The sequence below is a fragment of the Brachyistius frenatus genome, unplaced genomic scaffold (genome assembly GCF_029030835.1).
Source record: "Brachyistius frenatus isolate BFR_SWC_R1_liver_20210118 unplaced genomic scaffold, ASM2903083v1 Contig_364, whole genome shotgun sequence".
NCBI lineage: Eukaryota > Metazoa > Chordata > Actinopteri > Embiotocidae > Brachyistius > Brachyistius frenatus.
In genome coordinates this window covers 32,501-137,500 of record NW_027210963.1, presented here as the reverse complement: position 1 = coordinate 137,500, position 105,000 = coordinate 32,501, and the positions used below count along the sequence as shown (strand labels likewise).

Here is a 105,000-nt window from a genome sequence, read left to right as displayed (position 1 = left end):
TTAATACATTAAAGTCTTTACAGCAGAACTTTACAATATTAAACAGAGAAACCAACAATTCATCAATTCAACAATTCAACAATTCAATAATTCAACAATTCAATAATTCAATGATTAAACAATTCAATAATTCAATAGTTCAATAATTCATCAATTCAACAATTCAATAATTCAATAATTCAATAATTCAATAATTCAATAATTCATCAATTCAACAATTCAATAATTCAATAATTCAATAATTCAATAATTCAACAATTCAACAATTCAATAATTCAATAATTCAACAATTCAATAATTCAACAATTCAATAATTCAATAATTCAATAATTCATCAATTCAACAATTCAATAATTCAATAGTTCAACAATTCAATAATTCAACAATTCAATAATTCAACAATTCAATAATTCAATGATTCAACAATTCAATAATTCAATAATTCAATAATTCATCAATTCAATAATTCAACAATTCAACAATTCAATAATTCAATAATTCAACGATTCAACAATTAAATAATTCATCAATTCAACAATTCAATAATTCAACAATTCAACAATTCAATAATTCAATAATTCAACGATTCAACAATTAAACAATTCAATAATTCAATAACTCAACAATTCAACAATTCCCACATAAGCTAGGAGGGAAAAAACTCCTCTTTAAGGAAGAAAAACCTCCAACAGAGGGAAGAAAAACTCTCTTTAACAGGAAGAAACCTCCAACAGAACCAGGATCAGAGGTGGGAGGAGCATCTGTTAACAGAACCAGGATCAGAGGTGGGCGGAGCATCTGTTAGTAGAACCAGGATCAGAGGTGGGCGGAGCATCTGTTAATAGAACCGGGATCAGAGATGGGCGGAGCATCTGTTAACAGAACCAGGATCAGAGGTGGGCGTAGCATCTGTTAATAGAACCGGGATCAGAGATGGGCGAAGCATCTGTTAACAGAACCAGGATCAGAGGGGGGCGGAGGATCTGTTAACAGAACCGGGATCAGGGGTGGGCGGAGCATCTGTTAACAGAACCAGGATCAGAGGGGGCGGAGGATCTGTTAACAGAACCGGGATCAGGGGTGGGCGGAGCATCTGTTAACAGAACCAGGATCAGAGGGGGGCGGAGGATCTGTTAACAGAACCAGAATCAGAAGTGGGTGGAGCATCTGTTAGTAGAACCAGGATCAGAGGTGGGCGGAGCATCTGTTAACAGAAACAGGATCAGAGGTGGGCAGAGCATCTGTTAACAGAACCAGGATTAGAGGTGGGCAGAGCATCTGTTAGTAGAACCAGGATCAGAGGTGGGCGGAGCATCTGTTAGTAGAACCAGGATCAGAGGTGGTCGGAGCATCTGTTAACAGAACCAGGATCAGAGATGGGCGGCCATCTGTTAAAAGAACCAGGATCAGAAGTGGGCGGAGCATCTGTTAATAGAACCAGGATCAGAGATGTGCGGAGCATCTGTTAACAGAACCAGGATCAGAGGTGGGCGGAGCATCTGTTAGTAGAACCAGGATCAGAGGTGGGCGGAGCATCTGTTAGTAGAACCAGGATCAGAGGTGGTCGGAGCATCTCTTAACAGAACCAGGATCAGAGGTGGGCAGAGCATCTGTTAGTAGAACCAGGATCAGAGGTGGGCGGAGCATCTGTTAGTAGAACCAGGATCAGAGGTGGGCGGAGCATCTGTTAACAGAACCAGGATCAGAGGTGGGCGGAGCATCTGTTAATAGAACCAGGATCAGAGGTGGGCGGAGCATCTGTTAACAGAACCAGAATCAGAGATGGGCGGAGCATCTGTTAACAGAACCAGGATCAGAGGTGGGCGGAGCATCTGTTAACAGAACCAGGATCAGAGATGGGCGGCCATCTGTTAAAAGAACCAGGATCAGAAGTGGGCGGAGCATCTGTTAATAGAACCAGGATCAGAGATGTGCGGAGCATCTGTTAACAGAACCAGGATCAGAGGTGGGCGTAGCATCTGTTAATAGAACCAGGATCAGAGATGGGCGAAGCATCGGTTAACAGAACCGGGATCAGAGGTGGGCGGAGGATCTGTTAACAGAACCGGGATCAGGGGTGGGCGGAGCATCTGTTAACAGAACCAGGATCAGAGGTGGGCGGAGCATCTGTTAACAGAAACAGGATCAGAGGTGGGCAGAGCATCTGTTAACAGAACCAGGATCAGAGATGGGCGGCCATCTGTTAACAGAACCAGGATCAGAGGTGGGCGGAGCATCTGTTAATAGAACCAGGATCAGAGGTGGGCGGAGCATCTGTTAACAGAACAAGAATCAGAGATGGGCGGAGCATCTGTTAACAGAACCAGGATCAGAGATGGGCGGAGCATCTGTTAACAGAACCGGGATCAGAGGTGGGCGGAGCATCTGTTAAGAGAACCGGGATCAGGGGTGGGCGGAGCATCTGTAAATAGAACCAGGATCAGAGATGGGCGGCCATCTGTTAACAGAACCGGGATCAGAGGTGGGTGGAGCATCTGTTAACAGAACCAGGATCAGAGGTGGGCGGAGCATCTGTAATAGAACCAGGATCAGAAGTGGGCAGAGCATAAGTTAACAGAACCGGGATCGGAGGTGGGCGGAGGATCTGTTAACAGATCCAGGATCAGAGGTGGGCGGAGTATCTGTTAGTAGAACCAGGATCAGAGGTGGGCGGAGCATTGGTTAACAGAACCAGGATCAGAGGTGGGCAGAGCATCTGTTAATAGAACCAGGATCAGAGGTGGGCGGAGCATCTGTTAACAGAACCAGGATCAGAGGTGGGCGGAGCATCTGTTAACAGGACCAGGATCAGAGGTAGGCGGAGCATCTGTTAACAGAACCAGGATCAGAGGTGGGCGGAGCATCTGTTAACAGAACCGAGATCAGGGGTGGGCAGGGCATCTGTTAACAGAACCAGGATCAGAGGTGGGTGAAGCATCTGTTAGCAGAATCAGGATCAGAGGTGGGTGGAGCATCTGTTAACAGAATCAGGATCAGAGGTGGGTGGAGCATCTGTTAATAGAACCAGGATCAGAGATGTGCGGAGCATCTGTTAACAGAACCAGGATCAGAGGTGGGCGGAGCATCTGTTAGTAGAACCAGGATCAGAGGTGGGCGGAGCATCTGTTAGTAGAACCAGGATCAGAGGTGGTCGGAGCATCTCTTAACAGAACCAGGATCAGAGGTGGGCAGAGCATCTGTTAGTAGAACCAGGATCAGAGTTGGGCGGAGCATCTGTTAGTAGAACCAGGATCAGAGGTGGGCGGAGCATCTGTTAACAGAACCAGGATCAGAGGTGGGCGTAGCATCTGTTAATAGAACCAGGATCAGAGGTGTGCGGAGCATCTGTTAACAGGACCAGGATCAGAGGTAGGCGGAGGATCTGTTAACAGAACCAGGATCAGAGGTGGGAGGAGCATCTTTTAACAGAACCAGGATCAGAGGGGGGCGGCCATCTGCCTTGACTAGTTGGGGTGAGAGGAGAGCAGAGAGAGAAAAGGACAGCATAGAGATAGAAGAGAACACACACACACACACACACACACACACACACACACACACACACACACACACACACACACACACACACACACACACACACACACACACACACACACACACACACACACACACACACACCTGTCCACACACATCTGTCCACACACATCTGTCCACACACATCTGTCCACACACACCCGTCCACCACCTGGCTCCTCCCACCTCAGACATTCTGTCTATCTCAGGTGCATTTCTCACCTTCTGTAATAAGAAACACTATTTCACAGCTATTAGGATGAGGGGGAAAAAGGAAACGTGCTGCTTTCCTAAATCATGAAGTACATTTAAATTAATCTAATTTGATTTATTGTTTTAGACAAACAACTTCATTACTTGAAATTGAAATGAAGCGACTGTGACAAGCAGCTTAGTTACTGAGGAGAATGAAAGGAGGGAATGTTGGATTGATTAGCTGCAGTGTGTGTGTGTGTGTGTGTGTGTGTGTGTGTGTGTGTGTGTGTGTGTGTGTGTGTGTGTGTGTGTGTGTGTGTGTGTGTGTGTGTGTGTGTGTGTGTGAGTGTGTGTGTGTGTGTGTGTGTGTGTGAGTGTGTGTGTGTGTGAGTTTGTGTGTGTGTGTGAGTGTGTGTGTGTGTGTGTGTGTGTGTGTGTGTGTGTGTGTGTGTGTGTGTGTGTGTGTGTGTGTGTGTGTGTGTGTGTGTGTGTGTGTGTGAGTGTGTGTGAGTGTGTGTGAGTGTGTGTGTGTGTGTGTGTGTGTGTGTGTGTGAGTGTGAGTTTGTGTGTGTGTGTGTGTGAGTGTGAGTGATTGTGTGTGTGAGTGTGTGAGTGTGTGTGAGTGTGTGTGAGTGTGTGTGAGTGTGTGTGTGAGTGTGTGTGAGTGTGTGTGTGTGTGTGTGTGAGTGTGTGTGTGCGTGTGTGTGTGTGTGAGTGTGTGTGTGTGTGTGTGTGAGTGTGTGTGTGTGTGAGTGTGTGTGTGTGTGTGAGTGTGTGTGAGTGTGTGTGAGTGTGTGTGTGTGTGTGAGTGTGTGTGAGTGTGTGTGTGTGTGTGTGTGTGTGTGTGTGAGTGTGTGTGTGTGTGTGTGTGTGTGTGTGTGTGTGTGTGTGTGTGTGTGTGTGTGTGTGTGTGTGTGTGTGTGTGTGAGTGTGTGTTAGTGTGTGTGAGTGTGTGACTGTGTGTGCGTGTGTGTGTGTGTGAGTGTGTGTGTGTGTGTGTGTGTGTGTGTGTGTGTGTGTGTGTGAGTGTGTGTGTGAGTGTGTGTGTGTGTGTGTGAGTGTGTGTTAGTGTGTGTGAGTGTGTGACTGTGTGTGTGTGTGTGTGTGTGTGTGTGTGTGTGTGTGAGTGTGTGAGTGTGTGGTTGTGTGTGTGTCTCGATGTACATTGGTGTTTGCATACAGCAGCTGATCTTTTCTGTAACAGTAAACAGAAACATGTTGTAATCTCATGTTTATCTGATGTGATCTGTGTGTATTCAGACTGACAGCAGCGGTCTGTCAGTCTTTTGTGGCTCCTGACTTCCTGTTTTGGACAGTTAGACCCCTTCAGTCCCACAGAGGACAGAAAGCTGCTGAAACAGCATAATCTATTGTGTTGGACAGAAGCAACAGTGGACATTGTTGAACAGACAATGGGAGGAGATGACAAAGTGCTGCAGGAGAGGATCAATGTTGCGAAGACGGCTTGTTTCTGTGTTAGTGCACTGTGTGTGTGTGTGTGTGTGTGTGTGTGTGTGTGTGTGTGTGTGTGTGTGTGTGTGTGTGTGTGTGTGTGTGTGTGTGTGTGTGTGTGTGTGTGTGTGTGTGTGTGTGTGTGTGTGGTGGGAAGGAGGATCAATGATGCATTTGTTTTGTTTAGGTAAATGATGGTGGTGGAGACAGACAACAGCACTCCATCTTGTGTCCCTGAGGACATGGAAGACAAATGGGCATCAATGTCCTATCTTCCCTCTCTCTCTCCTCCGGGCCGGGCAGCCGTGGTGTGCTGGATGTGGACGGGAGCCAGACAGGTGGACTGAGACAGAACTCGGTACATGTGTGTGTGCAGGAAGCTAAAACCCTGCTGACCTTTGACCCTGTGACAGACCGTCCAGTTCATTAAGAATAGAAGAGACATGATTTAACGTGAAGATGATCTACTCAACGATATGATGATATGACACCTCGATCAAACTTGATATTCACCTACCTTTGATAAAAAAAAAAAAACTGATCGTATTTCACTTTTTTGCCAGCTGAGCGCAGACATGAACGGTGACGTTATGAGAACGTCGGTCTCCACTGTTCCCTTGTTCACCTGCTGCAGATCCATTCAATGTTAAATGAGAGGAGCTGATTTGATTGACCAAGATTGAAGTGAGCTGTGACACACCTCCTCACCACTGCAGGTGGATCTGCGCTTGTGTTCACCAAAACACAGAAGACGTTCGCTCCACCTGGCTGAGCCACCTGGTCTGGATTCACGCTGCGGTGCAGCCAGCTGGAGTAAATAGGACCTGTTGTGTGAAATATTCACTTCAGAGCAGGCGGATGTGTTGCTGATCTGAGTGGCTCTGGGTTTCTGCTGGAGGGTGAAGGTCAGGGAAAGAAGAGAGCGGTTGGATGTGTGTACAAACTTGTGTGTGATGTGTGTCGATTGATGTGAGTTATTGATGTGTGAGCGTAAACAGTCCACAACGAGGAGGAGGACCACCGGTTTTCCTCGTTCACCTAGGGAGACCTTTAACCTGTTATTCTTTGGACTTTTGGAAGACAACATAAATTGGAAGAATAATTGATTGTCATAACATTCAGATAGAGCAGGGAAGTGAGATCTGATCATAAGTGGTAACAGGAGATCCACGTGGAGATGCAGGCTGATGCCACGTGTAAACTGATATCGAGCTGTTTATTTTATTATTATTTTTCTTTTATTTATGAAGCGCCAAATCACAACACAGGTTATTTCATGGCACTTAACACATTGAAGTCCTTACAGCAAGACTTTATAATATTATACGGAGAAACCAACAATTCAACAATTCAACAATTCAACAATTCAACAATTCAACAATTCTCACATAAGCTAGGAGGGAAAAAACTCTTTAAGGGAGAAAAACCTCCAACAGAGGGAAGAAAAACTCTCTCTAACAGGAAGAAACCTCCAACAGAACCAGGATCAGAGGTGGAGAACATCTGTTAACAGAACCAGGATCAGAGGTGGGCGGAGCATCTGTCAACAGAACCAGGATCAGAGGTGGGCGGAGCATCTTTTAACAGAACCAGTCTCAGAGGTGGGCGGAGCATCTGTTATCAGAACCAGGATCAGAGGTGGGCGGAGCATCTGCCTCAACCGGTTGGGGTGAGAGGAGAGCAGAGAGAGAAAAGGACAGCATAGAGATAGAAGAGAAGAACTGTTGGTGGAGACGACAATCACAGAGCAGAGACATGCAGCTCCATGACGGGACATCTGGAAAAGAAAGAACAGAAACTACACGAGTGAAGGAACTGAATGGAGACAACAGATAATAAGAAGAAACTATGGGAGAGAAGAAGATGGTGAGGTATGAGTCAGTTAAAGAGTAGGAGGAAAGAAAAGAAGCTCAGCATGTAACGAGGTCCCCCAGCAGCCTCGGCCTATAACAGCATAACTAAGGGTTGGTTCAGGTCTACCTGAGCCAGCCCTAACTATAGGCTTTATCAAGAAGGAACGTTTTGAGTCTAATCTTAAAGCTAGAGAGGGTTTCTGCCCCTCCAACACAAACTGGGAGCTGGTTCCACAGGGGAGGAGCCTGAACACTGAAGCTCAGCCTCCTGTTCTACTTCTGGAAACTCTGGGAACCACAAGTAGACCAGCGTACTGAGAGAGAAGTGCTCTGCTAGGATTATATGGTTCTACAAGATCTCTAAGATATGATGGAGCCTGGTCATGTAGAGCTTTGTAAGTCATCAAGAGAATTTTAAACTCTATTCTTGATTTCACAGGAAGCCAGTGAAGAGAAGATAAAACTGGAGAAATATGATCTCTCTTGTTAAATCCCATCAGTACTCTTGCTGCAGCATTTTGGATCAGCTGCAGGTTTTTAATGAGTAATTTGGACATCCTAACAACAAGGAATTACAATAATCTAGTCGAGAAGTAACAAACACATGAATGAGTTTTTCTGCGTCACGCTGAGGAAGGATTTTCCTGATTTTATTAATATTACGTAGATGAAAGAAGGCAGTTCTGGAGATTTGCTTTATATGGTGTCTGAAGGACAAATCCTCATCAAAGATGACTCCAAGGTTCCTCACAGTTTTGCTGGAGGCCAAGACAACGTCATCTAGAGGAACTAAGTGATTACAGAAAGAGTTTCTGAGGTGTTTAGGAACAAGTACAAGAACTTCCATTTTGTCTGAATTTAGAAGCAGAAAGTTTTTGGTCATCCAGGCCTTTATGTCTTTTAGACAGGCTTCAAGTTTTACTAACTGATTAGTTTCATCTCGTTTTATAGAAAGATATAGCTGAGTGTCATCTGCATAACAATGGAAGTTGATGCTGTGCTTCCTGATGACATCTCCTAATGGAGCTGTTGTGCATGGATGACGCAGGACACTCTCTTTGACCAGACTCAAGGTTTAAGAACAAAAGCTGAAGTTTCAGCTCCTGTCCAGCAGCTGTCTGGTGACAGTGAGAAAGAACTGTCCTGAAACCATTGGTGGACATGTGAGCTGTGACAGTAAAGTTCCTGTTGCATATACTTGGAACTGGAGGAAGCGATAACCTTCGTAAGTATTCCAAGTTCCACACGGCTTTATGACCATCGACCTGAAACTGGAGCAGAAAGCGTCAAACTCAGGAAATCAGCAATAGAAGCCCTTGAAATACGGTTTGGTACAAACAACTACTTAGTGGATAGATATCTATGCATGATCAGAAATGAAGCACGGATTTAACTTGTACTCAGCCATTGTCCTGCTTCCATTAATTGTTTTCATTATAATTATTAATTATGTTCCAACTGAACCCAAAACAGGATTCAACTGTTAAATCCACCCAGAAGTTAAGAAAGAAAGAAAGAAAGAAAGAAAGAAAGGAAGGAAGAGAGAAAGAAAGAAAGAAAGAAAGAGAAAGAAAGAAAGAAAGAAAGAGAGAAAGAAAAAAAGAAAGAAAGAGAAAGAAAGAAAGAAAGAAAGAAAGAAAGAAAGAAAGAAAGAAAGAAAGAAAGAAAGAAAGAAAGAGGGCAGCTCACACCCACTAGAAGGAGCTATTTATCTATATATCAGAGAACACACACACACAAATAAATGTTAGGTGGCACAATAATCTAAACTCTACTGTGTTTTAATGTCACTCTGAAACCACATCAATGATTTGAACAGATTTATTAGTAATGAAAACAATACTTTTCTGTTATTGTCATCCGTTCTTTTGGTGCCTTTAAACAACATTATTCTGCTGTGTGCATGAACAGACTCGTTTCTGCATGAACTGCATTAACATGGGAGTTACTGAGGAAAGAAACGTTTATTAATCATAATCATGGTAGTAATAACTGTAATAATAGCTGTGATAATAATGTAGCCATATTGTCATAAATAGTTCTGTTTTTTTAAGCACATTGGGAGCATAATGAAAGAAAGACCCAGAGAAATAAATACCAAAGCATCCATATGCTGAATAGTACATCTGTAATATACTGTTATATATCTGAACTGAGAAATGATGTGCAGAGGTGGAGTGAAGCCACAGTCACACATGAAGAGTCTCTTTGCTCTCCTAATATACAGTAATACAAGGTTCTGGTACTGACACAGAGGATGGGAGGATCTATACAGAAAGAATACAAAAACAAACTGAAGCATCGAACACATCAAACCAGACAGAAAAGTACAAACAGAAACAGAAGCAAATTCTTTTTTCTTCTTTCCAGTTCTCACTCGTCACCATTCAAACCTTTGTGCTTTGGGGATCTGCATAGGACAAGGAGGCTGTTGGGGGCGTGGCTGCATAAAGGCAACAGTATACTTATCGCTAAATAGAAACACGTGTTATAAATGGCAGTTTTTTTTCACCCCAACTTGGTGTGGTAGATGTAAATGAAGAGGGACGTCCCTCTGAGCACGACCTCACTTTGATTATTTTAAACTGTAAAGTGTTTCTGGCTTTAACGTCGGAGGTTTTGTTGTATAGCAGAACAGAAAATGTTCATTTTTGAGTCTTCATATCAACACTTTTCTAAATAGTTTGACCTAACAACACGCAGGTAAGAGGACTTGTTGGAAAGGTTAATGAAAGAAGAAATGGAGAACTGTGGTGAAGAAGATGATGTCACTGCTCAATTTACACACATTTACCACCACAGTGGTGTCCTTTCAGTTGAAGGAATGTTGTTCTGTGACTTCCCAAAAGATCTTCAAGCCAAATACAACAGTCGTGAACTCTTTCAGGGATTTCTTTCTTCACACTTCTATGTTTTTTAAAACCCTCCCCAGCGTTGAGCTGGACATCATCTCATCATTATATGTGTTATTTTGGACAAAGTGGACTCAAATGAAACCTTAAACAAACATCTGTAGTGCTGTGCTGCAGAGCAGGTTTACAGTGACTCAATTCAACAGACAGAAGAAGCTGTGAGAGACCAGCGGTTAAACACACAATCAGGGCTGGTGGGAAGAAGTTGGACTGAACGCGTGGTTGGGTTTGATGGAACCTGCTGGACTGTCTCTGCAACAAGTATACTGTGGACTTTAAGCTGGAGGTCAGAGGGTTTCCGGGGAGGTAGGTGTGGTTCTGGCTTGTGGGTTTCAGTGGGGCTCTAGCAGGTCGACGGTAAGGGGGTGATGGAGGTCTGGTTAGGAGGTTTCTGCATTGGGGTTTGAGGTATACACACGATAAAGAAACGGGGAGGTTCTGCAGAAGACTCACTGGTTCTGATAGGAAGCTCAAGGATTTTTCACATGTTTCTGTAGAACCGGTTCCGGGTCAGTGGATGGAACAGGGAAGGTGAAAGAGGACACGCTAATGGATCAACCGAAGGGAGTACCAGAATGAAGCTGCTTCACACCTTCAGTTCGTTTCCAACCAGTAACGGATGGACGGCATTCACATGTAAACAGGACAAAAAGTCTCCACTCAAAAAAACAAAAAAGTCAGAACCAGAAGAACGTGGCAGAGAACAGAGGATATCTGGATCCCTGCTCAGATTGACATCGTTGTTTTCAGTAGGTTGTTTGTTGTTGTTGCTGTTTTGTTTTGTCCCAGTCTGTCTGTCCTCATGTACTAAAGCAGTCTGTCCCAGCTGTTTCAGTTGTGTTGTCCCAGGAGGTATGTGTCTGTCCGTCAGACACACACATGCTCATTTAGTCTTTGAGACGTTCATCTAGAGATCAGTTGTTATGAGTCCACAGTCCTGTCCACTCCTAAAGGACGGAGAGACAGAGACACAGTGATGGAGGGGTGACACTGGATCATCAGGACAACATTTGTCTGACACCTGCTGGACAAGGACAAAAAAACTGTTGTCTACAATCCTGCTGTCTCAACACGGTCTCCAAAAAAGGTTGTCCTGCTCTACAGGGGATGGACAAAATAAAGGAAACATGAGATCACACTCCATCAGTCCATCAGTCCATCAGTCCTTCAGTCCATCAGTTCTTCAGTACTTCAGTCCATCAGTCCTTCAGTCCTTCAGTCCATCAGTTCTTCAGTTCATCAGTCCATCAGTCCATCAGTCCTTCAGTCCATCAGTTCTTCAGTCCTTCAGTCCTTCAGTCCTTCAGTCCATCAGTCCATCAGTCCTTCTGTCCATCAGTCCTTCAGTCCATCAGTCCATCAGTCCTTCTGTCCATCAGTCCTTCAGTCCATCAGTCCTTCAGTCCTTCAGTCCATCAGTCCTTCAGTCCATCAGTCCTTCAGTCCATCAGTCCATCAGTCCTTCAGTCCATCAGTTCTTCAGTCCTTCAGTCCTTCAGTCCATCAGTCCATCAGTCCTTCTGTCCATCAGTCCTTCAGTCCGTCAGTCCTTCAGTCCGTCAGTCCTTCATGCCTTCAGTCCATCAGTCCATCAGTCCATCAGTCCTTCTGTCCATCAGTCCTTCAGTCCGTCAGTCCTTCATGCCTTCAGTCCATCAGTCCATCAGTCCACCAGTCCATCAGTTCTTCAGTCCATCAGTCCATCAGTCCATCAGTTCTTCAGTTCTTCAGTCCATCAGTCCATCAGTCCTTCAGTCCATCAGTTCTTCAGTCCTTCAGTCCATCAGTTCTTCAGTCCATCAGTCCATCAGTCCTTCAGTCCTTCAGTCCATCAGTTCTTCAGTCCTTCAGTCCTTCAGTCCATCAGTCCATCAGTCCTTCTGTCCATCAGTCCTTCAGTCCTTCAGTCCTTCAGTCCATCAGTCCATCAGTCCTTCTGTCCATCAGTCCTTCAGTCCATCAGTCCTTCAGTCCATCAGTCCATCAGTCCATCAGTCCTTCAGTCCATCAGTCCATCAGTCCATCAGTCCATCAGTCCATCAGTCCTTCAGTCTTTCAGTCCATCAGTCCATCAGTCCTTCAGTCCTTCAGTCCTTCAGGCCTTCATTCCATCAGTCCTTCAGTCCTTCAGTCTGTCAGTCCATAAGTCCATCAGTCCTTCAGTCCTTCAGTCTGTCAGTCCATAAGTCCATCAGTCCTTCAGTCCATCAGTCCTTCAGTCCTTCAGTCCATCAGTCCATCAGTCCTTCAGTCCTTCAGTCCATCAGTCCTTCAGTCCTTCAGTCCTACAGGCCTTCATTCCATCAGTCCTTCAGTCCTTCAGTCCTTCAGTCTGTCAGTCCATAAGTCCATCAGTCCTTCAGTCCTTCAGTCCTTCAGTCTATCAGTCCATAAGTCCATCAGTCCTTCAGTCCTTCAGTCCTTCAGTCCTTCAGGCCTTCATTCCATCAGTCCTTCAGTCCTTCAGTCTGTCAGTCCATCAGTCCATCAGTCCTTCAGTCCTTCAGTCTGTCAGTCCATAAGTCCATCAGTCCATCAGTCCATCAGTCCATCAGTCCTTCAGTCCTTCAGTCCATCAGTCCTTCAGTCCTTCAGTCCTACAGGCCTTCATTCCATCAGTCCTTCAGTCCTTCAGTCCTTCAGTCCTTCAGTCTATCAGTCCATAAGTCCATCAGTCCTTCAGTCCTTCAGTCCGTTCCACTGTGCTACATTCAGCTGGCTGCAACAGTATTATCATTATTACATCAAATGTGATGCTGAGCTACAAAAAGTCCAAAGAAAGGAGAGTTTTTCATGAATGCTCGTGCCCAGTGGGATGAGTGCAGATCATGTGACCTCTGACTCTTGCATCTGGTCGATGAATCTGGAGCTGGTGGAAAGATGATGACTGGAAATGATCGGAACGAGTTAAATCAACAGAAGTCTGCTTTCAGTGTTCAGACACTCGACGTGAACCTGGTGACACGTCTGTCTTTAAACAGTAACATCATATTACTTTACTACAGATAGTGTCTTTTATTTTTGTCCACCCCTGTCCCTCAGCAGGAAGTGTTTCTTCCTCATCCTGCTGCCTCCCCCCTTCACCCTCCCCCACCTGCACCTCGCTAACACTCACATTCAAGAGGGAGACTAGGAGGAAAAAACTTGAAGAAAAATTTACATTTCAAAAAGTTTCTTGTCATCGTTCCCCTCCGTCCCCGTGTCTCTGTCACACAGGACAGCTCGTCCTCATTTCAAAAGCCTGAATTCAGGCTGATCTCGTAGTGATTAGACATTTGTGTGTCTCCCCGCGGCTCTTTAAACGTCTCCGTCCTCTCTTCTCTTCAGTCTTTACGTGACAGTACAGTCTGTGTGGGTCAGCAGAGGAGGAAGTCCAGCATATAATCAGAAACATTTTTCTATATCATTTACAGGTGTATACAATTTACAGAGTACGGTATGTTTTTTTTTTTGTTTTTTTTAAGTATATATAAAACAACATCATCTACCTAAAAAGTTTTTGAAGTTACATTCAGTAGCTGAACTTAGAAGGAAAACCAAAACCAAATGAAAGAACAGAGTAAAACGTCACACGAGTAGAAACCTCATCATACGTCGACAGTTCATCGAGTCCTGCATGGAAGTTCAAAACCAAAGGCAAACATGTCCAAGAGTTGCAAATCACAAATAGATATATCTATATTCATATATAAATGTTTTTCTTCTTACTGGTAATACAATTAATACAACATTAGTAAATGGCTACAACTGACTCTCCGACCATGCCTGACAGCATGTTATTAGTACAATGTTTAAATATAGAAGGAAGTCACTAAAGTCGAGATCCATAGAAATAGAAAGGTTCAAAGAGACTCTTAGTAAAACTTTGTTTGCTCATGACCCTTTTCCCGACATCACATTTGGTCCCCCCCCTCAGCCCCCTCGATGCCGAGACTGTCCCATGAAGCAGTTTTCTCTCCCCCACTGTTCCCCCACCCATCTCCCACTGTTCCCCCACCCATCCCCCACTGTTCCCCCACCCACCTCCCACCCCTCCCCCACCCCACACAATGTACAAAAACAGTTTACTACACAGCACAGCCACCTCAAACCACAACACTGCAACTACATGTTTGGTAGCGATGTCACCCACGCCCCCCGCAGATACGCCCCCAGCACACATGCCCCCCGTAGACACGCCCCCTCCCGACCTCTCGGCTCTCACTGTGGACTCCAACTGTCAAATAGTCCCCCCCCCCCCCCACACAATCACACACACATAAAGTCAGCCCCCTCCCCATCATCCTGTCTCGCCCAGCGGAGGGTGAGGTGTGCTGGGTGTCAATCAGAGGACCGGGGTGGAAGCCGGTGTCTCCTCACCTCACCTTCCTCCTCCAAAGACATCTTCCCCAAGTTTTTTTTTTTTTTTTTTTTAACCATACTTACTATATTACACACATATGATATATAATACGTATATATATACATTAGTGTTTGCTCTTTTTGGAAACCATAAACTTAAAAAAGTTTACAAAAATAAAATGTTTTCTCGTGACCTCTCTAACGGTGTCCTCCACTCAGCAAGGCTTGTTTTCAGGGTGGTCCTCCGGTGGACTACAGCTCAGTGGTTCAGACCCGGAGGGGCTCCGAGCGCTCCACAATCCTCCTCCGTCATCAGCTCTGTCACTCTTTAGAGAACAGCTCCGTTACAAATCTGCTCTGGTTTTAGTTGATCTTTTTTAGAGTCCTTCTGTGTCCGCGGTGTTCTTCTCTTTTTAGCAGATGTCCATCTGTACTCATCCATCTAGTCTTTTATTTACTACAAAACAGAGAACAAGCAGGTCAAAGAGCTGAACGTCTACGCTGGGGAAGATGTCGTATTTACACAATACAGGTTTTAGAATGACATCTGTGACATCATGACTGCTGCAGCATCAGTTTAGTTTCACTGGACAAACAGTAATTCAGTCACTGAGCAGTGAAGAGACATTTCTTCTGAAACAATGTCGCAAGATCAAATAGTAAAAAAACCAAAAACCCAGCAGCACCACAGCAGTGTGTTTCACAGCTTATTCAGCAGGGTCCACCGAGTCCTCCAGTACATTCATGTTCAGTGTCCTCCATCTGTTATAATGTACTGTGATTGTTCCTTTATATTAATACAAATCAGTAATTATCTGAGTCTGTGGGTGACCAGCTGAAATAAATTCCACACCAGCATAAAGTTAGTTTAGCAAACTGGTTTCCAAAAAAGTAGTGACGCTGTATAAATAAAATAAATAAAAAAAACAGAATGCGATGATAAACAAATCAAATAAACCCATATTTAATTTAATCAATTGTTTCAGCTATCATTTAAAATTTAGAAAATGTTATCAAGTCAGTAAAATATTTCAAATGAAGACTTCAAATGTTTGATGGAATGATTTACATGTGCATCATCTTATTTCATGCTCTTCATTCAGACGATTAAGACTTTTTTTCTAGACTTTGAAATCTTCACAAAAATAACAAAATAATTCATTATTTTACCAATTCTGCCAATTAAAAGTACTGAAAACACACATCTGTAAAAAGTTATAAAACTTTAAACTCAATCCAAAAGTTTCAGCCTTAAAAATCTCATCTCAGTCAAACCTTCTGATATCTTTGTTTGTTTTCCAGACAACTCGGTCCTGAATGAACACAGAGAGAGTGTGTGTGTGTGTGTGTGTCTCTGTGTGTGTGTGTGTGTGTGTGTGTGTCTCTGTGTGTGTGTGTGTGTGTGTGAGTATGTGTGTGTGAGTGTGTGTGTGTGTCTATGTGTGTGTGGTTGTGTGTGTGTGTGTGTGTGTCTATGTGTGTGTGTGTGTGTGTGTGTGTGTGTGTGTGTGTGTGTGTGTGTGTGTGTGTGTGTGTGTGTGAGAGTGTGTGTGTGTGTGTGAGTGTGTGTGTGTGTGTGTGTCTGTGTGTGTGTGTGTGTGTGTGTGTGCGTGTGTGTGTGTTTGTGCGTGTGTGTCTGTGTGTGTGTGTGTGTGTGTGTGTGTGTGTGTGTGTGTGTGTCTATGTGTGTGTGTGTGTGTGTGTGTGTGAGTGTGTGTGTGTGTGTGTGTGTGTGTGTGTGTGTGTGTGTGTGTGTGTGTGTGTGTGTGTGTGTGTGTGTGTGTGTGTGAGAGTGTGTGTGTCTATGTGTGTGTGTGTGTGTGTGTGTGTGTGTGTGTGTGTGTGTGTGTGTGTGTGTGTGTGTGTGTGTGTGTGTGTGTGTGTGTGTGTGTTGGATCTTCAGATGCAGAACAGAAGCTGGACTTTAATTCCAGCTCTGCTTTGTAGTTGCTCGTTCTTGCCCCTCCAGATCAGGTAACCCTAACCAGATCAGAGTCTCCTCTGGTTTTGGTTTGAGGTTCTGGTTCAGTTCTAACCGGGTCACTGCAGGAACAGAGTGAGGCAGCAGGAAGCAGAGAGCAGCGGTGGGCGGAGCCTACGGTCCTGAGCACCCTGGAGGGTGAAGACTCCAACAGATGATCTCTGAACAGAAGGTGGTGTGTTGGAGGTCCGTCTGAACCTCTGCTGTGAACCAGAACTGATGACCTGAGTGACGGAGGGAGGAGCAGCCTGACTGCTGCCTCAGGACAAAATATATGCAGATTTTAACAGTTCATTCAGACACAAATGCTTTTTTTAATAGAGACGATGAAATAAAAATAAATCAATGCTGCATTTCTCATGAGAGAAACGGACCACCAGCACCAGGTTCTGGTTTGCGAGCGTGTCGGGTGGAAGTGAGCTGTGGAGGAACACATTTAGCAAACATCAGAATAAAGCACTTCTCTCACAGTAGATCATTTACAAAAACACTGAAGAAAATCACAGACAGCACACGGTTAAACTACAACTACACAATTAGTTTCTCATAAAAAACATCATCTCTAAAAACCACAACTTCAACACAAGTTCTAGAAAGTGTCAGAACGAGTCTGAAGAACATCTGACATCATCCAGAGGAACGTCTGACGTGTTGTTCATCAATCAGTTTGCAACCAACGACCAACACTCTACAGACATGTACAGTATGTGTGTATGCAAAGATCTGCACAAACTTTAGGCACCAAAATAAAGAAATGATTGTGAAGGTCAGTAATATTTGGTGTGAGCCCTTTGGACCAGCCGGATCTCCTTGGTCCTCCTGCTCACTGGTTTGAAGGCTGCAGGAACTGTCTGTGTCCCTGTGGTGGACTCAGTCTGTCTTCGTGGTCCACGCTGACTCCATGATGATGAGATCACAGCTCCTCCTTCGTCTTGTCGCTGAAGAAGATGCTGCAGGACTTCTATCGTGCATGAGAACATATAAAGTCCCTGAACCTTTTGCACAGTACAGCACGTCTGTCTGGAAAACAGTGGACGACATACATTCAAAGATGATGCTGTGTTGTGTCTTCAGGAGACAGGAGGACGGTGTCCCACGCTGTGGACCACAGCAGCGTTATGAACACAGACCCTCGGAGGCTCCTTCAGTTTCTACATTAAAACAGGGGAACTGAGATATACTTTACTTAATGATTCAGTGTTCAGATGTGAATGTGCTGAACGATCACAGAAGATGCACTGAAGCCAGTTTCCCTCTGAATGTTTGAAGAAATGTGATGTCGTTTCTTAGATTCCTGTCTTAGCACCGGTCCGGAGGGAAAAGGAACTGCTGGGCGGAGACTCTCCTCCAGCACTGGTTGTTTGTTTGAATGCATCAACGTGACTTATGATTCATTATGAATTACATGAATCATGAGTGTTTTCCAGTTACAGAGCAAGAAAACTTCTTCTGCATTAAAACGTTGTTAACTTGATCTTAAACCATCTAAACATTAAACATCTGTTATCGTTTGAAGGCCTGTCCTCCTGCCTGCTGTACACTGTGCATCCTTTAAAGCTCATTTTTGGTTATGTTGTCCACCGTTTGTATGCCAGAGTTCAGAGGAAAAGAAAATCCAGAGACACCTATTGTTGATGATGTCTTTTTACAAACGACTGCATTAACAAAACCAATAAAACTGGAAATCATTTAATGGCTTGTTGTGCAGCGGTGCAGTAAACGGACTTTCATCATGTCAGTCACCAAACAACAGAGAAAGGAGCTGCTGTAAACTCAGCTCTCCTGTCAGTAACTACCAGCAGCTGTGGGCGGGTCCTTCAGAAACAACTAGGATCTGATTGGTTGTAGTGAACCTGTGACAGACGGTGAGCCAATCAGCTATGTAGTATTTTTAAAGGAGCCACTACTTTTCTAAACACTTTTCCAGGATGACATCTCAATGGTTCTGTGTGAGAAACCATCAGGTGTGTCAGGTTGGGAGCAGATGGCCACAATATGGAAGTCCATTCAGGGGATAATCAAATATGTCTTTTGTGAAGACCTTTCACTTCATTTTAGGAGAACAAAGGAAAACTTAAAACGTTGTTTTCCTCGTTTCATTGAAATGCTGTTTTTATGCCACAAAACCAAGTTATTCAAACTTTCCTAACTGAAATAAGCTCAACTCGACAAACTAAACAGGATATGACATAATAAGCGTGTACAGGTAATTTAGGAAACATTGCTGGAGACATCAGTGGTTTAACAAAGGTCACCTCACAGTGATGTCACCAGACATCAAACATATATAATATATATATATATATACATATATATATAATGTATAATGTACACCTATACACAGTCATGTAAAAAATGTAAACTGTTGGCTTTTTGAGATACAGTGAGTACGGAAAGTATTCAGACCCCTTTAAAGTTTTCACTCTGTTTCATTGCAGCCATTTGCTAAAATCAAAAAAGTTCATTTTATTTCTCATTAATGTACACTCAGCACCCCATGTTGACAGAAAAAAACAGAATTGTAGAAATTTGTGCAAATTTATTAAAAAAGAAAAACTGAAATATCACATGGTCATAAGTATTCAGACCCTTTGCTGTGACACTCATATTTAACTCACATGCTGTCCATTTCTTCTGATCCTCCTTGAGATGGTTCTACTCCTTCATTAGAGTCCAGCTGTGTTTAATTAAACTGATTGGACTTGATTAGGAAAGGCACACACCTGTCTATATAAGACCTTACAGCTCACAGTGCATGTCAGAGCAAATGAGAATCATGAGGTCGAAGGAACTGTCCAAGGAGCTCAGAGACAGAGTTGTGGCAAGGCACAGATCTGGCCAAGGTTACAACATAATTTCTGCAGCACTCAAGGTTCCTAAGAGCACAGTGGCCTCCATAATCCTTAAATGGAAGAAGTTTGGGACGACCAGAACTCTTCCTAGACCTGGCCGTCCAGCCAAACTGAGCAATCGTGGGAGAAGAGCCTTGGTGAGAGAGGTAAAGAAGAACCCAAAGATCACTGTGGCTGAGCTCCAGAGATGCAGTAGGGAGATGGGAGAAAGTTCCACCAAGTCAACTATCACTGCAGCCCTCCACCAGTCGGGGCTTTATGGCAGAGTGGCCCGACGGAAGCCTCTCCTCAGTGCAAGACATATGAAAGCCCGCATAGAGTTTGCCAAAAAACACATGAAGGACTCCCAGACTATGAGAAATAAGATTCTCTGGTCTGATGAGACCAAGATTGAACTTGTTGGCGTTAATTCTAAGAGGTATGTGTGGAGAAAACCAGGCACTGCTCATCACCTGCCCAATACAATCCCAACAGTGAAACATGGTGGTGGCAGCATCATGCTATGGGGGTGTTTTTCAGCTGCAGGGACAGGACGACCGGTTGCAATTGAAGGAAAGATGAATGCGGCCAAGTACAGAGATATCCTGGAAGAAAACCTCTTCCAGAGTGCTCTGGACCTCAGACTGGGCCGAAGGTTCACCTTCCAACAAGACAATGACCCTAAGCACACAGCTAAAATAACAAAGGAGTGGCTTCGGAACAACTCTGTGACCATTCTTGACTGGCCCAGCCAGAGCCCTGACCTAAACCCAATGGAGCATCTCTGGAGAGACCTGAAAATGGCTGTCCACCAACGTTCACCATCCAACCTGACGGAACTGGAGAGGATCTGCAAGGAAGAATGGCAGAGGATCCCCAAATCCAGGTGTGAAAAGCTTGTTGCATCGTTCCCAAGAAGACTCATGGCTGTACGAGCTCAAAAGGGTGCTTCTACTCAATACTGAGCAAAGGGTCTGAATACTTATGATCATGTGATATTTCAGTTTTTCTTTTTTAATAAATTTGCACAAATTTCTACATTTCTGTTTTTTTCTGTCAAGATGGGGTGCTGAGTGTACATTAATGAGAAATAAAATGACCTTTTTTGATTTTAGCAAATGGCTGCAATGAAACAAAGAGTGAAAAATTTAAAGGGGTCTGAATACTTTCCGTACCCACTGTATATGGACGAGCAAATATTTGATCCTCTTTGAAACTGTGCCAACAGATAAACGTGATGTACTTCAACACCACGAGGAAAAATCTGATCTGAATCTGGTTCTAATGATTGACAGCTGATGTGAAACCCTGATGCTACTTTAATGGATTTGAAAGTGTGATTAAAGTCAATGATCAATTTATTTTAAAATGTATTTGAATCATGACGAGGACTATAAAATGTAAATACATGTCATTTGTTTTACAACACGTTTCTGTGTAACGTTTCAAAGAATATGAAATCTTTTCTTTTCCAATTATTTATAAAAGCCAACATGTATGTACTTCTTTACATGGCTGTGCCTGTGTAAAAGGAAAACATATAATTTATTCTCTTTAGATATGTTTCTGCTTCTGTAGTATAAGAACCTATATTTAATAACACTAAACAATATTCTGATAAATATTAAGTTACTAAAATTTGTTCTTCTTTGACAAACAAAGACAAACAAAAACTTGTAAAGTGCGTGGAAGAGCATAAATACATAAAAAACATGGATACCAGATTTGTATTTAGAGTAATGGTTATGAGGAGCAGAAGATATCCCATCAGCACTGAAGCTCCATTTTATAAAACGTGAACATGTCGGCACGAGCTTCTATTGAATGAACCCAACAGCTGATGGATTGAATTCATCACGTTTCACTGAATGGACCATGGAGGAAAATGATTTGATGCTCCATCCTTCCCACTTACATATATGAATATGCGACATACAAACACAAAAGTGATTTTGAGAGTTTATTTAAGAGTAATTTAAATTTAACAGTTCTAGTTTTAAGAGTCTTGAAACTAGATTTAGACTTAGAGAGGAACTTCTACATCACAAAAGATAACAGGACTTTAATCATCACTGCCTTAGTGATGCATATTTCTCAACACATTTTCAGTCAAATGAATCTAAACTAAAATACTTCCTGACTCCTGTCCTGTTGTAAAGTCTTTCTCTTGCGTATGGAGAGCTGAACTTTGTCCCAGCTGACCTCCATCTCTCCTGCAGGAGACATAAAACTGTCTTTAATATGACAACATGGCCGGGGTTGAAAATTCATTCGGCATAAGTTACACAGCTGGAAACACTCGTATCCATCGACATCTATTTTACAAGTCTGACATCAACAGGTCCTCCTCCTCAGCGCTGAGCAGGATTCCTCTAAAATCAGGATTTATCTGGAGGCTCATCCTGCTTTGGGATTCCTTATTTGCTCAAATATTCAGACAGCTTAAGAATTAAAATGTAACACAACTCATCGAACCACATTAATGGAAGATATGCCAGATTAAAGTTAGGCCTTTAAATGACCAGTAAGGAGTCATCAGTGGACAGATACTGTTCATCCAGAGCGTTATAGATTCAACCACAACTGCAGTCTGAGCAATAATCCACAGGCAGAGTGAGCAGAGCTGCAGCTCACAGCCAGCGGAGACATGCTGTTAGACAGCAAACATCATCTCACTTTTCACAATGTTTGCATGAGAACTGGACTAGATGTTCCTATTTATCAAGGTGATGTAAGAAATACTGCGAGGGACTGCTGGACTTGAGGGAGGTAACCCTAACTGAGCAGGTTTCTCTCTGCAGGATCTCTGCAGAATACCAACCAGGACGAAACATGAAAACACCGTCCAGAGTGGACGCAGCCTGACTGGAGCCTGAGGGGAGCTAATGCTGTGCACGCTGCAGCGCTCCTTCTTCACATGCTGCAGACATGTTGGATTAAACTCACACTTTGTCTGTGTGAAGAAAAAAAAAAAAAAGAAGACGTTTGATTGGACAGGCAGAGGGAGATTTGTCCAATCAGTATTTAATGTAACAATAGGTTTATCTGCATTGGAAACAGCAAGAGGAGAGACACTGACAGCAGTGACAGCAGCAGACCTACTACTGGGAGAGAGTGTGTGTGTGTGTGTGTGTGTGTGTGTGTGTGTGTGTGTGTGTGTGTGTGTGTGTGTGTGTGTGTGTGTGTGTGTGTGTGTGTGTGTGTGTGTGTGTGTGTGTGTGTGTGTGTGTGTGTGTGTGTGTGTAGTTAGTGTGGTATATCTTCAAATGAGATCAGTGCTTATTGACTGAACGCTCTTATCTCTGATCTGAGGGGTAAATTGCCTCGGTTGGTGCTCCTCTTCACACTCTCCTTTCTTCCTGCACTACTGACTCCCCTCTTTACGATCACATCACACACAGCAGGCACAGATAGCTATTTACTGATGGCTGTGTGTGTGTGTGTGTGTGTGTGTGTGTGTGTGTGTGTGTGTGTGTGTGTGTGTGTGTGTGTGTGTGGAGGAGAGGTAGCTCCATTTTCAGTCTTAGATGAACATCAGCGGGGCGGCTCTGCAGCCTGGAACAGACCACATGACTTGGAGCATGAGATAATATATTTTTTACAGATTAGATTAATTAATTAACACCACACGTGTGTTTCATGCGTGAGAATGAAAGATGACTGTAGGATCAGAGCATGTATCTGCTTCATTTTCTACTCGAACTGAAGCAGGTGAGATATCTGGTGTTTGTATTGAGGATCCTGTATTTCTTCTACTACTTGACTTCTATTAAGATGTTGTAAGACGTTTCTTTGTTGGTGAAGGGGAACATCTCCAGTTGTTCTGTTTCCATTCTGCTCCCTCAGCGAGGAGACAGACGCCTGGACACGAGGATGAATCGATACTCAGCAACACTCGGGTTTTCCTCCCTGGATCTGCTCCTGTTTCTATTTCTGACAATCTCCAAGAAAACACTAAAGGTCTGCTGTGAAAGTCCCACAGTATCGCTCTCAATCCAGGAGAGAAGTTTAACCTGTGTATGAAATAAACTCATGAATTTAGGAGCTTAATAACTGACATATAATGGGAGGGTGGAGGCTGCTGGAGGACATTTTCCTCAATCATTTTCAGTTTTTTTGGTTGTTGTTGCCTTGACTGGAAAGCAGTTTGTGAAAAAGCAGGAGCGCTGCTGTGTTGGTGAACTGTTCACAGCAGGGGAGCAAGAGAAAGTTATAACCCTGATGAGTAACTGCTACAAATTTCATCTCTTGATCATCATTAGTTCCTGAGTTACACCTGTTTGTGAGCACTGGACCGGGCGTATCGCCGATGTCTCCGTGGACATGAGCAGATATTTTATATCAAACTCTGTAAACAGTCATCAGAGACCTTTGAAATGTTCAGAAAGTGTACGGCGATGAAGCGACGAGCCGGCGAGGATGATGACATCACGTTTCAAGAGGGGCGGAGCTTCACTGTCTGAGACCGAAGAAGGCGTCAGGTCAGGAGACACCAGCTGGGTTTTCAGAGTCAGACCGTCAACACTGAGTTCTACTGGGACCTTCTGAGGAGAACACTCACTGTGGACCTGAACTGTGTCGCCATGGCAACAGGCTTCTCCAACAGACGTACCAGAACACTGCACCCAAACACGTGTAACTCAGGAAGTGATGATGATCAAGGGATGATCTCTGAACGTATTGATCTGCCCTCGTCATGTTGATCGCTTATTGTTGTTCATTGCGGAACTTTTTTTTGCTTTTAATCTCTCATTTGTTTTTTTAATAGTCTTTTTGATATCTTTGAATTCGGTCTCTTGTTTGTGCAGCACTTTGTTCAACTCTTGTTGTTTTTTAATGTGATACATATTAAAGAAAAGTGTCTTAACTTGAGTAAAGCAGCTGTCACTCAGTGCTATCACACTTTATTCAACAAACTACATTCCTGCAGTGATCGAGTGTTTTTATCAAACCGTTGTTCTGCTCATCAGGACGATGTTATCTGTAGCTGATGTTTGTCTCCTTTTGTTTTGTTAATGTTTATTGATTAAGAGGGAGAAGACTGGCAGCTACCGTCCAGAGCTGTCACATGACCCTTTCTTATTATTACCTTCAGGGTACAGGGAGGTGCAGCGTGGTATAACTGACAGCTGTTTTCTGCCATGGACCAATCAGAGCTTTGTAGAACGGGCACACCGACTGCCTGTACATCTACCAACTCAGTCAACTGTTCCCTTTATTATAGTGTCGCTACATCCGTGAAAAACAACCAAACAGGTGGTTGTAGGTTGATTTACAGAAGCAACAAAAAGTTGTTTTCATTTAATAACGTTGAAAGAATAAAACTAACCTCAGCAGCTTTGACAACAGCTTCTACATCCACAGATGAAGATGATTACAGAACAAACATGTCATTCACTGCTGATGAGTTTTCTGGAGCATAACGTCAGGCTGAATCAGGTGAAATGAAATTAAATCAGCTGGCTGCATCCTTCAGGATACTTTAGCGCCAAATTAATTTATGCAGCTTTAACATAACTATATTCAAACTAAACTGAAAAGGATGACGATCTTTGCGAAGGTTGCATGTGTACACAGTTCTTCTCTTCTATCTCTATGCTGTCCTTTTCTCTCTCTGCTCTCCCCTCACCCCAACCGTCGAGGCAGATGCTCCGCCCACCTCTGATCCTGGTTCTGTTAACAGATGCTCCGCCCACCTCTGATCCTGGTTTTGTTAACAGATGCTCCGCCCACCTCTGATCCTGGTTCTGTTAACAGATGCTCCGTCCACCTCTGAGTCTGGTTCTGTTAACAGATGCTCTGCCCACCTCTGATCCTGGTTCTGTTAACAGATGCCCCGCCCACCTCTGATCCTGGTTCTGTTAACAGATGCCCCGCCCACCTCTGATCCTGGTTCTGTTAACAGATGCTCCTCCCACTTCTGATCCTGGTTCTGTCGGAGGTTTCTTCCTGTTAAAGGGAGTTTTTCTTCCCTCTGTTGGAGGTTTTTCTCCCTTAAAGAGGAGTTTTTTATGTTTATGTTTAGTGCATGTGGGAATTGTTGAATTGTTGAATTGTTGGGTTTCTCTGTATAATATTGTAAAGTTCTGCCGTAAGGACTTTAATGTGTTAAGTGCCATGAAATAATTTGGTGCTATATAAATAAAATTGAATTGAATTGAATTGAATTGAATTGAATTGAATTGAATTGAATTGAATTGAATTGAATTGAAGGTGGGATTATTGCTTGTTGTGTTTGAGACGTGAGGATACATGAAACATGTGAAGATTGTTTTTTTCCTCCTTTAAAGCCGTTTAGCAGTAATGGGATACCTGCTGCCTCTGGCACGGTGCCAGGATCAATAGGCTCCAACACAGTGCTGCCATCGCTCTCTGCTCCACACCCTGCTGGAACATCACTTCCTCCTGCAGCCACATCCACAATACACAGCGCTCTTCCACTCACCTCCTGGCTTCATAATGCATCACTTTCCGGGAGACATTTTGATGCAGTTTCACCTCCTTCAGCTCCATTTAAGTCCGTCTGAAACTCAGCTCGGTCGAATGATTCAACAGTTTACTATATAAATCCAATCTGAAATGTGTTGCTGAAGCCAGAGTTGTTGAACATTAGAGCATGTGTATGAAGGAATGGAAAGAATAAAGGTCGAGAGATTAGATGAATCAGAAGAAGTGAAAGAGGAGCTGAGGTTCAGACGAAGAACTTAAAGAGACGAAGGAGACGTCAAGTTTCTGAACATTTCCTTCAAACGTAACTTCCTGCCCACACTGAATACTACAACCATTTCAATACAGATACATTCAGGTGAACACAGAACCAGAAGAAATGCATATCATCAACGAATGACAGCGTGAACACTGTGAATGGAGGAGCAGCTCTTGTGTTTCAGGGTCACAGTTGCCACCTGGAAGCGTTTAGTTTGGATTTTTCCATGAAGAGGATGAGGACTGTTTACTGAATTCATTTGTTGCATTTTTTGAATTATTCTTTTTTCTCAGTTTTGAGGGGAAGGAAAAAGGGGGCGTGTCTCCCTCTTTTCTAGTAGGGAGTGAAGCGACTGCACCCTCCTCTGTAAAGGCTAGCCTGCAACATCAAAGATGAAAAAGCTCCAATCAGTATTCAGAATCGTTCTTTGTGATATTAATATGAAAATTAACTTCTCTTTTTCCTCCAGTGAAACGTTCCTCCCTTTTTACACCTGAATTTGTGACTCTTTGATTGGGAACAACTTTGTGCACAATGTAGTTTAGAAATTAGTGAAGTGAAATAATGGCAGTATGCACATCAGTGTGGGATTATAATATAGAGAGTATTTATTTTTGATACTCGTTAAGATTAAACTAAATAATGCAGAAACGGCCAAATCCATTTTATCAAACATTTTCCATTGTGATCTGAGATTTTATTTGACATGTCCACGACTAAAACACTGATTACCTTACACACCATAATACCAACAATACCTGGTTCACACTAACTCTACCTGCTGCCTTGTGCAGCTTGAAAATCTCAGAGAAATCATTGGGCCCATGAAAATATATTCAAACCAAACATCTCTTTAAACTCTAACATCTCTGACATTAACAACGACTCTAAAAACGTCCAGCAAGAGACACAGTTAAAGTTAAGTTAAGGTTTTAGATCCAAGTTTCTTCACATGCACGCAAAATAAATAAATACTAAAACTTTCGTCCACTGTGATAAAAGTTTGGACGATATTTATATAACATATAACACTGAAAAAGTTCTTCAGTGTACTAGAAAATGTCTCATAAGATTTTTAATTTTTATCCTCTATGACCACAAAAGTTGAAACCTTATTAATTCAAGTTTAGTTGACAGAATGAAAAACAAAACTGTTTAGTTCATCTTCTAAAAAGAAACATGTTTGGGCATATTTTAGATTTGGTGACTTAAACATTTGCTTTGCAAGGAAGAAGGGAGGCACTTTGTGAATACTTCACACCCCATCACCACAGTATGTTTAGGAGGCACATACTGTTTTAATCAGTCCCTCCAGGATTTCACTGAGTTTTTTTGGGATTGTTACGATCAAAAGTTTTTTATTTTGCTGCAGATTTTCTCAAAACATGCGATGGAAAGAGTAAAGTTTTAAGAGTTTATTTTTTGGGTAAAATTGCGGGAATTACAAAACATTTAGCTCATAAAGAGAGTTTTGTTTAAAAATGATCACTTTTTTATGTTAATACAATACAGATTCTGCTGACGATGTTGTTTGTGGAAATATCACAGGAATGTAAAAGTTCCCGCAAATATGGTGGAGTTTGCTTGAATTTGCGTTAATTATTGTGATTGCAAGATTGAGATTTCCTGGAGAGACTGATTAATTTTATGTTATGCCCAGAACACACTTATTATTAATTATGAATACAATGCTCTTGAACCATGGGTCTTACTTTGCTCTCATATTATCTGCCATTAAAATAGTAGAAATTGATTTGGACTAAATGCTCTTAGATCATTGGAATAGAGCCCATGATGTTCACAACCAAACACATTTAACCAGTGATGTTGGTCAGTGAACTCTTTCACGTTATTAACTTCATAGACAGAGAAGGTTGCAATGCAGTTAACATAAGTGACCACCTCTAACAACCTGGTAGAAGCTCCGCCTCCTGCACAGACTCCAGTGACGGATTCACAGCTCCATCTTTAGACACAAATAGCTTCCTACTTCATCTGCAGAACAAGTCCCCTGAATACACTGATGTACATCTGAGCAGTCGACCTTCTAGGTCTGAGACAGATGACATAAACGATGGATAAGTTGTCGGTCGGTGTAAGTAGCTACGAGACTTGTTAAAGTTTGAGGAGAGATCGTCGTTACTGACACACAACACCGTTTACACCACCCGACCTCCACTTTCAGCCTCACTACATGGAGGACAGACTCCAGCTCTGGGACTGTTGGACAGAACAGACGTTGTTGGATACCAAGTGTTTTTAGACACATTAACACTGCATGGAAATACAAAGAAGCCTCATTCATATCAATGATAATCTTGCTGCTGCTGTCAGATCTGTTGTAAAATCTCTCGACATGCACGCAGCTGTCTGATGAACGTTTCTACAACTCTTCCTAAAAATGATCCCAACTTGTCTTTATGTAGAAACTACTGACACAATAACTGGACTCATCAGAATGTAAAGTGTGCATCCAACATCTCACTTATTCGACCCATAACTCGACCTGTCAATCATCGTCACTGAGACGTGCTCAGTTTGCTTGTGTTAGGTTTTGTTTGTGGTTCCAGTTATGTGTGTTATGATAAAGTCTGAGATTCATTGAGATAAAAATGGATAGTTAAGAGTTTGGATTAGAAATGGGAGTTTGTGGAAAAAGGGAGGAACACTGAAGAAAACAGAGAAGAAACTGTAGAGCAGTAAGGATGAAAACACAGGCCACTGTTTTAATTAAGTAAATGAAGAGGAAAGAATCGTCATAATTAATGAAGGCTTTTAGCTAGCAGCTGCACTGGGGGAGGGGGGGGGGACACACACGGGGGAGGCGGCAGGGTTTCATCAGCGCTCGGCATCAACCAGCGCTGGTCTGTGTGGAGTCTACGACGCAGCACCAAAGAGCCAGAGAAGTCCACCTCTCCTCCTGCTCTTCCTCCTCTTATAGTCTTCCTCTCTCTCTACTTTAATCTCCCACGGCACGTCGCAGCATGAACGAGATGGTCGTTAATCTTTGGAGGAAGTCCCTACCCACAAAACAAAACAGATTGCACTTTCTGTTCCTCCCATCTTCTGGGGAGCTCGAGGAGGATTTTTTTTCATCTTTGATGTTAGCTGCAAAGCTAGCTAAAAACAAACATTAACCATACAACTATCTCCCCCGCTAAATTTGAAGAGACGGTTTCCCCTCAGGAGGAATCCTCGAGTCTCAGCTGGATTTCAAGCAAGACGCTTCAGGCCAATAAAATTGAATGGGGAGTTTGAGAATAAGGCAGTGTCCCTTTTTCATTTACTGAAGTGGCAAAGATTCACATTAAACATCAAAATGGATCTCTATCAGAGGAATCACACAGGAAGGAAGAACAGGCTCTTTGCTTCCTGGATTGTTTGTTAATTAAACATGTCCAACGCTGATTTGATCGGAATATTTGATTTCATTTCTTGTTGATAGTTTTAGTCATTCATATAAACAGTTTAGAAGAATTCCTCTGGTGTATCACGGCTCTCCAGTACAGTTACACATATTAATATCATACATGTTATGAGACAAACCAGTGTGAGGATGCTGCACCGGACCACGTTCATCCAGTCACACAGCAGTCCGCATTAAAGAACAGGAGCTGGACTCACCATAGTGCCCACGCTGTACGTGGCTGCAGGGCCGAGGGTGTGGTGGTAGGGGTCTGCTGTTGCATAGACTCTGCCGTAACTACAGAGGACACAGAAACAACGACAGTCAAAATCTGAAGAGCTTCATTAGGGAGGTTAAACACAAAGTAAAGGATCGAGCATGATGTCATCGTCTGGCAGACCAGGGATGCTCCACGTCGGCTGATGGGAATTTTTGGGCCGAGATAACAGAATTATTATGAGAAAAACGCAGATGAGCATTTTTGACCTTATTGTTGATGCGCAGTAACTCTTAACTCTTCAGCAGCATTATTATTTAAACCTGTTAGTTTAAAGTTTGGAGAACAGTCTTGACCTTCTTCAGCTCATGGTCACCATCCAGTCTGCTCTGGATGATGGAACTGATCTATGGTGCACCGAAATCACACCTGTCTGAGTTGCATTTGCTTTGGTGACTGATTGTTCTCTGTGTGCAGCATCGACCGAGGCATTCAGGGGTCATCAGTAAACTGTAGCAAACATTGATAACCTGTGAGGAGTTTAGGGAACACCTGAAGCTACGTAAATTAATGCGGGTTGACCAACCATCAACCATCAGTGATGTTATCAACCAGCAGTGATGTCATCATCCATCAGTGATGTCATCGTTGGTTTGTGAACGTTATGAAGCCTCCAGTTCAGATTCTGTCCGTCACCATCTTTGCTAGTTCGGAGCAATTCGGAGCAGGAAGTGACCATATTTGGACGAGCTGGGGGAGGAGCCAGCGGTGGATCTGACCGATCTGATTGGAAACCTGAGGATACTACGTCCCGCCCACCGATAGCTGTAACCTGACTGCACCACAGGTGTCAGGATCCCTGTCTGGCCCTGGCGTGTCTCCCTCTATTTTGTCCCCTCTCCTCATGTGTCCTGTCATTCCCCTGTTTGCTGTTGTTTGCTATGTGCTTGTGCTTTGTTCTGTGTCCTCCTCTGCCCGCCTCCAGTCACCTCCCTTGGTCACGCCCCTCATCAGTCTGAGCAGCTTCCACCAATCCAGCTAATCACCACCTGCAGGTTGCTCATCACACTAATCACCTCCCTAGACTATATCAACTTTGGTCCTGCAGTCCTGAGTTGTCGGTCCATACTCTCAGCTACATCCACTCACCCACAACCTGTCACCAGTGTTACCAGCCAGCCAGCCAGCCAGCCAGCCATCCATCCATCTGTCTGTTCCTGTTCCTGTTCTGACAACTTGTCGTGGACTACCACACACTTCATCCTGCCTGCTATCCTGTGTCGGACCTCGGGAGTCCTCACAACGTACCTGCTCCTAGCCCTTGTTGGGACTCCTGGGGCCTCCCCGCCTCCCTGCCTGCCCGCCTGCCCGCCTGCCTGCCATGTCTACAGCCCCAACTGATCCTGCCCGGACCAGAGCTGAGTGTGTGGTCACACCAGCTGGATCCCCCTCCCCCCCCAGTGAGAAGTCGGTGGAGTTTCCCTCCCGACTCGGGAAGAGGAAAGAGAGCAGGGAAGAGACATTAGGAACCTGGTCACCTGTGAAAATGAAGACTGTTTTGTACCTGAACTTTGAGTCTGTGTCTGCGTTTGGGTCCAGTCCAGCCACATATCATAACATGCCTGTCAATCAAACAGACACGCCCCCAAAAACAGGTCTTCTTGAATCTTCTTTTCTAATGAATGAGGGATTATTTTCAGATGGACCTCCAGAAAACTAATAAGAAGGAGTGACTTTAGCTAACAACACCGAGATAACTGATGGACACATTTTATTCACTTTGGATTTGATGAGAGAAGTTGAATGGGAGTCTATGGAGCCGGAGGCTTTTTGGAGCCGACCTCTAGTGGCACTCGCTGGTATTGCAGCTGAAGACACTTCTGGATCTGAACCATTTTACAGACCTGAAGCTACGAACACTTTAATAAACAGTCTGTGCACACAACAAGTAAACTCTCAACCTGTAGGAAACGTGATCTCTCAGTGTTGTCTCAAGTTCTTGAAATAATTGTCAAATATTTGTATTCATCATTCATCCTCACTGTCGTCATCATAAATTCTGTTCTTATAAACCAAATCTAAAGAGAACATCCCTGTTTGATATAATATACATAATAAATCCCCCACTGTTTTGAAAACAGTTATTTTCATTCTTTGATTTGGTGCCAGTGGAAATATAAAATACACAAGAACCACAACTACGGGTGTTTTAGGATTAATTGCAGTAGTAAGGTATTTATGATGTTTTTTCTATGCTAATCTTCTTTGATTCCCAAAATGCCTGGGTTGATTTTTATGTCCCAGTCCAGCCTTAGTCATGAGTTTTAACTTTGTTAATGTTCACTGACACCGATGCTAATTAAGCAGCGGTTTACACCCACAGGTCAGTCTCCATTAGCTGCATGAAGGCAGGGCGGGTTCAGCTTGTCAGGGGGATCAACAGGGCAGCTTCCATCCTCTTTGTGTTACCTTTAAGTACCCTTCAGGTTCAAACAGCAGCAAACAACATACTACACATGGCAGCATTAAGCCCACAGACCAGCATACTGGGATACTGCCAACCCCTCATCTGGTGTGTGTCAGCCACCTTAAATGTATTTCTAAACATTAATATTCCCCTTAGAAGCTTAAAAAATAAATGTTAGAACGATCATGCATCCAACTCTGCTGTATGTGGTAATATACAGGTCCAGGTACGGTCCTGGTGGGGGTGATTACCTGCCAATCAAAATTAGTTTCAATGTGATGACTATCTATTTGAATAAGGTTAATAAAACTTAAAATTTAATACTGCGTTTTATTTTTCTCCACTTTCAATTGAATTGAATTGAATTACATTTATTTGTATTATTTTTATTCAATTCAATTCAATTCAATTCAATTCAATTCAATTCAATTCAATTCAATTCAATTCACTTCAATTCAATTCAATTCATATAGTTCCCAATCACAACAACTTATTTCAGGGCACTTGAGATAGTGAAGTACTCACAACATGATACAAAGGAAACCAACATTTCAACAGTTCAGGATGAGCGACATCCTGAAGGACAGGACTTTTAGCAGGACAAAATCAAAGCAGAACATCTGCCTCGAGCGGTTGGAGTAATTGGAGAGCAGAGAGAAAAGAACAGCATAGACATCTGAGACTATGATCTCTTCCCTCAGTGTGTTATATTGTATGAACCAGCTGGTGGTTTCTCCCAACAGGTTCGGTTAGTTTTATTATTTGAGATTCACATGCAGACTGACATTTTGACTTATTCCCCCAACATAAAACTAAATGGATTCTTTGGACCGGCACAAATGAAAGAGGATTTCATCAGTTGGGGACATACTGTTAATTGTTTCCCTCTTCCCCAACTCCAACCAGCAGACGTAAATCTTCTGCATGTTGGCTCTGATTGGATTTCTGATACGGGAGCGGGGGTGCCAGCCAACCTAAGTATGTATGAGACACATACGGCATCGGCTCGTCGATTTTAACTGGGGTCCCGGCGATCTATAATCATTTCCCCCTCTCAGTCACGCTGAGGGCAGGCCGATGGGAAGAGAGTGCAATCGATGTCTCCCTATAAATGTATGTTGTAAAGGTGAGAGTGTGTGAGTGCAATGATTTGTTTTACCTGTTTCAATTTGTGAGAAAATGGGGGAAGAGTGTTTTATCTTCCAGATGATGGGGAAGGAGTGCGATACAAGTAATGTCAGCCAAAGAGGAAGAAGAGAGTGAAAGATAAGAATATAAAGTGTCAGAGTGATAAGAGTGGTGGATGGCAGGAGGGAGAAATAAGATTATGAACAAAGAGAAAAATGAGAAAACCAGAGAGAACAGGCAGGAGGAGAGAGGATGTGTAGGTTTATAAGGAGGACACATATTCAGAGTAGACTCTTACAGAGAGGCAGTACGTTTCTCTGATGGTGTCCCCCTCCCCCCCATCTGTATTTCTCTGTCTGTCTCTGGAGGCTTATTTCCAGTCTTTTCACCAGCACTGGGTTGGAACTAATCCCCTCCCTCCACGCTCCTCTCCTTTCTCACCCTGCCCCTCCATCCTTCTCTCCGTGATGCCACCAGACCTCTTTATTTATATTCCTCTCTTCCTGTCTTGTTTGTTTATCCTCCTCTAAAAGTAAAAGGAAGCCGGTGCAGGTCTGGAGGGTAAAGATAAGAGACTGTCGACTGCACGACGACGTGTTTCACCACATACGCTTTTAAACAGAAATCCTGCAATATGACCGCAAACAAGAGCCGTCGTCGTGGCGACTTCTCGTTGTCACATGGAAGCAACCAGTCCTGGTATGATGTGGGACTGTAGATGGCTTTCTGGAATCAGAGATGTGACCTTAGCGTGTGACGTGTAACACAAGAGCATCGGCCTTTAGAGTGACGTACAACATACTGTATGCAGCGGGCAGCGACATAAACAATGATGGTGGGTTCAGGTGCTCCGAGCACATACAGCTGCAACCGGTCTCACGGCAAAGCGTGACATAGACACGCACGTCCACTACAGCAAAATGTAAGATGGTTGCATGTTTCCATGGTGATGACCTGCTTGTAGGTAATGTTGCATGCCTTTTGATGGTGAAAACAAAAACATCTGTAAAGTACCAGAGAAACTGTATTGATATTCTGTGACATCACACTATATAACATGTCATATAATAACTACATATGGTATAAAAGTATCAGCATGAAATCATTCATAACTTCATCTACAAAATATTAGAAAATGTCACATTTCTGAAGTCTTCTGACATTCAACTTACAATTTTTGTTACAAAAATGATCCTTGAACAACAGAGATAAACATGTTGAAGGGTTGGAGATCATGAGAAGAAACGAAGAATAGTGAATATATTGATCAGTCAGAACCTGGTGTCAACTGAAGTTCACTGGTCGTGTAGTGTGTGTGTGTGTGTGTGTGTGTGTGTGTGTGTGTGTGTGTGTGTGTGTGTGTGTGTGTGTGTGTGTGTGTGTGTGTGTGTGTGTGTGTGTGTGTGTGTGTGTGTGTGTGTGTGCAGACACCATAGAGTCAGACTACAGTCTCTCTCAGTCCCACTGACTCACTGTAAAACCTCTGTTATCCTCCAGTAAATAGGATTCCTCCACCTCCTCTCTGCTCCCCTCCTCCCACCTCCTCCTCTCTGCTCCTCTCCTTCACTTTAAACCAGGAGAGTTTCACAGTATGTGAGACCCAGAGAAGATGAACCAGGAGAAGGAGGAGAATAGATGATGGTCAGAGTGAGAGGAGAAAAAGAAAAGGAGAGCATGTGTTGTGGAGGAGCTCCACCCCCTCACCTGCTCTGTCCTGTTAATAAGTCTCCTGAACACGGTGCTGATAAATCTTTCATTATCACAGGTCTACAGGCTCCTGCTGTGGCTGTTTCTTATCGGTCTCGACGCGCTCAATCTCCTTCAGATTAGCTCCCGGAACTCCGTCGCACCTCCACAGCAGCGCTGCTGGGTGCACACACCTCCTCTCCATAAACAATTTCATCGGATCTGGAAGAACCACCGACAGCCTGCAGGGTCCCAGAGGATGGAGGAGGGGAACAAGGCCCCAGAGGATGGAGGAGGGGAACAAAGTCCCAAAGGATGAAGGAGGGGAACAAGGCCCCAGAAGGGAACAAGGTCCCAGAGGATGGAGGAGGGCAACAAGGGGAACAAGGTCCCAGAGGATGGAGGAGGGGAACAAGGCCCCAGAGGATGGAGGAGGGGAACAAAGTCCCAGAGGATGGAGGAGGGGAACAAGGCCCCAGAGGATGGAGGAGGGGAACAAAGTCCCAGAGGATGGAGGAGGGGAACAAGGCCCCAGAGGATGGAGGAGGGGAACAAGGCCCCAGAGGATGGAGGAGGGGAACAAAGTCCCAGAGGATGGAGGAGGGGAACAAAGTCCCAGAGGATGGAGGAGGGGAACAAGGCCCCAGAGGATGGAGGAGGGGAACAAGGCCCCAGAGGATGGAGGAGGGGAACAAGGCCCCAGAAGGGAACAAGGCCCCAGAGGATGGAGGAGGGGAACAAGGCCCCAGAGGATGGAGGAGGGGAACGAGGTCCCAGAGGATGGAGTCATTGAATGAAAATCACAGGTTTGTTACTGATGGCTCAGTAAACCTGATAAATAACTTGAGTACAAGCAGGCAGCCATCATTAATACATCTGTCCTGTCCTTACAAATGTCCAAATGTCTGCTGGAAGGTTTATTTATTCAGTCCTGAGTGTCGTCTCGTCTCCCCAGCTCTGTCTCTGTCTCCGGCTTCTGGCCCCGTGCCCCTAACCCCGGCCCACCGCCTACGGCCCCCGAACCACGCCTCAGTACCCCTCCAACCCCGCGCCCCGCCCCCGGACCACGCCTCCAGCCCCGTGCCTCCGCCTTTAAGATTCTTCAACTATTGGAATCTTTGTGCAATTTTTAGAAGGCTATATTTAGTTAATGTAATTTCGTAGCCTCTAAATTTCACTCCATAAACCAACAAACTGGGTCTAAGTCTGTGTACTTCTATGATGATACTTCATTTTAAAAACATAGATCAAATTAAAATGATGCAAGCGTCGTCCTTCAACTGTGACAAAGTTCAGTTTTCCTGTTTTATGGGGAACCTGCAGGTCATTATTTTAATGCTGGCTTTCACTTTGTTTAGTCAGTTGAGAAGAATCACTGGATGTAAATGGCATCATGAAACCTTCCCAGTAACTTTCAGAGCGATGAGCAGGACCGGTCACTCATACCTGTCGCTGTAAGCAGCTGCAGCAGTACCAGCTGGCTGGGCATATCTGTAGGCTGCATATCCTCCCTGAGGAGACATAAGAAGGCAGTGCGACCTCAATGAAGGTTCAAACACAACAAATGACCTGCTCTTCTGGACTCAAGACAATCAATACCACAATAATTTCGTGAGGGATTATTATGAATAACTTCATAAAGAACTAGAGGGGAGCACAGACCTCCACAGAGACCAACAGTTTATGATGTAAACCACTAACTGTGACTGAAACTGTAGCCACGGTATGTCTGGATCAGCTGTTGCACTGGTTCCAGTTCTCCTCTATAGAACCACTGAATTCTCCAAAACAACTGCTATGTATTAGGTTTTAAAAAGTACCTGGTACCTGTGAATGTGGACTGTGAGATGGAGTTGTATTTCTAGAATGTTTTGTCATTATTTAACTGTACTGTCATTTATGTTGTATTTAGTAGGTCCAATGTTGTATCTCACAATGATAATGAAAGAATTATAGAGTTCATAGATCTGCCCTGTGATTCAGATCCAACCCCAAATTCATGGTTTCTTCCTTTCCCCATGCAACGCTGTCCACCAAGTTTCATCTCAAGAAGTCAAACAAACTGCAAACATAACCTCCTTCGTGAAGAATATACATAAAAACTTAGAAAAATAGGTTTCAACTTACATATATTTCTGCCCCATAAAATCCATCCTGGTAGACCACACTGTTGACAGAGAATATAAAATATTAAGAACAAAAAAAACAACCTGAGACACAAAGAAAATATAAGTTGACATTTTGGTGAAGAAATGTTTCACTGAATAATGTAATAATGTTTTTTTCTCCAAAAAGTTTAGAAGTTGTGTAAAATGTAAATAACAACATAATGCAGTGATTTAAAAATCACATGAACACATTTAATTGAAAAAAGACCAGAGACAACATATCAAATGTTAAAACAGACATTTTATTGTTTTATGAAAAATACATGTTGTCTGTTCAGAATTAATTTTAGGTTGATGTGATTTTCACTGTATTTTACACAGCGTCCAAACCAAGTGCAAAAAAAACTGTTCTGGGTGAAACTTTACTTCAGCTGAAATGAAGGTGTCTGGTGATTACTGAGGCACTTGTTTAGCCTCCCTTTGCCCTCAAACAGCTTCAGTTCTTTGCAGCATGGATTAAACAGGATGTTGGAAGATGCTCCACATTGTCATGATTGTGCTGCATAACTTCTGCAGATTCATCAGCTACATATTTGTGCAGTGAATCTGCTGTTGCAACACATCCCAAGGTTGTTCTACGAGATCAAGAGCTGGTGAATTAGGACGTCCAATAAACTCACTGTTTGCTTTGTGTCATTGTGCATTATAATGCTGGAAGTAGCCATTCAAAAATGATAAACTCTTCATTCTCCTCATTAAAAGATTCAGAGAATCTGGAGAAATCTCTGAACACAAGGGACAAGGCTGGAAACCAATATTGGATGGTGGTGATCTTCGGGCCCTCAGGCAGCACTGCATTAAAAACACACTATTCTGGAGTGGAAATCACTGCATGGGCTCAGGAACACTTGTGAAAACCATCGTCTGTGAACACAGTTCATCGCTGCGTCCACAAAAACCTTCCGTCTACACGACTGCAGCTAATTCTTTTTTTTCTTGTTTAATTTTTCAGAGTAAATTCTAGCAGCTGCTTTGGTGAACACCCCAGGAGATCAGCAGTTTCAGAAATACTCCAACAAGCCCGCCTGGCACCAACAACCATGCTATGACCAGCGCCTGCAGGACTTTATGCAAATCACGGCTGCTGATGATTGGAAAATTGCATGAATAACTTTCTGCATGTGGTTCTAATAAAGTGCATGAGAGTTGTGTAGAAATGTCAATGACAGTTCATTAAGAAATAAAGATTAAACCATGAAATGAATCTTAACTTTGTCACTTTTCAGGCTCTACTCTTTCAGCCACTCGATGCATTTATAACCCAACATGAGTTCGATCTTTTTTCATCAGCCTACGCTGCACTGAGGACTTATACTGTATGATGGATGTGTTGTAAACCAGCCCCTGTGTGTGATGTAGATCAGCCCCCCCCTGCAGAGACTCACAGATACAGAGATGCAGATTTCATACCAGAGAATTATAATTAGCTGTAACCAGTTATATATATTACATATAACTATAATGAATTAACCAGTTAGTCGGCCACAGATCAAAGCTACAATACATTTTCTTTCCATTTGTGTGTATTCACTCTTTATTGCTAAAAGTAAAACATTAAAAGCAGATTTTGGTTTTAATATTTAAATGATTAAACTCTAACTCACTGACACTTTATTTGTACCAGCATCATGCAGTGAACAAGTTATTGAGCAGTTTCTGTGGGTCAGCCTTCATCCATGTCTCTCTCAGCCTGCTGCCGTCACACTCTCCATCTACATTTCTCTTCCTCTCATTCCCTCCTGCGACCCTGACACACTCTCAGACATCTATTCTCTTTCTCCCCCCCGGTCCTCCCTGTCTCCCCCTCTACACTCTCTGGGTCTCTCCTCTCTCTGAAGCGTGGCCACTGGAGTGTGCAGGGTGGGTCATAGCAGTCCATTCACAGCCGAATAAAGAATGACACATTAGAAAAAAGAGAGACAAATTTGGCCATTCTGGAATCAAAGAGCAATTTTCCGCTCTATTAGAAGGTGGCCTTTTTGTTTTCCACTCCCGACTCTTCTATTACTGCGTTTGTGTATATGTGGGAGTATGTATATCATTTTTGTGCGTCAGCTCTGAATTAGATTTGAGCAGTCGTGTGTTTTCAGTCTTGGAGACGTGTCAAGTCGTGTATGTCTGATTATGAGTGTGTGTGTGTGTGTGTGTGTGTGTGTGTGTGTGTGTGTGTGTGTGTGTGTGTGTGTGTGTGTGTGTGTGTGTGTGTGTGTGTGTGTGTGTCAGTGGCCACTCACGCTCCGTAGGCGGGGATGGGTGGAGGAGGAGGTGCAGCGCGGAATGTGTTGTAGACGGCGCGGCCCCTCCCTCTCAAATGGGCCCCTCTGTAGGCAACAGCTGCTCCTGTGCTGGGGTACGGGAAGCCTGTCACTGGAGAGAAACACCCAGAGAGAGGTGGGAAACCACAATTCACTTACAGCTCCATGTTTTATGATGTTTTATGTCAGGCTACAAAATCACAAAGCAAAATTTAAACAACATGGCCACTTTGAATCCCACTAAAACACCAATTTTCTACCTCCCCTGCCGGTCGATGTTCTCACAGAGAACCTTCTTCAAACATGAACTTTCAACATACAGTTTCATTTAAAAAAGACTCCGGAATTTCCTAAAACAACTTTTAACTCATGTGACTCATACAGGAGTTTGTGATGGTTTGTATTAAGATAGGAGGGTCGATCAATACGTTCAGAGACTGCTGCTCGTGAGCAGCGTAGGAGTGGTGAGGAGCTCCGATTGTGTTGTTGCGTTTTCAATGCTTTGAGCGGTGTGTTGTGATGTTAGAGAACCCTGTTGCCATGGCGACACAGTTCAGGTGGTTTGCAGCAAATGTTCTCTGTTGACGATTTCCAGTTTGACACAAAGTTTGACGTGCGCTCCCTGCTCATGTCAGGAATCATATCTGTTTCAAAACGTTATGGGCTCTGTCTGTTACGGCCGTGTTTCACCCTTCAACCACGTTTCATGAAAACCATGTTGGAAATTTTAATGAAACCCTGCTGACAGACAAACAAAGAAACTGCACCAAAAGCATAATGTGTTAAACGGAGGTAACAATGGAGCTCTATGGAGCAGGGCAATCAAATCAGGGTTTGGACGCACACAATGACTGTTAGGATTCATTCATTACCAGTTTGGGTATTTTATAGGATTTGTAGACAATTGAATTGAGTCTCTGCAGACTTCATTAACATGCCAGCAGATCAATGTCCACATCCCCTCTCTAACATTACACAGCCATATATTTCTAGTTGTCTTTATGTGTGTGTGTCAGCAGGTGTACTGTACGCCTATGAGGCAGCATGTGTGTGTGTGTGCATGTTGTTGATGTTGTGACACATACAAATACAATCTGATGATGAGCTATGGCTCGTGCATGCTACAGCGGCGCTGTAATCATGAATCATGGCGGGGCCTCCGTCTGACAGCCAGCAGGCCCATAAAACAAACAACACCCACGATACACACACGGACATACACACACGGACATACACACACGGACATACACACACGTGTAGACGACTACACACAGTACACTCCCTGATACACACACAGGTCCAGTATGCAAATCCTATCAGGTGGCATCGGCAGTGTTTGACAGTCGGTTGTGATTTTAGGAGTCATGGAGTGTGTGTGTGTGTGTGTGTGTGTGTGTGTGTGTGTGTGTGTGTGTGTGTGTGTGTGTGTGTGTGTGTGTGTGTGTGTGTGTGTGTGTGTGTGTAGGTCTCACACTGTTTAATGCATCACACCTCAGTTCCAGGACAGTGACAGGTTTTATCATGTTGCCTCCAACTAATTGGGTTTTAAATTGATGCTCTGAAAATGATAAAATCTACAGGCTATAAAAGAACAGAGGAGTTGAGTGTGGAGGCAGAACGAGCAACAATAAAACCTGAAGTATTCCAGTTAAAACCTGTTCAAACGCAGGCCTCACTTTTGATGAGGGAAGCAAATTTAAAATGCATTTTACAGAAATGGATCACAGGCTGTCATCTAAATGCCAAATCTGGTGAATTTGGATGAAATAAATCTCCAACATACTGTAATAATCAAGGAAAAACTACACAGAAATGTTTTTTCATGTACTGAACTTCTGGGTTTACATTTAAATTGGGACTGAACTGAACGATGGTTTTTATTCTGAGGAGCATTTTGCTGTGATATTATTTATTTCCCTGATTACATATTTACAAAAATGACCAATGCGACTGTGACTTTTGATGGGAACATGTATACCAATGAAATAACTTTATCACAATGGGAAAAGGAGGGAAATTTAACAGCACAATTGGAAATATGGGGACAATTGAACAAACAATATTGGAAACGTACATCTGCTCTTTACTGGAGAAGATTTGGTTGGACGAATCTAGTTAGGTTCTTTAAAACAGCAGCACAGCAGTTTCTAAAATAAAAACATTTCACGTTGGAGGTCTTGTGTAGAAGAAAAGGTAAATCGTTCCCAGGTTTTCTGCAGCTGCCCAGTACTCCTGCAGTATTGGGAAACAATTCCAACTATTATGGAAAAGGTATCAAAAGCAACAATCCATTCTGTTTTGTAGGTAAGAGACCAGACGCTGTCCAGGGTCCTGAAAATATATTATGTGTAATATTTTGCTGATAGCAAGTAAGAAAGTTTTCACAAGAAAATGGACGACAACTTAAACTCCCACAATTGAGTTAATGTGATCCATGATATTTATTTGATGGAGAAAATAACTTTTGTTTTAAGACTTGAACAAGAAAACTTTGAAAGCCGTCGGAAATCTTGGATTGATATAAATCCTCATTTAGAACAGATTTTACGTAATCTAAAATCCTCCTTTAGCTTCTCCTCTGTTCAGTGTTAATATTTTCTCATTAAAATGAATACAATTTTTCTTGTAATGTTGTTTTCGATGTATTTTTTACACAGTGTGTACTTTAAAGTTTTTTATTTTATTCTTTTCCCTTTTCACCCTTGTCAAAATGGGAACATCAAGTAAACATGTTTTTCAAGATAATGTTTAGGTTCTTTCAATAAAAGGAATATCACTTTATTTTATGGGTCTCATATTTTGCCCCATTTAAATAACAGCTGAGAGAAGATAAAAGAAGAAAGTAAAGGTCAATATTTATCATAATTTTAGCCTTTTGTTATTATTCTTTTATTTGTCATGTTTATAAAAAGGAAGGAATAATTAATTGTTTACTTTAATTGAAGTTAAAGATACAGAAATTTGGCCTTAAAACAGTTTTTTTAAATGCACACACACACACACACACACACACACACACACACACACACACACACACACACACACACACACACACACACACACACACACACACACACACACACACACACACACACACACACACACACACACACACACACACACACACACACACACACACACACACACACACACACACACACACACACACACACACACACACATCGTAGAAAGTGATGTGAGCCAGCCTTGGACCAGTGACGGAGCAGAGGCGCTCTCATGTCGCCCTTCCAACTTGCAAATTTTTCAGCATATGTTAAAGAGGAGCGAGTCGCTGCCTTGTTACTTCCAGCCTGCATTTTGCATTTTAATCTTATTTGTTGTTTTCGGGAGGGGGATGATCTGCACACACACACACACACACACACACACACACACACACACACACACACACACACACACACACACACACACACACACACACACACACACACACACACACACACACACACACACACACACACACACACACACACACACACACACACACACACACACACACATTCATCCTGCTTTGCATACCCAGTCTAGGACACAGTCAATCAATCAGTATTACTTTTCCCTCATTGTCCTTCACGCTCATGCAGTCTATTTTAAACAGGAACCCAAACACACATGCACACACACACAGTCATGTTTCAATTACCTCAGAGGACATTAACATTAACTCACATCTATTTCCTGCAGACGTGCTCTGTTCATAACCATAACTACCATTTGTCTTAACCCAACCTACCCAAACCTGAAACCCAGCCTCCATACTAACTGCACTGATTGATTTTATGGGTACATAAAACACAGCGATGTTCACTGTGATCTAAGTCTGGGAACCCTCTTCACATTAACGTCTGCTCAGATAGTCTGAAGAACGGACCAATCAGAGACCAACAGGTGTGGTTAAGTGCGGTGACGTTGAAGTCCAGCATTATTTTCTAACTGTAGTTGAAGTGGTGGTGCAGTGCTCAGTACTGATTGGTTAACAATAACCAGGGTAATGAGGACTAGCTGTTTGTTCCTAAAAGAGAGGCTGGTCCCTGTGAATAGATGTATTTCCCCAAAACATGAGTAGGCCTGATGCACATGCACACATAAACAAAGTTTACTGTCAATGTACAGTCACCAGTCTAACTGTCTTCAGGTGGGTGAACACATCTGTTGGACATACAAACACCACACAGGCTGACACCAGGATGCAACTTCATACATTGAGTTAGTAAATGCATAAAGGAAGTTTTGTCCCATCAGAGCTTTCTCCTGCAGTATTTGTGTATCATGTTGCACTATATTTGTGGATGTGATTAATACTGGTGCTGAAATGAGACTCTTGTCCATCCCATAATACCATCAGAGGTATCCCATGATTGGTCCCAAATTCATTCTGCAGTGTAGATGGGATCAAATTTGACAAATTTTAAATACAACAATAACATTTCTCAGTTTCATATGACGTTGAACATGATATGTTGTCTTTTGGCTATTTTCAATTAAATATGAATTTATGTGATTTGCAAATTTCATTGTTTTTTTTACATTTTACACAGCGTCCCAACTTTTTGGGAAACAGGGTTATAACTGGTTGTAAATTATTCACACTCAAACTTCCCGATGCAGTTTATTTATTAACGCAATAAACGAGTTGCATCGGGAGCTTTAAGTTAATAATGGACTTCTGTTCACTCCTCAACATGGTTCCAGCTCATGATCTCACTGTATTGATGAATGTTCTTTGTTCACTCGGACATTTCATTCATGTCGGTGTTTATAAGATGCAGGTTTCAGTCTTCTATCATTGAACCTCTGGGCAGCCAGTGGACTTCTTTATAATATTAGTTCCCTCTTCACAGCTGTTTAACATCATCATGGTGGAGGCCGACTGAGGCGGACAACAATATATATTAAATATAAAAAAAAAATTAACGCATCTGAACAAAGCATGTAGTGAAAAGACAAATAATCTCATGTTTAGTGTTGAAAATTATTAACGTTCTAGAAGTTACTATTTTTGACTTCAATAGTAAAATAATATGCATTTGAGTTGGTCCTTTGATTTTAATAGTTTGGATACCAGAATGCACCACAACAATAAATTATGTTTCATTTCATCCCTGCTGTTGGTACTTTCACTGTCTGAGGTTTTTTATCACGGATCTTGTAAAAGATTTCGGTGAATGCCAGAGCATGAATGTACAGGAGAGACTGTACATCATCTGCTTACATGTGTGCCCACATACGGGCATTCAGGAGTGTGTGAGTACGGCTGTGTGTGCACGTGGATGTCATCTGTCATTCTCCTGAATGGGATTTGCGCACAATAAACCTGTAGCTGAGCCCCGCAATGGAGATGGAGTGCACTGTCAGCCGGCCGGGATTTATGGAGGCCGATTCAGCTGATGGGTGCTGGGAAACGCTGCCTGATAAAAGGTGATTAATTGCCCTTACATCCCGCTCTACATCCTGCGTTACTCCCACCCCAAACTAGATTAAATGCAATCATAATTATTCCAGAAGAAATCCCAATCCCACGAACTTCCCTTTACAGGTGGGAATTTTTCATTTTCCACATGCCGAGGGGAGACGACAGAAACAATCAGTAACAGCTAACAGCAGGTGTGGATATAAACGGCCTCGTGTAACCCTGGTGAGGGAATGAATCCCGATGAACTGAGCTCCAGCGAAGACTTATAAAATAAGAATGAGGCATCGACAACAAGGCAAACAGAGAAGCCTGGCAGAATAATGACGTAAATAATTTCCTGTTCATCCCATTCCTCCATCCATCCACTGCTTCACTGGAGGCCGCAGCATCTTAATGATAAAGGCTGGTTAACGGTGAGTGAGTGTTTTGCATGACTTTTATCCAGAACTGGTTCAGTGATTACAATAAAAACATCCAGGAAATTGTTGGCAGTTCTTAAAAAAACAAAACATGTATTCCTTTGACACGAGCTTCTTTCATGCAGCTATTCATTTTCTGAAATATTCGTTATTGCAGTCTCTGTTAGACAATCAGTAGAACCTGTCTCTGTCCAGACCTCAGTATCATTTCTGTTTCTGTGTTTGTATGACAGAAAGATGGCCATAAATATTACCCTGCTTAATATGAAAATGTATATTCTGTTATAATAAGAAAGAATGTCTTTAAACAAATAAAACATTTAAACCTTTTTTTTTAATCTATTTATTTTTTCTAAAAGAAAAACAAAAGGTTTAAAGCTCCAAAAAATTATATTTACATAATTCTTTGGAGCTTTAAAATACATTTCAGTGTTGCTGCTTTTCCATTGTTTTGCCAGCTGACCAATGTGTTAAATGTGTACAAAAATAAATAAATGAATAATAACTTATCAGAACTAATATTTGATGTCTTTGAAGTGTGTTTGTGTGTTTAGAGGATGGAGAATGAATTTAATAAAATGGTAGTCGAGTGTTTGACTGACATGTAAAATGTGTGTTGCACATGATGTGTAGTTAGAGATGTGTAACGTGCTGTTGAACTCATGAAGCCTTCAACGACGTGTCCTGTTAATACGAGGATGAAGACGAGGTGACGTTCAGACACCTCTCCATGTGATGTGCACGGAGAGCTTGAGGTACTCGTGTTTCTGTGACCGCTGGTGTGTGAACACATCTTTTACCTGCAGTTTATGAAACATTATTCATTTAGTAGATTCATTTCTTCAAGAAGATGTAACAGATTTTATCTTTATTTTCTGTTTATACAATTATCTTCTACTGGTTTTTTTTCAGTTATTCTAGGAATATTTCTGAATGAAGTGAGTGATATGATATCAGTATGGATGTGATATAATTATTATACAGGTGATAAACTGATGAACATTTTATTACCTGAAATGTTGAGTTCAGTTTGTGCTCACGTGTGTTATCTGTGTTGTTGGAAGAATCATGAGCATGTGGAGGTTCTGCACATGTTGGTGAATTTAAGATTGAAGTAAAAAAGTAACTCACACACACACACACACACACACACACACACACACACACACACACACACACACACACACACACACACACACACACACACACACACACACACACACACACACACACACACACACACACACACACACACACAGGATTAATCCACTGAGAACAGAGAATAGAAAACAGTTTGCAGTAGGTCATCTGAGGTTGCAGTCGACAGACAGAAAAAGGGACAGAGACAGAAAAGCAGGAAAAGAGGGAAGAGGAAATAAAAGAGATGGATGGCCTCCCTCTGTCAGGCCTGTTATTTAGAGGAGGGCTGTAAAGCTGTCTGGGAACGAACAGATTTCACACTAATGAGCAAAACGGAGTGCAGTTAAAGGGAGCGGACAGTCTCAGCACATCTAGCAAATGAAACCAAGCTGCCACTTCAAACTGAGCTAACACACACACACACACACACACACACACACACGCACACACGCACACACACGCACACACACGCACACACACGCACACACACACACACACACACACACACACACACACACACACACACACACACACACACACACACACACACACACACACACACACACACACACACACACACACACACACACACACACACACTAATGTATACACAAATAAATCAGTGCAGCCAGGCTTGCACATAGAAACATGTAAATCTGTTTTAGGTTCAACCTGGTAGACAAGCAGGATTGACACACAACACAGTGAAGGAAATTAATAAAATAAATATATATATATTTCTAGAATAACTAAAAAAAAACAGTTGAAGATAATTGTATAAACAGAATAAAGATAAAAATCTGTTACTATATATGTATATATATATATAAATATGTATATATATTGTCTACTAAAGTATTTTTTCTGAGATTTCAGAAATTCTTTACCTGCATAAAATTCAGGACCGTATACTGCTCCAACCACTGGATTCAGCTTCCAGCCTGCACAGGAGACACACTCACTCACGCACACACACACACACACACACACACACACACACACACACACACACACACACACACACACACACACACACACACACACACACACACACACACACACACACACACACACACACACACACACACACACACACAGGATGATTGTTAGCGTTGCTGCATGAATGTCTGTAGAAGTGGATCATTTTCAAAATTTAATTAATTACTGACACTATTAAATGATAATCTGAATTATAATACAGGAAAACATGCAGAAACAGATGAATCACAATTATTACATTAGTACCTGGCATTGTTTTGAACATTTTCAATATCTATATATATTATATTTATATCTTATTATATGTTTTTTTTTAATTACATTTGAAGTACATTTAATACTATTATTATTACTATATATCTGTATCTGTACTGATGATGCAGGACCTGATTATAATAAATAAAGCTTTAATGTTTGAGACAATAGCAGTAAAGTTCTATTTAATCTCTGATTATTGCATCACCTGGTTTTCATGCAGTTTTTTTTCTTTACATTTTTTATGATGGAGATGTCTTATTATTATCATCATTAGAAATATTTGACCTTAAACACTGATAAAAACGTGCATTAAAACCTGTGAATTTCTGTTTTGCCGTTTGCTATGAAATCTTATTGAAGCACCATAAGCAGAACTTAGAGAGAGAGAGTGATACATGAGAGGAGAAAATAGGTGTGTGTGTGTGCGTGTGTGCGTGTGTGTGTGTGTGTGTGTGTGTGTGTGTGTGTGTGTGTGTGTGTGTGTGTGTGTGTGTGTGTGTGTGTGTGTGTGTGTGTGTGTGTGTGTGTGTGTGTGTGTGTAAAAGAGGTTGCTGACATGTCCCTCCCCCTCTTTCTTCCTGGTCTCCATCCCTCTCTTCTTCCACTGAGTTTGTTTCTGAGAGCGATGGAGGAGAGAAACATCCCCTGAAGACCTTCGCTGCCTCTTTACGAATGACTCTTGGCTCTTTTTATTGGCTCTTTTCTTTTACCCATTCACTCTCTGGTCCATCTCCTAGACCCTCCTCCTCCTGCTCCTCCTCCTCCTGCTCCTCCACCTGCTTTAAATCCCATCTCCAATCTTCCTCTTCCTCTGCCGCCCTTTTATTTTCACCCTTTCAACATCTCTCCCTGACAACTAAGATTTAACTTTGCTATTTGCATGACATTTCAGACCAAATTGACTGCCTCTCTGACAAACATTGATTTCATTAATCAAATGTGAAGAACTATTTTTGTGTGAAGGCAGACTCTGCTGCCCGATTTCCATTTGTGAGTGTTTGGTTTTCTTTTCCATTCAAGATCAGCGGGCAGAATTGCATCATAATGATTTACTTCTTCTCATAAATACACCCATAAGATCTGCTGCTCTGTAATGCAGCCAGGTCTGAATCAGGCAGTGAAAGTGAATGATGGGTAAGAAAACTGGAGAGTGGAAAAAACACAGGAAACTAATGACCTGAGGAGGAAAAAATAAAAGGAGAAACAGAAAGGAGCTTTGAAGAGGAGAATAAAGCTGTCCTCTCACCATTCGTGTAAGGGTTCGCCACCTTTTTGTTGGTCATCACTCTGGCCGTGGCGTTGTTGACCTGTGAGCAGACGGCCGGAGGTTAGCGCGAGGGCCGGTGCACAAAACCAAACACACTAAACAAGCAGAAAGTGTGCATACTGTGAATAATCCACATCATAACCACTCTCCATGCACTGCTGGTAATCTGTCATTTCAGCAAGGGAGGAACATGCAGCGAGTCAAAGATCTGACGCTGAAATACATTCAACGTCCAAGAAAACTAAATTTAAAAACAGGATCAATGAATGCATTTTCAAAATCTCCAAAAAGATTTTGAAGTGTTTCAGTATAAGATCTTAAAAGATATTTATCATCATAGATTTTCTTTTATTTCTTAATGATTTAAGGGGCTCACATCTGATTTTTAATAGAATGTGCTTTAATATTCTTTGCAAATTAAAGGCCAGCCAGATTATATTTCCTGCAAAACATCATTCATCTTGTTAGGGTTCTGTTTAAAGCAAAAGCAAACCAGCCACGTTTTCCTCCCCAGTCATGAGAAACTGCTGAGACGGGTTGCTGTGCGGGAAGTTTCTGGTTTTCCAGGGAATCAGTTTTCAAAATAAAAAAAACAAAACAAAACAAAACAAAAATTAATTTCTACATGACAAGATTAAAATGAAAAACGAATGAAACCAGTAAAAAACAAGAGGATGGTGACATGACAACAGAAGCTGCTGAGGATTTAGGACAATAAACAACACTCACTAATCATTAGTGATCAGCACCTGGAAGGATTTCGCTAAAACAGGGGAGTTTGTAGCTCAAATCTAAAACCATTGTGAGCTCATGCATTTGTCACACTCACAAAATCCATGATCAACAAAGTAGGATTCATCATTAGAGTCAAAAAATACGGCAACACAGCTGAATAGGTCTGTCGTTCTCACACACACTTACGGATCAGGGTGCGGCATGCAGCGTTCAAGGTGCAGCAGGCAGGGAGGGAGGAGGAGGAGGGAAAGGATGGAGGAAGAGAGGGAAGGGAGGGAACATCAGGCAGGCAGAGAGAGGGAGAAAGAGCCAGGAGGAAGGGGGAGAAAAGGGGGACAGGAGGTGAGGAGAGACAGGAAAAGGAAGGCACCTCGATTTTGCGTCCCTCTACGATTGTACCATTTAGTTTCTCCCGTGCACGGTCAGCATCTGCACTCGTTTCAAATGTTACAAACCCAAAGCCCTGCAGTGGCCCGGGGGAGGAGGGGGGGGGGGTCAAGCAACACAGGGAGGTAGTCGAGAGAGGGAGTGATGAAACAAACGGGGAAAACAAGAGAGAAGAAAGAGACACAAAGGACAGATGAGAGCGCTGCAGGTCAGGACGAGGTCTAAATCTACAAGCAGAAGCCAGAAAGACAAACACGGGGACAGAGCTCGAGTTACAGGAGGAGAGCCGGGGAACACGGGACATCCAGGGAACATGGGACACCCAGGGAACACGGGACGTCAAGGGAACATGGAACATCCAGGGAACATGGGACACCCAGGGAACACGGGACGTCAAGGGAACACGGAACATCCAGGGAACACGGGACGTCCAGGGAACACGGGAGATCAAGGGAACACAGGACATCCAGGGAACACAGGAGATCCAGGGAATACGGGACGTCAAGGGAACACGGGATGTCAAAGGAACACGGAACATCCAGGGAACGCAGGATGTCCAGGGAACACGGGACGTGAAGGGAACACGGAACATCCAGGGAACACGGGATGTCAAAGGAACATGGAACATCCAGGGAACACGGGACATCCAGGGAACACGGGAGTTCCAGGGAACACGGGATGTCCATGGAACACGGGAGTTCCAGGGAACATGGGACGTCCAGGGAACACGGGAGATCGAGGGAACACGGGAGATCCAGGGAACACGGGAAGTCCAGGGAACACGGGATGTCAAAGGAACATGGAACATCCAGGGAACATGGGACACCCAGGGAACACGGGACGTCAAGGGAACACGGAACATCCAGGGAACACGGGACGTCCAGGGAACACGGGAGATCAAGGGAACACAGGACATCCAGGGAACACAGGAGATCCAGGGAATACGGGACGTCAAGGGAACACGGGATGTCAAAGGAACACGGAACATCCAGGGAACGCAGGATGTCCAGGGAACACGGGACGTGAAGGGAACACGGAACATCCAGGGAACACGGGACATCCAGGGAACACCGGACATCCAGGGAACACGGGAGTTCCAGGGAACACGGGACGTCCATGGAACACGGGAGTTCCAGGGAACATGGGACGTCCAGGGAACACGGGAGATCGAGGGAACACGGGAGATCCAGGGAACACGGGAAGTCCAGGGAACACGGGATGTCAAAGGAACATGGAACATCCAGGGAACGCAGGACGTCCAGGGAACACGGGACGTCAAGGGAACACGGAACATCCAGGGAACACGGGACGTCAAGGGCACACGGGAGATCCAGGGAACACGGGATGTCCAGGGAGCACGGGACATCCAGGGAACACGGGAAATCAAGGGAACACGGGAGATCGAGGAACACGGGACGTCCAGGGAACACGGGAGATCCAGGGAACAAGGGACGTCCAGGGAACACGTGACGTCCAGGGAACACGGGAGATCAAGGGAACACGGGAGATCGAGGAACACGGGACGTCCAGGGAACACGGGAGATCCAGGGAACACGGGACATCCAGGGAACACTGGACGTCAATGGAACACGGGAGATCCAGGGAACACGGGAACTCTGCATTGCCACCCTGTCATGTGTGTGTGTGCTGAACATGCATTTACATTAACAACTGGCCTAATTGAATTTGCGGATGGAACAATCGCGTCCACACACACAGGAGTTGACGATGTGTGTGTGTGTGTGTGTGTGTGTGTGTGTGTGTGTGTGTGTGTGTGTGTGTGTGTGTGTGTGTGTGTGTGTGTGTGTGTGTGTGTGTGTGTGTGTGTGTGTGTGTGTGTGTGTTTTTGCTGAAGGCTGCAGGTGCTCTGCTGGTGTGCAGAGGCCCTGTGGGAAAGCAGATAAGTGTCACACAATTACAATCTCCACAGCATCAGTCAGCCGTGACTCTCTGAGCCCCAGGACGCAGCTTGCTTATGAGACCCTGTCTGTGTCTCAGACTGGGCCTGGAGACGTAGCGCTCAGCGGTGGAACATGCCTCCTAACCTTTACACCGCACAGCCGTGTCTTCTCGCTTGTCGTCTCTGTCAACAAGGTTAAAGCAGGCGGAGAGTAAAAACTGAAAAATAATATCTGCTCTCATTGATCACTGCCTGCAGCAAGGCTTCGTGTTGCACTCCTCTACTCTACATCAGCAGTGTTACCCCAGTTTCTGTGGTATAAATCAGGACTCTCTCTTCACTATGGAAACATAAAACAAGAGTTTTACAGTTTTTGATGTGTTTTATAGACTAGTGACTTTTACACATCGACATTATGCAACCCAGTATCACGGCACAGCAGGAAATAGACACGCCTGTCCATTACAGTTTTCCTGTAGTGGATGCACATGGTTGAAAACTGCTGGATGCTTTGAGCAAAAAGACATGGTTTGGGTTAGGAAACATAAAACAACTCAAGAACACCGTTGCAACCTCCTGGAATCAAAACTTTGTCCCACATAGCAGTCTGTAAGTTCTGCCCCCCCCTGCTACCTCTGAATACCACCAAAAAAGGACCTTTGTACTTGGTCTTAAAACGTGTGTTGCGGGATCTTGGTCACATGATCGTACATCACATGACATTTACAGGTGTGTAAGTTTGACGCTTACAAAACGTGTAACTTTCACAAAGCGTGGCTATTTCACATTTTGCTGTAGTGGACAGGCGTGTCTGTTTCATGCTTTGCCATGATACCGGGTTGGTTTATGTTACAGTATGTGGGGGATGATGGTTCTGCATCAAATCCTTTAAACTCATCAACAAAATTGAATTTGTTCCATATCCTATTTTCCCATTAAATGTAGTTGCTTCATAAAGAACTTAGACCCCTTCACTTTTTGCACAATTTATTGTTGTAAATTTTGTTTTGTTTAATATTTATAAAAATATGTTTTGCCTGATCTATCTAAACTCAACAATTCCTAATTACAAACTGAAACTTTTATAATTCTTTTACATTAAAAAAAAAAAAAAAAAAAAAATCTAATTCTAAAGTTTTTCACAAAAGTAAAAAATATTAATTGCTTGGACAAAGTTTAGAAACGCACAAAGCTGTGTTTATAAGATATAATTCACACCGCATGTCAGAACAAAAAGCAAACCATGAAATCTAAATAACTGTGTGAGGTCATCAGTGATTCATGTGTAGGGAGGCACAGAACTGGATCAGTGGTACTAAACCTTTCTGAGCACAGTGACAGAAAACAAGACAGAGACATATCGGAGTAAAAATCATGACAGCCTGTCTGTAGTTTGTCTAATTTAAATGACTCTGAGAGCACGAAGAAAAATATTTTCTGATCTGAACTGTCTGTACAGAACTACAATCACTGTGAACACCAGAGGAAGAACAAATTTCCAGCTGGACATCAAACTGTAACAACCATCTCTAAACAGAGGAGGCGCTCTGAGACACCACGTATCTGCTTCGTACAGTGTAGTCCTGAGATCCCCTCCAGGCAGCTTCACAGCCTTTCAAACTTTACCTTACACGACCCTAATAACTCACGTGGCCTCAATAAACTGTTACCAATCCCACACCAGATTAAAAACCTGTGACTCCCCAATGGTCAGTTACAACTGAAGAAGCCGTTAAGATGACAAACGTCTTCTAGAAACTCAAGCAGGCCTGATGTCCTTCAGATAACACTCAGATAAAACTTGAGTGGCTTTGAGACGAGTCTCAGCATGGACTTGAGTCCGAGCAAGTCTACTGAACATCCGTGGAGACGCTAGAAGAAGCTTCCCATCTCCTCGGATGAAGCTTGAGAGGATGAAGAGCCTTATCCGAGAAGAGTCGGAGCTTCAACGGCTGCCAAAGCAGCTTTTACAAAGTCTGAAGGGTCTGATCACTTTTTGTCAATGACTGATCTCAGGTTTTGATTTTTAATAAATTAGAAGCAATTTCTTATATGTTTTTGCTTTGTTATTTTTGGTAATTAAGTGGATTGCATTTGTTCAAAAAATGACTAAATCAGTGACACTGTAAGATATATACACCACGTTTCTGTATTACCAGGATGCCAGATATTGTTTCCATATCCTACATGCTCGTTCCCAAAAACACGCTGTGTAAAATGTAAATAAAAACAAAATGCAATTATTATTATAATTAACATTATGTAAACCCATATTTCCATCTCATTTCAATCTCACCCATATTTAGTGTCAGAGTTGGGGCAGGGTCATGTTTACCACTGTGTTCCATCACCTGTTCTTTTAACAACACAACAAACGTTTGGGAACTGAGGACACCATTTGCTAGAGTTTTGAAAGTGAAATGTTGTCCCATTCTTGCCTAATATAGGATTTCAGCAGCTCAACAGTTCGCGGCTTCCTTTGTATATATGTTTTTATCTGGTTTCTTTGGAGAGTTTTAACCTGCATTTGTGGACGCAGCGATGAACTGTGTTCACAGACAATGGTTTTCACAGGTGTTCCTGAGCCCATGCAGTGATTTCCACTCCAGAATAGTGTGTTTTTAATGCAGTGCTGCCTGAGGGCCGAAGATCACCACCATCCAATATTGGTTTCCAGCCTTGTCCCTTGTGTTCAGAGATTTCTCCAGATTCTCTGAATCTTTTAATGATATTATGAACCGTAGACGATGAAATCCACTAATTCTTTGTAGTTTTACATTGAGGAACATTATTCTTAGATTGTTGAACTATTTTCCCCTGTGGTCTTTCAGAGTGGTGAACCTCTCCCCATCTTCACTGCTGAGAGACTCTGCCTCTCTGAAATCATATTTTTTACATTCAATCATGTTACTGATCTGTTGCCATGGTAACATAATTAGTTATCAGACGTTCCACTAGGTGTTTTTTTTTCAGTGATATAGTACAAGAACAATATTCCACCGGGCCTTGAATAATAAATCCAGCAGGAAATTGTAATTGTTTCAGCAGATAATATTTTATCACCATCATCTCCTAAACACATGCAGGATTCACTTGCCTTTTGCTGGGCATAAAATAATACAAAGCGGGAATTCTAGTTTTCCTCTAAATTGACACTTAATTGTAACACAGAGTGAAGGAGTGTAAAGAAAATGTCATATTTTGAGTATAATTAATTATTTGTCTTTTTCTTGGTGTTTGTGAGAGAGATCACCTGTCAATCAAACAGTTTGATGCACCAAGACATCTGATTCTGTTCATCAAACTTCAGTTGAAGAAAGTACCAGGTTTAGGTTGCATCATGTGTTAACTAGATTTTCAAACGAGTTATTTATTAGCTGAGTTACACCAATGAGGTCAACAGTGATGTGTTAGCTGGTAACAACTTAATCCCTTTGGCTTTAAGCTATTTTAAAATTTTCCCCTTAAAAATATCCCAACATTTAGTCAGTAACAGCAGCTGAAACTGGAGGGCCAAAAGGAATAACTCTGAGCTCTGTGGATCAGAGACACTTGGGAGAATTTTGAAATAAAAGTCTCTTTCTCTTCATCCCCAGATGAAGGTTTAAAAAAACTCCAGCAGTCGTAGACAGTTTTACCTCCCCCAAAAATAAAAAATCATGTCACATGTTTAAGATATTTCTCCATACATATATACATGTTTCATAATTAATAGTACTGGTTTAGGGTGAGAGGGGCATACTTCAATATGCAATTGCTGGTTTTATGTTATTTTCTTCCCATTTAAGATGTTTTATTAGGTTTATAATTAGGTTTAATAACATTTTTGATTAATGGGTAATTATAAATTGCCCGTAGGTGTGTATAGTTGTCTGTCTTTCTGTGTTGGTCCTGTGGTGGACTGGCAACCGGTCCAGGTGTCAGCAGCGATAGGCTCCACCCCCTGTGACCCTGTTAATGATTACAACTGGGTGAAGTACATCAGCATAGAGTTCAGTCTTACTTCCTGACACTACAGGCCGGGAAACTAACCAGAAAAGATCCTGATGTCAGCGTGAAGATAAGTGGGAGGGATTCATTGTATGTCACAACGTATGGCAGGCCAGTAAGGTGTAAAAGCTGCCTGGAGGCAAGTATCGCTGATAAGAGCGTAATTACTATCAGACAGTGGGAAGGAGAGCAGTGAAGACAGTGAGAGGAGGGCAGGGGACAAATGCAGTCAGCTGGAGAAGACATCTGTGTGTGTGAGACATGTCCGTGGTTGCGGTGCTCTTACCTTGGAGCCTCGCTCGTTAAAAATAATCTCCACGTCTAAAATCTTGCCAAATTGCTGTGGAAGACAGGAGAAGAGGAGGGCAGGGGATGAAGAGAAGGAGAGAGGACATCATTAGAATATACCAACCTGAACACTTCTCTGCAGCTCTCAAATAAAATAATATGAATAAAAAAACCGTAAACCTCAACTTAAAAAACAGCACACTGCTCCCCCTCCTCCCTCCCTCATTACTTAAAAGGTCAAGCAGTCAATGCTTCGAATTAACTAACTCCTCTGCACCCGACAATGAGATTAATAAAATATCCATTTACTCTTAATGCTGTTTAATGCTGTGTTTGCTCTGTCGTGGTAATAAAGATGTGTGTGTGTGTGTGTGTGTGTGTGTGTGTGTGTGTGTGTGTGTGTGTGTGTGTGTGTGTGTGTGTGTGTGTGTGTGTGTGTGTGTGTGTGTGTGTGTGTGTGTGTGCGTGCTGGGGCTATGCGGTGTTAATGAACATTACAGTGGTGGATGTGGACGTTATAACAGCAATGCCTCTGCATGCACCGCTGATCTTAATGATGCCCATCATCCTGCTTTTACTCTCCTCTCGGAGAAAAAAAAGGGAGCTTCGTGTTTTCAGCCGTCTGCGTTAAAACAGGACATGTCTTGTGTTTGAGGGTGGGGAGGAGGGAGGGGGGTGATGGAAGAGCCTATCAAGGCTAATGGTAAAACATACATTTGTTTATGTGCTCAGGATGCAGACCATCACCGTCATTACCTGCTGAAGCTCACTAGTCTAACCATGCTCATATAGGTTCTGTTTGATCGGACTCTTAATGCTTCTGATTGGCTCCATGCCTCATTTTAATTGGATGATTACAGCTGATTGAGTGCACATATTCCAGCACACTGATGTTGGTGGTGAATCTGTGGCTGTCATGTAGGAATGTTGTAAATAGGATAAGATCTGGCTTTATGGCTTTAAACATGGTAAACAGTCCAGCAGACTCCGTTTTGGACTTTTTAATGGGCTTCAATGTACAACAGAGATATGAGAATACAAGTAAATAACACCTGTAAAGTATATGCTTTCTTTCACTCTTATATCTATATATTAGACAACCTAAGTTATTGTCTGGAGGCAGAGTGAACTCCATTGGAGAAGCCGGGCAGAGCAGACGTGCCCTTTGTTTGTATGCTGTACCAGTTGTACCTTTTAATTCTTTCCAGTGTCACTTGGCGCTGTGATCTCACGCATGTACAGTATGTTTTTAAGATTTGTGTTTGTCTTTGGTAAATAGAGACATGCTGCAAAGGTTTGCCTGAGAATCAAACTGCTCAGAGCTGAAGCATTCATGTGAACCACGTGGTGAGGGTTCAGAAAAGATCATGGTTTGGGTCAAAATAGGCACTTTAAGCAACCTTTTGTTCCTTATGTATACAAATTTATTATGTGAGTTAAATACATTATTTAAAAGAAATTTCCATCGAGTGCTGCTTTGTCATGGACTCGGACGAATCTATGTTTGCAGTCGTTCCTTCCTACTGGGCGCAGATCTCGGGTTCATTTTCACCAATCAGCATGAACCTGCCGACACTCTGCCAACGCTGCAGCGACCTACCGGTCCACCAAATAATTGTTTCCTCAGTACAGAATATTTTAAAATTGTTTTAATGAACACCAGCAGCTTAACAAGGGTTTCCCGATTGGTCCCATTGGTGCTCGTTATTAATTCTCTCAAACCAAGAATGGTTGTGTTCCCTTTACTTTAAAATGAACCTATCATATCTATAGAGGGAGAGTCTCCTCTTCATGTTGCACCGCCATGATTCTACAGGAGCCCAGAGGGGACAAACCAAACTCTGGATCGAGAAGATACCCTTACATGTTTTTCACAGCCCCGCTTGGAAAAGGAGGGTGACGTCAGGGGTGTGCAGCTAGCTGCAATCTGCAACCTCCCCACTAGATGTTCCTAAATCCTGCACACTGGTCCTTTAATTAAGCTACAATATTATTTCAAAATATTTTCATCGCAAGCTCCCACTTAAATATATTTGTGCACATTTCGGGTCAAATTGATGTTTCTTCCTCGTTCGTCTTTAGTTTCCAGTGTCACTCGCACATTTCAGTCTGTCAGTCAGACGGAGGAGCTGCTGAGATCATTTGATGACCTGAGCTTTTAGATTTTTGTCTTTTTTTGTTTCTGAGTTGTAGCAATGAAGATTTTTGTGTTTGTTTAACAGAAGAGAAAAAATAAACCATATTCAGTCTCAGTTTACAAACATATCAGCATTAAAAACAGATGAGAGGATTCTGAGTTGAGCCTGTCTGTAGGAGCAGCTGAGATGAACTCATGGCGGAGTGAAGTAAAGCAGCACTAACCTTGCCACGGAGTATGGTAATATTCAGCCTTGTGCTCCCTATAACTAGACCTTGAATCAAGTAGTTTATTTCAATAAATAAATAAACATAGAGCAGGCAGCGGAGCAAAGGCAAGGTCACAGCGCCAGCACCAGCCTTGCAGATGAAGCAGGTCCACCAGCAAAATGCATGTCGGATCATATACATGATTTGCATACATATTATACATTTATGTTGTGTTTAAGCTGAATATATAAACACACTGAACGATCAAAGTCACAGACGGTGCCCTAAAAAAAGGTGAAATCTTCACAAAGATTGCTGATAATATTTCATTAAATGACATAATGATTAAATTGAGTGTGACGATTGAAAGATTTGTTTGTTTCTTTTCTGTATATTCCTGTTTATGTTTATGTAGATAATGTTAGAACCAGCTCAGTCTGGTGCTCTCTTTACGATTGGTGTGTGGTGTCATCACGGCAACATCTAAACAACCGTCTCAAAAAAATAAATAAATAAAGTGATGTTGTGTGTTAATACATAAAGTGATGTTGCGTGTTAATAAATAAAGTGATGTTGTGTTGTTAATAAATAAAGTGATGTTGTGTGTTAATGAATAAAGTGATGTGGTGGTGTTAATAAATAAAGTGATGTACGTTAAGAAATAAACTGATGTTGAGTGTTGATAAATACATTTCCTGGAGGGACTGTTTAATAAATAAAGTGATGCTGCGTGTTAATAAATAAAGTGATGTTGTGTGTTAATAAATAAAGTGATGTTGTGTGTTAATAAATATACTGATGTTGTGGTGTTAATAAATAAATTGATGTTGTGTGTTAATAAATAAAGTGATGTTGTGGTGTTAATAAATAAAGTGATGTGGTGTGTTAATAAATAAAGTGATGTGGTGTGTTAATAAATAAAGTGATGTTGTGTGTTAATGAATAAAGTGATGTTGTGTTGTTAATAAATAAAGTGATGTTGTGATATTAATAAATAAAGTGATGTGGTGGTGTTAATAAATAAAGTGATGTGGTGTGTTAATAAATAAAGTGATGTGGTGTGTTAATAAATAAAGTGATGTTGTGTGTTAATGAATAAAGTGATGTTGTGTTGTTAATAAATAAAGTGATGTTGTGATATTAATAAATAAAGTGATGTGGTGGTGTTAATAAATAAAGTGATGTGGTGGTGTTAATAAATAAACTGATGTACGTTAAGAAATAAACTGATGTTGAGTGTTGATAAATACATTTCCTGGAGGGACTGTTTAATAAATAAAGTGATGCTGTGTGTTAACAAATAAAGTGATGTTGTGTGTTAATAAATAAAGTGATGTTGTGTGTTAATAAATATACTGATGTTGTGGTGTTAATAAATACATTGATGTTGTGTGTTAATAAATAAAGTGATGTTGTCTGTTAATAAATATACTGATGTTGTGGTGTTAATAAATAAAGTGATGTTGTGGTGTTAATAAATAAAGTGATGTGGTGTGTTAAGAAATAAAGTGATGTGTGTTAAGAAATAAAGTGATGTTGTGTGTTAATAAATAAAGTGATGTTGTGGTGTTAATAAATAAAGTGATGTGGTGTGTTAAGAAATAAAGTGATGTGTGTTAATAAATAAAGTGATGTTGTGGTGTTAATAAATAAAGTGATGTGGTGTGTTAATAAATAAAGTGATGTGGTGTGTTAATAAATAAAGTGATGCGGTGTGTTAATAAATAAAGTGATGTTGTGGTGTTAATAAATAAAGTGGTGTGGTGTGTTAATAAATAAAATGATGTGGTGTGTTAATAAATAAAGTGATGTGGTGTGTTAATAAATAAAGTGATGTTGTTAATAAATAAAGTGTTTGTGTGTTAATACATAAAGTGATGTTGTGTGTTAATAAATATACTGATGTTGTGGTGTTAATAAATAAAGTAATGTTGTGTGTTAATAAATAAAGTGATGTGGTGTGTTAATAAATAAAGTGATGCGGTGTGTTAATAAATAAAGTGATGTTGTGTGTTAATACATAAAGTGATGTTGTGTGTTAATAAATAAAGTGACGTGGTGTGTTAATAAATAAAGTGATGTTGTGTGTTAATAAATATACTGATGTTGTGGTGTTAATACATAAAGTAATGTTGTGTGTTAATAAATAAAGTGATGTTGTATGTTAATAAATATACTGATGTTGTGGTGTTAATAAATAAAGTGATGTGGTGTGTTAATAAATAAAGTGATGTTGTGTGTTAATAAATAAAGTGAATCGGTGTGTTAATCAATAAAGTGATGTGGTGTGTTAATAAATAAAGTGATGCGGTGTGTTAATAAATAAAGTGAATCGGTGTGTTAATAAATAAAGTGATGTGGTGTGTTAATAAATAAAGTGATGTTGTGTGTTAATAAATAAAGTGACGTGGTGTGTTAATAAAGTGATGTTGTGTGTTAATAAATAAAGTGAATCGGTGTGTTAATAAATAAAGTGATGTGGTGTGTTAATAAATAAAGTGATGCGGTGTGTTAATAAATAAAGTGATGTTGTGTGTTAATACATAAAGTGATGTTGTGTGTTAATAAATATACTGATGTTGTGGTGTTAATAAATAAAGTAATGTTGTGTGTTAATAAATAAAGTGATGTGGTGTGTTAATAAATAAAGTGATGCGGTGTGTTAATAAATAAAGTGATGTTGTGTGTTAATACATAAAGTGATGTTGTGTGTTAATAAATAAAGTGACGTGGTGTGTTAATAAATAAAGTGATGTTGTGTGTTAATAAATATACTGATGTTGTGGTGTTAATACATAAAGTAATGTTGTGTGTTAATAAATAAAGTGATGTTGTATGTTAATAAATATACTGATGTTGTGGTGTTAATAAATAAAGTGATGTGGTGTGTTAATAAATAAAGTGATGTTGTGTGTTAATAAATAAAGTGAATCGGTGTGTTAATCAATAAAGTGATGTGGTGTGTTAATAAATAAAGTGATGCGGTGTGTTAATAAATAAAGTGAATCGGTGTGTTAATAAATAAAGTGAATCGGTGTGTTAATAAATAAAGTGATGTGGTGTGTTAATAAATAAAGTGATGTTGTGTGTTAATAAATAAAGTGACGTGGTGTGTTAATAAATAAAGTGATGTTGTGTGTTAATAAATAAAGTGAATCGGTGTGTTAATAAATAAAGTGATGTGGTGTGTTAATAAATAAAGTGATGCGGTGTGTTAATAAATAAAATGATGTGGTGTGTTAATAAATAAAGTGATGTGGTGTGTTAATAAATAAAGTGATGCGGTGTGTTAATAAATAAAGTGATGTTGTGTGTTAATACATAAAGTGATGTTGTGTGTTAATAAATATACTGATGTTGTGGTGTTAATAAATAAAGTAATGTTGTGTGTTAATAAATAAAGTGATGTGGTGTGTTAATAAATAGTGATGTGGTGTGTTAATAAATAAAGTGATGTTGTGTGTTAATACATAAAGTGATGTTGTGTGTTAATAAATAAAGTGACGTGGTGTGTTAATAAATAAAGTGATGTTGTGTGTTAATAAATATACTGATGTTGTGGTGTTAATACATAAAGTAATGTTGTGTGTTAATAAATAAAGTGATGTTGTATGTTAATAAATATACTGATGTTGTGGTGTTAATAAATAAAGTGATGTGGTGTGTTAATAAATAAAGTGATGTGGTGCACCACTTCCCCTCAGTTGCAGCGTTCTGCCCATCTCGGTGCAATGGGAAAAATGCAAATCAGCGCAAGCGCAGAAAAAGGCCCCTTGCTCTGCACCAAGATGCCGATGCAACCGGATCTGTGTTGTGCCAGGAACGAAAACAAGGACCAAAGAAATCGAGACCAACAGTATGACAAGTTTTAAGAAGTGGTTTGAGTACTGACCAACACTTGTTAGTGAGTGTGTAAACCTGAGCATGAAACAGTTTCATGTTTAAGTTTGAGTGAATACTGTAACCGTAAAAGTCATAAAAAAGTTACAATATTGTGGCAGATTGTTGGTGAAAATATTTGCTGTTGTAAATTAGTTGCATATAGACAATGTATTGGATGGAGGTTTTCTAAACATACGTGACTTTCTTTCTGCTCTGAGAGAGAACAGTGACCTGTAGTGATCAAAGTGAATTCAAGTTCTCAATAATGTATTACTAACTCTGTAATGCTGTGTTAAAAGACAGCCTGAATCACAAAATCTGAATTATGTTCATAAAAAAAACAAAAAAAACAGTTTGCTCATGGAGGTGAGATTCTCTGTAGAGCCATCAATTGAATTTCTAAAACTCTGTCAACATCAACACTGAATTTTTAAACTGATATCTTAAACCTTGTTGCATTATTTGTTAGGAAAAAATACAGACACATTGAATTTCCTGTTTGTACTGTGACCATATCTGCACCTGTGTTTGTGTGTTTGTGTGTCAGAGTTTGTTCAGGCGGAGGGTGTGTCCTTCACATCAAATCATTAAGACCGGGGCACTCCTCCACTCAGCCTAATGAGCGGGATGAAAGCTACCCTTAATTGTTGTCCACAATGGCTGCGTTATTTCATTATAACTAATTACCCTGTCAGCCATGCCAGCGGTAAGGGAGGCCAACACATCACACACACACACACACACACACACACACACACACACACACACACACACACACACACACACACACACACACACACACACACACACACACACACACACACACACACACACACTGATACAGCCCTGGATAGCACAAATACAATAGTGTTGATCAATGAGCTGATGAATAAGAAAGCAGGAGGTGATGCAGCGTGAAGCGTGACGTTTGTTCCTCGGCTTTCTGCCGTTCGTTGTGTGAACACACAAAGTCACGCTTTCTCTGCATTTTGTGACGCAATTCAACAAAAGATGATATTTTCCTTTCTTGGTTGTTGAAGTGGTTTTATCATCGGTGCATGTGGGACATGAGGAGATGGAGGTTTCCAGACAAACTGCTGTAGCATTGCTACCGTTAACTCACATCATGTATGTCTACATTAAACTGTGACGGGAGTCTTGTTGTATTTACTTCAAGCTGTAAGGAACTTACTTTTCTTTAAATTATGTACATATGGAGGTCCTCCCTCTGACAAGTGTTGGTTTTAAACTCGGTCTCTAGCAGAGGTCCTTTCCACCAATCACTGCTGTTTCTCTTTTTCTTCTACCCGTCTGTGTTCCAGGTTTTAGTCTGAGCCACTCATTGTCTCCTTTAGTCCAAATTAGAGCTGTTTTTATTTCCAGGGAGGACAGACGTGTAACTCAGCCTCAGACCCAGCGTGGGACAGTTGGCTGCTTTAGACTCTAAAAGCCTCAAAGTCACACTGTGGTGTGAGTCTGTGCTTATTAGAATGAACAACTCTGACTTAGTTGTATCAACAGTATTAAGATGGAGGTCTACTTATTTAGAGTATGTTAGTTTTATATACATACATTTTGGTACATTTTTAGGGAAGTTGGAAATGAAAAGAGTCTTATACACTAATTGTCCTGTTTGTGTTTATTTTAGTTACTTTTTCCGTTTTTGTCTTTGTTACCTGTTTGTACAAAAATAGTCTGATGAGAGATTTTAAAAGATCCCCATTTGTGTTTCATGGGTTTGGTCAGTGCTCAGAGTTTTATGGGCCCCAGACTTATGTTTTTACATTGTCAATAAATGTTTTGAAAAGCCTGTTTTAAAAAAAATTCACCTCCTGCTGCTCACATCCTCAACACAACAAAGTGTTTATTTATAAGACATATTTATGGAAAATATATGAGCAGAGAGACAAACAGGAGTCTGGAACATGAAAGCCGACTCCAGGTGAGCAGGAACTCTTCCTCTGTTTGACTCTGATGACTGTTTGTCTCCCTGATGAATCTCCTGAGGTTAGAGCTGTAAAAATACAATATGTCACAACTATAATAATAATATTATAATCCCTATTCTCATCCCTCTAATTGTGTTAATCAACACAAACACGCCGTGGGACCCGGAGGCCGAGCTCGGCTCTCTAACGACCCGCTCAGCGCAAACGGCTCCGTCGCTGATGAGTTGATGAAAACTAACAGATTTGTAGATTATAATTACACCTGGCTTCCTCAAAGGCAGAGAGGAGGAGGAGGAGGAGGAGGAGGAGGACGCATGCAGTAACCAGGAGGCCAACGAGAGTGCAGCCGTGAACCGAGACATTGAAAAGAATTCCCTTGCTGGGAACACTGAGATACCTGGAACACTGGAAGCCTTCAGAACAGCTGATTAGACACGAGGAAGTGTCATTAAAAGACCATTAACACACAACACAACCCCGATGCTCCCCACACACACACACACACACACACACACACACACACACACACACACACACACACACACACACACACACACACACACACACACACACACACACACACACACAGCAGGATGGTGTGTGTGTGTGTGTGTGTGTGTGTGTGTGTGTGTGTGTGTGTGTGTGTGTGTGTGTGTGTGTGTGTGTGTGTGTGTGTGTGTGTGTGTGTGTGTGTGTGTGTGTGTGTGTGTGCTGAGTATCTAATGACTCATTTAGGACACCCACCTCTGGGACTGTGACAGTAAGGACCCTCTTGCGGCTGACTCACTAAGTGCCTGCTTATTAATTAAACACAGCTGATGCTCGGGGGAGCAGCAGTCCTGCATCAGCTGGTCCGGTTCCCCAGCGTGGGACTAAATGAACAGGGTCCTTCTGTGAGTGCAGCCCAGCGGGATCCACCGGCACACATTTTGGATCCATGCATCAGAAATAATTACAAAACCCACAAGACGCTAAAACAAAGCATCAGCTGCTGACGTGGTCAGACGGAGATGTTCTCCTGCTGTTTGAGGGATGTAGAAATACAAATAACTCTGGCTGTGCAGGTAAATGAGCAGTTTTCAGTCCCGGGGAGTGATTGGAGGGTTAGTCCTCGATTACACATCGTAGAACGACAGAACTGAATCAGTGCTGCTGTGAATGACAATTATCATCGGACCATTAAAAGTCTCCGAGTCATGTCCCTCCAAATGTGGTTTTATAATTATGAATTAAACTGGAATAAAACTGGGTAATGAACCCTCCTGCTGCAGCCGTCCACAGCGCTACGTCCTGACGGAGCTGCTGAAGGAGTTTCAGGGAGTATTCCTGTGTATTCCTGTGTATTCCTGTGTATTATTGTGTACTTCCCACAGACACACCTCCAGCTGTGGCTGCATCACCTCTGATTGATCTTCTTCAGAAGTCGGTTTCAGCTCTTTATTTCTTTCCTATCACAGATGTTACTGTATTGCTTTTGTTTGCGTTGTGCAGAGCAGGTCGGTGATTGGAGACGGAGCACCACTGACCTCCTCCTCCTCCTCCTCCTCCTCTTCCTCTTCCTCCTCCTCCTCCATCAACGCCTGCAGCTCAACCCCCAACAGGGGGCGGAGCCATCAACCTGCTGGATCCTCCGCCAACAGGAACCCACCAAACACCAGGGTCCAAACTACCGCGCCGCTCTGAAGGAGGTTCGGACACTTTTCTAAAACCTTCAACACTGAAACGGAAACCGATCTGACTTAATGTGATCAATAAGTTCAGAGACTACAGGTCTACAGGTGACGTGTGGAGCAGCAGGAACATAAAGCCCTGATGGTTTCATCACTTGATCATCATCGCTTCCTGAGTTCCAGGTTTTTGTGAGCAGCGTTCTGGTGCGTCTGAGATGATTAAAACACCTGAAACTTGATCAGAGCGAACATCAAAGTTTGTGAAACATTTCTGGGGAACAGAGAGACGTCTCAGGGAGACCAATCCAAGGAGGAGGAGTGGTGAGGAGGAGGAGGAGTGGTGATGAGGAGTGGTAAGGAGGAGGAGGAGTGGTGAGGAGGAGTGAAGCACCATCAGAGTCTCCGTGATGCTAACCCTGACATGAAACGTCTGGTCATGTTCAGAACCAGAACACTGAACCAAAACCAGAACTCAGAAACTCCTCCTCCTCACCACTCCTCCTCTTCCTCCTCACCACTCCTCCATTATTTCTCTTGTTTTAACTGGATTTGTTGATGTTCTTGGAAAGTCATGGCATCACCAGGAGTTAGGTGACTGCGTGCGTGTGTGTGTGTGTTGTCCTCTCACCCCGAACATCTGTCTGAGGTCGGGGTCCCTGAAGCGGAAGGGTATATTGGAGACGTGTAATCTCTTGGGCTGCTGCTTCTCCGATGAGTCGCTGGGCTGCAGGTGGAGCTGCTGGGAGCTGTCCGTCTGTCCCACCTCCTCCGCCTGCTGCACCAAACACACAGACGGCCACAGGTTAGCTGAAACTTCCTGAGAGGACGGAACAAAGACCCACGTGTCTCTCACACTGAAGGAGCTGTGGTGACATGAAACAAACAGAAGGTGTAAAATATGACTGACAGAACAAAATGTTCAACCATTCAGAAAGTGAGAAAGATGGTGAGCTGTTTGAACTCTGAATGCTTCTGTTCTCGGTTCCACGTCTCGTTCCTCTGTTCCTCTGAGGTGATGGTCTGTTTAATAGATTAAGGAAGCTGTCGAAGAGGAATCAGACAAACAGTTCACCGGTGACACGTCGACAACGAAGCAGACAAAACTTTATCAGGGATGTTGGAGAGAAAGAGAGTGGGAGTAAAGACCTGGAGGACAAAGACAAGCTGCTGTTTGTCACACCTCAGGATTCATGTTCAGTACAACGTCCAGCCGTCAGCGGCCCTCTAGAGTAATGGTGAGAGGTCAGGGTGGAGCATCGGACTGTCGTGGAGGACATGGCACATTTTTATTAGCCATAAACACAACTTTTCCCAAACCTTAAGTATAACTAAACTATAACTTTAACCATAACTACATCCTAACCTTAACTACATCATAACCATAACTACATCCTAACCGTAACTACATCCTGACCTTAACCACATCCTAACCATAACTACATCCTAACCTTAACCACATCCTTACCTTAACTACATCCTAACCTTAACTACATCCTAACCTTAACTACATCCTGACCTTAACCACATCCTAACCATAACTACACCCTAACCTTAACTACATCCTAACCTTAACTACATCCTAACCTTAACCAATGTTTAAGGTTCTGGTATTGTTAAGGCTTCTGAGCTATGACACTAGATAGACCTTAAAATGTCTCTCGATGTAGATCGACTGTCCTGACATTTATTGTGGGACTGGAGTGAGTTGGAGTGTGAGACTGAAAACAACTGTCCACCTGTTCCACTCTCATCTCAGTCATTGAGCTGTTTTGCTGTTCTGGCTTCAGCCAGCAGGAAAAGTCAACACTTCAGATCGATGTTCCCGAGTGAGATGTCTCCCTGCAGCTGAACCACATCAGGACTTTCAGTAGGGTGGCAGCGCAGATGGACGGTCAGTGTGGCATCATCATCGCATTTTCCCGAGCATGTAAAAAAATAAATGAAAACAAGTTTGCATCTTTTGTCAATACAGGCTTCTTTTTATAAATAATTTGGTAATTGTTGGTATTAGAACATGGAAATGTTTTACAATCTGAAGCGTCCATGAGTTACTGAGATTACTGAGAGACTACTGAGTTACTGAGAGACTACTGAGTTACTGAGACTACTGAGTTACTGAGGCTACTGAGAGACTACTGAGTTGCTGAGACTACTGAGTTACTGAAAGACTACTGAGTTACTGAGACTAGAGTTACTGAGACTACAGAGTTACTGAGAGACTACTGAGTTACTGAGACTACTGAGTTACTGAGAGACTACTGAGTTACTGAGAGACTACTGAGTTACTGAAAGACTACTCAGTTACTGAGACTAGAGCTACTGAGACTACAGAGTTACTGAGAGACTACTGAGTTACTGAGACTACTGAGTTACTGAGGCTACTGAGTTACTGAGAGACTACTGAGTTACTGAGACAAGAGCTACTGAGACTACTGAGTTACTGAGAGACTACTGAGTTACTGAGACTAGAGCTACTGAGACTACTGAGTTACTGAGAGACTACTGAGTTACTGAGACTAGAGCTACTGAGTTACTGAGACTGGAGCTACTGAGACTACTGAGTTACTGAGAGACTACTGAGTTACTGAGACTAGAGCTACTGAGTTACTGAGAGACTACTGAGTTACTGAGACTACTGAGTTACTGAGAGACTACTGAGTTACTGAGACTACAGAGTTACTGGGAGACTACTGAGTTACTGAGACTACAGAGTTACTGGGAGACTACTGAGTTAAATGGCGCCGCGCTAGCGGCAGCCTGTTGCGGCAGCTCCCCTCCCCTTGTTATTAGTATTATTAGTATTTTTTAAGCCTTTCTCCTCTTCGGAGTTGGTTTTTTTTTTCTTTCTCTCGTGTTCAGTTAACGGACCGTAATGGACCGTAATTTTTCCACGTTTCTGGCTGGGGGCTCTGTTATTGTTTACTCGTGTGATCAGCTGATCGCGCTGAGTAGCCCCCTACTGCTGCTGCCCGGAGCGAGGCCTGAGATCCCCGTTGAACTTCAGAGAAGACGGCGGGGTTGCAGAGCCGGAGCTAAGCTAAAGGCGGAAAGGAGGAAATATAAACCAGCGGTACCGGCGATCTTAATGGGGAACGTGAGGTCCTTGGGCAATAAGACTGATAAGCTCGGCGTGCTGGTAAAGACCCAGAGAGAGTACCGGGAGTGCAGCATCATGTGTTTCACCGAGACATGGCTGCACTCACATCTCCCGGACCACAGCGCGGCCATACCCGGCTTCAGGACTGTTCGGGCGGACAGAGATGTTGTGCAGAGCGGCAAGAAGAAAGGTGGAGGGATTGCAGTCTATGTGAACGAGAGGTGGTGCAATCCCGACCACGTGTGTGTGAAGGAACGTTTCTGTAGCCCAGACATTGAACTGCTAGCCGTGGGGATGCGCCCTTATTATTTACCTAGGGAGTTCACGTCCGCCATTGTTATCGTTGTTTACATTCCTCCATCAGCCGACGCAGAGGCAGCAGTGGACACCATCCACTCCACGGTGGCTAAACTACAGACTCAGCATCCCGGTGCATTTTTGGCAGTTACTGGAGACTTTGACCAGTCTGGATAAAGTACTGCCAACTGCACCAGTATGTTAACTGCCCCACAAGGAACAATAAAACCCTGGACCTACTGTATGCTAATGCCATGGATGCATACAGTACTACTGCCCTTCCCCCCCTTGGTAGATCAGACCACAACCTGGTCCTGCTGACTCCCAGGTATGTCCCCCTGGTGCAGAGGCAGCCTGTGACCACCAGGACTGTGAGGAGGTGGACACAGGAGGCTAAAGACGCCCTGCAGGACTGCTTTGGGGCCACGGATTGGGATGTGCTGTGTGGACCACATGGGGAGGACATCAACAGCAGGACGGACTGTATCACAGAATACATCAAATTCTGTGAACACACCACCGTACCATCCCGGACTGTAAAATGCTTCCCCAACAATAAACCATGGATCACCAGTGACCTGAAAGTTCTTCTTAATCAGAAGAAAGCAGCCTTCAGGTCTGGGGACAGGGAGGAGCTCAGGAGAGTGCAGCGCCACCTGAAGGAGAAGATGAGGGAGTGCAAGGACTCCTACAGGAGGAAGCTGGAGGCCAAACTCCAGCAGAACAACGTGAGGGAGGTGTGGACCGGCATGAAGGAGATTACTGGGTTCAAGGGGAGAGAGAGACAACCAGGGGGAACCTGGAGAGGAACAACCAGGGGGAACCTGGAGAGGAACAACCAGAGGGAACCTGGAGAGGAACAACCAGCGGGAACCTGGAGAGGAACAACCAGGGGGCTCCCTGGAGAGGTCAAATGAACTAAACTGTTTCTTCAACAGGTTTAGTTCACCGCCCTCATCTGTCTCCTCCACACCTCACACCTCCAAAACACCTCTGCTGCCTCCCCTCCTCCCCCCTCTGCGCCCCCTGGTGAACTGCATAGAGCTCTCAATCTCAAAGGGCTCTTCCTCCATCGACCCCCCCCACACCCCTCACCCCCCTCTCTGTGACGACTGGCCAGGTTAGGAGACAGCTGGAGAGAATCCACCAGCGCAAGGCTGCAGGGCCTGACGGCATCAGCCCCGTGGTCCTGAAGATCTGCGCCGCCCAGCTGGCTGAGGTCCTACAACACCTCTTCAACCTGAGCCTGAAGCAGGAGGAGGTCCTGGTGCTGTGGAAGACGTCCTGCCTGGTTCCTGTCCCCAAGAAGAAGACTCCATCTGGCCTCAACGACTACTGACCGGTTGCCCTCACATCTCATGTGATGAAGGTGCTGGAGAGGCTGGTCTTGGCCCACCTCAGGCCGCTGGTGAAATCTTCTCTGGGCCCTCTGAAATTTGCGTACCAGCCTTGTGTGGGAGTGGACGACGCCATCATCTACCTGCTGCAACGAGCTCAGTCTCACCTGGATGGAACCGGTGACTCTGTGAGAATCACTTTCTTTGATTTCTCCAGTGCATTCAACACCATCCAACCACTGCTACTGAGTGAGAAGCTGCGGGTGGTGGGGGTGGATGTGCCCACCGTCTCCTGGATCAATGACTACCTGACAGGCAGACCACAGTTTGTCTGTCTGGGCAGTGTGCTGTCTGATACGGTGGTCAGTGGTACTGGAGCTCCTCAGGGAACTGTTCTGTCTCCCTTCCTGTTCACCTTATACACAACTGACTTCCAGTACAACTCAGAGTCCTGCCATCTGCAGAAGTTCTCTGATGACTCTGCAGTGGTGGGATGTATAAGGGATGGACGGGAGGAGGAGTACAGGGCAGTAGTGGAGAACTTTGTGGAGTGGGCGGGAAGGAATCACCTCCTCCTGAACGTGGCCAAGACCAGAGAGATGGTGGTCGACTTCAGGAGGAAGGCGATGGCTCCACAACCGCTGAGAGTTCTGGGAGAGGAGGTGGACATGGTTGAGGAGTACAAGTACCTGGGTGTGTCCATCGACAACAGACTGAAATGAAAGACCAACATCAATGCTGTCTACAAGAAGGTGATGAGTCGACTCTTTTTCTTGAGGAAACTTCGATCCTTCAATGTGTGCAGCAAGATGTTGGAAATGTTTTACCAGTCTGTTGTGGCCAGTGCTTTGTACTTCGCTGGGGTCTGCTGGGGGAGCAGCATTGGAGCCGGTGACACCAACAAACTTAACAAGCTGGTTAAGAAGGCCGGCTCCATCATCGGCTACAAACTAGATAGTCTGGAAAAGGTGGTGGAGAGGAGGACGCTGAACAAACTATTGTCCATCTTGGATAATCCTGTCCACCCTCTCAACCACCTGCTGCAGGGACAGCGGAGCACTTTCTCTAAAAGATTCCTCCAGCTCCGCTGTCACAAGGACAGATACAGGAGATCATTCCTGATACAGGAGATCATTCCTGATACAGGAGATCATTCCTGCCCACTGCCATAAGACTTTACAATAACTCACCTCTGGCAAAATCCATCACAGTACAATAACACTGTTGACTGTGTTTCTTGTATATTATATATATAGATATATATATACTATATAATATATATATATATATATATATATATATATATATGACTGTGTTTATTGGTTTGTTGTATATAATATATATAGATATTTAATGTACTGTATATATACTGTATGTACTGTGCATTTTATATTTATATTTTTTATTTTATTGCTTTTCTATTATATTATTCTATTCTATTATTATTTTATTCTATTGTTTATATTATTGCTTCTGTATGTATGCTGCTGTGGCGAAAAAATTTCCCCTCGGGGATTAATAAAGTATATACCTACCTACCTACCTACCTACCTACCTTACTGAGAGACTACTGAGTTACTGAGAGACTACTGAGTTACTGAGACTACTGAGTGACTGAGGCTACTGAGTTACTGAGAGACGACTGAGTTACTGAGACTACTGAGTTACTGAGAGACTACTGAGTTACTGAGACTACTGAGTTACTGAGACTACACAGTTACTGAGACTACTGAGTTACTGAGAGACTACTGAGTTACTGAGACTAGAGTTACTGAGACTACAGAGTTACTGAGAGACTACTGAGTTACTGATACTACTGAGTTACTGAGAGACTACAGAGTTACTGAGACTACACAGTTACTGAGAAACTACTGAGTTACTGAGACTACTGAGTCACTGAGAGACTACTGAGTTACTGAGACTAGAGTTACTGAGACTACTGAGTTACTGAGAGACTACTGAGCTACTGAGAGACTACAGAGTTACTGAGACTACACAGTTACTGAGACTACTGAGTTACTGAGAAACTACTGAGTTACTGAGACTACTGAGTCACTGAGAGATTACTGAGTTACTGAGAGACTACTGAGTTACTGAGACTACTGAGTTACTGAGAGACTACTGAGTTACTGAGAGACTACTGAGTTACTGAGACTACACAGTTACTGAGACTACTGAGTTACTGAGAAACTACTGAGTTACTGAGAGACTACTGAGTTACTGAGACTAGGGTTACTGAGACTACAGAGTTACTGAGAGACTACTGAGTTACTGAGAGACTACTGAGATACTGAGAAACTACTGAGTTACGGAGAGACTACTGAGTTACTGAGACTAGAGTTACTGAGACTACAGAGTTACTGAGAGACTACAGAGTTACTGAGACTACACAGTGACTGAAACTACTGAGTTACTGATAAACTACTGAGTTACTGAGAGACTACTGAGTTACTGAGAGACTACTGAGTTACTGAGACTAGAGTTACCGAGACTACAGAGTTACTGAGAGACTACTGAGTTACTGAGAGACTACTGAGTTAGAGACTACAGAGTTACTGAGAGACTACTGAGTTACTGAGACTACAGAGTTACTGAGAGACTACTGAGTTACTGAGAGACTACTGAGTTAGAGACTACAGAGTTACTGAGAGACTACTGAGTTACTGAGACTACTGAGTTACTGAGAGACTACTGAGTTACTGAGACTACTGAGTTACTTAGAAACTACTGAGTTACTGAGAGACTACTGAGTTACTGAGAAACGCTGACAGCTCTGTTAGAAGTGGAACTGTTGCTGTTGACTGTGGATGCCTGGACTACGAAGGAGGATCTGCAGGTAGAGACATAACTTCCTGTTACTACTGAGATGGTTCACTTCTTACCTGGATACATCGCCATGGTAACTGATGCTGCAGAGCTAACCTGCTTTGGAGCAGGTTAAGTTTGAGATAATGGATCAAAACCTATTAAATCACCCCCTGACCAATTGTCACCAATCGTAGAGGATCCCGTGGACGTGAGAGTGTTCAAACACCAGTACACCTGTCTTTACTGAGCCTTCTTATACGAGAGAGAAAGATTCCATCTCATGCTGCTTCTGTACCCTGATATCATCCTACAGCACACACTGATTGAAAGCCTTGTAGTTGTTGTCCTCATAAGATGTGAAAGTAAATCTATGTACTACTTTAAATTCTGATTTAATTTGTTTCTGATTTGTTCCCAGTCCGTTTGACACCAGCTGAGAGAATGTGGCTAAAATAAAGAATATATGGAAGCAGGACATTCATTTAATGGTCAAAATCCAATAAGGGGACTGTGATTCACTGCCTGATTCGCTCTCGTGTTACTGTTGCATCATTGTTTTGAGCTCTACCTGCCGATCACATGTTAATGTGCATCCCTTCTAATGATAGTGAGTTAAGTCTCTATAGTTTCTAAATTGGGTTTAAGTTGGTAGCTCCAGCCCTGATGGCTCACTGTGCAGAGAGATTTCCTTCTGTCAGCTTTGACTGGTCTGAAACTTCCTTTTGAAATATTTTGGTTGATATTAATTTTGGCATCAAATCTATTTCAAAATAAAAACAGGATTGTTTAACTGCTTGTCAGTATTTCTGTGAATTGAACAGTTAAAATTAGAGTTTTTCTCTGGACCACAGCCGGTTGTCTGTTTCAGTGTTTCTATCTGTGTGTTGTCTGCAGTGGGAAGAGCAGAATGAGGCGATGCACATTCTGAAAGAATGACCAAGAAAGAGATGGAATAATGATGTCAGCGAAACCTGCTCGATCAATGAGAGAAGTGCTGAAGGTAGCAGCATTTGGAGACGGAGTGTGTGTGTGTGTGTGTGTGTGTGTGTGTGTGTGTGTGTGTGTGTGTGTGTGTGTGTGTGTGTGTGTGTGTGTGTGTGTGTGTGTGTGTGTGTGTGTGTGTGTGTGTGTGTGTGTGTGTGTGTGTGTGTGTGTGTGTGTGTGTGTGTGTGTGTGTGTGTGTGTGTGTGTGTGTGTGTGTGTGTGTGTGTGTGTGTGTGTGTGTGTGTGTGTGTGTGTGTGTGTGTGTGTGTGTGTGTGTGTGTGTGTGTGTGTGTGTCTGTGTGTCTGTGTGTGTGTGTGTGTGTGTGTGCGTGTGTGTGTGTGTGTGTGTGTGTGTGTGTGCGTGCGTGTGTGTGTGTGTGTGTGTGTGTGTGTGTGTGTGTGTGTGTGTGTGTGTGTGTGTGTGTGTGTGTGTGTGTGTGTGTGTGTGTGTGTGTGTGTGTGTGTGTGTGTGTGTGTGTGTGTGTGTGTGTGTGTGTGTGTGTGTGTCTGTGTGTGTGTGTCTGTCTGCGTGCGTATGTGTGTGTGTGTGTGTGTGTGTGTGTGTGTGTGTGTGTGTGTGTGTGTGTGTGTGTGTGTGTGTGTGTGTGTGTGTGTGTGTGTGTGTGTGTGTGTGTGTGTGTGTGTGTGTGTGTGTGTGTGTGTGTGTGTGTGTGTGTGTGTGTGTGTGTGTGTGTGTCTGTGTGTGTGTGTCTGTCTGCGTGCGTGTGTGTGTGTGTGTGTGTGTGTGTGTGTGTGTGTGTGTGTGTGTGTGTGTGTGTGTGTGTGTGTGTGTGTGTGTGTGTGTCTGTGTGTGTCTGTGTGTGTGTGTGTGTGTGTGTGTGTGTGTGTGTGTGTGTGTGTGTGTCTGTGTGTCTGTGTGTGTGTGTCTGTCTGCGTGCGTGTGTGTGTGTGTGTGCGTGTGCGTGTGTGTGTGTGTGAGTGTGTGTGTGACCATGTGTAAACGAGTTGCATCGGGAGCTTTAAGTTTATAATGGACTTCTGTTCACTCCTCAACATGGTTCCAGCTCATGATCTCACTGTATTGATGAATGTTCTTTGTTCACTTGGACATTTCATTCATGTCGGTGTTTATAAGATGCAGGTTTCAGTCTTCTATCATTGAACCACTGGGCAGCCAGTGGACTTCTTTATAATATTAGTTCCCTCTTCACAGCTGTTTAACATCATCATGGTGGAGGCCGACTGCAGCACCATAACTTCAGAGGTCAGAGCCTGAACCTCCAGACCAGTCTGTCAGGTTCCTCCTGGTTAAAGTCTGGATGGCGGTGCGCTTGTGTTTGTTCACCAAACTACTAAAGAAGTTGTTCACACCTCCATGTGCTGCCAGCGTACAGAATTTAGACCTGACTTTGGACTTAGAATCATTAAAATAGAGCCCTGAGTGTGTCTTGGTTCCTGTTCACCACTATCCAAGGACAACTCTCTGATTCAGTGACAGGACTCGGAGTACGCCGACATGCTGACAGTGTGGACACAACGATCAGACCACAACGATGTGGCGAGGTCGAGGTAACTCATCCAGTGTTCCTGGGCCGGATTCCTCAGATCAAAATCTAGTTACAGATCTGAAGGACATTAATAAAAATGTTGAAGCAGTTCAATGAGGTAGCTGTCATGCACAGGTGAAGTAACGCTGTTGCGTGTCTGCATAGATGAATGGCCTTTGATCACATCGAATGGGACGATTTGTTTGTTGAACTCATTAAGTTTGGATTTGGAGACACATTATTCTGTTGGTATAAACTTTCATATTCATCTCCCAAATGTTGGCTCCCACTCACTTTGCTCTTCTTATTGTTTAGAGAAACAAGCCAAGTGTCACCGTTGCTCTTCACTCTTGAAGAAGAGCCATTGTCATTTGCTTTTAAGGTAACTCTGATCTTGAAGGGCATTTTTCATTTTGGTGTTGCGTATATGGTCTCATTAAATGCAGATGAGCTTTTTCACCCAGCATCCTCGGAGCCCAGAGTCGTGTCCATCCTGGAAGAAAAGGCTCATTCTCAGGCCACAAACTTCATTTCTAAAAAAAGTAAATGTTTTCCATTAGTTAGCGCTGCTGCTTCAGGAGATCCGGAGAGGCCTTCGGTTTCAAATAAAACTAAAACTTTTTCAAATAAGTCATGTCAAAACTTACCAAAACATACCAGGAAAAAGAGAGGCAGCCATCTTGGGGGTAGATAAGGTAAACAAGCGTAGGTTATTTTAGGGTCATATGTTTTAAATATTAATATGATGTACATTCTTAATACAGGAATGTTGACATACAATAGTCAATAATGTATTTTTCCATCGCTTGAATTTGATAAAGTCAATGATATAGCAGTTGGTCTGGATAACTCGGTGTTATTGTCCGATTTCTCTCACACAAGGGTTGTGCAAAAGTTTCAAAATAAAATCTTGTTAAGTTGTGGAAGGCTTCTGTCTACAAAATGCTATAGTACATTTATTTTGAAACATACAGGAAGTGTTGAGTTTGTATTTACGTGTAATTCAGAAACTTTAACAGGAAAAAGTAACCGTTTAAAACGAGGCTTCAAGTTGATGTTGTGAATCAGTCAATACGTCTGAAATGTCAATATGATAACTTTGACCATTTAATTTGTTTTCGAACTTGATTGTAAGACAAACATCGTAGACACGATCGCATGTTTCAATGAATTTCAACCGGATCCAGAAAACTGAAGGTTTTATTTCCTCCCCTGGAGAAAAAAAGGGCGGAGCATCGTTCAGAATTGTCAGCGAGCTGTTTGTACCTGAGATGTTGCAGTGTGTGTGTGTTCCCATGTTGTCCTAGCACGGTATGGAACAGAACGGCTTTACGGCTATAAGCCCTCTTTTGCCCGAGTCAAGGAGATAAAATCCTCTTTCTCTGTCGTCGGCGTGCCTCCATCATCCACGGTGTGTGAGCAGCCAGGCAGGAAGAGGAAGTAATTACATGAACATTATCATATAGAGGCAGCCTGAGCTTCCCTCTCTGTCACCAGGGAAACGGTGCCGAGCTGCACAGTGTGTGTGTGTGTGTGTGTGTGTGTGTGTGTGTGTGTGTGTGTGTGTGCGTGTGTGTGTGTGTGTGTGTGTGTGTGTGTGTGTGTGTGTGTGTGCGTGTGTGTGTGTGTGTGTTTGACGAGGGGAGTTGAACAAAACTAATCTATACAACCAAGCTTTGCTTATGGCATTTACATACGTGTGAATGCACACACGCACACACACACACACACACACACACACACACACACACACACACACACACACACACACACACACACACACACACACACACACACACACACACACACACACACACACACACACACACACACTGTGCAAACTGCTCTAAACGCCTCCACCTGATTACACAGTCAAATCTCCCAGATGTGTCGTTACTGTGTTTTTGAGTAAACATGTGTATTTATTTGAGTGTGTGTGTGTGTGTGTTCGACTTGCTGAGCTCAGCAGAGTGTATGTAGCCTGCCGCCCTACAATGTACCCTCCCTGTAATGGACACGATCAGATGGGACTCTGGCAGACAGGTATATTCCACACAGTTAGACATACATTATATATAGATTATTTTCTATATCAGGTATTAGACGGCAACTCGCACACACAGGAACCAACAAAAACACTTGTAAGGATGGAAAAACTGGGTATTAAAGTAAAAGTGCTGGTGTCAAACATACATCCTGCAAAGACCTGTCAGCTCCTTCTGTCCTGTGTGGAGGACATTTAATCTGAGACTTCTAAGTCCAACCTAACTGGTCCCTAGGGTCCTGTCTCGCGGACATCCTGGGCCTTTACTTCGGCTAACAGGATACATGGACTTTCTTTGCAAAATGGCGGGCATCTCAACTTCCACATGTTCTGGCAACAAGGGAATTAAATGATCAATGTTTTGCAGATATTGTGTTTATGTTGGTAATAATCAATATTTTTCTTAAATCTGAGTCTTAACTTCAGTTTAGTAAAATTTCATTAGAGTAGTGTAATTTAAACCCTTTCAAAATACAGCTTTCATTCAGTGTCCTGTGTAGAGGACAGCAGGACTTTCTTACTGTCATTTTAAACCGTTTCCCTCCTTCAGGAAGCAGAGCAGGATTTTACTCAGAACTGTGGAAGGTATAAAAAAAGTAGAGAAATGCTGCACCTGAATAAATATTCTTTGAGATTGTATTGAAGAAATATTGCCTCCGATGCTGCGACATAAATATATTTCCTTTGCAATAACAGCAGGTGTTTGTGTTTTTCTTTAGGAACCAAGCAGCTTTTCCACGACATCACTGAGATGTTATTTTTAAAATGATGTTTTTGTGTTGAGATGCGTCTCCTTCATCTAACTGTTCTTATGTTCATTGAATAAGGAGACATTTGAATAGAAATACACGTGAAAAATCATAAATAATCAAACAAGACCAGATGTCCATTACAAGTGACAGATGATCAAAAAATAATCATGTTTGCGCTTTAACATGTTTCTTTCAACCACAATATTTCAATTATCTAAAAACATTGTCAATTGGAGGATATTTATAGATGTGATTTAGTGATGCACTCCTTCAAGTTGTGTAAAACCTGAAACTAAAACCTCCAATGTTTAAAAGGTGTGAAGCTGAAGTGGAGCAGCGACGCTGTTTCAGCCTCCGTGAGTTTCCTTCATCCTGCAGTGTGTCCTGACACTAACAGTTACCGCCGGCGACAAACTCTCCACTGTGACTATAAAACACTCCCAGTAATGCTGACTGTATTGTGTCTGCTCCTCTCACTGGACTCCCACACCTTCCCAGCATGCAACAGTCTAATTGACCCTGACAGCTTGAAGGCTCCTCAACTCCAGACAACTGGTGGTGCAGTTAACTGTAGAGTGGACATCCTCAGCGTTGCCTCTGTGTGTGTGTGTGTGTGTGTGTGTGTGTGTGTGTGTGTGTGTGTGTGTGTGTGTGTGTGTGTGTGTGTGTGTGTGTGTGTGTGTGTGTGTGTGTGTGTGTGTGTGTGTGTGTCCAGGTTTAGTTCGTGCATGCATCTGCACACTCACTTGATCTTTGAAGGCCGAAGAGATTAAAGATCATTTGAAGTGAAATCCAACTGTTCTGTTTGTTTCGTTTCAGTTCCATAAACCCTCCAGATGAATCGATCAGATCAGGATTAGTGGCTGAAATACAGGAGTTGACTCACAGCTCCACTTTACCAACAATCTGTTGAAATACCGGCCACACTGACTCCTACAGCAGCCATAGTTAAATCAACCTTCACCAGAAGGACGATGATCAGCTGTAGTTCAGATCGTCTCTCTTTTCTCACGACTCGCTGCACCTCCCTGCAGGATTTTATGATCTGTGATCATACATCTCAGAAATTATTCAATTTAAAATCAATCTCAATAAAGGTTTGTTCTTCTAAGCGGTGAGAGGGACAACAGTCACATGTGATGGATTGTTTTTTAAAGGAACCAAAACTGATCTTCAAGAAACCCGTTTGGTGATATTTATCTCTATCAATAATCCCAGGTTTCACTTCCAGACTCAAACCAGGACAAACACAGAAGTTTGAACTTCCTGGCTCGGTCACATGATGTTGGACACGTCAAAATACAACAATAAAGGACAAAGGATTATAAACGTATACAGAATAGTTCACAATGTCACACAACTGGGATGAAACAGGCTGTAAATGAGACCGATTATGTGTTCATTGTTTAATATGTGCTGAAACATTTTCAGCAACAATGTCGAAGGTGGAAGACGAACGACACCAGCAGCTGAAATTCAGACTGAAGAAGAGACACTTCGATGTCGTCCACATGAAGCTGTCCTGCTGCAGGTGGTTGGACTGAGGTGTGAATCCCGGATACGCCACCGTGATGGCACGTTCACGGCTTTACAGAGACAACATGCAGATGAAGATGAACTATGCAGACTTAGAACGGTCAGAGGACGGAGGACGGTAGGTCTGTGACATCACACATCCCTCGGGTTGAGGACGAGGTCGGTTGTGAGGAGACTCACCGTTACCGTGTTAGCTGAGAGCGCCACGGTGCCGCTGTCGTTTCCCGGCTGCTCGCTCTGCGTGTGCGTTGGCGTGTACAGCGTCAGGGCGTGTTCGCCCACCGAGCTCGGTCCCGTGTAGTCGGCGGGTGGGTGGGGGTGGGGGTGGGGGTGGGGGGGGGCGTACTCGGCGGGGAGCCCGTTCTGTGGCGGAGGAGGGTACTGGGACGGAGGGAACGGTTGGGCCAGGGCTTCAGGGGGAGCTGGGGCCTCTTGGTTACCCTGTGAGGAGGGACAGAGGACAGAGACAGAGGAGGACAGAGAGAGAGAGGAGGACAGGGACAGAGGAGGACGGACAGAGGAGGACAGACAGAGGAGGACAGAAATAATAGGACAGAGAGAGGAGGACGGACAGAGGAGGACGGACAGAGGAGGACAGACAGAGGAGGACAGACAGAGAATGACAGAGACAGAGGAGAACAGAGACAGAGGAGGACAGACAGAGAAGGACAGAGACAGAGGAGGACGGACAGAGGAGGACAGAGAGAGGAGGACAGAGAGAGAGGAGGACAGACAGAGGAGGACATAGAGAGAGGAGGACAGAGACAGAGGAGGACAGACAGAGGAGGACAGATACAGAGGAGGACAGACAGAGAAGGACAGATACAGAGGAGGACGGACAGAGGAGGACAGACAGAGAAGGACAGATACAGAGGAGGACGGACAGAGGAGGACAGAGACAGAGAAGGACAGAGACAGAGGAGGACGGACAGAGGAGGACAGAGACAGAGGAGGACGGACAGAGGAGGACAGAGAGAGGAGGACAGACAGACAAGGACAGAGACAGAGGAGGACAGACAGAGGAGGACAGACAGATGAGGACAGAGACAGAGGAGGATGGACAGAGGAGGACAGGCAGAGGAGGACAGAGACAGAGGAGGACGGACAGAGAATGACAGAGACAGAGGAGAACAGAGACAGAGGAGGATAGACAGAGGAGGACAGAGACAGAGGAGGACGGACAGAGAATGACAGAGACAGAGGAGAACAGAGACAGAGGAGGACAGAGACAGAGGAGGACGGACAGAGGAGGACAGAGAGAGAGGAGGACAGAGAGAGGAGGGCGGACAGAGGAGAACAGAGACAGAGGAGGACAGACAGAGGAGAACAGAGACAGAGGAGGACAGACAGAGAAGGACAGAGACAGAGGAGGACGGACAGACAGAGGAGGACAGATACAGAGGAGGACGGACAGAGGAGTACAGACAGAGGAGGACAGAGAGAGAGGAGGACAGAGAGAGGAGGACAGAGAGAGGAGGACGGACAGAGGAGGACGGACAGAGGAGGACGGACAGAGGAGGACAGACAGAGGATGACAGAGAGAGAGAGAGGAGGACAGACAGACGAGGACAGAGACAGGGGAGGATGGACAGAGGAGGACAGACAGTGTAGGACAGAGTAGGACGGACAGAGGAGGACAGAGAGAGAGAGGAGGACAGACAGTGGAGGACAGACAGACGAGGACAGAGACAGAGGAGGACAGAGAGAGGAGGACAGAGACAGAGGAGGACAGACAGAGGAGGACAGACAGAATAGGATGGAGGAGGACAGATGGAGGAGGACAGAGACAGAGGAGGACAGAGACAGAGGAGGACAGAGACAGAGGAGGACAGACGGAGGAGGACAGAGAAAGAGGAGTACAGAGACAGAGGAGGACAGATGGAGGAGGACAGAGAAAGAGGAGGACAGAGACAGAGGAGGACAGATGGAGGAGGACAGAGACAGAGGAGGACAGAGACAGAAGGGAGGAAACAGGTTAATATGGGGTTAAATGATCTTTTCCTATTGGTGGATCATCTTAATGGAGAGCAGCACTACGACTGCATGATGTTGAGATGAGTTCATCTGGACTCTTTGATCAGAATATGATTGACAGGCTGACAGTGGAGCCGATATTTCTCACCATGTGATCGGGGTCTGAAACAACCTTGAAGCAAAAATCCCACTGAAACTTGAAACAAAAATTCTCAATATATTTAAATATCTCTCCATTCATGTTGCCCACTGAGCCTCTGTTTGGGGTTACGGCCTTAGTATCTCAAACCAAATGTTCACGCTGCAGCCCAAATCTGATTTCTGTCATATCCAGATTGATTTCTGAAGTCCGAACGGCACAAAACGACATGAAATGTAACTTTTATAATCCAGATCCAAACCACATTTGAAATGTGATTCCAGTCAGGTTTCTACAGATGTTCTCAGTCCGGACGCTCCGCTGGCTCAGATCCGGTTTGTTGCGACACAGTGATGAATCTACGCTACCGCTAGCAGAGCTAGCACAAAGGCTAGGTTTTGGCGCTGCAGATGACAATGGGGACAACAGTCCAGACAGAAGCTGAAATAAACCATCTGCTGAGACTTCTGTGTTGGAAAGCGTTGCTACAAGTACGTTGTTACCAAGACACCCATGCAGACAGGCTGGTGATGTCTGGAAACACCCAGTCTGATCTGTAAATGACACTGAGGACAGTCTGTCCTGAAGATCTGAGCTGTAAATGACACTGAGGACAGTCTGTCTTGAAGATCTGATCTGAGAAACAAATCTGATTTGCCTGCAGTCTGAACACAGACTGAAACCTTCTGGGATCATCTGATGTGTGATTGGTCCTCTCTGACGGTGGATCAGGAGGTGAAGTCACATCAGGTGAGAGGCTGAGAGACAACAGGTACGTTTTAACTCCTCTCAGCTCTGCTTTCCTTGTTCGTCACATAAGAGCTTCAGCGACTTAATCAACTGGTTCACAGCCCTCTGTGAGAGCAGGACGGTTGGTGAACACTTTCAACAGGATGAAACATGAAGAATTCAGTGAAATAGAAAGTAACCGGTATCCTGATGAAGTTAAGGAATACCACATCATCACTGTGTCACGTGTTCGAGTCCAGACACGGACCTTTAATGTACATCACATAGGTCCAGAATAAAAAGTTAATTACTGCAGACGTGCTGCTTTACAGTCTCTAACAGACTGAAACGTTCTTTAAACCTCAGCATGCTGAACACTGAACTTTGAGATGTTATGTGACGGACAGGACGAGACAAAAATATAATATACAGTGATGTGAAAAGTGTTTGCCTCCTTCCTGATTTCCAAATTTTTTGCATGTCTGTCACACTTAAATGTTTCAGATCATCAAACAAATTTAAATATTAGTCAAAGATAACAAGTAAACACAAAATGCAGTTTTTAAATGAAGGTTTTTATTATTAAGGGAGAAAAACAATCCAAACCCACATGGCCCTGTGTGAAAAAGTGTTTCCCCCTCCTGTTAAAACATAACTTAACTGTGGTTTATCACACCTGAGTTCAATTTCTCGAGCCACACCCAGGCCTGATTACTGACACACCTGTTCTCAATCAAGAAATCACTTCAATAGGACCTGCCTGACAAAGTGAAGTAGACCAGAAGACCCTCAGAAGATAGACATCATGCTCCACAGCTGGAAAAGACTCATTGGAAGTTATCACAAACGCTTGATTGCAGTTGTTGCTGCTGAGGGTGGTCCAACCAGTTATTAGGTTTAGGGGGCAAACACTTTTCCACACAGGGCCATGTGGGTTTGGATTGTTTTACCTCCCTTAATAATAAAAACCTTCATTTAAAAACTGCATTTTGTGTTTACTGGTGTTATCTTTGACTAATATTTAAATTTGTTTGATGATCTGAAACATTTAAGTGACAAACATGCAAAAAATAAGAAATCAGGAAGGAGGCAAACACTTCTTCACACCACTGTATATATATATATATATATATATATACGTATATTATATTTGTAATATAATATATAATAATATTATCTTCAGAGTCACAACAACAGCTGCAATGTGACCAAACAACACTGAGGAGGAATCCTCCAACTCCCACCTGACCCTCAATCAAACACCACAGAAGACGTGTGTGTGTGTGTGTGTGTGTGTGTGTGTGTGTGTGTGTGTGTGTGTGTGTGTGTGTGTGTGTGTGTGTGTGTGTGTGTGTGTGTGTGTGTGTGTGTGTGTGTGTGTGTGTGTGTGTGTGTGTGTGTGTGTGTGTGTGTGTGTGTGTGTGTGTGTGTGTGTGTGTGTGTGTGAGAGTGTGTGTGAGTGTTTTCCTTCACACACTGCAGGAGAAGAATGTAGAGCAGAAGTGTGTTTGACCATGAGATGTTCCTCAAACACAAACCCACCACCATTGTGGTTCATCAGAGATCAATGAACTGATAACTGACGACCAGCTGCTTTCTGGTTTGTGTCTAAAAGTTTCTCTCTCTTTTCGTTCAGTGCTCGCTGTGATCCTTCTCCTCCTCCCGGGAGTGGAGCGCCACGCTCCTCCTCCTCCTCCTCCTCCCTGTCCGAGCTCTCCCTCTAATTTAGATGCCTGTCAGATAATCATTTCCTCCCACCGATGATGATGAATTCATCTGACATATTAGCGGCCGGTTTTTCTTCCAGAACTCCAGAACTTGATGGAAAATGGCTCCAAAAAATTAAGAAATCAATCAGTGCAACTTTGTGAGGCGGCCGAGGCTCTGACCTTCGCTGTTCACAAAGGTTCCTCCGATCAATGGAGCTATTGAAGTTGGCTAGTCTTATGCATGGAGATTGATGGTGTTGAGCACAACAAAGCAGTTAGCCGATGGCTGACTGACTTTAGCCTCTTCTTCCTCCTCCTCCTCTTCCTCCTCCTCCTCCTCCTCTTCATCCTCCTCCTCCTTCTCTTCCTCCCCAGGCAGGGAGCAGCCTTCTGCTCCATGTAGGGTTTACTTTGGCTCACTTCACCCGACGGAGAAAAGAGGAAGACGATTGGAGATATCGATAATGAAACAGGACTTTACGGCGCTCGTTAGATACTAGAGAAGCTTTTTAAAACAAGTTTTGAAGCCCGAACAGATGAGATGAACGCTCAGTACAAACACACACACACGCACACGCACTCACACACGCACGCACGCACACAAACACACACACACACACACACACACACACACACACACATACACGCACTCGCACACGCACTCGCACTCGCACACGCACACGCACACGCAGACGCACACGCACTCGCACGCACGCACACACACACACACTCACACACATACACACACACATACACACACACACACACACACACACACACACACACACACACACACACACACACACACACACACACACACACACACACACACACACACACACACACACACACACACACACACACACACACACACACACACTCTTTTCATCTTCGTTTGTGTGAACTGATCTTTTCAGTCACCTTTTACAAATCTGCTGTTTTCAGGTGGAAAGTGTAAAAAGTGTCTTCTTCATGTGTCCATCACTTTATTCTGACAACACTGTGTTCACCAAAGCTGTTGCTGACATCTGACTTCACAGGGACATCACAGGGACATCTCAGGGACATCACAGGGACATTCCAGGGACATCACAGGGACATCACAGGGACACCCCAGGGACATCCCAGGGACATCACTCCAACAGTCAGAAAGTTAAAAACATCAATATGAGTGGAACTATTTCAGACATCAGCATTATTCATTCAGAGGAAGACCTTTGTTGTTTTTCATAACTGATCAACATGAGTTGACGTGAAGTCTTTTTGTTGGAAATGTTGAGCTGAACGAACGAACAGAGGTCACAGAGGTCACAGAGGTCACAGAGGTCACTCATCAGATTTAAATCAACTCGAGAATAAGAAGACGTTGTTGTTTTCAAGTGAAATCTGTTCAGAGATTCTTCCCTGACTTCCTGTCTGGTCTCTGTTCAACAAGTTTCTGTCACTTATTACAGTTTTCCATTAATGTTTTCTGCCACTGTTTTTTGATGAAAGAATATTATGAGGGTTTTCTGAACATATGACACACATCAGCATCAACGACAGTCAGAATAGACGATTTGCGACTTAAAGAGTTTCAAAGAAATGTGTTTAAAATGTCCTCAGCTTTCAGTGATCCTTGATTTAAAATGTTTTCTCTATCAGCGTGTCACTGGAACTCACTGAAACTGAGGAGGTGTGGAGGAGGTGTGGAGGAGGTGTGGCCCCGGGCCATCACTGTTCACTAAAACATTGATGGGCCACCTGGCCTCCCAGCATCAATGAAGATTTGGACTGATATATGGCCCACCTGGTAGGTGGAAGGAGGAGGGAGTGGGAAGGAGGAGGGAGGAGGATGGATGAGGGATGAGGGAGGAGGAGGAGGGAGGAGGAGGGAGGAAGAAGGAGGAGGAGGGAGGAAGAAGGAGGAGGATGGAGGAGGGAGGAGAAGGGAGGAAGAAGGAGGATGATGGAGGAGGGAGGAGGGAGAAGGATGGAGGAGGATGGAGGAGGGAGAAGGATGGAGGGGGAAGGATTTATCCATCCATCCGCCAATGAAAAGGAGTAGAAACAAACAAACAAACAAACAAACAAACAAACAAACAAACAAACAAACAAACAAACAAACAAACATTATGATTGAAATGGGACTACAGGTCCCAGAAGATACATAAAGATCATCAGTGAACAGCTGATGCAGCCAACTCCTAAGTAAAACTGCTGTGACTGGATGTCACGTGACCTTCGGTCACATGACTAGTCAAACTTTACCAGACAACATTCAAAACCACCTGAGGATCCACTTTGACTTTACAGCTCAACATGTGGACGATGGTACACAACAACAGAAAAACAACTGCTTTGTTTACATGTTGTTTACCTTTATTCAGTGAGTCTGACGGTGTTCATGTTCTCTGGTTTGAGTTGTGAGTGGGGATCAATTATTGTTTATGTATTCCAGTTTATTCATTCTTATTCCTCAGCCCGGTATCATGGCAAAGCGTGAAATTGACACTACAGCAAGGCGTGAAATAGCCACGCTTAGGCTCCTAGGTTTCATGTTTTCTAATCGAATCTTAGTCGTACGTAAAAGTAACGTAACGAAGGATCATGTGACCAAGTACAAAGCATTGTTTTCTACAGTTTTAGGAAGCAGAGGTTTGAATCCAGAAGGTGACAATGTTGTTGTCGATGTTTAAAAATAAACAACCACGTTGTTTTAAAAAACCCAACCATGTTGTTTTTCTGAAAAGTTTCATTTCCCTGTTGTTCTCATGGCTGTATTCATGCAGTAGGTTTCATTTCCCTGTTGTTCTCATGGCTGTATTCATGCAGTAGGTTTCATTTCCCTGTTGTTCTCATGGCTGTATTCATGCAGTAGGTTTCATTTCCGACCACCACAGGAAATTGTGTAACTGTCACGCCTAGAGAGGCCAACGCGTGTCTGATTTCACGTTTTTCCATTATAGCAGGTTGTATTCCTGCCTACAAAGCCCTGATTGGTCCATTAGGTCTCCAAGTTGAGGAACACTTGATCAAGCTGTCTTTGAAACATCTGATAAATTACCTCTTTTTGCAATTTAAGAAATGGAGACTTTCAGCTGAAATGAAAGCTGCAGGGTTTGTTTTAACATCACGGTGTCAGGAGTCCTGTTTCCTCTGTTTTACCCCTGATCACCTCTCCTCCTGTGTCCTCTCAGTCCCCTGTCTGTCCTCCTGTGTCCCCTCAGTCCCCTGTCTGTCCTCCTGTGAGCCTGGTTTTGGGTCCTGGTAACTCCACCTCCTAACACACTGAATGAAGGTTGATGTGGTGCACAGACAAACGGGGGAACACTTCCAGCAAGATGATTCACTGCAGCAGGGAGTTATATAATAAACCCAGTCATGATGGTGAATAAAAACAAACACTCCACAGAAACGTGCCTCCAAAAATCTGTAGTGACGATGAATTAACTCTCCACGAAGCAGCTTCAATGACAGAATAAATACATCCTTCACGTTGCTGCTCGTCCATCAGACAGGAAGAAAGATTTACTTTATAATTAACCTGTGATGCCTTCAGAGGAGGAACACAGACATGTGTATGTTTATGTGAGAGGAGATTCTACAGTGTCACTCACACACACACACACACACACACACACACACACACACACACACACACACACACACACACACACACACACACACACACACACACACACACACACACACACACACACACACAGATATATGCTCTGACAAACTGCAGTCTTTTGCCTTATGCAGCTTTTCTGGCCAGACTTTGTAAACATGCCAGAAACTTGCTGCTTTAGGGGGCGATTAATATTGATGTGCACTGCAGACATCAGACGGAGCGGAGAACAGAGGAGAGCCAAGGATGGAAGGAGAAGGAGAAGGAGAAGGAGAAGGAAAAGGAAAAGGAAAAGGAGAAGGAGAAGGAGAAGGAAAAGGAGAAGGAGTGCTCTCCCAAAACACTGCAGACATTTTGTCAGTACACAAAAAGGAATGTTGCTGGATGAGCTGGATTCCTCTTTAATTAGGTTTAACATGCAGTCTCATTGAAAGCGCTGAGGAAGAGGAGCATCACAGAAACCTGCAGCTGGAGACACTTCTTCTGATTCACCTTCAGTCTCTCTTTTAGAAACTCTGGACTGAGTCTTACGACTTTGACTTGATTCAAATCCATCAGTGATGTCATCGTTGGTTTGTGAACGTTATGAATCCTCCAGTTCAGATTCTGTCCGTCACCATCTTTGTTAGTTCGGAGCGGTTTGGAGCAGGAAGTGACCATATTTGGACGAGCTGGGGGAGGAGCCAGCGGTGGATCTGACCGATCTGATTGGAAACGTGACGATACTACGTCCCACCCACCGATAGCTGTAACCTGACTGCACCACAGGCCTGTCAATCAAACAGACACGCCCCCAAAAACAGGTCTTCTTGAATCTTCTTTTCTAATGAATGAGGGATTATTTTCAGATGGACCTCCAGAAAACTAATAAGAAGGAGTGACTTTAGCTAACAACACCGAGATAACTGATGGACACATTTTATTCACTTTGGATTTGATGAGAGAAGTTGAATGGGAGTCTATGGAGCCGGAGGCTTTTTGGAGCTGACCTCTAGTGGCACTCGCTGGTATTGCAGCTGAAGACACTTCTGGATCGGAACCATTTTACAGACCTGAAGCTACAAACTCTTTTATAAACAGATATATTCACACCTGATATTTCCATGATCGTATCTGGAAACACAGAATCATGCAGGTGTGAGTGATAAACCTGACAGCGTGTTTGATGATGAAGGTCCTGAAAGGTCAGTGAGGACCAGACTTCAGGAACCTAGTTGTGGTGTAAACTGTATGTGACTCTTTTCTGAATAAAAACGGTCAGATTTAACTGAGAGTAAAACATCTGCATTAAATGGTTAGATTGAGTTTTCACCTCTCTGTCTCTGCGTCTCTGTCATGTTCTTGCTGAGACAGTCTATTTTAATAATGTTGATTAATTAGTGCTGTCCTCTCTTCTGTCAGCTCGACAATTATTGTATTCAGGCACCATTAGGTCTTCCTGCTTCCAAAAAGCTTGGTTCCTTTCCGGGAAAGAACCACTGCAAGAGCACTGCCATCGATACGTTAGTCCGACCCCGACAATAGATCGGCCTCGACGACGGAGGAACAGTTCCCGTTGATAACATCACATTGGAAACATGCTGCTATAATTCATATAGCAGCATAAAAAGCCTCAATATGTTTATAACATAATAAAGTTATGAAATTAGACCCTTACCAGGTAAAGACATGTTCATTATTTTGCTTTTATTATGGAGAAACGAGTGAACTGCTGATGGAGAGAAGCAAAAGACAAGATGGAGAAAGATGGTAAAAAGAGAGCAAGTCAGATATTAGCTGTAACACTGCATCCTCATCACCCTCATCACCCTCATCACCCTCATCATCCTCATCACCCTCATCATCCTCATCATCATCATCACCCTCATCATCCTCATCATCCTCATCACCCTCATCACACTCATCATCCTTATTTTCATCATCATCATCATCACCATCCTCATCATCATTATATTCCTCATCCTCATCCTCACCATCATCCTCATCCTGAGGACGACTGCAACTCTGCAGAATCTCTGACTTCACCCGCCGTCTCCTGCTACCAACAGCAGTGTGTGATAGTGACCCAGTCCCTGTGAGTGAGTTTGTGTGTTCTATGGCTATCACCACACACACACACACACACACACACACACACACACACACACACACACACACACACACACACACACACACACACACACACACACACACACACAATTCTCACAGAGAGGCAACGGAATCTAATTTAACACTCGGCTGAGCAGAGATTGGCCGACACTCCCAGTCCCTCACCGGCCAAGCGGGGACACTCCACTACCAGCCCTTCTGTGTGTGTGTGTGTGTGTGTGTGTGTGTGTGTGTGTGTGTGTGTGTGTGTGTGTGTGTGTGTGTGTGTGTGTGTGTGTGTGTGTGTGTGTGTGTGTGTGTGTGTGTGTGTGTAGTGATAGCCATAGAACAAGAAAGGCAGCGAGAGGAGAGCTAGAAGGAGAGGAAGCCTGTTCCTGCAGAGTGTGGAGAGCCTGTTTAGGATTCAGAGAGTGTTGCAGGTCTGCTGGCTGCCAGCTCCCTCCAGGCCTGCTACATGATATTCACTAACCCCCGTAACAATGGCAAACATATGTAAATCTGCCTGTACGCCCAGTTCAATCAGACCCCAGCACAAAGCCAGCGACACTGCCGGCACACCCGGCCAACAGAGACGAGCTCAGTGGAGACACACTGGTAAAAACAGAGGAGAGCTGTGTGTTAATATGGACCCACACAGTGGACCAGCCTTGTGCCTGTTCAGAGTTTTAAACATATTTACTGAATTAAAATGATTAATACTTGAAGAAAGTGAGTTTGATCTGGAGATAGTTTTAGTTACTCTTTCACATTTTCATAATTTTAAATCCAGCCTGAACTAAAGAACTGTTTTCCAGTTTTTTTTATATCACAAGTTTTTTCACCTATACAATTAATGAAGTCATGGAAGTGATATTCGTGTGGATCCAACATTATATTAATCATTATATTATTAATTAAATGGTGACAGGGTTCTTTTCAGTTCTTCTTTCACACTTCATTAATTAGTGTACTTGGTTACTCAATATTTCACTTGTATATTTCAAGTAAAATGTTTCCACTCTCAAAACACGATGTAGTGTTCTCAGACTGGAAGGAAACAATGGCAGAACATTTCACCTTCATACCGACGAGGTAACGTCATCTGCAACGTTCATTTTACATTTGATTAATCTGCTTTCTGATCTGGAAATAGCACGAGGAATTTCCATATATAAAACATTTTATACTACATTTTTTTCTCTATGTTTATACTACACTGTATAATGTGTGTGTGTGTATATATATATTGTATTTATATACTGTACTTTATGCACATCACACTCAGAAAGTAATCCATATCACTGATATACAATACACAATATATCTTGAGCAATTTACAATTAACAATATATGTATTATCACCTACATACAATAATAATCAGTTTTTTTTATTCAGAAATATTTATAGGACCATTTCACTGTATAGGTCAAAAGGGTTTTAATTGATTTTGTGTACATGTATATACTTTTTTTTGTGTGCATTAATACATTGGTTTATTTTTGTCTTTTAAACTCTATAAAAACGTTTACTTCTTATTCTATTCTATTTTTACTGTTTGCGTATTTGTCATTTTTTTCTACTTACCTTTCTTGCCTGTATTTTTAAACTGCTCTAACCCCAGATTAATAACGTCTCATGTCTTCTCATCTTATAAAAAAAACATTAAAAGCACTTCTTGTGTTTTTACATGTTTACAAATCCTAAAACATTCTCATCTTTTCCACATTTGCATGCAAATATTATGGATTTTTGACTTATGAACTTTGTTTTAAAAGTTTTAAACCAAAAACATACAAAAAGAAGCAAACAACACACTAAGGCATCTCCAACACAGTTGTCATCAAGCGTACACAAGAACCAGTCTCAGACACACACAGACACACACACACACACACACACACACACACACACACACACACACACACTCACTCACTCACTCACTCACTCACACTCATTCACTCACACACACACACACACACACACACACACACACATGGACACACAGACACACACACTCACTCACTCACACTCTCTCACTCATTCACTCACACACACACACACACACACACACACACACACACACACACACACACACACACACACACACACACTGTACAAGCTGTATTGACTATGAGCCACGGCTACTGAGAGTCATTAGGCTAAATGATTTGAACCTGGCTGAAGCGATAGGCTGTGGCCAGTTCAATCAAAGTAGAGTGTCTTGGACAGGAGGTTGTGTCGATACCGGACAACTGAAGCACTGCTGATACTGTTGAATAAGAGAGCAGTTGGTCGGAAAGGTGTTGGGGGGGTAAATAAGATGGGCTGCACAGATTTACCACCATGCTGTTCCCAAATATGATAACAATGATCAGCAAACGTGACCCTGCAGCAGCAGCAGCAGCAAGCAGGTCGAAATACTGGATGGATAACATACAAGCATTTACTCTGATTTGGTTCAGTCATATTTGTATCAAGAAAATTCCCTGGATGTCAGTAACCAGTCAGACAAACAGATTCATTCCTTGTGTCTTGTTTTATATGTGTATATTTTTTTTTATATTTCTCTTCCATGAAGTAGCAGCAGCAGCAGTGATGCAGCTGTACGGGCTGTTACCCCTCCAGCTTCAGCTGTCGTCATGAACCCTGGTTAGAAACACACCGGCTCTGATACTGCAGACAGCACTGATAGCATTCAACAACAGAGATCATCTATCTCATCGTAACTTCTCTGGTTCCGGAGGCAGACTTTACTGAGAGTAGATCCAGACACATCTGCACTTATCTACAGTGGGCGGGGCTTTTATCTGACCTCACATCCGTGATGTCACATGTTCCCATATGATACAGTAGTGAATACACTGTTTTCAACTTTGTGATAAACCAGAATCCTGTTGTGATAACTGTGTTCATTTATAACTAAAATGAGATTGAACTTGGTTTTGTCGCCAACAGAAATAAAGACGACATCCACACTAATACGTTTTCATTTTCAAACAGCATTTTAGAATAAAATGAACTGCGTACACACAAAAACTGTTTCAGATCTCTATCTGTACTAACATGCCTGAAAATGCATATCACACAGCGGAGCCTGGAGTTCATTATCCGTGTTGAATTAACCACCGATAGTCTTTTGTTTTCTTCTGCAGAAAGATCATGTGACCAATCACAGGCGGACATGTCAGGACTGATGAGTCTGCGTGATTGCATTGAAACATCTCCGTCCAGCCTGAACCAGTCCTGGTAGTTCAGTCAGTCGGGTCAGCCGTGTCTCACAGGTCTCTGTTTGATGAGTTTAGAAAATGTTAGTGTGAACACTGACTATAAATACAGCAGAAGTCATGAGCTCTAAAAGCAGCGTGTCCATGAGGATGCAGCTGAAGGCCTCTTCAGGAGACCAGCTGATAAATGTTTGATGCTTTAAGACCATTTCATTGTAAAAAGAGCTGAGCAGAGTGATAACACTACATTATTCATGGAGGCCTTCCATCACTGCACTCTATCTGAGGCAGACAGAGACAGACGGAGACAGACAGAGAGACAGAGAGACAGAGACAGAGAGACGACGGAGAGGATGGAGAGGATGGAGAGGACAGAGAGAAAGAGAGGACAGAGACAGAAAGACAGATGGAGACAGACGGAGACAGATGGAGAGACAGAGACAGATGGAGAGGACGGACAGGACAGAGAGGACGGACAGAGAAAGGACAGAGAGAGGACAGAGACAGATGGAGACACACAGAGAGACAGAGAGCTGAGGAGGACAGTGAGACTGACAGGGATCACATTCAGCTCTGACTCACGAATGAACAATCAATGTACAAATCAAAACACATCAATATCACAGACAATACAGCAAACTGAAGTCCCACAGAGCAGAGGAGGCTGTTGTAATCCAGAAAGACACTGTTCTCAGGGCAGGACACTGGAGACTGTCCTCTCTGGACACACAACAAGGAGACAAAATACTGTTCACTGATTATTGACTCTAAAAATGGGATTAAGAACCACTTGGTTACTCTATGTATAAAATGGGCTGAAGATGTTTGGTTAATTACATCACTAATGGATGATGACCTCGCTGATGGATGATGACATCACTGATGGTTGATGACCTCGCTGATGTTTGGTGACATCACTGCTGTTTGATGACATCACTGCTGGTTGATGACATCGTCAATGGTTGATGACATCACTGATGGATGATGTTTGATGCTGCGGAATGTCTCCTGAATGTGTAAATAGGTAAATGTTTGTGATATGTTAACTATATTAACTTTGTATGGAGATAAATTGTGTTTCCACGTTTGTTTTATAAATAGTTTTATTCCACCTCGACAGATGGTTCCTGCAGTAACTGGTCGTTACCACCTAAATCAACTGACATCAGGTGGATACCAGAGATCCGACCTGCAGAGGAAGGTTATGTCCTCTCTACATGATGGGACTTCTTTAATTGGATGTACCGACCTGCATCTCTGTTCCACCCTGTGAGTGTAAAAACACCAGTGTGAACACAGAGAAAAAAATTAGTGTTAACAGACACAGAGAAAAACTAGTGTTTAACTCAAGCAGAGACACACTAGTGAACACACACACAGATAAACACTAATGTGAAGACAGAGAAACACTAGTGTGAACACACATAGAAAGATTAGTGTCAACAGACACAGATAAACACTAGGGTGAACACAGAGAAACACCAGAGTGAACACAGAGAAACACTAGTGTGAACACACATAGAAAGATTAGTGTCAACAGACACAGATAAACACTAGGGTGAACACAGAGAAACACCAGAGTGAACACAGAGAAACACTAGTGTGAACAGACACACACTTGAAGAAATACCAGCGTGAACACAGATAAACACTAGTGTGAAAAGAGAAACACCAGTGTGAACACAGAGAAACGAGTGTGAACAGACACAAATATACACTAGTGTGAACACACAGATACACACTAGTGTGAACAGACACAAAGAAAAACTAGTGTGAACAGACAAAGAAAAACTAGTGTGAACAGACAAAGAAAAACTAGTGTGAAACAAACAGCGAAACACAAGTGTGAACAAAGAGAAACACTAGTGTGAACACATAGAAAGACTAAAGTGAACACAGAGAAACACTAGTGTGAACACAGAGAAACCCTTGTGTGAACACAGAAACACTAGAGTGAACACACACACAGAGAAACACTAGAGTGAACACAGATAAACACTAGTGAACACATAGATAAACACTAGTGTGAACACAGAGCAACACTAGTGTGAACACAGATAAACACTAGTGTGAACAAACAAAGATAAACACTAGTGTGAACAGACACAGATAAACTCCAGTGTGAACACACAGAGAAACACTAGTGTGAACACACATAGAAAGATTAGTGTCAACAGACACAGAGAAACACTAGGGTGAACACAGAGAAACACCAGAGTGAACACAGAGAAACACTAGTGTGAACAGACACACACTTGAAGAAATACTAGCGTGAACACAGATAAACACTAGTGTGAAAAGAGAAACACCAGTGTGAACACAGACAAACGAGTGTGAACAGACACAAATATACACTAATGTGAACACACAGATACACACTAGTGTGAACAGACACAAAGAAAAACTAGTGTGAACAGACAAAGAAAAACTAGTGTGAAACAAACAGCGAAACACTAGTGTGAACACACAAGAGAAACACTAGTGTGAACACATAGAAAGACTAGAGTGAACACAGAGAAACACTAGTGTGAACAGATGCAGATAAACACTAGTGTGAACACACAGATAAACACTAGTGTGAAGACAGAGAAACACTAGAGTGAACACAGAGAAACACTAGTGTGAACACAGAGAAACACTAGTGTGAACACAGAGAAACACTAGTGTGAACAGATGCAGATAAACACTAGTGTGAACACACAGATAAACACTAGTGTGAACACAGAGAAACCCTTGTGTGAACACAGAAACACTAGAGTGAACACACACACAGAGAAACACTAGAGTGAACACAGATAAACACTAGTGAACACATAGATAAACCTAGTGTGAACACAGAGAAACACTAGTGTGAACACAGGGAAACCCTTGTGTGAACACAGAAACACTAGAGTGAACACACACAGAGAAACACTAGAGTGAACACAGATAAACACTAGTGAACACATAGATAAACACTAGTGTGAACACAGAGAAACACTAGTGTGAACACACATATAAACACTAGTGTGAACACAGATGAACACTAGTGTGAATATACAGCTAAACACTAGTGTGAAGACAGAGAAACACTAGTGTGAACACAGAGAAATAATAGTGTGAAGACAGAGAAACACTAGTGTGAACACAGAGAAACACTAGTGTGAACACAGAGAAACACTAGTGTGAACACAGATAAACACTAGTGTGAACATACAGCTAAACACTAGTGTGAAGACAGAGAAACACTAGAGTGAACACAGAGAAACACTAGTGTGAACACAGATAAATAATAGTGTGAACACAGATAAATAATAGTGTGAACAAAGAGAAACACTAGTGTGAACACATAGAAAGACTAGAGTGAGACACAGAGAAACACTAGTGTGAACAGATGCAGATAAACACTAGTGTGAACACACAGATAAACACTAGTGTGAACACAGAGAAACCCTTGTGTGAACACAGAAACACTAGAGTGAACACACACACAGAGAAACACTAGAGTGAACACAGATAAACACTAGTGAACACATAGATAAACACTAGTGTGAACACAGAGAAACACTAGTGTGAACACACAGATAAACACTAGTGTGAACACAGATGAACACTAGTGTGAATATACAGCTAAACACTAGTGTGTTATGAGGTGGAGTTTATTTTTCCAGGACCCAAATGCAAGCACACAGACTCGAGGTATCAGTTCCAAAAATACTGTCTTTATTGTCCCAAAAAATAAACAAACAAAAACTACAAACCAAAAAGGGTGGCACCGAGCGTGTCCACTGTACGTCCAGTCGGGAGGGCAACTCAACCGACAGCTCCAGGGGGACACGGGAAACAGGGCAACCGGCAGACCAGCGGAAGGGACGGCGTCAACAATCCTCCTAGCCGGGAGGGCAACTCCACCGACTGGTGATTTTGACCGGGAATATCCACAGGAGACACAGAGGCCGGAGGAACGGGAACAGGAACAGGACTGACCGGGAGCTGATGGGGAGCAGACGGAAGACGGACGGGGAGCAGACGGAAGACGGATGGGTGGCTAACAAAAACACACACAATGAACCGACAACCAGAGTTGTGCAGGGGCAGGTTACATATAGTCTGGGGAGGTGATCAGGGAGATGCAGCACACCTGCAGGTGGTGATCAGGGATGAGTGGCTGCATCTGCTGGGACTGGTGAGGGGGCGTGGCCACGGGAGGTGAGTGGCGTGGCCACAGACAAAGACAGGGGACACAGGAGGAGAGGTGATCGGGGGCAAAATGGAGGACAAAACTGAACTCCTGACATAGTGTGAAGACAGAGAAACACTAGTGTGAACACAGAGAAACACTAGTGTGAACACAGATAAATAATAGTGTGAACACAGAGAAACACTAGTGTGAAGACAGAGAAACACTAGTGTGAACACAGAGAAACACTAGTGTGAACACAGATAAATAATAGTGTGAACACAGAGAAACACTAGAGTGAACACAGAGAAACACTAGTGTGAACACAGATAAATAATAGTGTGGACACAGATAAACACTAGTGTGAACACAGATAAACACTAGTGTGAACATATAGCTAAACACTAGTGTGAAGACAGAGAAACACTAGAGTGAACACAGAGAAACACCAGTGTGAAGACAGATAAACACGCGAGTGAACACAAACAGAGAAACACTAGTGTGAACACAGAAACACTAGAGTGAACACAGAAAAACACCACAGTGAACACACAGAGAAACACTAGTGTGAAAACAGAGAAACACTAGTGTTAAGACAGAACAATACTAGCGTGAACACAGACAAAGAATAGAGTGAACACAAACAGATAAACACCAGTGTGAACACAGAAACACTAGTGTGAAAACAGGAACACTAGTGTGAAAACAGGAACACTAGTGTGAACACAGAGAAACACTAGTGTGAACACACAGATAAACACTAGTGTGAACACAGAGAAACACCAGTGTGAAAACAGAGAAACACTAGTGTGAACACAGAGAAACACAAGAGTGAAAACAGAGAAACACTAGTGTGAACACAGAGAAACACAAGAGTGAAAACAGAGAAACACTAGTGTGAACACAGAGAAACACTAGAGTGAACACAGAGAAACACTAGTGTGAACACACAGAGAAACACTAGTGTGAACACAGAGAAACACCAGTGTGAACAGACACATAGAAAAATAGTGTGAACAGACAGAGAAGCACTAGTGTCAACAGACACAGAGAAACACTAGTGTGAACACAGAAACACTAGTGTCAACAGACAACACAAACAGAGAAACACCAGTGTGTACACAGAAACACTAGAGTGAACACACAGAGAAACATCAGAGTGACCACAGAGAAACACTAGTGTGAACACACAGATAAACACTACTGTGAACACAGATAAACACTAGTGTGAAGACAGATAAAAACTAGTGTGAACACAGAGGAACACTAGTGTGATCACAGATAAATAATAGTGTGAACACAGAGAAACACTATGGTGAACACAGATAAACACTAGTGTGAAGACAGAGAAACACTAGTGTGGACACAGAGAAACACTAGTGTGAAGACAGAGAAACACTAGAGTCAACAGAGATAAACACTAGTGTGAACACAGATGAATAATAGTGTGAACACAGATAAACACTATGGTGAACACAGATAAACACTAGTGTGAAGACAGAGAAACACTAGAGTGAACACAGATAAACACTAGTGTGAACACATAAATAATAGTGTGAACACAAATAAACACTAGGGTGAACACAGAAACACTAGTGTTAAGACAGATAAACACTAGTGTGAAAGCAGAGAAACACTAGTGTGAAAGCAGAGAAACACCAGTCTGAACACACAGATAAAAACTAGTGTGAACACAGATAAACACCAGTGTGAACACAGATAAACACCAGTGTGAACACAGATAAACACTAGTGTGAACACAGAGAAACACTAGTGTGAACACAGAGAAACACTAGTGTGAACACAGATAAACACCAGTGTGAACACAGATAAACACTAGTGTGAACACACACAGAGTGACTCGGTGCAGGCGGAGAGCCGGCACAGTAAATAAAAATACAATTTTCCAAAGTGACACTTCCATTCTGTTCAGTACGCAGTCAACTGGCTGTAATTATTCTGAACAATCGCACAGACGTGTCTGTGTGTGCATATTCAGCTCCGTCCTGCTGTACCGCATGCACTCACACACATCACACACACACACACACACACACACACACACACACACACACACACACACACACACACACACACACACACACACACACACACACACACACACACACACACACACACACAGACAGACAGACAGACAGACACACACACACACACACACACACACACACACACACACACACACACACACACACACACACACACACACACACACACACACACTGTCATGTTAAGATGTCTGCCTTGTCAGGAGTTCCTCTGGGCCAGTTGTGGGAGGGGGAGGGGGGGTTAAGTAGAAGAACGTGGGGTGAAATAAGATGATGAGTTTATAAATACAAATTAATCTGTGCATCTTTCCTTCTGAATTCTGACTTGTTTTCTTGTCCTTGGTCTGTGAGGCAGCATGTGTAAAGTTCCCATGTAAGTTCAGACTAAAGGCCCCAGATGCTACAAAGAACAAAGGCTGATTTCAACATGGGAAGGTCCTTCAGACAGCAGGTTGATGAATGCCTCCTGGTTCACTGCAGAGACACACACACCTGCAGCCTCACACACCTGCAGCCACACACACCTGCAGCCTCACACACCTGCAGCCACACACACCTGCAGCCTCACACACCTGCAGCCTCACACCCCTGCAGCCTCACACACCTGCAGCCTCACACACCTGCAGCCACACACACCTGCAGCCTCACACACCTGCAGCCTCACACACCTGCAGCCTCACACACCTGCAGCCACACACACCTGCAGCCTCACACACCTGCAGCCTCACACACCTGCAGCCTCACACACCTGCAGCCTCACACACCTGCAGCCTCACACACCTGCAGCCACATACCTTCAGCCACACACACCTGCAGCCTCACACACCTGTAGCCTCACACACCTGCAGCCACACACACCTGCAGCCTCACACACCTGCAGCCACACACACCTGCAGCCTCACACACCTGCAGCCTCACACACCTGCAGCCACACACACCTGCAGCCTCACACACCTGCAGCCACACACACCTGCAGCCTCACACACCTGCAGCCTCACACACCTGCAGCCTCACACACCTGCAGCCACACACCTGCAGCCACACACACCTGCAGCCTCACACACCTGCAGCCTCACACACCTGCAGCCACACACCTGCAGCCACACACACCTGCAGCCTCACACACCTGCAGCCTCACACACCTGCAGCCACACACACCTGCAGCCTCACACACCTGCAGCCACACACCTGCAGCCACACACACCTGCAGCCTCACACACCTGCAGCCTCACACCTGCAGCCTCACACACCTGCAGCCACACACACCTGCAGCCTCACACACCTGCAGCCACACACCTGCAGCCACACACACCTGCAGCCTCACACACCTGCAGCCTCACACCTGCAGCCACACACACCTGCAGCCTCACACACCTGCAGCCTCACACACCTGCAGCCTCACACACCTGCAGCCTCACACACCTGCAGCCTCACACACCTGCAGCCTCACACACCTGCAGCCACACACACCTGCAGCCTCACACACCTGCAGCAAGAACCTTGTGGTTTTCCAACCGTTACACTTGATACACTTGAAGCCGATATGAAGGTCACAACGGTGAACGATCTCACATCCGTTCAGACAATCCTGTTGAGAAAATATTTTAAACCAATAAAAAAATGTCTGTCACAGAATCCACAGATCCTCCAACCGGAGACATCAGCTCAACCTTCTTCTACTGAGTGCCTCCAGAGCATGAACTGGATTCAAGAGTTTTTGAACAATAGTGGCCCTCATCATGTTATCAGCTGCAGGAGCACCGGTCCAGTGTCCGTCCTCCTGAACTCAATGTCCGTCCTCCTGAACCCAGTGTCTGTCCTCCTGAACCTCCCAGACAGACATGTAACATCAAACAACAATCAGATATCATGACATCTTCTGACTGAGAGAAAGAACATTTGAATGCAGTGGAGGGATGAAACAGTACCAGCTGTTAAAGGTGAGCAGAACACGACCAGTCCTCCGGAGAACCCACTGCACCTTCCCCATGTAAACTCTGGTTCTGTGTAGGAATGTGATTTTTTTTTTTGTCTTTTGCATTTGCACAAATAAAAACCAAACAGAGGTGTTTGAACTGAGACAGTAGCAGCATGTAACAGCAGCTCCTGCACAATCCGTCTTTTCATGTAGTGAAATGTGTTTTTCTTAACTGATGGTGTACAGTAAGTGAATGCAGCCACCCCCCCCCCCCCACACACACACACACACACATGCACACAGATTCTCTGAGCGCGACTTTAAATCTCTCCTCGCCGGCCTTTGTGGTTTGATGAGACTGTTATCAGAGGGAGGGGGAGCAGGAGGGTGGAGCGGGGGGTGGGGGTGGGAGGGGTGGGGGTGACAGGAGGTGGGGGGTGGGTGAGGTGGTTTTAAATAGCTTCTGAACAATCCTCCAGAACATGACCATGGCTGAACGTGGTCATGTTGGATTCAACAGATGAGATAAATGTGTATTCAGTTATTATTTCTTATTCAGAGAATACAATATGAGAGAAATATAAATGCATGAATTAGCAAATCAGTTGATTCACTTTGAGGTTGGAACATTTGTTCTGCTCTTCAGGCTTAAACTATGAATGATGTCCTCCATCAATGAGCAGCCTGAGACAGAAACGGTGTCCTCCCTGGTTTCCACAGCAACGCTGAGCATCCTGCCTCCTTCCAAATCTTCCTGTCTGCATTCACACATCTTGGAATAAAACAAAATGTCTGCAGACGATTCTATCGTTTTTTATTCGTGCAAAGACAAATGAATGAATCCACTAACAAGCGTTCTGTGTATCCACAGTCTAATAAGTCATATTCCTATTAAACACATGGTGACACACTGCTGCAGTCAAATAGCACCTCCTTCAGGAGGAGCACAGACTGCTGTTAGATGGACTCACTGGACACACACACACACACACACACACACACACACACACACACACACACACACACACACACACACACACACACACACACACACGCTGCCGTTAGTTTGGTCTTCCTGTCTGAGTCTCAGGTCGAAGCTGTTCCAGGAAACAATACTTACATCTTCAGCTCTAACACTGTCTTTTCTTTCAGCGTTAATAACTTGTGATTTCAAATATACTTCCACACACACAAACACACCTGCTGATACACACACACACACACACACACACACACACACACACACACACACACACACACACACACACACACACACACACACACACACACACACACACACACACACACACACACACACACACACACAGCGAGGTTCAGGTGGGCCGGTGTAATGTCCTCTAACAGGCCCACAGAGGTGAGGAGGTCACGCTTTAATTGAGTGTGCGTGTTGTAGTGTGTGCAGTCTCAGTGATGGAGTGTGTGTGTGTGTGTGTGTGTGTGTGTGTGTGTGTGTGTGTGTGTGTGTGTGTGTGTGTGTGTGTGTGTGTGTGTGTGTGTGTGTGTGTGTGTGTGTGTGTGTGTGAGGGGGGGGCAGCTGTCCATCACTGTGGGGCTAATAGGACTCCAGCTGAGGAGTGCTGATGTTGGCAGGATGAGCGGAGAGGAGCGTATTTCATTTTCAGTCACACTAATATCACACACTCTCTGTGTTTTACACACTGTGTATGTGTGTGTGTGTGTGTGTGTGTGTGTGTGTGTGTGTGTGTGTGTGTGTGTGTGTGTGTGTGTGTGTGTGTGTGTGTGTGTGTGTGTGTGTGTGTGTGTGTGTGTGTGTGTGTGTGCGCGTGTCTGTAGGATGGGAGCTCTGAGAAGTGTTGACTCTATCTCCTTAAGCCACAGCTTTCTAATGAGAAATGAGATCCTCTTCTCACAGAGCTCGATTCATCATGTCACATGTTAATATCTCTAAACGTTGCAGCGAGTCATAAAAGAGGGAAATATGCTTCTTTTTTTAAAAATATTTATCAATTGGTTATAAAATGTGATCACTGTCAGAAATACAAAATTTTCATTGAACAAACATTCAACAAACATGTGGTGCCTCCTTTGGCAATAAACAGCTCAAACATGTAGCTGTGGATCAGACCTGCACAGCCCCATCCAGAGGCCCCTCAGGCCCTGTTTCAACCATAGACTGTTTCTAAAAGTGTTTGTAGCTTCAGGTCTATAAAATGGTTCCGATCCAGAAGTGTCTTCAGCTGCAATACCAGCGAGTGCCACTAGAGGTCGGCTCCAAAAAGCCTCCGGCTCCATAGACTCCCATTCAACTTCTCTCATCAAATCCAAAGTGAATAAAATGTGTCCATCAGTTATCTCGGTGTTGTTAGCTAAAGTCACTCCTTCTTCTTAGTTTTCTGGAGGTCCATCTGAAAATAATCCCTCATTCATTAGAAAAGAAGATTCAAGAAGACCTGTTTTTGGGGGCGTGTCTGTTTGATTGACAGGCCTGTGGTGCAGTCAGGTTACAGCTATCGGTGGGCGGGACATAGTATCGTCAGGTTTCCGATCAGATCGGTCAGATCCACCGCTGGCTCCTCCCCCAGCTCGTCCAAATATGGTCACTTCCTGCTCCAAACCGCTCCGAACTAACAAGATGGTGACGGACAGAATCTGAACTGGAGGATTCATAACGTTCACAAACCAACGATGACATCACTGATGGATGATGGTTGATGACATCACTGATGGATGATGACATCACTGATGGATGGATGTGCATGGGACACATTTCTAAACATGTTGCAACATGATAAAGTGGAAAATATGTGGAAAAGTAGTCACATAGAAGAACCATGTTTCCCATGTTTCACCATGTTTTTGAACATGTGGATTTCATGTGTTTTTTCTGTGAGCAGGAGATTAACATCAATGTTTTGATAAATTCGCCTATTTTCCTTCATGTCACCTCGGTGAAGGGAAATTCCTCTAATATTGTAACCGGGTGTATTTCCCATGATGCAGTCATGAGGGTGCGACCAGGTCAAATGTTCACATGCATTGTATCAACACAAACAGGAGGAGCCTCCTGCACTTTTCCAAATAAAAAAGATTTCGGCATGAATCATTTCAAACACATCTCTGAGTCCGAACAAATTTAATTTAACATCAAACACATGAAAAACTCGAGTCTGGCCCTTTTTTTGAAACTCAGTTCAACACGTCAGAACAGCCCTAGGCTCCTTCCACCAGTTTGTACAGTT

At 43.2% G+C, this 105,000-nt stretch overlaps 1 protein-coding gene across 1 annotated transcript; it reads right to left on the bottom strand.

Annotated features, from left to right (window-relative positions):
- Positions 1–16,484: 16,484 nt before the first annotated feature.
- LOC138636269 (RNA binding protein fox-1 homolog 3-like) lies at positions 16,485–82,787 on the bottom strand. Its single transcript, XM_069724207.1, has 12 exons — positions 82,776–82,787; positions 80,340–80,600; positions 66,425–66,571; positions 55,948–56,001; positions 49,755–49,847; positions 48,629–48,689; positions 47,013–47,066; positions 39,112–39,244; positions 36,837–36,876; positions 36,156–36,220; positions 29,430–29,508; positions 16,485–17,229 (listed from the first exon to the last, which is right to left on the bottom strand). The coding sequence occupies exons 1-12, from the start codon at positions 82,785–82,787 to the stop codon at positions 17,182–17,184; spliced, it is 1,047 nt and encodes a 348-aa protein (XP_069580308.1). The 3' UTR covers positions 16,485–17,181.
- Positions 82,788–105,000: the final 22,213 nt, after the last annotated feature.

What these genes read in the sequence shown, in the direction of transcription:
- LOC138636269 (XM_069724207.1), bottom strand. An exon ending in TCTCAGCTAACACGGTAACG is followed by an intron (nt 66,572 to 80,339) that starts GTGAGTCTCCTC and finishes TGTTTGGTGCAG; the next exon opens with CAGGCGGAGGAGGTGGGACA. An exon ending in TTTATGGGGCAGAAATATAT is followed by an intron (nt 36,221 to 36,836) that starts GTAAGTTGAAAC and finishes ATGTCTCCTCAG; the next exon opens with GGAGGATATGCAGCCTACAG.